The sequence below is a fragment of the Lissotriton helveticus genome, chromosome 1_1, assembly GCF_964261635.1.
Source record: "Lissotriton helveticus chromosome 1_1, aLisHel1.1, whole genome shotgun sequence".
Lineage (NCBI taxonomy): Eukaryota > Metazoa > Chordata > Amphibia > Caudata > Salamandridae > Lissotriton > Lissotriton helveticus.
Window position 1 is genome coordinate 241690113 of NC_136057.1, and position 144179 is coordinate 241834291.

General features: G+C 43.7%; 2 protein-coding genes across 2 annotated transcripts; both read right to left on the reverse strand.

Annotated features, from left to right (window-relative positions):
- Window positions 1-45929: 45929 nt before the first annotated feature.
- Window positions 45930-46884, reverse strand: LOC144761412 (olfactory receptor 5G9-like). Its single transcript, XM_078646797.1, has one exon. The coding sequence runs from the start codon at window positions 46866-46868 to the stop codon at window positions 45930-45932; it is 939 nt and encodes a 312-aa protein (XP_078502923.1). The 5' UTR covers window positions 46869-46884.
- A 17047-nt stretch (window positions 46885-63931) lies between these two features.
- LOC144761423 (olfactory receptor OR9H1-like) lies at window positions 63932-115009 on the reverse strand. Its single transcript, XM_078646804.1, has 5 exons — window positions 114113-115009; window positions 112351-112402; window positions 107884-107942; window positions 92014-92033; window positions 63932-64070 (listed from the first exon to the last, which is right to left on the reverse strand). The coding sequence occupies exons 1-5, from the start codon at window positions 115007-115009 to the stop codon at window positions 63932-63934; spliced, it is 1167 nt and encodes a 388-aa protein (XP_078502930.1).
- Window positions 115010-144179: the final 29170 nt, after the last annotated feature.

Here is a 144179-nt window from a genome sequence, read left to right on the forward strand (position 1 = left end):
CGCACAAGAAATCCACCAGCAGGCAGCATAAACCTTGAAAATTATGATTTTTATCAGAATAACTCCTCAGGTTGACATTTGCCTGCACTTTTTCTTTGCAAGGAGTCCATTTTGGGGGGTGGGGGTGGGAGGAAGGAAGTGCCCCACAGTCTCCAACTTCCTGTTCCTGTCCACCAGGCTCCTCCCAGTGCTTTCTTCATGTGCTGGTCACTTTGATTTGGATCTTGACCTGGAAGGATTACTTTTGTGGATGCTGCTGGATATTTGGATTTTTGCAATACTGAAAGCACTCAGCAGGTGCAAAAGTTCAATCTTATCATTAGTAACCATTCCCTGTAGTGCTTCCTGAGGGGCCGCTTCAGAGTTAATTTGCCTACTTGCAACAATTCTATGACCCTGCTCTGACCCTCACAGCAGGCTCAGAGAATAGCTACAAGTATACAACAAAGGTCCTGTTAAAAAAATTACACTGCAACAGAAAGCAATTACAGACAATACTGAAAGCACTCAGCAGGTGCAAAAGTTCAATCTCATCATTAGTAACCATTCCCTGTAGTGCTTCCTGAGGGGCCCCTTCAGAGTTCAGCAAATTACAGATAAGGAAGCAGGCGCCAGCCAGACTGGAAGTTTAAATTCAGTGACACATTAATCAACCCCAAATTAATTCATGTCAGTTGAAGCAGGGCAGGTGTGCTTGCTTTTTTTCACCCCCATAATCTACAGTGATAAACCAACCAGAGGGTGGCAGGGATGTACCTGAGGGTGGCATGGGTGTACCAGAGAGTGGCAGTGGTGAAACAGAGGGTGCTGTGAACCTGTGATGATGAACCAGATGTAGAAACAACATAGTCGCGGTCGTTGCGAGCCGACAAGTAAGTTCGCAATTGCGAACTGGTACAGAATCCTCGCGAACTGGCAGAAATCCTTGCGAACACAAAAAAAAAATCCGCAAATTCGCGAGAGTTCGCAGATTTTGCGGATTGCGAATCCGTAAATACGCAAGTTCGCGGATTGCCAATTCGCAAAATCCGCCCATGCTTACCCAAGAGGCACCACCCATGTCCTGGGCTCTTGGTGTGGCTCTCCAGCTCTTAAAGCGTAAGCTCTTGGGTCCTTCATGAACTGTACTCTTGTCAAAAAACTTGAGAAGAGAAACCTTCAGCAAAGCTAATCTGGGACTCTGTCTGACCCAGCCTACATTGCTTTTGGTCTGAACTTTTGAATGTGGCCCAGTCTAGTGCAACCATATAGCTTTCTGATTCTAGGCACTATTTTACAGTTTATTCTTTAAAAATTCATCATTCCATTGACATTCTCAAAAAACCTTTTCGTATTGGAATTATATATAATCATTTGGTGAATCGATATCAGGACGATTTGGGATCGCAGGAAACCAAATGGTGTAATAGAATGGGCATACTGGTCGTACCTTTTCTAGAATCTATTTTTACAGCGGATAAAATTATCCAGTCTGCCAATTTATATTCACAACATTATAAAACTTTATTCAATCTTTATCATATGCCATTCAAAATGATGAAATGGGGTAGCGCTAACGGGAAATGCTATAGATGCCAATCTGATCAAGCAGATATTGTACATATATTTTCAGATTGTTCAGTGTTAAAACCCTTTTTCATATCTATAGAAAACTTTCTAGCTCATATTACTAAATGTGATGTTATAATTTCAAGAGAGATGATAATTTTTGGTTTATCTAATGATAATAATTTATTTTTAGGATATCAAAATAATAGATATGTGATATTTATGGCAATGGCGGTTGCGCGCCTATGTATATCGTCAATGTGGTTGAAGCCAGAAGCTCCTATATATGAAATGTGGCGCGCAAAGTTTTATAATGTCTTTTATTTAGAATACAATCTCTATCGGATTGGATCTGTTAGCAAAATGCAAAAAGGGTATTAAATTTGGCAGGCAATGATTGATCATTTGGACCCATGAAAAAAAAAAAAAATTATTGTCTTTTTTCGATTTTCTTTTTTTTTTAGGTGTAAATATGATAATATTGCTGTGTATATATAATGTCTTGCGGTCTGTGTGCTATATATATTTGATTATGACTGTGTAATCGTCATATAAATCTGTTTGCTTTATGTGGCTTTGAACTGAATCAATAAAAAATAAATAAAAAAAATCATCATTCCGGTTCCTCTGATTATTTTTTTTCATTTTGGTCTCACTTTATTTATTACATGAAGTTCTACTTTTTTTATCCGGGCGTGGGATCTTTTTGTGTTGTGTTTTCACTGTTTTGCTAAAATACTTTACACATTGCCTCCAGGGGGTTGAGCACAGGTCTATATGGGGTTTGCTTGTGCCTTATCCTGACTAGAATTGTCTTTGCTGTTTGACCTGGGCTCACACCCACGCCAACCACCAATCCAATTTCTAACATTTAACTTTTGAGAAAACATGAAGTTGGTGATACAGCTAAAGCAGTCTACTGATCAGACTAAAACACACAGAAATAGATGGAGCACTTGGAGGAGGAGCATAGCAGCTCCTTGGCACATACGCGTAAGTTATACAACGCTGGAACAATCTTCCCTGAAAGACACAGACTGAGCATGGCACTCCAGAATCAGTGCAAGACAGAACAAGTGTGTTACTGCAGTGCCAGTTCGTGCAAGCTTCCTTCAAATACATGGGACAAATGTGGTACTGCAAGGCCAGTGGAATGTTCATATATAGCCCTGAAACAAGTGTGGTACTGCAGGGCCAGTGCAAGCTTGTTTCAAAGAGATAAAGCAAACAGGGTGCAGCAGGGCCAGCCAGTGCATACTTCATTCAAAGACATGGACAAAGTGTGGCACAGGGCAGCACCATTTAAGGCCTCCCAAAGATTCAACGAATAAGCAGCATTTCAGATTTTATACAGGTGTATGAAACAGTACTGGGGTGTATGTGTGCAAGCCTGACTCACGTGCATAGGAAGATTTTCAAACAAAAACACAGGTATAGCATTATGCAGGAGTACATACTTTCTTCCCACCCACAGAACATATAACAATGGGGTCAATGCAAGTTTTCCTCACATGCACAGAAAAAAGATGAGTATCTAGAGCAGCAGTCCAAGTGGATTTGTAAATGCATACACACACAATATGAAACATTTGCCAGCAGTATAAGGTCCCTCAGACACAGCACAGGTGAAAGATGGTCAGCAGCAGTGCATGCTACGATATCCTCATATACAATGCAGGTATCATACTGGCAGCAGCAGCAAAGCATATTCCATGCACAGAAGATCCAGGTGTATAGAGGTGGGTGAGCCACTGACACGTTGATCCAGATGCCAAGCCCTGGTTCAGCTCGAGATCCTCTTGAGCCCTCAAGTCAAAAATTAGCTGATCTTTCATGTGGTGTCTGCCTGCCACTTACTCAATTTAATTTTCACTAATAATAAATGCCTCTCAAATCATTGTGCCAATCTGAGCTTCTAAGATAAAGCACTTGTTAAACAGGTATCCTTTTATGGAATTTTGGAGGAACTCTATCATTATTTACGTCATGTATGTTGCACGGTTTCCATGCCAGGGGTTCGCATGGCTCAATTCCTGAGCTTTCAGAGGGGACACAGACCCATGACTGGGCATTCCCTGTTAACTTTTTGGCTCCCCCACCTCTACTACAGTACTGTGTACAAGTATCCCCTTACTCAGCATAGCAATCAGGCAACAATGGGCCATATTATCAAGGAATGGCGTTATAATTATCACCCCTTTAGCGGCAGAACACTGTCTCTAAAGCGGCGATATTGGGCTTGATAATATGCCCTTGTGAATTCCCAAAGAAGCCCATGTTCTGGTATGAACCTGGGCTTCTATGGGAATTCTCTATGGCATATTATCAATCCCATTATCGCAGCTTTAGCGGCAGTTTTCTGCCGCTAAAGCGGCGATAATTATGTCGCCATGCTTGATAATATGCCCCAGTATCTTCTTTTTCAAGATTCTGGATGGATTCCATAGGTCTCATGAAGATAACTGTTTGTACTTCTGGTTTTAGTGAGAACTTATTGTGCATTCGAGACCCAAGAAATTATTTTAGAGGTACCCTTGCATTTCTTTTCAAACATAAAATTAAACAATGCAAATCAAATAATTAATTTTCCCATTTCCAGCACTCTGCCCTAATTAAGTCTATGTACTTTTACTAACCACTATCATCTGCCCTCAATCTGTCATGCTGAACACAGCGATTATTGTGACTGTCTTGTCTTCTGAAGCCACACAGCAACATGAGCATCATTTCTCTTTGGCCTCTGCTGGCAGTGGGCAGCAGGGACGAATGGCGCACTCTGCATTTCCAAGGGTGAGCATGAGCACTCCTCTGCGATTCATTGTGTTTGCAATAAGGCCCACGCAGCGCCTCTGCAGGCGTTAGTGGATTCTGCTGTTTGGAGTCTGTCTCCTGCACCCGAGTTAATAAGATGGATCCAACAGTAAACCAATGTGTTTTTGAGCTAGCAAACAGCAGAGCGGTACATGTCAGGACCTGCACTTTTTGACATAACCTGTCATAAATTGAGAATAATTTGTGAAGTTGTTGACACTGTTGATACATGCACATGCTGAGTGATGTATGCTCTGTGGACATGGTGATGACATTGGAGCCTCTAGTTGTGGTGGACTGCCATAGAGAATGTTGGACTGAGAATCAGTTCCCCCTATTTTGAAATCTCTCCACATACATCTATTACCAATAATTGATATTCAGTCACATAACTTTTTTCCTGAAGAGACCCTGTAAATCAGTTGGGGTCGAAACGTCGACATCGCTTCACTTGGTTATTGGCCATAACGATTCCACATGTCGCAATGCTATATGCACATATGTTCCTGTTTGTAAATATTTGTAACCCGTGACTTATCATTGTGTGTCCTTTGTATATATGTTCTACATTTATTTACACACTGGAGCACTGCGTCGCCTCAACTGTTATTTAGTGATGTCACAGTATCTGCATATAAATTGAAGAAGAATACTAAAACAAAATCTTAGAAACCATTTTTGTGCAGATTGTGGTCAATAATGCATGAGATATATATTTTTTGTGTAAAAATGTTACCAAAGTAGGTACTTACCTCTTGGTAGTTATAAATATCACATTGAGTGTTGGATCCCTCAGACAGGCGCAGGAGGTTGTCACAGTTTCAGAACAGATGCTCGTGTAACATAAAAGCTCCTGTGGCACTAAAAGGCAGTGGTGCCAGAACAGTTTTGAGACTGGACATGCTGTCATCCATGTTACATCACTGACCCCATAGGTATTCTGAAAATCCAAGCATCACACATTGAGCAAGTGTCGCAAAACGAGTCACGCCGATTCATGCGAGTGGTAATGGTGTAGTGTGCAGCTGGGATTGCATTTAGGAGGACAATGTCACAACTGTGTTACTAATATTTGCAGACAGCATATTTTCCATTGCAATGACCACTAGGTGTGCACAGGCATACGATTTTAATAGTAAAGCTATAACGTGCACACATGGTAATGTTAGAAAATTGTGTTTCAGTAAAGGTTTGTTATTTGACCATCACTAAGTAAAGTGTCTTGATTTATTGTGATGGTATTAAAATCTCACTGATTCCATCACAGTTCAGAACTAGTAAAAACCGATCCATATGTGTTGTCCTGTTTATTTATTGAGAAATAGGTGCATAGTTAATATATAGGTATTTAAATTGTGTTGTGTGTCAGAAGAAAACGGACATCCCACCAGCATTTTTTCTCACACCACCAAAATTGCCACATAGTATAGTTTACAAAATGCTCACACATTGCAGTAAGAGAAAGAAAGAGAAACACCAGTCTGCATGTTAAAAAAAATAGGTGGTAATTCTCAGAGTAGTATATGTGCAAACCCCTATCGCCGCGGGAGAGTCACTTTTTGTGATGTTCCTGTGGCGATAGAGCAGCGTTAATGTTGCTTAACGCTGCCTTGTACATAAGGCGCCCTTTCACGCTATGTTTGGCATGAAAGGGACCTGCAGTGGGTGTTGTGGTAGGCGTTCCACCGCAACACCCATTGTATTTGACGCTGCCCCTTATGTACAAGGGTGGTGGACATAGGGGGCAGAGCCAAAAAAAAGACCAGGAAAATCATAGTCTTATGTTTGGTGAAACAGAGAGAAATGCATTATTTTGCATCGTTTTTGCTTTTTCCATGTGTGCTACCTTGTGCAGCACACATGGAAAAAGCAAAAAGCCATGGTTTGTTTACGTACAGGAAGGTGTCCCCTGTACATAAACAAACCTTTTTTTTTAAAATGCCATGAGGCGCAAAAATGAAAGTTACAAAACAGCATTTTAGGATTGTTTATGTGTAGGAAGAGACACCTTCCTACTGATAACCAATCCTCTCCTGCACACAGAGGGCCCGATTCACAGAATGAACTCAAGACTCAATCCTAAACTTACTACTATTTTGGCATTCACAGAATGAACTTACTACTTTTGGTATTCACAGAAGTTAGGATTTTGTCTTAAGTTTGTCTTAAGACAAACTTAAGACAGACTTAAGACAGACTTAAGACAAAATCCTAACTTCTGTGAATACCAAAAGTAGTAAGATCATTCTGTGAATGCCAAAAGAAGTAAGTGCATTCTGTGAATCCCAAAATAGTAGTAAGTTTAGGATTGAGTCTTAAGTTCATTCTGTGAATCGGGCCCCCACACCCTTGCACTCCAATGCAAGAGTGCCTGTGTTGGCACTAAGGGGCTTATTCACAAGCCTCTTGCACCACGTTTGGGTCATTTTTAACTAGTAAAAGTGACGTATCGGTTGCGCAAGGGGCTTGTAAATAAGTCCCTAAGCTATTGCATGGGGAAACGCAAGGCTGACCCACGTTTTTGTAAATATGGTTCAGCCTTGCATTTCCGAAGATGCTGAGCGTTCCGTTAAGCCCAGGAGGCTAACAACACGCTTCGCCATTTCATTGTACATATCCCCCAAATTGCTTTGTAGCATATTTTCTTTACACACTTTGCAAGATGGAGATGGAGTGGCGCGCAGCCCATGCTTGCCTCTATCAGGTATCCCACAACCATACTCTGTTCATTGTTTTGATTGATCAGGTTCACACAAGGATAAAAGGTGTCAAACATTCATGTATTTCATCATTCATAGATACATAAATAATAGATCTAGGATCTGTAAAGTGCTGTAAATCACCTGTGGGCGACTCAAGGTGCTGAACTGTAGGCGCGGGAAGATTACGTGATTTACCCAGAATCACGGGATGTTGAGCAGACCCCGAGACTGCAGTCTAACGCCACAGCCCCCCTCCATACAGAGTCCCCCCCGGCATACAGCCCTAATAATTGCAGTTCAACATTTTTTGGTAAATTCGATCACCGTTTAAACTAGAGCATACTGTAATTCAAGTACTGACATGTAGGCAACTTAGTATCTTCGTCCATGTTTTATTTACTGCACCGATTCCCTCCAACACCCCTCACTGTGACAATGCCATGCTTACATTCCAGTCACCTCATAACACCTACTTGCTGGAGAACGTCTCATCAAAGACTTAGGGAGTTTGGAGGTATCACTCCAAGCCGAGAGACGCTCCAGGCTCACCGTCCGAGCGAGCATCATCTTCAATAAAGGCCCTAGTACATACAAGCATACCAGAGGTAGTACACCTACACACCCCACTGAGAAACTAACCACCTCAATCAGCACTAGAAGCCACAGCATTGTCGGACCTGTAACAGAAAAACTGCAATATACAGAGAAACATAAGGCAAAGGTCTAGAACTAAGTACCCATCAGCATAACGGCCCCTACCCTCCTGCAGTTTTTTTATTTTTTATTTTATTTAATGCGATTTTATATAGCACGAACATTAGCTGAAGGTGTCAGAGCGCTTTACAGAAGAACCAGTTGCGATACATAAGGACTTAGGATTACATGCGTTACATAAAAGATACAAACAGAAAAAAAATGCAAATGTACAAGTGGAACGAAAGGAGTAAAAAATTGCAAAAGCACAAGTTGTAGAGTCACTCAAGGAAGAGATACAAACAGATAAACTCTAAAAACACATAGGAATGGTAGTAAGTACAAAAGTCTACTACATATACTAGTGGTTGGAGTTATATATACAAGAGGAGTGAAAGGAGGGAAATATTGCAAATGTACAAGCTGTAAAGTCACTCAAGGAAGAGATATAAACAGATAAACTCTAAAATCACATAGAAATAGTAGTAAGTTCAAAGGTCTACTACATATACTAGTGGTTAAAGATGAATATATATATATGAATTGCAAATTCACCACCTCTTGAGAGAGCACTATACCTTACAACTGATAGGAATCCCTACTCAGGAATACTCTGCATTTGTTTAAATGGTTCTGAACCATATCTCAAGGCACCTGACACCACAAAAATTAGAAGCATGTTTTTTCATGAGAAACATCTTGTTATTGAATTTGGAAGTCACACGCATACTAGACCCAAACTATGGGGATTATTTATGAGAGATTTGGCCACTGGAGCGTCACCTCTCAATCATATCTATGAGGCCACACAAAGCCATTTTGTGTGGCTTTGAATGGCCACATGGATATGGAGTAAGACAAAGCAGCGCAAGTTGCTGCGTTGCTTTACACTACACCAGGAAGGCGTTCAATGGGCGTTGCAGTGGGTTTTTCCATGCAACACCCATGGGTTTTGTTGCTGTCCCAGATTTACTTAATTACGTAAACCTGGGAAAGTGCCCAAACCTTACACCTCTCCAGAACATGCATAACAAGGAGAAGTATGTTAGTTTCTCCTCGTTTTTTCCTCATTCCATGGGTGCTGTATTCTGCAGCACACGTAGAACGAGGAAAAAGGCTCCACAGATTGTTTTGGTGCAGGACGGTGTCCCTTCCTGCACAGAAACAATCCTGCCAACAATCCGAACACCCTTCTACCATGGTGCAAGGTTGCCTACATTGGCGAAGGCAGCAAGTTGGACGCCAGCACTGGCTGAAAGGACAGGAATGCACTGTGTCTTGTAAATACGGTGAATTTCTGCTCGTTCACATTGGCGTAGGGAAGCGCAGCAAAAAGACATGCAGTGCTGCCCTACGACAATTCATTATAAATATGCCCAAAAGTTTTCCTTCATCTTCAAGAAATATTTTATCTCACCCAATGGGGTCCTATGCTTGGTTCCTTGCACAGTAGGTAGTCAGCACCTTAGGACGTATCAGCCTGCAGCGTCCATATAAATACAAATCCACTGGTGCGTCATCACGCTCGCCTGGATCGGTCTGTGTGCGCTGCCACAGATATAAGGACGGAAGAATCCCTGAGATACAGCCCCTGAGGCATTGCAGGTCTGTTGGTTAAAAATAAAAGCAACTGGGTGAGGCTGCAATTCCGATGGGGGCTGCACCGTAAACCCTTTTTTTTCTGAAAACTGTTGCATTTTAATTAGTTATCACTTAGGAAGAAACGTGGTTGATGTTAATTAATGTAACAAAAAATGTGGACTAGGCCCACGGAGCTGAATCTATTTTCTCAGGTTCACTATGTGATTCACTCAGACGCTTCCCAACACCTTCTTTTTAAATTATGTTATTGGATTTGTTAATCAGAACGGACAGTTCATTCCCCCCTGGCCAATGATCTTTATTATGTTATATATTTTACAAATACATGCCATGTCTTCATTTTTAAAGTGCTGTTGATCTTAATTTTACAGGGCACATCTGAGCTCAGACTTATGAGCAAAGGGTCTGTTGCAAACAACAGTGCATAGTTATCTCATTTCAGGGGTTTGTCAAACAGTTCCATCATGAACATTTACAGATTATACTCCGCCCATCCGTACTTGGTCGACCTCTTGTGTCACTGAGGGCATCTTCCGCCCGTAGGGCCAGCTATGCTCAGGAGAGACCACTGCCTTCTTTTGGTCGCCATCTTTGCGGCATCAGGGACCAATGCTCCCCCATTTGTTCCTGACATTACATCATGGGGAATATTTACAAGCCCCTTATTTCCACCAAAATGTCACTTCCAGTGATGTTACAATGGCGATAGGGGCTTTGCCTTATTTGCAAGGCAGTGTTAAGCCACTTAACATGGCTTAACACTGCCTTGTAAATAGGACCCAGTTTCACGCTGTACATAGCATGAAAGGGGAAGGCAGTGGGTATTGCGGTGTGCGTTTCACCGCAACACCCATTGATTTTGATGCCGCTCCCTATTTGCAAGAGTGGCGTGAATAGGAGGCAGCACCAAAATTAAGACCAGGGAAAACCTGGTCTTAAACTGGAGAAATGCTTTATTTTTCCTCGTTTTTACTGTTTCTATGTATGCTGCATGTGCAGGGCACATAGAAACAGCAAAAGGCCATTGATTGTTTATTAACAGGAAGTTGTCCACTCCCGCACATAAACTATCCTGAAAAAAAATTTGCACCTTCTGTGTGTGCTGCATTAAGCAGTACACATAAAAGTAACAAAACGCCATTTAAAGATTGTTTATATAAACAATCTTGCCCTCGATGCAGACACTTGTTTACTATAATGCAAGGGAGCCTGTGTTGGCGCTAGGCTGTAAAATGTATCCCTATCGCAGGGGGAAACGCAGGGCAGCACCATACTGTTGTACATACGGTGCAGCCCTGCGTTTCTGAAGTGGCGGAGCATGGCGTTAAGCCAAGGAGGCTAACGCCATACTCTGCCATTTCATTGTAAATATGCCCACATGTCTGTTAGTCAGCATTTCACCCATTGATAGTCCATCAGTCTCAAGAGCATTGTCACCCATCTATTTACCAAAGGTAGCATCATCGCAGTACGTAACAGGTTCGCCTTAATGTATCCCAGGAGAGCAACTAGAAGCTCTCTAGGCACTTTGCCGCCCATCACCTCTTCAATGCACTCAAATACTGTAACTTAGAACCTGGCCACAGCAGAGTATCACTAGGAAAGGTGAAGAAAATCTCTTTCTGCATACCACAACCCTATTTTAAACAGTTGAATAGAAGTGAAATATCTCTGACCTCCTGGTCAGGGAACTCTGCTCTCCCCTCACACAGCTTTGTTGTTGCACCGCTGCCCCCTGTACCTCCCTGGTGCCAGGTAGGTGTTTGAGGTCCTCCTCCACCCGCAGGGTCCTCCCTGTGCCTCATCCCTGATGGTCCAGTGCGAAAGCATTGCTCTTTTGCTGGCCCGCTCGGCCAGCCAACTCTGTCATCTGTTTCTCCCTCTCTTTTCTGTCTGTCTCTGTATTGTGCCTAGTTGTGTCTTTATTGTGCCTTGTTGTGTCTTCATTGTGCCTGTTTGTATCTTTATTGTACCTTGTCTTGTCTTTATTTTGCCTTGTTGTGTCTTTTGTTTTGTGCCTTGTTGCATTTTTCCTTTTTTCCATTTTGTGCCGTTTTTTCCCGCCGCTGCTGTCCCGCAGCCCCTCCCCCTGCTGATTCACACTTCCGCCCCACAGTGCTCTCTCTCCTGTCCCCTACTGAATGGCCTCTGCTGCACGAGCAGATGAGCAAGACCTCTGACCTCTTGGTCAGGGAACTCTGCTCTCCCCTCGTGCAGCTCCATCATTGCACCGCTGCCCCCTGCTCCTCCCTGTTCTCAGGAAGGTGTTTGAGGCCCAGCTTCACCCACGTCCCCTCCCCCCTGCCCGTTCCCACCACCCACTGTTCTCCTGCCCCAGTCCCCTACTTTTTGTTGGCCTCTGCGTAGCCGCATGCAGCGAGGATGTTAAATGCCACGCCAAAGTGCTCCGAAGGCAAGCCCGTCTGCACTCATCCGTGACCCGACCATGACTACCACCAGGGACCCTGCTTCTCCAACCACCCACTGCTACGATTCAGCTGACCTCCACGCACTCACCCCCGGAAGGAACAACAACTACAAGCTGTCTACTCTGAACACCACCCACAGCCAGTTCTCCTGCCGACACTGCAGACAAACTATCACTATCCCCAGCACAGCATGGCCACGGCACTCCCACAGGATGCCAGTACACCCGAATGCCTGAGGTGCATCCTCCTCAATGTGTGCTCCCTGCACAGACATGCAGTATAAATCTGGGTCTCCTTGACACCCTTTCACCAAACGTTGCATTCTTCACAGAAACTCAGACACACCCCACCTCCTCCCCCTACATCGCCACTGCCATCTGCAATGGATACAAGATCCAGAGAAAGGACTGCCCCAACCAGCCAGGAGGAGGAGTCGCCATCCCACACAAGAACTCCATCCAACTCACCACCTCCAGCACAAACAACTCCTAAACCCCCATGGAACAACTCCACTTCCAGATACAGACCAGCCCTAGAACTACCCTATGTGGCACCCTCAACTATAGACCTCTGTACCGTGACCCACATTCACCACCACATCACTGACCTCATTGCACCCCACTCCATTGCACTTTAATGCACTACATACTACTCAAAGACCTAAACGTTTACCTCAACAACCTCAAGGACTCTGCCCTTCTGGACTAACTCGCCAACATCTGAAGGAAACAGCTCATCACCACCTCCAGCCACAAGGCAGGACACACCCTCAATCCCATCTTCGCAGGAAGTAGCCACATTCCCTTCAGCAACACCTTGCAACCCCCTGGATGTGCCACCACTACATACACTTCTCTTTAAACAAATCCACCATTCACAAACCTACACCACGGCCTACGCAAAGGAACTGGAGCAGGGTCAGCGAGGATCACCACAACTCCACCTCAACCACGATTCCCCTCGACTGATGCCAACTCAGCAGCCAAAGAGCAATACAGATGGATCACCAACTGCACAGACAAGCTCACCCCCATCCGCAACCCCAACAGACAGCTCCCCATGAAGGCCACCTGGTTCACGACCGACCTCCAAGAACACAGACACACCTGGAGGTGCCTCAAAAAGCTTTGGAGAAACAGCAAAACCGCAGAAAATTGGACCACCTACAAGAAAGCCACGACTGAATACCACCAACTCATCAGATCCACCTAAAGGATATCCATCCAGTGTAAAATCCACGCTAACTGCAGCAACTCTAAGGAACTCTTCAGCATCATTCAGGAATTCACCAAACTCCCCAGCAAAGCCACGGACATCACACCCTCCCAGGACCTTTGCGAAAAACTCGGCTCATACTTCCATCTGAAAATCAAGTCCCTCTACGAAAACTTCAGCGATCAGACACCAGACACCAGACACCAGAACCACTCCTTTATCCGGCAATGATCGCCAGCCCACCATCTCTGCCTGGACCCGGGTTACCACCGAAGACAACACCACAACCATAAAAAGCATTCACTCAGGAGCCCCTGCGGACCCCTGCCCACCACACATCTTCCACAGAGCAACCACACCACCCAAGCTCTGATGCACCATTAATGTCACCCTTGAAGCTGGCACATTCCCCGACGATGAGAAATGCGCAGAAGGCAAGCCCCTCCTCAAGAAGCCCTCCGCAGACCCGATGGACCTCAAAAACTACCAACCCATCTCTTTCCTCCCCTTTGCAGCCAAAGTCACTGAGAAGATCATCAATGTACAGCTAAAGGACTTCATCGAAGAGAACTCCTTACTCGACCCACCCCAATTAAGATTCCACAGCAAGTACAGCACCAAGACTGCCCCTCTTGCCTCCACAGACAACATCCACACTCTCCTCAACCAAGTCCACACGGTGGTCCTCATCCTACTAGATCTCCCTGCTGCCTTTGACAAATCCACAGAGATCAACTGTGGCGTACCTGAAGGATCATCGCTCAGCCCCATGCTCTTCAACATCTACATGGCCCCCCTCACTGCCATCATCAGACTGCATGGACTCAGCATAATATCCTATGCTGACGCCACCCAGCTCTTCCTCACACAGGACCCCCACATCAACAGACTCAGCTTCCAGGAAGGAATGAAAGACGTCACATCCTGGATGAGCAGCAGCTGCCTGAAGCTCAACTCGGAGAAGATAGAGGTTCTCGAGCCCACCCCCTGAGCATGGGAAAACACCCGGTGGCCCATGCCCTCAGCAACCCCACCACTCCCACAGACCATGCCTGAAACCTCAGCATCATACTCAACTCTGTCCTCACCATGACCCGATAGATCAACACTGTCACCTCCATCTGCTTCAACACCCTCTGCATCCTTTGCAAGACCTTCAAGTGGATCCCCCTAGATCTAGAAAGATCTAGAAAGACCATCACCCACACACTCATAACGCCCTCTATGCTGCAATCAACAAGTACCTGCTCCCGAAACTCCAGGCCATCCAGAGCACCACAGCCAGACTCGTACTTGGCATCCGATGACAGGAACACATCACCCAATACCTGCAAGACCTCCACTGGCTCCCCGTCAAGAAGAGAGTAACCTCAAGCTACTGATCCACACCTACAAATCCCTCTCTCCTTCTACATACCCAAGAGAAATCTCTGTTTCGCTGACCTCGCCCTCCCCGAACGCCCGTGCATCTACAGAGCCAGAGTGGGTGGAAGAGCCTTCTCTTACATCGCAGCAAAGACCTGGAATGACTGTCGGATCAACATCAGATGCTCTCCCACACTGCACACCTTCAGGAAGAGCCTGAAGACCAGGCTCGTTGTCTGACTCGGAGCTGAACCCCCAGTGCCTTGAGACCCTCATGGGTGAGTAGCGTGCTTCACAAGTCCCTGATTGAAGTGCGGTACAGCTTCTGTACAAATTTTGCAAAACATTTATCAAAATATCATGCAGTGGAGCAAGCCACCTGCTTGATAGGGAGAGGGTAGTAATGTGCTGCCTATCATTGCAGGAAACCTTGCCCCGGGGAAGGGTACCTGTGTTGTAAACAGGATTCTTTTTGAGCAGGAAGGTTAGGTGATAAGGTGCCTGTCCTCATGGGAATAGCACAGCTGCTCATCTGTTATTTTCACACCCAATGTATTTTTACATTCATCCCTAGATCTAGTTTCAATCACTGAGAAGGTATCTTGTATTGTTTACTACATTTCTTTGATCGGCCATTTGGGGCAACCTGATTCAATGATACAGTCCGGTGCCTGTAAGCTCATGGGTTCCTGCGGAAAAGTACTGTGTACATTTTTTTAAGTGCTGCACAATCTGTACTAGAAAGGAGCATATCTTGGGGTATACACACTGTGGAAATCTGAATGTCATGCAGAGCAATGAAGCTCACATCAGGTATAGCTCTCTCATGTCTGCCAACTTCATACATTTCAACTGGTGCTGGACATATACATCCATAGTGAGAGGCAGCACTGTGTTTTGTGCAGACATTTACAAGCGCAAGTGCTGAAAATTAAGTGCCAGTGCAGAGCACCGGAAATGACAGTTCAAATTAAGTACTGCCCACACCACACATTCCACAGTGACGGTGGGCCTGATTCACAAAAGTAATCTGAGACAAAATGCGAACTTTATGACTTTCGGTATTCACAAAGGGCATTTAGGAGTAGTAAAGTTAGGATTTTGTCTCAGTTAAACTAACGTTTTGGTCTTAAGTTAAACCTATGACCAAAACTTCAGTTTAACTGAGACAAAATCCTAACTTTACGACTTTCGGTATTCACAAAGGGCATTTAGGAGTAGTAAGGATATGATTGAGTGGCTTGGTAAATTCATTCTAGGTTTCGCATCCCCCTGCATCCCTTTGTGTGGTGCAAGGATAAAACAAAACCTTAATAAATGTGGGTCTGTATATCTGATTATTTGTTAGACTTGGCATCTTTTGGCATGTTTCCCCAGAGATTTTGCTTTATGACCTCCCGATTTTGACTCTGTTTGTGCTGGGTTAGTGTTTCTGCACACTTTTCTCACTGCTGATCAGTGGTAAAGTGCAAGTGCTCCTGTGGTAAAATGTGTTGTGGATAAGTGTTTCCTTGATTGGCCTGTTTGATTTATGTGTCAGTCCCTGGTAAATTGCACTGCCTGTGCTAGGGCCTTTAATTGAAATGCTGTTGGTGGGCTGCAGCACTGGATTGTGCCACCCACCCAAACAGCCTGGAAATGTAACTCCAGCCTGCCATTGCAGAGCCCGTGTGTGGTCTGGTACTGCCATGTCAACTTGGTAAGTGCACCCACTTGGCAGGACCTAACCTTCCCATTTCTTACAATGTAGTCACCCCTCAGGTAGGCCCAAGGTACCCCTGTAGGCAGGGTGCAATATATGTGAAAGGTAGGACATGCCCTGGTGTGTGTGGCGTGTCCTAATAGTGAATTATTGCCAATTTTGTTTTTCACTTTTGCAAGGCTACCTGTTCCCCATAGGACAACATGAAAAGCTTGTTTATAACATCTTATAAACATAACTGGCCCTGGGAACTAAGTAGGAAAATTAAGTTTACTATGCCTGAACTCAGAATCTAAAGATGCATCTTTTAGTGAAAATACCACTTTTAAAAAGTAGGTATATTCTTGCCTAACCATCCAGGTTGCCTCTGCTGGGTTTGTCAAGTGACTGTCTGGGGTTTGGATGACAGGGGTTGGGGAGCAGGATTGGCTCTGGATAGTCTAGGTGGGTCAGGATAGGGATGAATAGACATGGGCTGCATTTACTGTAGGGGGAGGAGATTCCCTTGCAAATGAATGGGCCTGGTCTGCCTCTGACAAATGCCGTCTGCACCTCCTGCCAGGAAGCCACACCAGAGAAGGCAGAAATGGTTCTGGCTGGGCACAGACACTCTCTGCCTAAGAGATCAAATGATTTGGGGATATAAATAGTGGGGCCCAGAACCCTGAACTTTAGAACTCTTTTGGATCAAGAAGACTGCTAAGAAGAAAAGCTGGAGAAGCTGTGAGGAGGAACTACCACTTTGCTGTGTGCTTTGCTGTGTTGGCCTGCAGTGGCTGCTTCTCTCTTGGGCAGTGAAAGGACTAGACTGAACTTTCTGCAATGTACATTTGTGACTTTCTCCAAGGGCTTGAGGTAGAACTTGCCCCCTGTTCAAGAAGTCTCAGGAACAGCAAAGACGTAATCTGCCCTCAGCACTGGGAACTGTGTGTCTTGTGCTGCAACAGAAGAAAAGCAACCTGCTGACGTCTATGCCGCTGCTGTTGACTCCATGTCCTGAAGGCACCACAAAAGGCACAACTGCAATGTGACCCAGGTCTCACCGACAACGGCTGCTGATGCCACCACCGAGCCACTGCTCGCACCGTGACCTGTGTGCACCGCACTATTCTCCGCCTCGCTTCACGACGATGCCATGGTATCCACGACAATTCCACTCCAGGCCGACATCTATGCCGCTGCTTGCACCGTGGTTCGAGGGCACCGCTCATAAAGTTACACGACACACTGCCCTCATCCTGCAGCGCAGCTTTGGCTGACCGACGCTGGCACCATCAACTCCAGTTCCTCCCCTGACGGTAGCGCTTCAGCAACGAGGACGCCACTGCTTGCACCATGACCAGCCAGCACAACAATGAGCACCGTATTCACTTTGCACCTCGACCCTTGTCCCACCGCCGATGCCATCTGATGCCTCCACTGAGCCGTTGCTCGCACCGCGACCTGAGGGCACCACTGCACTTCGCACCGCAGCACTCGATGCCTCCCGATGCCTCCCGACGCCAGTGCTCCTGACTTCAACGGAGAGGAGTTCGATCTGCAATGCCTGTGACTTCGAGGGCCCCGATGACTCCTGCACCGACCTCCGGAAGCGACGCCTGGGGGCGCCGTGCTTTCAAAAGCTCAATGAGAGGTCGCCGACGCCCTGCATTTCTAAAAGGTACTGTTTGCGGGTCTTCCTGACACCTTAGCTGTCCTGCAATGCTGCGGTCAGCCAGAATTGTTTGGATTTGTTTGCTCACGAAGCCGTGATAGCCCCGGATGCAGCTATTGACATCAAGGAGCTATTTGTCAAGCATATTTTGATAACTGAAGATTTTTAAGTACTGTATTGTGGATTTTTATCATTTTTGGTCTTGACTTAAGTATATGAAAATATTGGATATTTTCTAAACTGGTGTGGTGTCCTTTAGTGCTTACACTGTATTACTGTTGGTTATGCGCAAATGCTTTACACACTGCCTCTAAGATAAGCCTGACTGCTCTTGTCAATCTACCAAGGGGGTGTGCAGGGGTTACGTTAGGAGTGTAACTCCCTTATCCTAACTAGGAAGAAGGGTATCTATTTGGACAAAGGTGCAACCCCTTGCCAACTAGAGACCCTCATTTCTAACATTATTCCAATGTAAGAATTTGAAGAACAGTTTCCCCCACCTCACACCTAAGAGTATCAATCACCTTCAGCATGGATACAGTCACAATTTTACATTTTTAGGTAAAAACTGTAAGTCTTATATACGTGGTAGCTAAGTATTGGTGGTGTGTATTTTGACACAACCCAAATTAAACTTGGCCACCCAATCAGACCTCAATAGGACAACAGCTGTATATGGGGATTCCATCTCTGAGCTCTCAATAGCACAGTACTATATAGTAATGAATTTAATGCAATGCTTTTTTCAGGTTGTATCATTATAAACTTTAAGGGACAGTTTCCTACTTTAACAACATTTATGGATAACTTTCTATAGGTTTAGTATTACCACGCACTTAAGACTCGGACCAAGTATGTAAACATAACAGATTATAAAGTTAGATATTGCTTCTTATTATAGTCACTCCTTGAACTGAACAACAGCATTTCCAATTTGAAACATGCAGATAAGATACCCAAAACTACATCTCCTGTAGTATCATCTATCAACGTCATATTATGTGACAGCTTATTTTGACTAACTGTCAAAACAAAGGGAACTTAATTCCTTCTTCCTACTAATAAATTGCGCTGGATCAATACGATGGAGACTTCAACTCTTTGGCTTAGTCGTAGTTAATAAAGTGAATTTATATAACTTTCTTTTTGTCTTTTAAATTCAAACTCACTTTGGCTTTATATAAGTCATAAAGAATGTTGGTCTTTCCATGCAGATGTATATTTCACACTTCCTTCAACTTAATGTGATGTCCAATGCCAATCCAATATGGCGGACCATGTTTATGCAAGATCCCACCACTAGTATGACACTGATACATTTATAAAGCGCAACAAATAACCGAGGTTAGCAGAGAGTTCCACAGTTTGGCTGTTGTTGTAGTGAAACTCCTGCCACCCCACCTGGCCCTACTAACTTAATTAATCCAGTCATGATGAAATTAGTACGGATACCACAGCTTTCCTGAGATCCATGGGGATTGAGGGGAGTACTTTTCTCAAGATTTTAAGGGCTAAAGAAACAGGCTGAAGTGATAAGGTTAGTTTGTGCTTCAAATGATAATTTAGTATCTAAGACGACTCCTAGGTTTTTTGGATTTAGATGCTGGTGTGGGTAAAGGACCAAGTTGGACAGGCCACCAACTATCCAGATAGAGAGGTTGTTTCCAAATAAAAAAAACTCAGACTTGGAAACGTTTTAACTTCAGACAATTGTCTGTCATCCAGTTACCGATACGACTCATACAGTCATGGAATCCTGTGGCTTTGGAGCTGGATGAACTGCTCACCGAGACAATTAACTGAGTGTCATCTGTATATGATATTAGCACAAAGACATAGCTTTTTTTCACTTTTGCGAAGGGGTTGACTTAGAGTTTGGAAAGCGTTGGGCTCAGGGAAGATCCATTTGAGACCACACAGACAGAAAAGAACCCAGCAGGGAGAGCTCATTACCCCTGATCCCAATGGACAATAAACGATCTATCAGCAGCTCATGATGAACTGTATCAAATGCGGCTGATGAGTCCAAAAGGATCAGGGCAGCACTTCCCCCTCCATCCAATGTCTGTCTGAGCTCCTCAGTGGCTGTATGGAGAGCCAGCTCTGTGCTATAATGCATACAAAATCCAAATTGGGAGGAGTACAGAATTGCATTCTCATTACCAAAAGAAGACAGTTCAATGTTAATGGCTTTCTCAATTACCTTTGAGGGAAAGGAAAGTCTTGATATGGGTCTATAATTAGAGGTGTTCTTAGTATCCAGTTTTTTTTTATTAAGGTAGTAAGGAAGCTTTTTTACACTCTGTTCGGGAAACACCCTCATGTGAATAATGAGCAAAAATAGCTGTGAGAGAATAGCTATGGTTTCCGGGGAAAAGTGTAGAATTTCTGGGGGTCAGGGATCCGAGGGTGACCTTTAATTGCACCATTTATCTTAGCTGTCTGTTCGATGGTCAAGGTGGTGAAGGATGAGAGTGTTGGAGATACCGATCCTGCTGTAGATTGTATATTATTCAGTTGAGTGGGGGTCTATCCTGGAGCACAAAGGTTTCAAAGTCAGCATTGACTTTGTGCTGAAATGTCTGGGTTGCTCTCTATTTTTACCAATACCATTTACACTTGCCAAGATGGCGCCCATCAGAACTTTCCTTTTTCCTGTTTTGTTTGAACCCACTTTGGCTTTATGTATCTATGAGCATGTAGGAAGCCGGATTTTTATGTAATGTACAAAAGAGAGGTACACTATCGGCTTTCGGGGCCTGAACTAACCCCCTAGCTGCGGGGTGTTTTCCCCCTGCTGTGCGGGGGGGCCGCGCGTGGCGCCACTGTGTTGGTGACGAGCTCGGCTCGTCGTGAGGCACAGCAGTGCTACCCTCATGACGAGCTCAGCTCGTCTCAGCCACACCCGTTTTGGAACGTTCAGCACAGCAGGGAAATTATCCCCGCGTGCGAACGTTCCAACGGCTGTGACGAGCTAAGCTCGTCATGAGGACAGCACAACCGTCCCTCATGACGAGCTGAGCTCGTCACTAGCACACAAGGGGTTAATAATCCACAATGCTCTATTTAAGGTAGTGTGGGAAAGCAGTTTAGGCTTATCAGAAGATAGCATTAAGCATTTGGTGTAACACACACAGAGAGGAGTTGTGGATGAGGTTTAAAGAAGTGGCACATGCTCTGTGAAAAAATACTGCCCTCACTCACAAAACTGTGACATGCTTCATCATTGGGCTTGCATCAATGCACCCCAGCGCAGACCAATACCTGAGGTGGAGCAAAAGAGAGGGGAAGACAATATAAACATGAACAAATTATATATAGTAATAAATCTGGGATCAGCAAAAGAAGACTTTTCCCCCAGGGTTTGACTACAGGGGGTCTTCCTATTACTTGCCAGTTTAAGCATGATGACACAAACTCGGAGAGTTGAGTCTTTCGCTGCGCTGGATGTGGGAGCATTACGAGAGCGTCAGGGGCAGCTGCCCAATTAAGTACTTTTTTACTAGAAAAAATTGAAAGGGGACGTTCCCCAAGTTTGGATGTTATGTCAACACAGGAAAATTCAGAAAAAATGGCATAATCGCTTGAAACTCTGCCTGGATATAGAGGTGATACTTACGTGCCGCATTTATTTCTGATTACAAATATTTTAAAAGAGTGTTGGATGGTTACTTGGAGTGAGACAGGTTTGTTTTTCATGGCCGGTATCCAACGTAGGAGTAATAGACTTCACTCTTTTTATTACGTTCACCCACAGACTAACGGAAGTGTCTTACTAAGGGTGACCCTCTTTCTGGGAACTACTGGTTCTAGGGCTTCCTTATTCTAGGTACACGGGGATGCAGGTCACTGGAATCAGAAAGGTCCTTAGGAATACTGTTGTGACCTAAAATTGTGGGCACTTGGCACACAGTAGAAACATGTCGACGATTTGGCAGTAAGGAGGGGTGAAGGAACTTCTAATACTTTCCTGTGACCACCATCCTTCACATTTTTAACCCTAGTCAGTGGGTCTAGGAATAACATTTGTGCACAAAGACACCACTGAACTAGTTTTAACCTTCACTGCACTTCTTCGTTCGGTGATCCCAGATTTATTACTATATATAATTTGTTCATGTTTGTATTTTCTTCCCCTGCCTTTCGCTCCACACCAGGCATTGGACTGAGCAGGGGTGTATTGAAGCAAGCTGAATAGTGAAGTATGTCACAATTTTGTGAATGAGGGCAGCATTTTATCACAGAGCACGTGTCATCTCGTTAAATCTCACCCGCTAATCTTCTCTGTGTGATTACAGTTGTGATTGGGGAGGTTAGAGTAGTGTGTATTTGCCTTTCTCCCCTTCCTTGTGTACAACAAAGCATTTGTTGTACACACAGAATCGGTAAATGCGACTCAATTAATTTTAGACACCAGGATTACCAAAATCAGGTAAGTATTTTAGACATTATTGAATTTTACAGTAAAAACTGTAACTGTAAAGCCTCAAACGCTACCACCTAAAGTCAATAGAGAAAATTACCAGTAGGAAAATGCTTCAAGGGGGGACTAGGGTGGCAGTCTGGCAGAACCCAAGAGAGGCGGACTCAGCTCTTGAGGGTCTCAGAACCATAAAGATACCTTGTTTTGCATGAGCCGGGGCTGGGGAGCTTGGTGCATATGTTTTTTTTCCGGAGTGTCGGTGAGTTAGAAGCTCTCATGGTTCTCTGTGTAACTCCAGAAGAGGGAAAAGAAACACAGAGGTTCCACTCTTGGTGTGGAGATGGCCCTCTCGGAGTCCCTCATTATGCAGGTAAGTGGTGGTGGTGATGTTCCGAATGAACAGAAACAAGCCTAGGGCAACTCCGAGGAGTCCTGATGTCTCCAAACTTTGCAAGGACATGGATCCAACCTCCTGGGACATAAACACCTCTTGTTGGAGTGCTGATCCATTGGTGTGTCAAGAGGTCGAAAGAAACATGTACTGTGCAGCTGCAGTCAGTGTCTGCTGGTGCAGGGGCGTGGCTCTTCCACTTCAAGGGAGATGTTGCTGGGTCAAGAACTGGGCAGGCCTCCACGGGTTTGGGGAGGCTGTTATGCTTCTGGATGAGTCAGAGACTGTTGGGAGATAAGCAGTTGGGCAGGGTTTTGCCCCAAAGTTGATGCTGGTCCACAGTTCTCACGTATCCAGCTCTTCCTTGCCCTTCTTCTTTCAGGCAGATGAATCTGAGTTCCTGGTTTCGAGAGGCCATCTAAATTTAGGGGTGTTAAGGGGAGTGAAGGGTAGTAGCCAATTAGCTACTTATCTTTAGGGTCACTACATTCCCTATATGATCACTTATTGTGGGGAGTGGGCATAGCCCTGTCTCAGAGTTCCTAATTCCACCAAAAACAAGATGGTGGGACCCTTCTTTCGTGGAGCAGAATCAGGTAGACCACCATAGGGGTGTGCCTAGACTGGTGATGCAACACCCTTATTGCATACCTAATTTCAACCTGTCCCGTTGCCATGCGAGTCTCAGGGCAGAAAAGTACCAGTAGGAAACTGGCAGAGGGTGGCATCTTTCAGGTCTTGGGGAAGCTGGGGCTGCATATCAAAAGTGACAGGAGATTTGATGCCCCTGGCCTTGATATGCTAATTCACCAGCCATCTTTCTGAAGGTGTAAATACCTTACTCCAGAGCAGGCATTATTTCTGGCCTCAGAGAGTGCGGACGCTCACCCACAGAGGGTCAGAACCTTGGCTGTGGTGACAGGCTTAATTATTCAGTGAGCAGGCACGTTAGATACTGGTAGGTTTTTCAGGGGACACCTCTAAGGTGCCCTATGGGTACATGTCATAATAAATCAGCACTAGGTAAAGGTGTTTAATACCAAACTCCATATGTTTCAGCAAATTCATTGTGTAGCAGGGGAACACGAAATGGCCAGTGCCCAGTACAAATATTTAAGATGGCTTCCTTGCTCACTTGTACCATCTAGTAGTTGAAAGTGATCCTACAGGGGAATAGCTGCTCATTCAAATATGCTCTCAAATGTAATATAATGTATCCTGCCTTAGGGCTACGAAGCCTACTGTATGGGTGACGTACATATATTACATGCAGGGACTTTGGGATGGCAAACAGTGAGTGTGCCAAGTCGTGTTTTCACTTATGGTTTACACCATGACCCACAATCTGCAATGGCTGGCAGCATGCAATTTGCATGGGGGTCCCTTAGGATGACATAATACATGCTGCAGCCCTTAGAGACCCTCTTTAGTACCCATGCCCTAGTTATCAGGGGTACCACTTACCTTACTAGAGACTAACACGTTGCTAAAGTGTTTGCCAATTCTATTACAATTTGACCACCTTGGTTGAATTTTGGGAAGGATCACTGGTACTGAGGCCTTTTAGGCAGGAACCCAGGGCATATCAGCCGAAAAACATAAGAGCCAGTGGCAAAAACTGGGGGTTGCCATGACAAAGAGAGGCTCTTTCCTGCAGTGAACATCAAATATTTCACACATCCTTCAATTTAATATGAGGTAAATTACCTTTTCAATATGGCAGACGATGTTCAAGCAAAAATCCAACACTCGTAAACGCGTAGTCAGCTCTCTGTTTTTAATTATACTATTTGCACTTGCCAAGATTTGGCCCATAGAGCCACACAGCCTTCCTCCACATCTCACTGCGCTGGCTTTTACATTGGCGGTAGGTGATATCCACACAAATGGGTGCAAGTAATCCATTAAAGAATTTTCTGCTTGAACTTGGTTGTCTCTTTCAGTACACCACTATTCTATCGACTCAGTTAACACATAACACACTCTTTTTATCTCTTTGAAAGAATGCAAATGTTGCAATTAATGCTTGCAGTAAGTTGAAACGTTTTGCCTGAGATAGTAAAAGTGAAAGAACAGACGTTTTTCTCTACCTTTTTAAATATATGCCACCATAATAGAATTGTAGGTATGTCATCCGTTTTCCCTAACCGCATCCATTTTATGATTGATGTTGGTGGTTTCTGACACTGAAAGTGCCCTAGGCTCTACTAACCAGCCCCAGGGCCAGTGCTCTGTCCTTAAAAGGTATATGCGAATCGGCCAAGTCAGCCAGCATGAAAATCAGTAGTATATTGTAGGCCAGGGAGGTTTAAAGACTGCAGTGGACTTAATGCACTTAAGTGTGTGTTGCTGCAGTGTCCACTGTCATTTTAAAGCCAGCCCTGCCTTGCAGACTGGTTTTAAAATAAAATTGTGTCCATATTCGACGCTGGAATTTAAAGTACTTCAATGTCTCAAACTACCTCTTTATGACATATACTTAACCCTAAGTAATGCCCTAGGTGCCCCAAGGGCAGGGTGCAATGTTATAAAAAACAGGGACCTTCTAAAATATGTTTTATATGCCTTGATGGGGGAAAAGCAGCCAAAGCAATTGTTACCTTATTATAGTTCTGCTAGGTCCATAGACCAACGTGGGAAAGCTTTAATAAACTAACTTTGATAAAGTCTAACCTTTGATTGAATTTAGCTAGTAACATGAATCAAAGTATCACAATAATAATTACAATACATCCAATAATCTGCCAAAGTCAAATTTATTGAACTATAGCCAGCTGGTCTGGCGGCGACTGCGGCTTGGCTTGCTTGTTCGTGTGTCATTGACCTGGCCTGAGTCTGAGCCTGAAACCCCCCACTGCGGAAGCAGCCCGGTGGTCTTGGGACCGGGACCGGGAGCGGCTTGCGGTGCACGGTGTGTGGCATGTGGCCTGTGGTGAGTCTCCGGGCGAGTTCTCTGAGCTGTGGAGTTCAGTTGCAGTTCGTCGGCGGGGAGCCGTTGGTGGTCTTTCTCCGCAGCAGCTGCTCTCAGCACTTCCAGCACTTCCAAGCGACAGAAGCCGCTACTTACAGTTCCAACGGCCACAAGATGTATTTGTGCAGCAGTCAGCGACAGTCAGCAATATCCCTCCCGGGGACAGAGCTACTGAGTGCCACATAACTTACCTGATACGCCGGAACCTTGCATCACAGTACCTGGGACCACGCCGCCACCGCCCGGAGTCACGGGGGTGTTGAAGCAGCGCCGCCGCCCCGGGACTACGATTCCCAGCAGCCTCAGCGGCAGCGCGCTTGTTTGACGCCGCCACTGCGCCAGGAGGCGCTGAAAAGCACACCAGAGACCGGCGGAGCTGGGGGACAGAGCTACTGAGTGCCACATAACTTACCAGATACGCCGCAACCTTGCCTCACAGCACCTGGGACCACGCCGCCACCGCCAGGAGTCACGGGGGTGTTGAAGCAGCGCCACCGCCCCGGGACTACGATTCCCGGCAGCCTCAGCGGCGGCGCGCTTGTTTGACGCCGCGACTGCGCCAGGAAGCGCTGAAAAGCACACCAGAGACCCGCTTCGCGGGACGAGCCGGGCGAAGCCCGGGCCAAAGGCGGGCACGTTTAAGCCCGTTCAAGAACGGGACGGGCCACCCCACTAACACCTAGAGCTCTAGAACAATAAGGTTAGTGCTCCAATATATATCATTGAGCAGGTATACACGTCTGGTTGTGCAACGACATTGGCCTCCCACCTGTTGTAAGTAAACATGGCTGTCACGCCCGAAGAGGGGACAGTTGGAAGGAAATCCACTGGGGGCACACTAATGTGCACTTTAGATAACTTTTTGATTAGAGTGTCATCAGCCCTGGCAAAGGACATAGACCTCACTGAGAAAAGGCTCTCCCTGGATATTGCCTTTGATAAAAGATCTTCCCTGGGCACCCTGGTGAGGAGCAGATCGCCACGTAGCAGATCGCCACTTTTTGCAGCTAGAAAGCAAAGTGTTTTAATTTAATCTTTAAATAATCATATCTCTGATTCCCTACTTTGGATTTGTGTCCTTTTGATGTCATTTCAAAGGCAAAACTATTCTGTATGTGTCTAAAATTATGTTGGATTGTTGTTGTCTTTTACTTATTTACAATTCTGGTGCTATTAAATGTTTTACATACCTACCTCCGAAATTAAGCCTGACTTCTTATCTGCCCACCTACCAAGAATTGAGCAAAGAATAATTTATTGAAATTTGACCGGAATTTATTATTGATTGTAGTTATTAGTATTAGGAGTGGAGTAGTCGAGTAGTGTGGCTCACTGGTTAGAGGCAGCAGACCCGAGAGCAGAAGTCAGCCCGGGACCAGGGTTCGATTCCCGACGCGGCAGGGTCGTGGACCTTGGTCAGCGGACTCGATAATTCTCAGTTCGGTGCTTACTCTAATCAGCGATCACACTCGGCAACTCTGGGCATTAGCTTGCCTAATCTCCACAACGGCCCCACCAATTCCGGGGATGCCTGGCTCCACCTTGGGGACTCCCAGCAGGGACCATCCCACAGGGAAAGCCAGGACGGGTTCCCTAGAGTTATACAGCGCCGGGACGCCCCGTTGCTGGGGCAGCTGTGCGCTTTACAAGTATACTACATTTACAAGTATACTACACATTACTAGAGTAGGTACATGCCTGCACCTACTAATAACTCACATTCCTACAGGAATATACTATCCTCTCTAACCTCTAACATGATCCTCTAACATGATTTGGGGGGCGGAGCTAGCCAGTAAGGGAGATGGCCGCACTTTGAGCGAGCTCCTCGCCTGAGCCCGTTTAATCCTGCAAACTATCCTGCATCCTCATCCCCACCGACGCTTCTCCCGCTGACTGGTTGCCAGGGACATCTGGGCACTGACCGGCGGAGGTTTTGACATCAGCCATCCGACACACAGCGACATCGGCTTGAACCCGCGGGCCTAGTGCTGCTTCCGTGGGGCGGAGACCCCGAGCTCAAGAACGAGCAAGGCCGAGACGCAAGCTACGCAAGGTGGCCGCACTGCTGTAAGACCCGGTCCCCTATAGACGCAATCGAGAGGGCAGCCCTGTGACGCGGCTGCCCTGGGAGGATCTGAGGGGGCGAGACGGGGCTCCCGCGAGGGAGAAGACAACCGCGGCAGCGACGGAGGATCGGCCTCGATGCCTGTAGACCTGGAGACCTGAATTAACCCCTGCCGGGCCTGAAGCTGAGACCGGAGCGCCGCGGCCTCATCTGGCCTTCCTGGGCCGCTGGAGAGCTGAGGCTGCACAGGGTTGGCGGTGACTTGTGGGGACAGCTAGACCAACACCTGGACCCGGTTGGAGGCGAAGGGCCCTCCATGTGCAGGGAGGGTAGTATGAAAACAGACACCCATCTGCATGGCGGAACAGCATGAGTCTACTAGAGCCCACCTCCCAGCATAACTGAACACCCCCCTTTTTCCTTGCTCCTGACTGTGCGGCGGAGTGCGACTGTGATGCACCAGGTCTCGTGGTCTAGACACAATTAGGAAATAGCCCCATTATATATCCACTAATCCCCGCAACTTTTGCAAAACACTCTTGGGGCCTGCCGCATATCATTTGAGGCCCACCATCACAGCCACCTGTGGGCCAGTGGGGCGGAGGACTGCCCGGACATAATCGAGTGGCGAGAGCGCGACACGACACGCTACCCTGCAGCGGCGTTTTTTTTGCATCCCGGATTGGCAGTACGCACGTGATGTGCTGAAGGTTTGGCCTGGTAAAGACAAGACACTAGTTTGAGGCGACGCGCTGCCCTCCCGGTGCCACCCGAGGGCTGACCACTTTCCCGGATGCCGGACCGCAACCAGTCGAAATTATCCTTTGAGCAGACGAAGAAACAACAAGATAATGCCACGGAGCCACGGGCCTCTTCCCCGCCCACGACGTTGGAGGCCAGTGGGATAGCAGGCGACGCCATACAATCCATGTTTCACACTATACAGACCTCCCTAACGAACATAGATGGTAAAATAGACTCCCTGACCTACAGGGTAGATGGTATGTTGGAACGTCTAGATAGACACACTGAACGTATAGACATGGCGGAGCGAAGGATTTCGGAGGCCGAGGACTCTCAGACACAAATGGATGTGAAACAAACGAGGATGGAGAAGCAGCTGGCGACCATGGTGGCGAAGGCAGAGGACATGGAAGCCAGATCTAGAAGGTGCAATATCCACCTGATGGGTGTTTCAGAAACCACGAACACAGGCCCAATGGAGCAATACGTTGAGAAACTGCTGATTACCTTGTTGGGCCGAGACACCTTCTCTGATGTGTTTATAGTCAAAAGGGCGCACAGGTCACTGGCCCTAAGGCCGCCTACTGGGTCCAGGCCGTGGCCCATTATAGCCAAGATACTCAACTACAGAGACCGCAATGCCGCACTTCGGAAGGCCAGGGAACTTGGTAAGCTCACCCACGGGGGGATGGATCTGTCGCTGTACCCGGACTTCACCTCAACGGTACAAGAAGCAAGAAAAAAATTCATGGCGGTGAAGCAGAAATTGCGTGAACTCAACATCCCCTATGCAATGCTGTATCCGGCGAGGCTCAAAATCATGGTGGAGGGCAAAACTCGGATCTTCAATGATATGGCGGAGGTGCAGAAATTCCTACAACAGAAAGTGAAACTGGGCGTGCGGAGAAGATCGCCACGTAGCGAACAGGGAGAACAGCTGATTCTGTCTGATGTGGAATAGCCCTGTTACGAGTCTGTAGCGAGGCCACTAGAAGGGTGTATTCCTGAGTGATATCTTTAACTTTAAAGACATTGGACATTGGTGATATGAACATACATATGCAGATGATGTCGCATCCAGATAAGTGAACATTAGTTTAATATGTTGGGGGGCCCGTCTATACTTCCTGATGTGCTGGGGCCATTGGCGGCCCAATTCTGTAAGTTAACTACTGTTGCCATGGGGATTCACATAAGTGATACGACATAGATATGTGGGGACTGGATGAGATAACTAACAATGGGCTCAGACTCATGTAACTCTGGTTAGAAGTAACGAGTGGGCAGCTCCGACCCCCATGCGAGCACCGCACAGTTACTAGTATTAGTCTTTTTTCCTTTGTTTTTTTGTTTGATCAAACGGGGAGGTAGGATGGTTGGTGTGGGAGATGTCTCCGCCGAGTTGGGGGTGGTGGAGTGGGAGGGGGTGGTAATGGGGGAACAGAAAAGTCTGACCGGCAGATGGATGATTGTACTACTTGCGACTGACATATTCCAAGGACACGACAGTGGGGTGCTGCGAGGTGCCCCTGGTAGGTTCAGTCCATGCTTTCACTGCATGATAGGGGTGATACATTGAAGGACTGCAGGCCGCTCTCTCTTCTGTCGTGGAATGTGAGGAGCCTGCACAACCCACAAAAAATACGCAAAATACTGACATATTTAGATCGACACAAAATTGACATGACCTGCTTACAGGAAACTCATCTCACTGACAACACATCGGTAATAGGTTGGCCTCATTTCGACTGGCATCCTCCTATTCATCATATGCCAGAGGGGTCCTAATCTGGGTGAAATGGTCCGTACCATTTACACATATTAAATCTATACGGGACGACCACGGACGCTATGTAATACTACAAGGGAACTACGGAGGCACCACATTAACTATAGTGAATGTTTATGGTCTGAATACGGATGACCCCGTATTTTATGCCCAACTTTGGTCGGTGCTGAGGGAAATGCAACCTGACACGGTGATATGGGGAGGAGTCTTCAATACATGCCTAGACCCTGCCATAGACAGATCATCTGGCATAGACCGGTGTGGTAAGCGGTCAGCCAAAGTCCTGCGAGATGGGATGTCCGACTGGAACCTGGTGGACATATGGAGGCAGAGGAACCCTACTAAAAGGGAGGGTACTTGTTTTTCTGCGATGCACCTTACATGGTCCAGACTGGACTACTGGTTGGTCACACAAGACATTTGCACATGGGCTGTCGAGGTATCACACATGCCTAAAACCCTATCAGACCACGCACCGGTCTTACTTAAATTAAATATCCCGACACATTAACCCGAGACAATTCACGTGGCGATTGAGACCCTCGGAGCTACAAGATCAGGTGTTCCGGGAGGACCTGCGGCAGGCAATCATGAGTTTCTTTGAGACTAATACAGGCTCAGTTCAAAGTGCACGAACCCTATGGGAAGCCTTTAAGGTCACGGTTCGTGGCCACTGTATAGGAGCCCATGCGGGTATACTGTTTGATATACACCGCCAAATGGAGAATACTGAGAGGGCTATCCGGGCTCTTGAACGCAGTTATGAGCTACAGCCTTCTGACAAACTATTGGCAGACATACGGAAGCAGATTGATACATATAATGATTTTGCTGCGGACGAAGTCAAATATCTTTCGCGCAAATATGTGGCACGTAGCTATGGTGAAGGTGGCAGACCTGGCAGGGCTTTGGCATACAAAATTAGACCCTCACACAATACGGCACACATTACCAAAATTTGTGATGTTAGCAATACCCGAGTATATGACACACCAGCCATACTTAATTGCTTCAAAGACTACTACACACAGCTATACACGGCTAGAGTTACCCCCCACACTTCCGATATTAGAGAATATTTAAATGATATAGGCCTCGCTTGGCTATCTGACACTCACAGAAGATATTTTTGCCTGCCAATATCTAAGGAGGAAATCATTGACGCTTTTAACTCTCGCCCTAATAATAAGGACCCGGGCCTAGATGGGCTCCCGGGAGAATTTTATAAAGAATATCGCGACTTACTAGTACCGCACTTTGCAGAAATGCTAGGGGAAGCGTACGAGGAAGGCACACTTCCGACCACTCTTTCGGAAGCATTGCTGATAGCGCTCCCCTAGCCGGGGAAAGATCCGCAGTACTGTGACTCATACCGGCCCTTATCTTTGATTAACATAGATGCCAAAATACTGGCAAAAATATTAGCAAATAGAATACAACCACTCCTTTGCAACTTGGTGCTACCTGATCAAGCAAGCTTTATGCCAACACGATCCACGGTCCAAAACCTGCGCACCATTTTCTCTCTATATGATCACCTAGACCCGGACGTGCCTGCGGCTGTAGCCTTGCTGGACGCCGTTAAGGCATGTGACTCAGTGGAATGCGTAAGATGGGGTTCCCCGAACCTTTCCTGAAGTGGATTTCCCTAATGTACACGGCTCCAAAAGCAAGGATTCGCATCAATGGCCTAATATCTGCCCCCATCCCGATCACAAGAGGGACGAGACAGGGGTGCCCACTGTCACCTATGCTCTTTGCCCTGATCCTTGAGCCACTGGCCTGTAAGATTCGGCAGAAACACTCCGCCAAGGCCCTACAACTCACTCTCCGACCCATTGGAATTTCGCTATATGCGGACAACATGGTCTTCTATACCACACATCCGGATGTGAACCTGAACCCCCTCATCCGAGAATACGTAAAATATGAACAATATGCGGGTCTCTGCATAAACTGGGATATATCAGTAGTGATTCCACTCACTAAAGGTACGGTGGCACCAGAACTAAACTACCCCCTAAAATGGTGTGTTGACCCGGTCAGGTACCTGGGCATATGGATTCACAGAGACCCTGAGGTGGCTCTCCTGGAAAATGACTGCACGGCTATGACAAAACTAGAGGGTCAGGTTGACAGGTGGATCAAACTGCCACTTTCCTTTGCGGATAGGATAGCGCTCCAGAAAATGATTGTTCTACCCAAATTTTTGTATTTATTCTGGAACGTTCCTATCTGGCTAACAAATTCCTTCTTTGACAGACTACGCTCTGTAATCCAGAAATTGACCTGGGCCGGTAAACAGGCTAGAATTAGTTGGAAGGTCCTCGCACAACGATACCACATGGGAGGATTTAAGGCGCCCGACTTCCAACTCTATTACATTTGTGCGCAGGCCCAACATGCACACTATTGGATGAGACCACATGCCTTCATCCCGCACATTGCAGTGGAAAGTGATAGTACTTCCCCCACGCCGCTGATGGCACTACTGGCCAACCCGATACGACATACACCACATGACACGATACACCCGGCTAAGACTACCTCGAGAGCGTGGCACGCATTCGCGCGCTGAGCGAATAAATTGCCAATATACGCATGGGCATTACCGACAGTCAATCACCCCCAGCTTACGGTGACACAAGAACCAAATTTGCAGACACTCCTGGTAGACATGGGGTTCCAAACCCTAGGCCAAGCGTTTCCACATACTACATTTCTTAAATGGTCAGACCCTGCCTTATGTGCCCACCAGACCCCTATGAAAAATTTTGTATATCTACGCTTTCGTGCGGCCCTAAGGGCGTTCTACGCCTCGTTCCCCACTGAGCCCGAACAGCTGTTGTCCCTGCAGATACTCCTGACGTCCCCTACTCGAAAAAACCTAGTGTCTTGACTATACACTGCTGCTCAAAATGAACAGGCTGATGTGCCTACAATGGCGAGGGCTAGATGGGAGCGGTCACTAGGCGAACCTATTGACGAACAAGATTGGCACTATAGCTGTACGCAGCTCACACTTCTCACATCGAACAGTAACCTGCGCATTATACATTTCAAATTCCTTCATCAAATGTATTACACCCCACAAAAGCTACACAGATTGGGACTTAGAGACATTGGTCCCGATTCACAGAATGAACTTAAGACTCAATCCTAAACTTACTACTATTTTGGTATTCACAGAATGCACTTACTACTTTTGGCATTCACAGAATGAACTTACTAATTTTGGTATTCACAGAAGTTAGGATTTTGTCTTAAGTTTGTCTTAAGACAGACTTAAGACAGACTTAAGTCAGACTTAAGACAAAATCCTAACTTCTGTGAATACCAAAAGTAGTAAGTTCATTCTGTGAATGCCAAAAGTAGTAAGTGCATTCTGTGAATACCAAAATAGTAGTAAGTTTAGGATTGAGTCTTAAGTTCATTCTGTGAATCGGGCCCACTGACTCCTGCTGCCGGTGCGGTGCGGCAGATGCAGACTTCATACATGTAGCCTGGTCCTGCCCTATCTTGCAGCCGTATTGGCATGCAGTCACTGCAGCGTTAAGTACCATGCTCACAGAATGCATCCCAAACTCGCACTTGCTTTGCCTGCTGGGTATCAAAAAGCTCAAACACGCTAGGCGTAGGAAGTTCTTGGCAGTGGCATTACTCCTTGCAAAACGGCGCGTGGCAATGAAATGGGGGAGCTAGATGCCACCTAGACTGAAGGACTGGATAATAGATATGACCTATTGTAAGACAACACTAGAGAGTTATGCGGAAGTCCTACCACTAGCGTCCCGACTAAAATACTTTTGGGAACCATTTGCACAATACTTGCAAAACGTCGTAGACTGACTGTACTATCCTCGTGTCGACTGCCCGGCGGGCGCAGGGCCTGGGTTGGGAGACTGATATAAGCATATGATATTGATGGAGATGTGAAACTGCATGTAAATCGAAGAAGTGGAATATATGATGCCCAATGCATGTTGATATCATTGTCATATGTAATATATGCTGTGTGTTTTACCCGATTATTGAACACCTACGTGATGTTTTCATGGATATAGATTATATGATGATAATGCTTACTGAACTATACTGTATGTTGTACAACTCTGCCGGTTGGAAAGAAAAATAAAATGCTAAAAAAAAAACCTCTAACATGATTTACAATACTTGGTCTATGGTCTACCATACTTGTCTTTCCTGCTCACTGATAATTTCTGAAGCCGGAACAATTTAAAACAAAACCATTGGATTGACCCAGGTACAGACTTGATGTGAAATAGTTCTAATATGGTTCATTATTTACAAAGAACTTTATAAACAGGAATCATATTGATAGCCTAATTAAGTTCCCTGGGACACGGAACACAGAGTAATTAGCACTAAGGTGGCCCCATATGTGTTGTTGGTCATATAATATTGCACACGTGAGCTTTCAATATCAATCTTTAATACAGCACATACACACTTGCAATGTATCATTATTTTTATATGCTAACTTGGGATATTACGCAGTTCTTAGTCACTTGTTTTTATTTATGCACTATGAGTATAGGTTGTTTACTACTGCTGAGCACTGGGAACTTGTTGACCTTGTGCATGATGTATTGTATGTTACGGGCTGAACAATGACAGTAACTTAGCTGTAAATGTCAGATGAGGTGTCAAAGTCTATAACACTAGATTGTGTCTGAAGGTCTTTTCTCTTCTCTAAAATCTTACAATGCTTAAGTAATAGACGTACTTAATACTTACTTAATACTGTTACTTTCCTCTAATCACAACTCCCATTTAATCACAAGGTTGGTATAATATTAGTAAAGAAGAATACATTAATAATCAAATGGTCAGATGAACAATGTATATTATGATTTCTAGCCCCGAAAAAGTCAATTGTGATAACACCAGACGACGAAACATATGTTGGATAGGGGACTGGTGCTCGTGGTGGAAGGAGAATAAAGAAGAGACAAACAGAATAAAGAAGAGACTAATTTGCAACACCTTGATGACTACCAGTGCTATTGGTGTTCAAAGGTGGAATCTCTACTTATGCTTTGAGTTTTGAAGCCTTTTTGGGGAGGGGAAATACTAATTTGACTTATATGCTAATTATTATGGTGATTTCAGGCTCGTTGGCTGATTCGAGTGTTATTAATTGTTGTTTTGTAACAGACTTTAATTGCATTTTACAGTCATGTAGCCTTCACATAATGTCCATTTGATGTGTCTATGCCTAGATATACAAAATATATTTTTCTCACATCCACTGGAGTAATAGCTACCTCTTCTTGAACTTCATTGTTTGCATGCTACACTGCTACTTAATTTAGTGCAGAAGGTATAGGTGAAACGGCTTTTCCAAATGCCACCACTGCACACGTCTCATTGCATTTTCCTCCTTCCATGAAACTTTTGAGAATGGAATCCAGCATGATCTTGCAGTTACGTACAGCTGAGATCGGTCTGGGATCTTCAACATCTAGACTAAGAGTAAACAACCCAGCATGTTCAATTGATATTATTCCTCTTGTAGGAGATAAAACCGCTGGAACGATATATCCCAAATAATCCTGGGAACACTAAAACCACATTTATTTATACACATATGTACATTTGTGAAGATGTTGGGCAGATTTATGAAGGTCTTGCGCCGCCGGTGCGTCGTTTTTAACATGGGAAAAAGTGACGCACCGGCGGCGCAAGGCCTTCATAAATCTGCCCCAACGTTGAATTTAACATTTCTCTGTGTTCAATGTATGCTTGATAAGTAGGCAGGATTATAATACCGATGACAAATGTACTTGATAAGGGCTGGGCATGGTCAAAATTCCTGAAAGAGTTAAGAATATATGCTGTAATTGCACATATTATAATCTTAAAAGATCTCCTGTGCACACAGAATTATGGGCCCGATTCACAGAACTAACTTAAGACAAAATCCTAAACTTACTACCATTTTGGTATTCACAGAAGGCACTTACTCATTTCGGTATTCACAGAAGGCGCTTACTCATTTCGGTATTCACAGAAGTTAGGAGTCCTAACTTTAAGACTCCTAAATGCCTTCTGTGAATACCGAAAGTCTTAAAGTTAGGATTTTTCTCAGTTTAGTAGTAGTAAAGTTAGGATTTTTCTCAACTTTACTACCACCAAACTGAGAAAAATCCTAATTGTAAGACGTTCTGTATTCACAGAAGGCATTTAGGATTCCTAAAGTTAGGAGTCCTAACTTTACTACTACTAAATTGAGAAAAATCCTAATTTTAAGACTTTCGGTATTCACAGAAGGCCTTTAGGAGTCCTAAAGTTAGGACTACTAACTTCTGTGAATACCGAAATGAGTAAGTGCCTTCTGTGAATACGAAAATGAGTAAGTGCCTTCTGTGAATACCAAAATGGTAGTAAGTTTAGGATTTTGTCTTAAGTTAGTTCTGTGAATCGGGCCCATTGAAACTGCATTTCCCATGAGTATCAACATACACTTGATCTGTTTGAATACAGCTACGCTGGATGTCAGGCGGGGAAAGAGATTGTTTACGGCAGAGTTACTAAGTATGTAAAGCACAATAGACATAAGGCAGTTCAGGCGAAAGTGAAGTCACTTGGGACACTCCACGATATACTCATCAAAATCAAGATGCTATGCAAAGAAGGTACGGACATTGGTGAATGCAACAGTAGGCACCATACTGTAATAAAAAGTGGCCAATAAAGTTGCAACTCTAATAAAGCTGTTTGTCATTTTTCTGTATCGTCTTTCCCAGTGACATGTGAGAGTCCCATTAAGTTATCAACACTGGGTGTTTGGTGAAGGGACCAAAATGTTTTTGTTAAGAGAGAGTTTTTCAGGCCTTGTCAGTGGCACACTAAAAAAGGTTACCTCCCCCATATGGGACTTCTTTGCGATTAGCAAGCAGAAGTATAACAACATGCTCCATTTGTCATGCAGGCAATCGTCAAAAAGTGACTCTTCAGAAGCGCAAAACTGACGCTAGGCCTCATAAATGAGGCCCCTATATTCTTAGTGGGGCTTCCTCTAATCAATGGACATTACCAATGTGATATTGCTCAGCTTTGCAATGTTGTGTTGATACTAAGGGCCTCATTTAGATCTCGGCATACAGATTACTCCATCACAACGGTGATGGATATCCTGTTTGCCAAAATATAAATCCCATTATATCCTATGAGATTTATATTTCGGGGATGGGATATCCATCACCGTTGCGACAGAGTAAACTGTACGATGAGATCTAAATTGGCACTAGGTTATTTGTACATGGAAGAGGTGTGGTGCAGCAGCCTGGGCAGCTGACTTCGGATCACAGGGTTCACGGTTGGATCCCTGGCTCTGGCGGCAGCTCAGCTCAGCACCTTGTGACTCTGGGCAATAGCTCACTTAATTTCCACGACGGCCCCCAGTGCTTTGAGACCAGCAAGGGTGAGTAGTTTGCGCTTTACAAATACACATTTACAAACACAAGGTATGAATTACAGTTCTTTTTCAATTGTAACTATAACAATGTGATTTATGTAGTGTTGTGTCCTCGTTCAAATATCTACATTGGCTAAACGACGCAGAAAGTTGAAGCCTAAATCCTCTAACATCACAGCTGATTCAACTGCAAAACACCAGGAGCACCGCTTCTGGAGCATTTCAAATAACGTGGCCCGACAATGGCGGACATCACTTAGCAGGTGGTTGAGTTGCTGAGAGCTGACCCTGTGGGCAATTCCATCAGACTATTGGAACTGGAATGCACATGGAGCGAGCATGTGCAATTCATACGTCATCACACATACCATGTGGTGAGGGTCCTGGCTCATGACATGGCTTATTGTGAGATTTGCAAGACTAATGTGTTTCCAGGCATTAGGTTGTGTCCATCCCATACGTCTGTTCTTTGTACATTTCAGTTATGTGTGAAGTTGACACGTATCCCAACACACACGCCACATCTATGCTTTTGTTATTTGTTCTATTGTTCTAGTAGTTTGCCTCATTTGATTACTTGACAACTTTGTGGAGATGGGCTTTAATGGGGACATACATGCACTATATTTAGCTTTTGGATCTTTTCATACATTTATTACATACGCCATACTTAGTGTGTATGTTGTGTCCTTCTTATACACACTCATCTTTAGTTGTGTGCTGCTCCAACGTTCTGGCTGCATGATGTATGGTCCTTCAGGAGTGCTTTGGGCAGAGGTTTTCAAACGTGTCCCCCTGGGGGTCCGTGGAGGGATTAACAGAGGGGCGCTCAGCTTCACTAAGTACTTGTAAATAATGATGGCGGCTGTCTTTGTTTTTCCTGTTTCCAGGCAGTCTTCATTTACAAGAAACAGTTGAGGCTAGAAGTGCCACCATTCACAGTGAAAAATACAGCCAACTGTTCACTTCTTATTCATTCTTAACATGACGTTCCTGTCTTTGTGTACTGCAGTTGTCATTCAGAGGTCATTAGGGAAGCAGTGGAACACATTTTTCTCTGGACACTTTGCAAAACTCAGCATCCTTACATTATCTTTCAAACAAAAGTTATACACGTTTGTCATCAACAAGCTTCAAGTGACTCCTTAAAATAAAGCACTTTATAGCCCTCTCCCCGGACCTCCGACCTTCAGCACCCTCCAAGTATTCCAGGTCGCCATTAACAGTTCAGGGATTGCTGTTTTTAACACAATGTATGGCAATTGTTTTGTAAAATTAAGAACATCGTGGCCCTGATACACCTAGCCAGTTCCAACCTCTATTTTCATGCAGATGTCCTCTCAGTAGAGGGGTTGGGATGAAGGAGGCCTACAGGATCATGTTCGAACAGAGCAAAATCCATGGATACCATCAAAGAGAGGATCCTCAAAGAAGGACGCTATGTGGGCTCTAATTTTTTCATTCACAAATGGACAGAGACAGCTGCTCCCCTTCCTGAATGAGATGCTTTGAAGGTTTCGAGAAATGTGGATTCATTTATTTTTGTTTCTTATGCCATCACTACCATTAATGCAGCAGGTGCATTGGAACTGGGGCAATGGTGTGAGGAATCACCACACACCCATTACGGATATGCCACTAGCAAAAAAGGGGGAAGAGGGGAGCGATTTTCCTGGTTAGTATTGGGACCCAAGTCTCTCTTTCTTTTTCTTTTTCCTATTACAGAAAGGAGCAGACATCCTGCTTTTTGTCTCAGGTCCCAAGAGTGTGAGGTACCAAGTAAACCCCTATTATGGATGTTTTGCCATCATTTCTTTCGTATATTAGGGCTCAATACTCCCTTCTTGAGACAGTGTTGCTTTGAGCATTGAACCAATGTCACCAGAGAGGAGAACACTGAAGCAGGGTAGACACCTTATCTAAGGCCTGAGAGAGATAGCAGAAAGGATAAAGGGAGATTAACAAGGGGTAGAGAAAATGCCCTACATCACAATACATCAGCTCTTATTAGTGAGGCAGGTGCAGTGGTGCCCTGCACAGGAATATGACAGTCTTACTTTAGAATAGAGGCATGCTGAATAGCATTAGGGATAAAGGCACCCTTGCTGCAAACAGGCAGGAAAACACATGGGAGCTCATTTTCTCTGAGAGGACAGAGGGGCATATCAACAAGGCGGCGCTATAAAATTATTGCCGCTTTTGCGTAGTTTTCGGATGAGAAGTAGCGATAATTGTATTGCCTTTTCAGCAAAGTCACGCTATCGCGTAAATCCTTGCCTTGGCACCCTTTCCCAAAACGCCAACTTTGCATCTCTAATGAGATGCAAAGTGGGCGTTCCGTCCCAAAATAACTTGAGAAATGTCGCTAACCAACATTTCTCCAATTATCAAGGGAATCGCTAAACTGCTTAGCGATTGGAAAAGAAGCGCTAACCGCGCTCAACGCAGGTTTCTTCACGGCTGCTGGTGATCTTACTTAGCCATGTAATCCAATGCGAGGTGGATTACATGGCTAAATTCACCCTGCCCTATCATCAAGGTATCGCCTGTCACAGTGCGATTATCGCTGGATTTCCAGTGATAATCGCACTGTTTTGTGGCTAACACATGGATTTCTATCGCTTGGGAGAAAAGCGTTGCTGATAGCATGCAATAGGTAGGTCTGCTAGAGAAAGTGTGCCAGGGTTGTGGAGGAGGGGTCATGGCAGCAGGTGAAGCGTACAAAGTCTCAGTGTCCCCTGAAACCTCCTACAGCTGCAGGTGAAGATCTAGGTAGCAGGTGGTCTTCGCAGTAGTGGACAGGCCACAGACCCCTCGCAGCATTTGGTAGCCCTGGAGTGTGATGCCCTCTATGTCAAAGGATTTTGTTCCAAGAGCGATCCCCATTGCAACTGGTAGGAGCTCACCTCCGCTCTTTATTGTTCATGATCACAGTTCCACCATGCATATTCTGCCCCACACGGCCACATCAGGCATCGGAGGTGGGCCACAGAAGTGGCGGCCCTAACAGATAAGAGCCAAGCAGGAGTAGCAGTAAATGGTTAAGGGCCCCCATCGAGCAGCCCCTCCCAGCCTGTCTCTGTGACACTGGGCTGCAATGCACTTTAATGCCTCAATGCCTCATTAGAGAGCTCTGGCTGGAGGGGACATGGGAGCCCCAAAAATCTGCTTAGTGTGTTCTCTAATGGCCAAAGAACAGGACCTCACCATTGGTTTCTAGCAGGGATGGTGAAGTGAGCAATAAAGGGTCATTATTTTCCTCAGGATGTCTAGAGCCTCTGTGGGTAATAACCATCTTGGTCTGTGGCACGACTCTGCCTCCCAATTCTCTTGTCATCCACCCACACTGGCAAACAAATCAATCCAGTTTCTGCAATATGCAGATGACATTGTCATTTTAAGCCATACACCGATAGGCCTGCAAAGGGTCATAAATAAATTAACAGAGTACTTTGACCTAGCAGGTTTGGAACTTAACAATAAAAAAACAAAGGTCGTGAGATTGGCAGGCCCAAGCAGAGGAACATTTAAATGGTATTCAAAGAATACTCAAATAGAGGAGACAACAACGTATAAATATTTGGGTATCAAATTGTGCAGAAACATGTCCATGGTGGACCAAAAACAGGACATCATAGCCAAAGCACAATCACTCACGTTTGCTTATAAACTGCTCCAAAAGAAATTACAATGCCCCTCATACGGTTGTCTTTTAAAAGTAATGGCAGCTCAACTGTTACCTACCTTGTCCTACGGGTTGGAAATCTGGCACGGGAAAGAAAGTGACATCCTAAACAAATTACAGACAAAAGTATACAAATCTGTTTTTAATCTTTTTATAGGATCATCCCCAGTGCAAATACGCCTAGAATTTGGCCTACAAAACCAAGTCTACCAGAGGAAAGCTATCTTTGCAAAATGGTGCTGGAAACTCAGAGCATCAGAAATAGGATCACTGAATAACCTATGCTGGCTGGAAATCAAGAAACAATATGATGAAAAAGAACCAAACACTTTGGGCATCTATTTGCGAACTGCCCTGGAGGCGCTAAACATCGAGGAAGTTTGGAACAGCCACTTGGAACGAACATCTTTCTATAAAATTTGTAAATGAAATGCAAAGTCACTATCGTTGGTAGAAGACAAAAGGACTTTGGCCAAACGCCGACACGCCTGGTCAGTAATCAATTCATATAAAAGACTAAAACCTCAACTGTATCTTGAAGCTCACTTCCGGCTATCGCTAAAGACGAAATTCATGGCATACAGACTAGGCGACCATTGCTCAAAAGACCTAATTCCATCTTGGAAAAATAAACTGCAGGAAATGACATGCCGCCTTTGTGGGTACCACACAGAAAGTTTGTACCATCTAATGTGCACGTGCGAGACAGTAAAAGACGAAAGAAGAACTTTGTTGAAATCAGTTTTAAACACTTTAAGAATTCGCACCTGCAGGCAGGCGGTCACTAGTTGGATGGGTGCATCATCGAACCTCTTAATATGCCGTGGAGTAAAATTCATGACTCTTGTAGAGACCTTACTTTTGAAAATCGAAACAGATTAAACTTCGGGTGATCTTCTTTTACTTTTATGTAAATTTTTAAAGAACATGAAATGTATCTTGTTTTTATGTTGATTGCTATATTTTTTATATATGTATACTTTAAGGTTGTGATAAACCAAATAAAGTTACATTTTGACTTGACTTGACTTGACATTCCCTTGTCAGAGCTTAGATTACTTTTTCTCTCAACATCAACATGCAAACCTCATTTTGAGACCTATATGATCATTCCTGCATATATGTCCTATGTTTCTAAACACTTGCTGTTGGAAATGACCATCTTTTGGGCGGTCATTCCCCACATGTTTGCCTTCACTCATCTATCTTTTTCTCAACCAATTTTTTTGTGGCTTGAGGACTGTGTAACCTCACTCCTTCTAACCAGTGGTAAAGTCATTTTGCTCTCTATTCCAAACATGACAAAGTTGGTTTGCATCAGACTGAAGCATTATATTTACTTATAAGTTCCTAGTATGTGGTACTGCATGTGCCCAGCACATGTATATGAAATGCTAATAGTAGGCTTAGCACTCATTGAGCCACCTACTAGTGTAGCTCTGTAAAACATCATACAGGTCTGTTATGGAAACCTGTGTCTGCATCTTTAAAAAAAACTGCCATTTAAACTTGCCAAAATAACCCTTTGTCATTCCTGAAGCATTTTTTCTAATACGTATAATCACTCACCACTAAGGTAGACCCTAAAAACTCATAAGGCAGAAACTGCAGCAAAGCTGACTCTCCCAGGGTTACATTAGGTTACATTGCAATTCCTTAAATTGCATAATTACATTTTGTGACTAGCTAGAACAATGATTTGAAGAGCAATTGTAAACAGAATTTAAAATCCATTGTATAAAGTTGGATTTTAAATTACTATTTTGAAAATATCAATTTTAGAAAGTTGGCCTTTTCTTGACTTAACCAAATGTGCCTTTCTGGCAGTGCCTAGGGTCATCTGACTGTAAATGGCTCTCCTGTGGTGAGATTTGTATTCCCCCCTCGCAGTGAATAAAAGGCCTGGGTGCAGAAGGTAGTCCGTCTGCCTGACAAGAATACTGGGTATGAGCTGTTCCCTGCCCTATTTGTACTTCAAGGGGTAGCCTGGATGCATGGTGCGTGTACACATAACCTTTACCTGACTTAAGAAGAGGCAGACCCAACCATTGGTAGATGAAGGTCATACATGCTTGCCTTTTGTTGCACTAGACAGACTGTAGCCAAACCCAAGGAATGGGAAGAACTGACCAGAACCACTGTTAGTGTTCCCTACCCACATGCTTGCACTGGGTATACAAGTAACATTTCTGCTGTCTGAAGCCTGAAGGAAGACTGGACCTGCTTGTTTTGAACACAGGACCCTAGATTTGACTCCAATGGTCAGATGGCTGACCTCCTGTTTGGTCAATACATACACAACAAACTTCCAGTGGCCATTCTATTTTTCCAGCTGGCCATACCTAACTGGACCAGACCTGATTTCCTCTACTGGCCTCTGTGGATTTGAGTCCTGAACTAGAAGTGCTGTCCTCAAAGTCCTGGACACTTGCCTGTACTTTTCTCAGCTTAACTGAAGGTTTCATTAATCCAGCACAGCTGCAATGCAGGGCCCCACAGAGATGTGCCATGCAGCCCTTCACTGAAGACTTCACTGGCACCCAACACCAAGCAACTGAAAGACTCACCAGAGTCAATGAAGAGCTATCAGAGCCCCAAAGCTGCACCACGCAGCTCCTCACATTAGGTTTTCCAAGAGCTGGGCAATGCAGAGCCAGTCAGTTGTTCGCAGCTCCCAACTATAAAAACGTACTGTATGTAACGTGTCAAAAAGCAGAGTGATGCAAATCCTGCAGAGCCTCACAGTCCTCGCATATATGTCACCAAAGGCTTCACAAGAGCTAAGCGATTCAAATCTCATCAGAGGTGTGCAGCTCATAGCTAAAAGCCTCCCTGAATGCAATGTGGCACAATGAAAAGTGAAACCAAGCCTTGTAGAGTCACACAGTCTTCAAATCTAAGTCAGAAAGTTAAACTTCCAGGGGGATGATCCTGGTCCTGTACCTGGTCTGTGCTCCATTGCAATCAGATTTATCTTGTGACTTTATCCATGTCAAGCACAACCAGATACACAATGTAGCAGCATCACACATCTTGCACTACTTTCACCTAAAACTTTAAAAACTCAGAGATCTGTCCTACCGATTGGCTTTTTATCATTTTAATGTCATTTTACTTATTAAAATCTTCTCTATTATTTTAGGATTCTTACTGTGTTGTGTTTTTACTTTTTTTGCTGTTTGTGTACTGCATAAATACTTTACACATTGGGCCTGAATCACAGAAATCAAACTTTACTACTTTCGCGTATTCCCCTAAGTAAATGCCTCTAAATTAAGCCTGGCTGATGTTGTGCCAGGCTACAAGAGAGTTAAAAACTGTTTTATTTAGTGACTTTTGTAGTTCACATCAAACACACAAGAAGAGCAAAGGTCCAGTTCTCCATGATATAACTTATAACCCCCAAGTGGAAACCTCACAATAATTGACAGTTACTCGTCTACAGTTTTGAGTTATGCATGTCTCCAACCAGCTTCTCCTCTGGAGTTGGTACTATGGATCCACTGCACAAACGATGAGCATAGACGGATAAGCCATGCACAACATTGCCCCCCCCCCTCCTTAAGCCCCTTCTCCTATTTTTTTTTTAATTCATGAACTTGATTTGCTGCTTATCCTCCTCCAGCACCCTTGTTAATCCCTTCAGTGTCCCAATTACTCAATATAAACTGTATGTCACCCTACCCCAGTCCATCTAAAGAATGTAATAAACTCAAATACAGCTCAACCGGTCATTCCAATCTTGCATCTTCTGTAGGTTGCCTTCCATCACTGTTTATCATTGTAATAAAATTAACCTATGGCCTCCTGAAACCCTAGCCCACCAGCATCACTTCATCTTCTCTCTCCGGCCTTCCTCACCACACATCCTTAAGAGAGTTGCTTGACTGCAGCTTTGAATTCTCATTCACTGTGGCTTTGCAGATGCCCATGACTGACATGAGAGAAAGTGGATAGTAATGTCAGATGACCTACTCCATTTTTCCTGCCAGTGTCCTGTCTTTGGAGACCCAGGAGAAGCAGGTGACACAGAAAACCTTCTTCCACTAATGCCCCACTCTGCTTACTTCTCTGTGAGTTGGAGGACATACAAGGAAAGCAAAGGGTCCCTTAATGACATCAAAGAAATAGAAAACAATTTGTATTTCTCTCTACTGTGACCTCGAGCCAGTGAATAACTAGAGTTTAACTCTGGTTATTCATATTAATGTCTTCCAATAATAAGCTATGAACAAGAAATCAATATATTTTAGTAGCTTTCACTATTTATTCTAAATTCTTTCATGTGACAAAACATAATGGGCCTGATTCACAGAATGAACTTAAGACTCAATCCTAAACTTACTACTATTTTGGTATTCACAGAATACACTTACTACTTTTGGCATTCACAGAATGAACTTACTACTTTTGGTATTCACAGAAGTTAGGATTTTGTCTTAAGTCTGTCTTAAGTCTGTCTTAAGTTTGTCTTAAGACAACATCCTAACTTCTGTGAATACCAAAAGTAGTAAGTTCATTCTGTGAATGCCAAAAGTAGTAAGTGCATTCTGTGAATACCAAAATAGTAGTAAGTTTAGGATTGAGTCTTAAGTTAATTCTGTGAATCAAGCCCAATGTAAGTGGAAACCCCTGGTATTATGTACAGACAGGGAATGAGCAGTTCTTCAAAGAAAGATATGTATGCAGTGCCAATTTAACTTGAGATACAGGCTTTTCTTATACCTGTTATGAGGGCTCCCTTTATCTCATGGTTGCGTAGACTATAAATAAGCGGGTTCAACATCGGAATGATCACCATGTAGAATAGTGAGACCACTCTGTCCTTGGCCATCGAGTGCTTCGTGTTGGGCATCCCGTACATGAAGACAAGTGTACCGAAGAATACTATGACACAGACAAAGTGAGAGGAACAAGTGCTAAAGGCCCTCCATCTCCCTGCTGATGAAGTTATCTTTAAAATTGCTGAAATAATGCAAGCATACGAGATAAGGATGAAAATGACAGAGACCAATATGAGGCCACCCGCAACCAAAAATAACAGAACCTCATTCAAGGTGGTATCAGCACATGCAAGCTTCAAGATTGGAAGGATATCACAGCAGAAATGAGCAATCATATTGGAATTGCAAAAGGGCAGAGTAAATGTACATATTGTTTGTGTTACTGCATTGAGGATGGCAATTACAAATATCCTAACAAGAAGATAAATGCAGGTTTGGTTGCTCATGATGGCAGGATATAGTAATGGATTACAAATGGCTGTATAGCGATCATATGCCATGACTGCCAGGAGGAAGACCTCTGTACTTCCGATGACAAATAACAAAAACATCTGAGCTACACATCCAGGAAATGAAATTATCTTCCTTGTGGATAAGAAATTGGTGAGCATAATTGGAACAGTGATTGATGATAAACATATGTCTACAAAGGACAAACTACAGAGTAAGAAGTACATAGGGGTGTGAAGGTAATGGTTTAGCAAGACCAGTATTACGATCCCTGTATTGCAAAGAAGGGTTAAAATATAGACCAGGAGGAAGAATAGGAAGAGTGGAAGCTGCAATTGTGGGTCCTCTGTAATTCCCAAGATAACAAACTCTGTCACATGGGTCCAGTTGCTTGCTTTCATTTTCAAGATTACGCCATCTTCCTGGAAACAGAAAACATAAATGAGAGGTGAGTTGCAGGGAATATTAACCAAAGTAATATTTGTCAGTTTAGAGAGATATCTCAATATGGCTGAATAAAATAAAAGTCACAATATTGAGACATTGGAGTTTTAGGACTGGTTTACAGTGCAGCCAATGACAGACCTTCTATTATCTACACTAAAAAGGCTTTAGGAAGAACTATTAAGAGCATTTATATCTGCCCCAAATGTTGATTCTGTTGACTGCAAATGTTGGTTGGAAAGAAGCTGTGTGTCTTAACTGAAAAAAGAGTAATTGTATTACAAGTTTCTTTCTAAGAAAGCATATATTCTACACTGGCAGACTGAGGCCTGATATAGATCCAAGGTTACTCCATCACAAAGGTGACATATATCCCGTGTCCTGAAATATAAATCTCATAGGTTATAATGAGACTTATAATACGGCGGATGGTATATCCGTAAACTCTTTGATCGATTAACCCGACCACCAAGATTTAAATCAGTCCCTGAGTTTGTTATGGGGATAAACGATTGATCAAGACTTATATGTCCGATATGTTTATTATGAAATCTTACAACAAAGGCAATGGGCCTTACTTACAATTTGGCAAAAGTTTACTTTACGACCAGTAGGCATTTATGGATAGATTATGATTACAATTTTTTTAATCTTTTAGTTTGCTACGTTGGTACAGTGATTTCCACAGATTACTGTAATAGGCAAATGCTTTGGATTTGGTTAACCCCTGTGACAAATCCTACATGTAGATTGGTACTTTGAGAACCCTTGTTATGCCCTTGCTATGTCATTATAGGAAGTCTTGTAAGTTGTTTTGCCAACTGTCATTTTGTACATATTTGTACAGATATTTGCCTTCTGGTGAAGAATACATGGAATATAGTAGACCTCTGCTGGTTACGGTGGCAATGCAGTGATTGGTTAGTAGGGGAAAGGTCTGATCTGTTTATTCTGAAAATTTACATAAAACATATTATCCCTGACATTTATTGTCAAAAATCATATGTGAAAGCCAATAGGACTTTAAAAGTGGATTGTTATTACAACTGTGTTAAATCTTCTATTCATGCAAAATACTATAGTAGGAATTGTTTGTGTGTTGGTTTATCCTTTGGAAACCCCTGTGGGTATAAAATGTGCACTTTAACAATCCCTCTTTTTCCTTTAAGGAGGTCATGAATATTTGTCCGCCAATTTAAGTTGTAGGCATTTTTTTTTTAATTTTTGACTGTCTGCTTTGGGTTGCCTTGAGTGAATTCTTATACGGAGTTCAGTAGTCCCGAGTTGGTTTTGGAAACAAATAAATGTTAAAAGATATTAACTTGGTTGGTCATCAGGAAAAACAATATCCCATTACTTAGGTCTGACATGTTTAATATGAAAAGGTATGACAAAAGGTAGTAGGTTTAACAAGTGCAGAGTAAGATGCATTTATTAAAACCAATATGCGTGTAAGGGATACTTATTATTTCACTGTATAGTAGACCATGCACTAATAATTAGTACATTGAAATCTTACAGACTACCATAGTAGGTACTGGTTTTGCTGTTGAAAAACACTTTGATGTGAAGGTTTACAATGTGATAATTCAGTAATTTTTAGAGGAGTTGTATATTCTTTTACTAACTAGATGTTTTTAAACACTTTTTTATTGATGTTTGCCTAATGATAACCAGTTTATTCATAATATAAGAGGCTTTAGGGGTAGATACAAAGCAATGATATTAACTATAGGCATAATCGGTTTATTAAGAAAAGGTACACAAGCTGTCATAGATATGACCTATGGTCTTCGGTTCGCCCTCCTTATGCTTATTTGAATGTCTCTTAAATGTTGCTTCTCCCCATAAAAGCATACATCGCGGGCACACAATGGCACATCCACCTGAAAATTAGTGTGATTCGGTGTCTGGGGTTGCCTTAGTTTCCAATTTTATATTGTATTGGTTCCCTTTCATTGTTTATCTCCTGAACCTTTTTTTCACAGCATTCTGAAGATACTCGGAGATTCCTTACATGTTGCTCACATTCCACTCAGCTTTCCTGCTTGTACAACTACACCATGAGGAACCACTAGGAAACTCTGACGGTTCTCTTTGGAAAACAAACACCAGGTTGTGGTAGGTGGCACCTCAATGGGGGACGGTTTCTGCACAGCACTGAGTACAAATACTTGGGAAAAAGAAAGGCACCAGCCTCATGCTCTCCCTCACAACTCTTGCCCAGTCTCTTAAGGGACCGAGCCTAGTCCCCTTGCTCCAAGTGATCACACCTGTACAGTCTTATGGAAGTGAAATCTCCCTAGGCACATTGCTGGACAAGCTCATTACTCACACATACGAAGCGGCTCTGCATCTGCCAAAGCAAGCATCACCAGCATGAATAAGGTTCAACAAAATAAAGCAATCCTGTCCCAGTGCACTCCAATATTTCTGCAACAGGCACAGACTTGCCATGCTAGCCACCTTGAATGGACTATTTTGGCTGGATTTCGACAGCCCAGGATCCTTGTTGAAGCATCATCTTCAGGACACACTAAATAACCTCTCGCTCACAGAAGCTTGGTGAAAACCTCCCACAATCTTCATTGAAAAAGCTGACAGCAATCACAGCGAAAAGGCTCTAGAAGTAGAAAGATATAGCAGTGCTGAGCAAGCGTTCACACACCTGGGCAGTAATCAACTCCTCTCCCTCATGGAATCACTTGCCATCTCTGGCTCAAAGCAAAATTTGTAGATCTCAGACTGGGGTAATGGAACATGCATGGCCATCATTTGGAAATGGTGGAACACCGTAGGTGTATTGTGTCACCTTTGCATTCTGGGTGCAGAAACTGTCACTTGCATTCTATGCATCTGCCCCTTGCTGCTTCAGTTAAGAGACTTTGTCTGCTTGGGAGATTGAAGCTGCTGTCAGGCTTGAATCAGCTGCCGAAAATCAGAGAATAATACACTAAGAGGCCTATTTCGATGTCAGTTGGACTTACATCAATGGTTTCACTTTCAAATGCCTAATTACAATCTAGGTGGTCAAAAGTGTAAAAGACTGGCCATTTTGGCTGGATTTCAACAGGCTCAAGGAGCTCATCGGCCAGTCGAAATCGGCACATAATCCTAATAGGATGGTGTTTCCGCTGTCTGGATTATGATGTCGGTTTCCAACAGGCTTTCCGTGCGGGCTTTCTGTAATGGAAAGCCTGAAGGAGAGCGATTTTGGGGGCCACTATTTGGGCCCCATTCTCCATATGGCTTCCGGTCGGGGCAGATGGGGGACCTATGGTGTGCTACTGTTTAATCCCTTCAATGAGTGGCAGGACCCGGGACTGGGATGTTGTTGGGCGGGGGCAACTCCGACCAAAATCGTAATGAGGCCTTTAATGTTAAATTAGGGTCTGTTTATACCATAGGCGTTCCAGAGGCAGGCCACTAAAAATGCTCACATCTCTGCACCACTGCCTTCAAACAATGTAAGCACTTCTGGGACACCCTAGTGGTGTCTCTGCACTTTGAATAGGCGATAATTGCCAGCCTGAAACCAAAGAATACCATACTAAATGCTAACATAGGGCCAGATTCACAGAATGAACTTAAGACGCAATCCTAAACTTACTACTATTTTGGTATTCACAGAATGCACTTACTACTTTTGGCATTCACAGAATTAACTTACTACTTTTGGTATTCACAAAAGTTAGGATTTTGTCTTAATACAGACTTAAGACAGACTTAAGACAAAATCCTACCTTAAGTCTGTCTTAAGTCTGTCTTAAGACAAACCTAACTTCTGTGAATACCAAAAGTAGTAAGTGCATTCTGTGAATACCAAAATAGTAGTAAGTTTAGTCTTAAGTTCATTCTGTGAATCGGGCCCATAGTGAGTCCTGTTAAGTGCCATCGTTAGCAGAGCCAGGCTCTTAAAATCGCTTTTGTTTCTGCACGGCTGCCAGCAAACATCCGAAGTAGCACTGGGACACACCTTGTATTTTCTACCTGCCACAGCATAAAAATGAACACTATGTGGAACGTTTGGCCTACTCAACATCTGAAGAGACCTGGGTTTATATTGTTGCTTCTTCTGCATGCTTGCTCTCCTTTATATGCTCCGGTGGCAGAAACACATGCTACCTGGAATGCTATGATTTACTCGCCAACAATCATTGTTGAGGTCTCTAAAAATTGAATTCTATACTAAGACAACCTATAACAACTTTGAACGCGAAGTCTACTAGCATTTCCTCTAATCTGCTGCCTATACTTATCAGGAATAGTCTCGGTTTAGAGGGCTCCTGAGCAGGCTTAGCCTCACTACAAGCTTGCATCTGCTTCTTTTCCTTGCTCTGCTGCTAAGTATCTGACTAACATTGGTCACCTCCGCTGCTTTGATGCAAACATTTATTTTTCTAAAGTATCTGCTAACCTCACACCTTGCTATTAAGCACCTGATTAACAATTTATATTCCTCCTCCTTTGCTGCTAAGTTCTCCACCAATATCGACCACCTGCCTTGCAGTTTAATACCTTAAAGCTTTCAACTAACCCCCATAGGAGTCTAGTTGCTCATTTTAATGTGCCTCTCATGCCAACTTTTAAACTATCCGCCTTGACCTGTACCAACGAGATGCTCTTTATTTCTTGTAGGCCCTAATTAACTCGTTCGGTGGCTCTGCAGCACATTTTAACATCCCTAAAATGTATTCTTAAACCCTCTATTAAACTGTTTGTTTTATAATTTGTACTAATAAGAAACATCTTTGTAAATTATTTAACTAGCTGCACAATAACATACTACTACTGTATTGTGCAGCATTCTGTTTTCCCATTATATCCACTCTGTGTGGCCATCTGTGAATGGTATTGGCCCATACCGTTGTTTATCATACTGAAAATCATTATGTTAGCCACCTTGAAACAAAACAAGAGAGATACAATTTACACATTAGCTTTCAAAGATGGCCACCCAGTGTGTTTTTTTAAATTATCTTTGAGGTGCATGTTGTATGTTTTGTAGATGTAAAGGGGGAAAAGTAAATTAATGGCAATTAATTGATACATTGTTTTTATATAATATTAATCATTTTTTTGACTATTAATTATTTACATTGTGTAATACAGTAGGTTAATTTATACTAGTTAATGAAATAGTAATAGTTATTTAATTGACAAATATTTTTTTTAAATATTATAAATAATATTTTTTTCTTTTATATATTAGGTGTGGGTTGCTTGTTTTGTCTTAATTATTTTAGCAATTGTTAATTATTATTAATTTAATAAATATCCAGTGGTGTAAATAATCCCATTTATAGATTTATTTTAGACATGTGTTGTGTACTTTGTAGAAAAATAACGTACAAAAGTGATTCAGGTAATAATACGTTAAAAAATATGTAATTCATTTTTAATAAATATGCTATTTATTATGGTATGTGTTAATTGTGTTCTGCTTTTTAAATGTAAATATCATTGCATTTATGTGTTAATATTAATTTGAGAATATAGTTTTGTATTTTAATTATATTTCTGGTTATTTATTATATGTATTAAACATTGTAATATATATTTAATTTGTTACACTTTAAAAAAACTATATTTAGATTGTGTTATACTTACGTATTTATATTTTTTTGTTATTTAGTATGTTTTTGAAAATATTTTATTATGTTCAAGTTAGTTAGTCTGTTTCTAATGTTGCACTGACTGGAGTGGGAATAGTACACTTCACCCATCCATTATCCAACACATTTCCTACTGATGCACTGAATGAAGTGGAAATAGTAAACTTTACCCCTCTGAAATCTAAGTCTTTCCCAACTGTTGCACTGACAGGAGTGGGGATACTAACTTTCAACCCCTCCGCAATTCAACACTTTCCCTACTGTGGACCTAACTGGAGTAGGAGTAGTACATTTTAGCCCTGAGGAATCTAACACTTTCCCTACTGTTACACTGACAGGCGTGGAAATAGTAAATTTTACCCAGCTGCTATGCAACACTTTCCCTGCTGTTACACTGACTGGAGTGGTAATAGTACATTTTACCCATTAGCAATCCAACATTTTACCCACTATTACACTGACTGGAGTGGGAATGGTACATTTCACCTCTCTGCTATCCAACACTTTCCCTACTGTTGAATTGACTGGAGTGGGAATAGTAAATTTTACCTCTCTTGAGTATAAGACTTTGCCTACTTTTGTATACATTACAGTAGGAGTAGTATATGTCTTAATTGTAAAATGTTATAGTTGTTTATATTGTTTACATTTATTTTACTATGTTTTATGTTTATTCAAAATTCCAATATTTATAATTATTGTTTTTAATATGTAATATATTTGTGATTCAAGTTCAAGCTAGCTTGGCCAATGATGGGGATACCTAGAATCGATCCCAGGATACTTGTTTTCTGAACCAATGCACCTGGCCTTGCAGTTTGGGCTGGACTGTTCGCACGGGGAACAGGGTCAAGACTGATTTGCATATGGCTGTCCCAAACTAGGTTGGCATGATGAGGAAAAAACAATGGATTTAACCCAGATCTGTGACTGGGGGTTAATGAATGTTTGATTTGTTTTGTATTCCGGCTGTCATTTTTGTGATTTTTTCTTTGTTGCCCTAAGTGGGAAGGGTATGCCTGGACATGGGTCCCCTGCTCACTACACAACTGTATTTAAGCTAACCTGACTGATGAGGGGTGAAATCCCAAAACTGGTCTCAGGATGCTTGTTTTCCAGTCCAGGGAGAACTTGGCATGGCATTTTGGACTGGACTGTTAAAATAGGAAGTAGGGTGAATTCCGTTTTGCATTTGGTTGGGTCCAAACTGAGGTAACGTGGTGAGCAAAAAAGCTTTTTAAAAAAGATCTGTGACCAGGGATGAATGTTTGTTTGTTCTGTGTTCCGTCCATCATTTGCGTGATTTTTAGAAAGTTGACATTTTATTGCCCTCCGTAATTTGGTAACTGTAGCCTCCCCTGGGTTACATGGCTGGATGTAACTGACAGTTAGACAATTTGTGAATTCCACCTAGACAATCACACAATATAGGGATTAGAAGTGCCTGAAGTGGCCATCTGCAGGCATTGTGGTGGGTGGAGCTACTCACAGCACAACTTGCAACTAAATAGGCTGTCCTCTGCTCTCACACAATGGGCTTATCATCGCCACATGTTCACTGCAGCCATCCTGGAGGCAGGGCAGCAGAGACAGCAAACTCTAAGCTCTTCAAAGAGAAACTTCTAGAAATGTCTTCCAGATTCAAAGGAGGCATCAGATATAAAAGCATGGCCCCGTCAGACCCACTCCTCAGTTCACTTTCCAGATCTATGAAAGGACTGTTAGAGGACTGCCTGCTGCTGTGACTTTCTGTGCACTCTTGAGGGCTGCTTTGCAGTGCCTGGTAGGAATGCTTTGGTGCCTGGAGCCTGCCTTGAACCCTCAGAGGCCAGCCCTGCTGTTTGAGCCCTGCTGCTTCACCTGAAACTGGGACAACTGGACTGACTCAAGGGCTTGTTTGCTGGCCTCCTGTTTAGATGTATACTCGTCACAAGAGGGAAGACCGATACAGTCCCGCCACCCTCGTCAGGAATCTTTGACTGTGTCAACAGCAGGACAGCCAGAAGAGGCTGGCAACGGAACTCCAGGCAAGAGTCCCACAAAGTTGATTAGGATGTGCCTTCCCGTCAAGTCAACTGTGGCGGTAAGACCTACAAACTCAAGTTGGCAGAATCAAAGGAAAAGAAGATAAAACAAACCTTTTTTGTCCCGCTTTCATCTTCAGCTTCTGTCTTGTACCCCATCTTCTAGGTCCTTCTTTTGACACACCAAATGATGCCATTGTTGCTGGGATCTCAAGTTAGCTACTAATTATGTCCTATGTCTCGTGTGTGACATGCAACATGTAACACAAAGGGACATAACACATTGCCTAGATATCATTGCATGCAAACATGACACATCTGTATTTACGTGGAAATAAGTTGTACGTACCTGTCTCCATGAATTTCCCTCCATGAAGTCTTCACTGCCAGGACACCACCAGCCCAACTGGAACATCCAAATACTGCAAGCCTGATGACAACTGAGTACTGTGAGCCATCAGAGATAATCGCCACCGTGCTGACCTTCTAACACATGTTGCACCATCAGCTCATTGGAGTACTTGGGACCGCCACCGTGGGGGGCCAGTGGTAAGACCGCCAAGATCTATATCAGGCCTTTAGTCTAACAGTTAGACTAAAGACTGATCATTACAATTCTTTGCTGAGTAATATTTGGTCATGCACTTTGTGTTCATATTTGGTCGTGCACTTTGTGTTCATATTTGGTTGTGCACTTTGTGCCCTTATAACAAGAAGGTATCAAAAATACAACTTTGTAGCAGGAATCAAATGTTTCCTTGACATCAGAACATGTGGTAAATGTGCTAATATGAATCTCTATGATATCTTGATGTTTGTTATGTTGGAGCTGCTAAGACAATGCAATCTTATTATGCTCACATTCATGAAATGGGAGTGTCTGGACCTCCTGATTAACATGAGGTATTGAATAACTCTAATCTGGGCTGTATTGGACGAAATAGAGCTCTCTATCTACGTTATTAGATAATCTCTTTCATGTATTTAACTAACATGATGATTCTTCAGGTTTAGTACACAGCTCAAGGTGAAGCTTTTAATGAGGTATATCTGCGTAGAACTTGCAATGGTTTCACTCTCAGCTGATCCAAAAGTGTTAATTCAATAGAATAATAATGGCGGGAAACCATTATGAGCACAAGGCATTAAATGATGGAGCAGTGCCACGGCAATCTTAATTCAGAAATCTCCTGATAAAGTTTTAAGTGCAGTCTTAAACTAGATCTATGTCGACCTATGGGGAGCCACTGAAGTGTGCAGGATTTGTGCAGTTGACCTGCTTTAACCCTGTTTTTCAATAGTTCCAGTTGTACGAAATGGTGACACACACATGCATAAAGAAACAATTTATACATTTAAATATAAGACAGCTCTATGGATAGGGACAAAATTGAACCCTGTTGGATGTAATTGCGTGCCACATTTTTTAAAATTAATTCTATGGAGCCAGTGTAATAGAATTTGGGGAATCCAAAATCATTTTGGATTCCCCAAATTCTTCTCAGAAACAAGCATTTACTCTGGTACAGGGTGCCTGCTCTTCAATTTCCCCATTTCTAGCTTTGGAAGGCATAGGTAGGTAACATGCCTCAAGCTACTGTACATTTTCCAAGGACGAGCACAGGAAGTGATTAGTTTTTGCTCCTAAGTTCTTTCATACCCAATTCCAGAGCCAGAGCTCAGCTTAGCAGGGGGCTGCCTGTGAAGGAGAAGTTGTGAGCTTCACCTGACTATTAGCGGCAATACCATGTGTCTCTCAGACCTCTTTCAGAACTCTCAGTAAAATGTAAAATGACCTCATTCGGAGTTAGTGAATTCCCCAACAGCCAGATACAGAGGCAGAACATCTCGTCCCGATGGCTTAATATCTGCATACACTTTGCATGGTAGGCCATGTTCTAATTTTGCTTATCGACTGACAAGGCCATTTGTGTCATGTCTGCTGGATAAAGTGGGCTCTGGCCCAGGACCCCGTGCTTTCAGGGGACCCTCTGACAGAGCCAGAACCCTTCTACAGAGTCTTTGCCCTGATGCATTGAATAATTCTTAAACAGATTCTTGAAAATAGCGATTTCCTTCATTTTGCTTTTAATGTGGGTGATGTGTGAAAGTCTATTAGGGACATTTTGCAGACAAATGTTGTGTTTATGTTTCATTCAACATCCATAAAAAAGTTCCTTTTAAATCCAAACGGTAGGTTGTCACACAGTTTATTTGCAGTAATATTACTTAGCTGCTGCTGTATCACAATATTAAAAACAAACATCACTATCCCTGTAAACACATTTAGGAATTTAGGGGCAGATTTATGAGGCACTTGCGCCACGTTTACGCCGCTGTTGCGTCACGCAAGGTGGCGTAAACGTGGCGCATCCCTACGAACGATTTACAACGTGACGCATCTAGGCAGATGCGTCACGTTGTAAAGCCCTGCGCCGCTTGTGGGCGTTCCGGCGCAGGGTGGGCGTTCCGGGGCAGGTGCGCCTCGCAAAAGTGGCTGAGTGAAATCTACAAGATTTCACTCAGTCACTTTCAGGCCAATGCTGCGTCAAAAGCCTGCGCCTGCTTGAAGCAGGCATAGGTCTTGACGCAGCATTGTGGAGATGGGGCACCCCCGAGCCTTGCTGGAGCTGCGTCGCGCTTGCGACGCAACTCCAGCAATGCGTCACCTTTACGGCACAGATGCGTCACGCATCTGTGCCGTTTTTGCCCCATGGTGCGCCGCATCATAAATGCGGCGCACCATGGGTGGCGGAGCTGTGGCGTACTGTGGCGCACTGTGGCGCATGTTAACTGGCGCATCCCTGGGGATGCGCCAGTTAACATAAATCTGCCCCTTAGTGTGCCTTTGCACTGCCAGTGACCTGGCTAAAGAGGCATGAAAGAGCTAAAACTGGATAGTGAATTCAAAGCTGATCAGAACAGGGCCTCTCAAAATACATTTGGCCAAGGACACACAAAATCCTTAAAATGTCCCTGTAGCTGGCATTCCAAAATAAGGGAGAGTACTTACAATGTGAGCAGTGAGAATCGTGTGGAGCGGGAGGAGCGGCTTGACAGCCTGGTGAAGGAAGCGGCCATCGGCAGTGGTTGCGTCAGAGGGCACCAGTGGTGAAGTGAACCTCCCCCACATTGGCTGCATTTAAATCAGTGCACAGGCTTGCACCCGGTGCACTGCTGCTCTTCTGACCGGCTCCTACTGTTGTGCAGTCCTGCAGGTGCGCTATGCTGCCACCACCTTCTTCCTCCTGGTCCATGAGGTGTTTTATTTCCTTTCCGTGTCTGGGGCAGCCTCCACGTCCACCGTGAATATGATGTCTGATAGCTACGGTACTGGTGCAATGAGGGACCCAAGGTTGACCGAGAGGGTAGGAGACCCTGAGACGCCCCGCCTGACTCCAAAAGGGCAGCCGTCCCTCCCATTTTCAGGTTTGGCACGGTGGCACCCCAGAGGCACCCTGAGGGGGGAAAACAGTAATAGCAGGGCCCCAGGAAGGGTCTTAGCAATCCTTGAAAAGGACCCGGATATGGGGACACACGGGGGTTTTCACTCCTTGCCTGACCTTAAGATGGCTGCTAGGGGAGAGTTTTCACCGCGAGGAGCTCTGAACCTGGAGTCTGTCCCTTCCTCACCTCTCTTCTCACCATCTTTGTCCCAGTGGCCAGCTGGAGATCGTTGTGGAAGGCTCTCCCCACTAACATCAGGACCGATGTCTCACCTGACTTTATTTCCCTCCTCTTGCCCCCTCCTCCCTACTCCCTACCCCTCTCGAGTCTTGACATTGGATCACCTCCTGTTCCTCTCTCTATTCTGGTGGAACCCGAAACGCATGCATGGCCGATTCCCGGTGGAGCTGTCACCTACCCAGCCGGACATCTGACATTTGTCTCATTTCTTCCCCACTGCTGCTTTTGCTCTTTTATTGTGTTCCCGTTGAGACCCAGCTGTTTGGCTGATGCCCGGTGGAGCTACGTGATAGCTAAAGAGGAGATGGACTGTGGACTTCCCCCTCGGTCGTCACCTACCCAGCCGGACTTTGGGCAGACCCTCCTTCGTCTCTCCATTCTATCTAACTCCTACCCCTTGACCCCACCCCCTTACCCTTCTAAACTCCATTTATTTCGTCCTCAACACTCTTGAAATGTTTTTCTAGTAACTGATGTAACGTGTAACTGAAGTAGTTTTATAATTTCTGTGGAACCTTATGTAAAGCGCATTGATACCGCCGGGTCTAGCCAGCGCTATATAAAACTTTTTAAATAAAATAAAGAAATACATAAAAAAGCTTGTTACAAAGTGGAATGTTTTAAGATGATGATAATTCTTAAACTTTCTCACATAAATAAACTGTTGTGGCATGATGCTTCCATTGATAACTACCAGGTCGGTGTGAGTGTGTGGTGGGAGCATGAAGTAAACATGTATATGTGTATTGCCTGCCTACTCATGTTGGTTGATATTAGGTGGCAGGTTCTAATATCCTTATTGCCACAAACAGCCAGATATGTGTTTATTAAGCTTCAACATCATCAGCTTGAGACCCTTAATTATGAGCAGCTCACAGCTAATAATGCCACGGGCCAATCAATCCAAATTGTAAAAATACAAATAATGTTCAGCTGTGTAAAATCTAAAAGAGGTTTGAGTCAATATAGAGCCCCTTCCCAGACAAAATGCACCCAGACAACCATACAGCATGTGCTCTAGAAAATAGCGCTATGGAAAATAACAGAGATAGAGATATTGTTTCGGGTTAAATAGCCCCACGGGCACATGATTCCCATTGATTGTTCTGATGCATAAAATGAAACGCCATCTCAACCAGACGGCAGGACATTAGGGTGAATAGTAAAAGTTAGGAAAAAACTTTGGAGGCTCTCACAATGACCTCAATAGTTTTCCAAAGACAACAGGAGGCGTTGGAATTTAAACAGCTGGATCCTGAAGTTGTTTATTAGTTTGATACGTTTTGATAAAGAGATAGAGTCATATTTATCAAAGAGTTGTGTCAACCTTGCACCACACAAGGAGACGCAATGGCGATGCAACTACTAAGGTAGATTTATCATGCAGCGCAAGGCCAAATCGTTGCGTTGCGTTGCGTTGCGTTACTCTGTCCCAGAGAGGCGTTCCCACAAATCCACCCATGTTTAAATTAGTGGCAGACTTGGATATGCATCAAAATGCTACACCCTCCAGGTGAGGCGTAACAAGAAGAAATATCTTTCTTATTCCTAATTTTTTCCTCTTACTATGTGTGCTGCATTCTTCAGGACACGTAGAAAGAGGAAAATGATTTAGAGGACTACTTTTTGAAGGGTGGTGTCCCTTCCTGCATAAAAAAAATCCTGCCTACATCGCAGGGACACTTGAATCCTGACGCCCGGGTGCCTGTGTTTGCACAATACAGCGCATTGTGCACCAATGCAAGGAAAGGACGGAAATGCACTGTAAAATGTTAAAAATGGCACAACTCTGCCCTTTCCCTATCATGCAGCAAAGCAAGGATGCTTGCAGCGCTGCGTGATTTCTTGATAAGTGTGACTCACATTTCTTTAATAAAATTTGCACATATGCAAACTCAAAACAATAGCAGTCGACAGAAACAAAATGGGTTCTAAATTGTGCTGAAACCCTTCAACTCACCTAATGGTTTAGCTGAACGAAACAAATTGAGGAATCCCTGGAATCAATCACATCTGGTCATCAACCTTGATGCTGGTATTCTTATTGTCTTTGTGATGCCCCAGGGTCACGTTCCCTGAAGCACTGGGGTCTGTTTCTGACAATTAGAAAGCACCATAATGTTTGTCTCTCTCTCGAGATAGGATTTCTACTGAGATGTTTCTTCTCTACTGCCCTGTTATTGAAGCAGAGCTCTGATTTTTCTGATCTAGGAAATAGTGGATTTCGCTAAGTGCTGGAGACAAATTCTCCCGCAAATGCTCAAACATCAATAATGGATTTTCCCCAAATAACTGTTCTTCAATAATGTTGCATTTACTTCACAATTACGAGTGATCCTTGATGTTTGGGCTCACTGATGATGAATGCAGAAATTCAAACATTTGCCATCACATATTGGTGTCAGTGCTTAATTTGAACCGGACGTTTCCGTTTCTCGACACTGGCACTTAATTGGCAGCACTGGCACTTAAGAGGGTCTGCCATTTGGTGGGCTGTTTGCCTGATTTATAGAGGGTACAAAAACAATTCAATATATGTTAAAAATGACTAATACCTGTCACCCTTGCTCATCTTATAGCTTTGGGGCCTGGAACAGTATGAACTGTCACAATTGTAGGAGTGGGATGGTTTGAAGCTGGTTTGTTACTGTCATTGGTATGGGCAATGGGTGGTGTAAGCTGCAGTGACCTCCTGATTAGGGCACATCACTTCATTTTTTATAAATTAAGAACACACATCAAAAATGGGTGCCAATCAGCAAATCTGAAGCTTCTGGTTATCATAACAGAGTGTGGCCTGTTATCTGCTTACCCTTACTGCTGCTATACTATGAAATAATTATTGTAGGCCATCTGTCATGGAACAAGCAGACTATGGGTCCATCTGTGAGACCACCTTCAACCAGCTCATCATTAACAGGTTAGGATGAGTAGTCAGGCAAGCCTTCAAGACAAATATGAGTTATTTGCTTGTATGCATTGAGACTAGCTGAAGTTGAATACTGGTAAATCAGAAACTCACAACATGTATGCATTGAGCATGGGATTCAGATTATACTAAACACAAATCTTGAAAAGATGCTGGAGATTTTCCATGCTAGTTTGACTTAGACGGTGTAGCCAGGTGGCAGTTTCAAGTGAGGCTTGTTCAAACTGAGTTCTTGCACTTCAATAGCTCAGTTTGCAGAATGGGGGCAAAGCTGTAATTACATCTGACTAAGCTGCTCCTTTCATTAAAGAACTCAGAGAAGTTCATAGCACAAGCATCAAGGTCATGGAAGAAATTCTTGATTAGTCTCAACCACTAGCAATCGTTGAAGGACACATTCAAATTCAGTTCCATGTTTCATCCCTATGCCACTCTAGACATAGACTTGCCATATGAAAATCAATACATTGAGAATAGTTCAGCCTGAACTGCCACGTTAGGCTGCCAGGCGATGCCAATGTCTTTCTATCATACGCAATATGTGTGAAATATAGGTAGCTGCAGAAAGTGTTCAATTGGAGGAAAAGCCAGAAGCATAAACACCACCAGAAGGTAGATGGCTGAAGCCTGTGCTACTTTAAGTCAGCAAAAAAGATGGCAACATGACAGACCAGACTGAATAGTGTCTGAAATCTCCACAGAAACATCAGGGGCAAAATTGCATAACAGGAGAGTCCACAAAATAATACTGCATCTGTTTTGTGATGTAGTGAAAAGCGAGGAAGGAGGTCCTTAAATTGTGTATAGATGGCAAGCAGAAAACCAGGACTGCACTTCACTTCCTTAAAAGACTCCCACAGGCTTTTAGACAGCCCTTGCCCTCCAAAAAGTGAACGAGGTAGTTGGTAAGTACTCGCCTAACCTCCCTCCTCCTCTTAGAGTGGCTGAGTCGGAAAATGCATCAGGACAGAGGCTGCCAGGACAACAGTAAGACTGACTCCCCGAAAACTGCAGGCAAGTAGAAATACCATAGATTCCTGATGTAATCTGCCTGGCATCTGAAACCCAGTGATTTAACTGTGAATAATATGCCCTGCCATTAGTACCATGTTCCCTATACCACTAAAATAAAGCTCCACTGTTCTGTCCAAGCCTAAATAAGCTAGAATTGATATGAAGTTGGTTGTGTTCAGGTTCAGAAGGGACCTGCCTGGCAGTTCAGTTGTGGACTATTCTATTTGATTAAGGCATATTTGCATATGGCTCATTTTTGTCTGAGACAGTATAGTGAGCAAACATGATGGACCAGAATGTGAACCCAAATATTTTACTGTTAGGTGAGATTAGATTCGTATTCGATACATCGTGTTTGTGTTCTTTAGCACACAGCCCATCAGTCTTCTGAAGCTAACAAAAGTGGTTACTTCTCGAGGAAAATCAGGTTTTACCTCATCACCATCATCAAGTTGGATTTGGAGAGATCTGCTAATCACCTACAAATGCATCCAGGCACTAGGTCTTAAGTTCCTTATTGAATTCCAAGAGCAAGGATGATGCACAGAGGTGCAGGGGGAGGTCATTCCAGTACTTGGCAGTAAGGTAGTAGAAGGATCATCCCACACTCTAGCTTTGCTGGATGTGTGGAGCATTTCCAAGGAAAGCGGAGTGCAAGTATCTGCAGGGTTGGTGAAAATTCAGAGTGGTTGTTGATGTATGCTGCTACTTTATCATGAAGGGCCATGTTGGAGTGTATCAACATCTTGAATTTGCATCTTTTCTTGATGGGGAGCCACTGGACGTTGCTGAGGTGGGTGATCATGTTAGTCAGTTTGGGAAGGTAGAAGATAAATCTGGCAGCTGAGTTCTGCATTACCTGGAGTCTCTTCAGAAGTTGGGTGGTGATTCCTTCTGCGTTGCTGAAGTCCAGCTTACTAGTGATAAGGGCTTAAGTGATGGTGTTCCTGGTGCTAATGGGGAGCCATCTGAAGAGGTGTGGAAGCAGGTGGAGGAGACTGCCTTGATCTGGCATTTCATGATGCGGAGGTTGCGGGCATGATCTGTCAATATGGGTTTAAGGCTGAGTTTGGAGGGCCGGATTTGCTCCAAGGTGCAGTGTTGTACCCAAAATCAGCACTTGTGTCTTGTCTATGTTGAGCTACAAGCAGTTGTTGTTTTATCCAGTCGGCTACACTCATCATGCAGTGGTAGAACTTGGTTTAATGGTGGAGGGATCTGCTTATTGTGAGAGATTGAGCTAGGCGTCCTCTGCCTAGGAAATGATGTTGAGGCCTTGGGTTCTGATGATGCCACGATAGTGTTAAGCAGGGTGGGGCTGAGTTATGAACCTTAAGGACCCTGCAGGTGGTGCTCTTTGGTTTTGAAGTAAGGGTGATATACGGATTCTCTGGCTTCATTCTTTGAGGAAGGTCTCAGAGAATCAGGGCTGTTGTTCCCTCGCCGGTCAAGGAGGGTTCTGGTTTTTTCAATGTCAAGCAGGATGTTTCTTAACAGGTGTTTGATGGCCTTCTCAAGGACTTTGGTGGGGAAGGAGAGTAGAGAGATGTGGCAGTAGTTCATGAGTTTATTGGGGTCGGCAGAGTTTCTTGAGGAGGGGTCTGACATCTGCATATTTACATCCATCGGGAAGATGGCTGTGGTGATGGATGCTTTGAGAACTGAGGTGAGTGCAGAGATGATTTCCTAGCTCCCGAGGTTGAAGAAGTGGTTGTGTCAGGGGTCCATGGGTGCTCCAGAGTAGATGGAGTTCATGATGGGTATGGTGGTCTGCGTGGTAATCTGTTCCTGTGCGGTGAGAAGGTGGTTGTGTCTGGCTTTGACTGGTCGAGGAGGTTGTAGAGCTCAGTTGGCTGGGTTTCAACATTACTGAAGATTGTGGAGATAGTCCTGCAAAAATGATAGGTTTAAAAAAAAAAATGGGTTAAAGAAAGCAATGCTATTTTACAAGGTGGATTTCTTGCCCACACATTTATTCTAGATGCCATTATCAGTGGGTCATCTTGTACTCCTTGAGCTTATAAGTGGCTTACACACTGCATTGGATGGGAAAGGATAGATTATTCTGAACAGAAAATGTAGTGACCAAAGATTGGTTAGCACACTTCAGAAAATGTCATGCATGCAGACATCAAATGTTAATGGGATGTCTTATATTCACACCCTACACCAAAGTGCAATTAGAGGTTGCTGCAGCACATTTCATCTGATTCAAAATAGTGCCTGTCAGTTTGTTTTTTACCTGGAAATCACTTTTCTGAAGGTACTGATTATTCCTCTTTCACCTCAATACCTGACCACCTAAGGTTAAGGTGAATACCTGCTTATTTACAATAGATGAATCCTTTCCATTTATCTTTTTACTCCTCTTTTTTTCTATACTTTCACAGAGTGGAGAATTTACACATCAAATCAGTACAGCAGGTATAACCCAGTTCCATAGCATTCTGTCCTTAATAAATAAATTATATAGGGATACCAACTACTCATTACGTGATGTTCAAGTTCAGTGTATTTGATATGCTCAAACTCCCTTCTCAGAGTTGTGTAATGACCATCTCCTAGTGCCTGTCTGCCAGACATTTGGGTTCATTCATATTTAATGCATATATATATATATATTATGTAAAGGAATATGTACTCTGAACTCTCACTATTCCCTATATCTATTTACTCTATATAATTGGTTAATTGAGAGGAGAGCACCACACTCAAGCACACATGTTGGAAAAGGAATTGTCATATACCCTTGTCTAAACATACTAAAACCAGCTGCATCTCTATGAGGAGGAATATAAAGAGTCCAAATGGTTTGCACTTTTCAGAAGAAGTAATTCCTGGGACACAGTCCTACAACATCCTCTGAAAGGCAATAGTGGGAATGTCCATGCACCATCCATGGTATGTCCTCTTCAGCCAAATTAAAGCAAGGCAGAGTATTGTGCAGCTTTGCATCTTTTGGTTACGTTCTATGTTGGATTGTAAATTCCACCACTATATCCTGCATCAGGTTTGTGTTAAAAATGAGTGCAAACTGTGCTCAAAAGTGAACATTTATCAATCTTTCCTGCACTGCAACACAGCAAGCCACCTTGCTTCACTGCATGAAAGGAAAGGCAGGAATGTGCTGTATTTAACATTTCTGTCCTTTCCTAAGGCTGGTGCACTTCTAGCAGCCTAGCCCTAATGCAGAGACACGCCCATCATGGTGCAAGGGGGCCTGTGGCCTGTGCTGTAGGCAGAAAGTTTTGTGTTGGAAGGTACACAAAAACAATCCTGAGAAGGATTTTCCTCGTTTTATGTGTGCAACACAATACAGCACACACAGAAAGAGAAAAAAATAATAAATAAAGATATTTCTCCTTTTTACACCTCACCTGGGGAGGCAAAGAAATGTGCTTGGTTCACTCCAAGAGACTGTCTTCTGTCAAAAAAAGGTGAAAGAACCTATTTCTCAAATTGTGTGTGTGTGTCGACCTTCGCTGTTGGACCTGGCCCTTTTGGCAGGTTCACCCCTAAACTTTTTGCTTTTTCCTAGCCTGTTTCTGTAACCTGGTGTTGGTGATTTTATGCCTCTGCGCACTTTTTCACGGTGGTACAGTGTAAAGTGCGTGAGCTCTCTGTGTATGTGTGGTGAGTGACCTGCCCTCCCGTAGGAATGAATCGGGAATATGTATGCCCATGGTAGTTCCTGATGTGTGGGGAGTGCAGGGTCGAGTTTGGTATGTGCAAACTCGTGAGATTGAATGCTGCGCAATGGTATACGTGGCATGATTGTGTCTAGTGTAGAAGTGCCACTTTTAGAAGTTGGCATATTTGTGTAATTTGTGCCTGGCGTGTGATTGGCTGGTGAGCCTGGCCCAAGAGTGCCTGGACCTGCTTGTGAATTGACTGTCTGGTTTGAGGGTAACAGGGGCTGGGGAGCCCCAGGAGGTTGTCTGAGTCAGCCCGTGGCTGAAAGGCTGCATCTGCTGCCAGGGAAGTGGGAGGAGATAGCACCTAGGAGTGAATAGGGCTGTGCCTGCTTGACCACAAGGCTGGCTCCACCTCCCGCTGGGCGACTGTCACCTCTGTCCCTGATACTGAAAGGAAGAAGGAAGCCAGGAAAGCCCCAGTGCTCCAGCAACACCCAGAACTGGTTTAACCGGGCTCAGGGCCCACTTACACAAAGACTTCAAAGAACTTCAAAGACTTTTAGGGGTATAGGAGAAGGACCCCTGACAACTGAAGGAGAGATTCTACAATCAAGAGGAACCTCTGCTGGCAGAAGGACTGCTGAAGAACTGAAGGAAGATTGCCTTGCTGTGTGCTCTAAGGGCTGACCTGTTCTGCTGTTCAACTAAAAGCTGAGAAGAAGAAAGGGACTTTGCTGTGTGCTGTGACCCTGCCTGCTTGAACCCAAAAAGACTTTGCTGTGTGCTGTGTCTTCAACTTGAATCTCCAAGGGCCTGAGAAGAGCTGGCCTCCTGCCCCTGGAACCCAGGGTTAAAAGGTTCCTAAAGAAACCCCAAGCCGCTGTGCAGATCGTGCTGTTTTTGCCTGGTGCGTGTTTGGTGACCAACTGCTGAGCGTGAGCAGAGATCGGTGTGCTCATCGGCACATACTCAGCGAGGGTCGGAGGTCCGTGGTGCCTCCCATCATGAGTTCTGCTCCAAAACGATCTTGTGGCCGTGGGGGCGGTCTCGTGGTGACCTGCGCCCTCAAAAATTTCTTGCCGCCAAATCACCGTCGCGGCCCAGGGCCAGAAACCCCCTCCAAAGTTGTTGCCTGTGACCAGGAGCTGCGGCAGCGAGGGTCGAAGCCGCCGCGCTCCCATTGGCCCAGAGGATCGAGCCCCCTCGGTGATCGCCACGCTAGGATTGGCCTAGCGCCGCCTCGTCACCGCTGAGGCTGTGTCCCGATTGGCCGATTGCGTCCACGTCAGGAAGGGCCTGACCCGGGAACCGCACTGCTATTGGCTGACTCCCGGGTGGCTGAGGAGGCGCGTCAACTGAGTCGCGCATCGATTGGCCCGCGTCATCAGGGCCGGTGAGGAAGCCGAGAGAGCTGTGTCTCCCGTGACGAAGTCGGGGAAGATTGACCCGACCTCGCCGAGGGAGCGCCGTGAGTGCCCCCCTGCCCCTGGCCTGCCTGTCCCTGCTCGGAGCACCGAGCTAGCTCCCCTGTCGCTCCTCGAGGATCAGAGAGCGGGCGGAGGGCTGCGGGGACCGGCCGGGGCGGGGAGCGAGTGTGCTCTGTTCGGTGCCGTGCGCCTGAAGCCATCGGGGGTGCGAGGCTGTGCGAATCGGCAGAAAGGAGTCCCAGGCATATTCGGTGAGGCGCACTTGCATCGCTTGGGGGCTCATTGCTTCGAAGGGCTGATGTTTGAGAGCTTAGCACGCTCGCATTAACTTTACCACTCGTTTTTGGGGCAAATGTGAGATAAGGCAGTAGCATTATTTTTGGATACTGATTTTAAGAGACTTGAGACTGATCTTTTTACATAAGAACTTCCTAATGACAACTGCAACCACCAAGATTAAGTGCAACCTTTATTTAAAGAAGCAACCATTGTGTATTGTTGAGTTTTACTTGCTGCAATTAGATAAAGCTATATTTTTATAAATATACCTACCTGTGTGGTCTCAGTTTGTGGTGGATGGGGAATCATTGTCTGTGTTAAGTGCAACTATTATACACCTTGCCTTAGGGATAAGCCTGTCTGCTCGTGCCAAGCTACCTAGAGGGTGAGCAGGGGTTATCTACTGTGTGTAATTTCTTCACCCTGACTAGAAGCATGGGTCCCTACTTGGTCTAATGTACTTACCTCTGCCAATTAGGGACCCCCAGATCTAACATTCGCCAAATGATGTTAAAAAACTGGCATCTACTCCAAGGATTGGAATGCTCATTCGATCAACCTCTGTTTGCTATGAAAAAATAACAAAGTATTGGGCAACAATTGGTGAGAGCTGCTTGTACCCTACCAATCAAAAAACAAGATCTCCGCTCATGGTGGAATCTAAAATCAATAGAAGGACACCACAAATGTGGCAACTGTGTGTCCTGTGAGACAACGAGCGAAGGATCCAATCTGAGCATAATAACAACAAATGGACACACAAGACATTTTCAAATTATTAGACTTAGAATGTGGTTTACAGTATTACTTGCCTCTGTGGCAAATTATACGTGGGCAAAACCAACCAAAGAGATTTGATCACGAATTGTCCAGCACAGGTCTAGAATTTGCACCAAAGTGATGACTGCGCCGTTTGTGAGTCATTTCGTACAAGCTAACCACAGTGACAGAGACATGAAATGGACGGTCCTGTGTGTTATTAAATCTGCTCCAAGTGGCGGAGACCTGCAGGGAACTCTTTTGCAAAAAGAAGCTTACCTCATTCTTAAATTAAACAGTGCCATTTAAAAAAAAACTATTGGAACTTTTTTTTTTCCCCAAGAAAGCGAGATTCTTTTCCCGTTCCCAAAATATTTATTTTTTTGGGCACATGATACTCTGCTTAAAGTAGAACTATTCTTAGAGAACAAGATTTCTATTTTTGAAACTCTAGAGACAATATTTTGCCTTGGCCTCTAGCACATGTACAGTATTGTATAAATATGTGATGAAATGGTCTCGACCTTCTCTTCTGTATTAAGAGCCATTTCATAAATGTAAATTTTCATGATGCATTCAGTCATCATTCCAATGTACAATATATGCATTATCTGAATGCTATCATTGCTTGAAAAACGTACAGTATACTACTCATTTTCGTGTATATACCATTTCGAAGGCATTTATGTATTTTGGGGTGGGATGGAAAACACATGCACAGTTATATGTTTATAATTGCTTAGTATTTAGTAATGATGTACATTATACGTGGAGGGGGTGTTGTAAACGTATCTAGGACCCTATTTAAATATTCCCGATTTATGCCCTCATGTGGTTATATCGAATCATATCCTTAGGAAGGCATAAGAATCATACCCATATTAAGTCATAGCCAATGCAGTCCAAATACGGCAAGGCTACTCCCATAGACTCATAGAAAGCACAATGTATTCGTAAACAAACCAAGCCTCCAGCAGCCCGGGAATTCCCCCTGCTTCTGTATTGATTTGGCCTAGAACTCCTGGAGTCCTGAAAGAACTGCGAGTTCTTAGTGACGTCTTATGTCCAACCTTACGTCAAACTCGGCACCTTCCAGGTATAAATATACAAGCATCTGCCTTAGCAAAACACACGGTGGTTTGGAGCAGATTGGCTATCTACTTGCCCAACGCACTGCTGCCGAAGGAAGCCGACCCTCCCATTGACGCACTGAGAGAGACGCTGTCTTTTCTCCTGACGAGAAATCCAGCTCCAGTTTTTCCCTGTCACCCTCGCGGGTTACTGGGAGATCGAGTCCTGAGAACGAGATACAAGACCTCCTTCATTCTATAAACAAGATATGGAGCTGATTAGACCCGTAGAGAATTCTTCATTCAGATTCTTGGCAAAACTATCTTAACTCAAACTGTAGCTCACTTACTCCTTCCCACGTACTAGGCTTAGGTTAGGTACACCGGGGTAGGCATATCTTAGAAGCACCAGTTGAGTACGTTTAGTTATGATTTTATCATTGTATGTATTTTAACCATTTTAAACACCGTATGGCTCAGAAACCATACCATGCTTTTACAGTATTACTTTGTAATACTCCTTTTACTGTACGCACTTTACTTTATGATAAGTATTGCAATTGTGGCAACTCACTTCTCTTGCATGAAAAAGAAGACTGTTCAATAAATAACCTCTTTTATTGAAAACACCCGTCTCTCTGTTTCTCTGCACTTCTGGTGAAACTAAGCAATGCACGATTGACTGGGGGAAATAGCTATCTATTGTTTCCGCGACTCTGGAGATATACTCCTTATTCTGGAGAAAGCAAAGTTGTCATGTTTCTGCGGTTGTCAGAAACGAATCCCTTCTTGTCTATTCAGGAAAGTTAACACCTTCTTGTTTACTCGAGAATGTTTCTAGTGACCTCTGAGCTAGCTGGCATTCATAATTAAGTCTAACATATTCAATAGAGACCTAGTCCACCTCAGTCCTACGTCTAAACTATCGTTTATGTTAATCCAATGCGCAGAGCCTATTGGGAATATAGGAACTACACTACAGAACCACTGCTGCGTGACACCTCTGATGAAGGACCTTGCAATACAGCCCTCTATGTACCACCCACTTAAGTAGCCATTTTAACAAGTCTCAGGCATACCATTGCAACTTGTGAGTCTGGTTTAAAAATAATCATTTTGCCAGGCCTAAACCTTCTTTTTAATGCCATATGTCACCCCTACAGAAGGCCTTAAACAATCCCAATGGGCAGCGTTCAGTGTATTACAGTATCAGGCTTGTAGTTTTGACTTTTACTCCTGGTAGTGAAAAACTCTTAAATGTAGTTTCCCCTGCTGAAAAGCATGCCTCTTTAATAAGATAACATTGGTTTATCTTACACTATTTAATAAATGATAACTTTCAATTGGCAAAAGTGCATTATTTAAAAGCACAGACTCAACAAGATACTTACGGGCAAAGGTTAGCAAATCTCTGTAACTAGACCCCAGCTACCAACATAGGGCCAACGAACAAAAATGGTAGGGAGCATCAGTCTATTGGAACATATGTATTAGTAATAGAGCATCAACAATGGAGGAACAACAATTGCAAAGTAACACAGGACAGGGAAGGGTGGGGCATGGACAATGCTTGGTATAAATCTTTTTTGCTCATGGAATTATGCACAGTTAATATAGGTTTGTGTTTTTTTTATTGCTTATACAGTCTTTTTTCAATTTCTTACAGTACCCCTGAGGAAGAACTTATAAGAGTTCGAAATGCATTGGGTTATTACTGTGTTGGCTCGAAGGAAAGTTAAAAGCACATATCTATGCTCAAGCTTAAGGCTACATACGATAAATGAAAATGCGTAATAAACATTACTGCATCATCTGGCTGTCTCTGGAGTGTCTTTAAAAAGATTAGGAGTACATTGATCACTGTATGAGATTACCATGGAACACTATGGATTACTTGGATAAATATGAGTCACTTTGGGGGAAGGTTTCCTCATTTCAGCTGTTGTAACTTGTTTAGAGTCTTTGGAAAACAAGGTCCTAACTAGCTGAGAATGTATTTCAGTTGAACAACTCAGGGGCATATTACCAAGCAATAGCGATAATTATCGCTATTGCTTGGTTAGAGACAAAAATTTACCGCAGAGCTGCGGTGATTTCTATCGCAGATAAACCTTGGTATTACCAAGGTTTATCGCAAATGCGATAAAAACGGCCGCAATGCATGAATATCGCTGAAAAGTCAGCGATATTCATGCATTACCGAGCTAATGCTCTTAGCCATGTTATCCACCTCCCATTGGATAACATGGCTAAGAACTGCTCAGGGGCAGGTGTTAGCTTTTGGAGATATTCGCGCTTAGCGCGAATATCTCCAAAAGTTGGTAATAGGAGATAGCAATGTTAGCGACTGTTTCCAGTCGCTAACATCTTGGCACGCCCACTTTGCATGTCATTAGTGATAAATATCACTGACATGCAAAGTGGGGCCCAAGATGGTCGCTACCTCCTACTAGCTGTCGCTAACTGGTGTTAGCGACAGCTAGGTAATAGGGAGATATTTTTATCTCCGCTTTCTTGGCTTTTAAAGCCAAAAAAGCGGAGATAAACCCCCTTGATAATATGCCCCTCAGAGTCTAGAGCTAATTCCTCACACAATCTTGCCCCGCGTCTTTTTACAGCAACGTGCACATGCAGAGTCAATCTTATGGCAATGATGTCTAGGTATACATAAAGTTCCAGAGAGACAGAAAGCCTGTTATTGACTGCCAGTCAGCCATAAAGTGAGGTGAAGCTTGGATGAGTGACAGCTGGTATAAGCATAAGGATAAGACTGAGCATACACTAATTTGGCCGAGGGTATTCTTATCTTCGAATTCCGTGTATTTTTGGGTCAACCTTTGATTCCTGCAGCTACAGTAAAAATTCCATGAGTTGTCTTTTCTGCTGACATGATCCTTTTTGCCCAGATAAGTTTAGTAAAAACAGTTACACCATTTCCTCCCCAGTTTAACTTCTGACCACCATGCATATCACCTTATGGTGGGGGAGGCATTTCATATCAGATTGGACTATTGCAAAGGCCTCTATGTGGACACTGCTGTTGTGTAGATGATATGCCTCCGCAGGGGCAAAATGCCAGCATATGTTTAATAATGGACCCTAGGTTAAGAATCAATGTCCCATCTGCTAGACATGCACTACATTGGCTGCAAATCCATCAATGGGCCTATGCTTAAGGGTTAAGGAACCTGCTCTCTTTTCCCAGAAATCAAAATTTAGTCTAAAGTTAGGCCAAGCTTTTTTGCATTGTGTCCTTTCATTTTGTAACTCCATACCTGCTTACCATGAGCAGATTTCTAATTTTTCCTGTTTTCTGTGTTGCCCAGAAAATAAAATGGATCTATATTACGTTCTGCCAATGACCAGCTCCTAAAGAACCCTCACTGAGACAATGGATGCAATTTCAATGTAGTTATAGATAAATTAAAGAAAATGCATTTCTCCCTTCTTGCTCTGAGAAACGCGTAATCACAGTCTGTTATTGTTATGTGTCCAGTCACAGGAGCATGGGCAGCAGAAGGGCACTGTTACCGGAACATTGATAAGGAGAGTGCGTACCATGCAACATCATTTATTATATGCATCTAGTTTATGAAAAATAGGTGACCCAACACACCAGCTGGATCATTGTACTTCATGGGGAAACAATGTCTGGCTAACATCCATATTAAGACATAAGTGCTGTTAGGTATAATAGTATAAATCATGCATAGTATTATGTTTGATATGTTGTAATGCATGTTTTCTATAGTGGTCTGTTTGACAAATCAAAGCGCGTTGTGGTCCATCTGGTGACTGACTTCATCTTATCAAGTGCATGGATGAGGAAAAGTCTGTTTTATATTAGATGTTTTTTGACCATTGGACATTGCTGTCAGGCTTGAAGCACAGCGACTGTGCTCGATCTTGTGCGGTGGCATTGAAGTGCATTTTATGCAAATGACAGGATGAGAAAGCATTTTAGGGACATGTGTGCAAGCTGCAAACCAAACAAGTAAGTGGGTCACTTTGATCCTATACTAGGCAAGTGCCCGTATCTTATAGCTCATCTGTATTCTTGATCCTTATTGGTGGCCCTCAAAACCTATAAGCGGTTGAACGAGCTGAAATTAATTAACAAGGCATGCATGCAGCGTTCATGCCTTGGCGAACAGTTTTACTTGCCGTTTCTCTCCCAGGCAAAATATCAATGAGCATGCTGAGCCTAGTCTGATAAGGAACCCAATCCACATTCTTAACTTCAGTAGTGCAGGCTCTGCCCACTGACGGGGGGGCAAGGGTTATATGTCCAGGTATGTCTAGAGCATGAGTCCAGTGCTGCAAATGTACAGCATATCCTGTGAGGATTTTTGTGCTTGTCTCTCACCTCAGACATTAGGCAGATTAGCACTTTGAAGTAATCTGAGCAGTGAGGGGCCTATTTACAAGCCCCTTGAGCCGTTCTTATGGCATTTTCCCCATATAATGGTGATGCACTAGTGGTGGGAGTGGCTTGTAAATAAGCCCATTAGGAGGCAAAGAGGTGCAGTTTTTTACTTGGCGCTGCTGACATCTACTGGGAGGAGAGAGTACTGCAAGCAATTCAAGAGGGAGTGTAATATATCTAGACTATGAACCTTCCATAAAACTGTGGTCCTGTTATTCAGGGGGAAATACTGGGAGCATCTGCCAACAAATGAAGCATATCATATCATAAACAGTAAGAGGTGTTGATGTGGTCCGTTATATCAAAACGCATTGCTTGAGAAGTGGTGCTTAGTGCTTCACTGCCTGAGAATTGCTGCTTAGTCCCCTTATTATTTGATAGTTCTTCTGTGGAACATATTATACAAAAAAGGGAAGGTCACCTAAAAGAAAGACTGGAGGTAGGTGGCACACCTGTGGAGGTGACCGGACAGCATGAAGTCGACAATGGGAGCTAAACATTGCTGGTCCATTTACTGAAAGGTCTAACTTTCCAAGATAAACTACAAGAAATAACAACCTCCAGAGACATGCTGGAGACTTAAATACATTTTTTGTTTGCAGATATGGGGATTTTATGAGATGACGACTGCAGCCTGACAGAGAGAAGTCACCATGGTTGAGAGAGATTTAGCGGGGTACCTATAGTGTTGATGTCATTGAATGAGTGTCTCGCCAGCACAACGGCAAAGCGTTGGATACTGGAGATGCTGGCGGAGGACGCAGAAAATAGAATACGCCGATATAATATAAGAGTATTGAAGTTGCTTAAAAAGGTGGAAGGGAATAGTATTCTGGAATACTTGACCTTACTAGACCTTACTGTGGATATTCCCAGACTTCTCAAGGGAAATGCAAAAACAATGCTCTACATTCATAAATGTGAAGTAAATACTTAAACAGCTGGGTAGTCCTTATGCTATGAAGTTCCCTACTAAGCTCATGGTAGGAACACCCCCCAAGAGGTCTGGCTAGACTGACAACAACAGATAGGGCCATGTCAGTAGCCTCAAAACAAGCAATCAAGGGGTGCTGCATCATTGTACAGACCTAGATATCAGAGGAAAAGTGGACGCTCAACAAGAATGTCAGTGCTGATAACAATGGTAGCATCAATAAGTGGTAGAGGAGTGAACCTCAGGTCAGCAGTGGAAGATGAGGCCCTGCGAGACATGGATTCTGATATTAGATTCAGTTAATCTGGAAACGCGAGTACTCAACTACCAGGGATTACACCTTACAGATGTGATGAAATGATATGATGCTAATGCCAGATGGAGTTCCATGATGTGCTGTTTAGGTTGAGGGAAGAGATTTTTTCAATATTGTGTTAGGAAGATGTTTGAGATGCTAGATGGGGGGTGACTGGCATAGCACACAGTGCAGCCTCAACCCCTTAGTTGGAGTTCCACGTGGTTTACCCATTAGAGATTGTGGTTTGATTGTTTTGTGGAAACTGAAATAAGAAGAAACACAAAGGGGCATATTTACAATAAGTGGCGCATCCCTGCATATCAGCAAGGATGCGCCACTTATTGTGCGCCATGCCTACGCCAACATGGTTGCGCTGCATTTACAATGCGGCGCACCATGGGGCAAAAATGGCACAGATGCGTCACGCATCTGTGCCGTATTGTTGGAGTTGCGTTGCAAGCACGACGCAGCTCCAGCAATGCTCGGGGGCCCTATTATTCCAATGCAGCTTCACTCCTTACGCCTGCTTCAAGCAGGCGCAGGGTTTTGACGCAGCATGGGCACCTAAATGACTGAGTGAAATCTTGTAGATTTCACTCAGCCACTTTCAGGAGGCGTTCCTGCGCCGGAACGCCCCCCCCCGCCCCCCCCCCCCCCCTGTGCAGGAACACCTTCTTCTGGGGCAGAGGTTTACAACGTGACGCATCTCCCAGATGTGTCACGTTGTAAATACCCCTCACCTTGGCGCATCTTGTGCGCCGCCGCTGGGTCACAAAAGTGCAAATATGTGCACCACGGAGACAGTCAGCATTGGCGCTGAGTGTCAGAAGAGGTGACATTTCTGACAACTTTTATTGATACAAGCCACAGCGGAAACATCATTGTAATGCACGTAATACAAATTAAGCATTGAATATTTGTCCAATCAAGAAAAGCCTAGGCTGCATTATACCATTTATGGTCCAAAATATAATGTTGCTGACCACATATCCTGAGCATGTGACAGCTTTTGGATTTTCCACTTTAATGCAATTTATTAGCCTTGGTACTTTTCAAAACAAATAATTGCAGTGTCATAGCATGTACCAGTACTATTTGTAAATATGATATGCTGAAATACTTGTGGCTAAGCTAGCATCCTGAACTGTTCTTGTATCTTTTTCTTGGGCAAGCCTTGCGTTACAAAAGCAGCTTTACTTCTGTACCACGGAAAAGTACAAGCATGTCAACTTTGCGAGGGCCTGACACTAAGCCATTTGTTATAAACTAATAAAAGATGGTTTACACAGTTTGTTTGGAGGGGATGTTGTTGCCTATTTGTACTGGGGAGTGGGTGTAAGAATGAACGTGTTTGTTAGTTGGAACACCATGAGCCATGACCCCTTGAGTTTTAAGTCCTGGATCAAAAGTTGGAAGAGCCATGTAAAATTGCATCGTAGGTGAAAGATAGTGCCACAGGATGGGAATATATACTCTGAATGCACATGGGAAGGAATGTTGACCCTTATGACATATAAGCTAATTTCTTGGAACATCAGCGGGATGCACACAATGTCAAAGCGTGACATCGTGTTCTCTTACCTAAACAGGAGGGATATCCATATTGCATTCCTGCAGGAAAGGCACCTGATGTAAAAAGAGAGAGCAATCCTTTACAGAAGGTGTAGAGGTCAGGCATACTGTACTATTTTTTGCAGCTTACGCAAGTGGGACACTGGTGATACCTTTCCAGCAAACAGGACATTGGATCCTTTTTATACAGGTAAAGTGAAGGCCGGCGCAATCAAAATGCAACCTCCAACATTCTGACAATGGATACAGATAAGTACAGGCAAATAGGCTATACATTCAGCACAAAGCATCTTACTGCCTGAGAGTAGGGCGAAGCTTAAAGTATCTTCTCTGTTGTTTTTCTTTTCTGCAGGAATATTAGGGACGAAGAAGGTAAGAGGTCCAAAAGCAGAGAAAAGAGCTGCTGACCGTCCAATGAGGATGGTGGGCACGCTGGCAACATGACTCAGAAGCAAATGTCAGTGGAATACAAGGCAGAAGAGATGCACCCTGCAACTAGAACACACAGTGTCCTTTCGCATTAATCAGCTGGCTTTATTCTGGAACTCCTCTGCCCCTGTCACACACGCCACCAGGCACGGTGCAATCCAACAGATACTAAGTAGAGATTGGCCGCTCAGATTGAGAGACTCATTTGCTTTGATTATAAAAAACACATTGTACAGACACATGCATAGCGTGAATGAATGGGATCCCTTCTACCTTGGCTTTCTAATCCAGCAAAGAGAGGCTAAGTGATAGAAGAACTTAACACTGAAGAAGGGATTAGATTTTACAAACATGTGTAGAAAAATCAGTACTTTAGCCATTATCATATGGGCTTATATACCAGTTTAACATTGTGCACTGTGGAGGCAATACATGCCTTCTTGGAGACTTTACCTACCCCAAATATTACAAATGATGAGATTGTGGTATTGGGTGGGGGAATACCTCTGCAGGAGGTAAATGGGTGGTGATGAAGGGTATTGCCTGTGACCAGATGCCTCGAACAGATTGGCTCCCTGTAAAGTTAAACGCTGCATATGCTGACAAACTGGCCCTCAAACTGGTGGAACTGTACAAGTTGATGAGTGATACGAGTTATCTGCCAAATTCCACTTGTGAGGCCCTGATGATACTGCTGCAGACACCAGAAAGGCCGGCTCATGACTGTGAAGTAAATCACCCATTTTTATTGCTGAATATCAACTATAAAATAATTAGTAGGAGTTTAGCCACTAGACTCCTTCCTCTTATGCCTAGACGGATACAACCTTATCAAGCAAGAATGTTTTGTTATACAGGGTGCTGGAACAGTTGCAGTTGGGTCAAGGTTTTCTCGCTTGGACAAAGCTGCTGTACTAAGACCCCACAGCAAGGTTACGCATCGGGCCAAACTATATCAGAGAATTATAGAGTGGGGCAGGGAAGAGGCAGGGGTGCCCTTTCTCACCTTTGCTTTTCATATTAGCCCTGTAGTCATTGATGGACCCAATAGGTGCTAGAGATCCGCTCGAGGAATTTGGTTCTTTATTGGATCTGAAGTAAACTGGCAAAAATCAAAGCTATTCTTCATAGAAGCAGGGGGGTGACCCTCCACCTCCTGTGGGAACCATGATGCCTGTCGTACTTAGGTTCAAGATATACCATTCTCAGGCTGATCTTCTAGTTGAGAATATAGGACATACAATTTGAGCAGTGAGGTCAAGTATTGACTTTGGGTAAATATTACCTCTAGCAGTAGTAGGGAGATTACCGCGCCTTACAATGGTTACCCTTCTCCATTTGTTACATTATTTCACAGTGCTGCCAATGTGAATGCCTAGAGCAACGTTCTGGCAGTTGCATTCCCTGGTTTTTCAATTTATATAGGGAGCTGGATGCAGGAGGTTAACACTATCCAAATTACAACCTGTGATGAATGGGGGGGGCTAACTGTGCTTGAGTCTGAAACGTATTATTTAGCTGCACAGCTGCAGTGGTTCAACCAGTGGGTGGCGGGCAGACAAACTGCAGAGCAAGGGATGAGTTAATCTGTACCAGGGAGACCTAGACTGTTAGGTCAGCTGCTGTAAACATAATGACATCCATGAATTCCATGTAATGCATAAATGTTGGTAAACGTGTTTACAAAAGACGCGTACAAAGGTTCCATATTCCCCTGACATACCCAAAACCATGCTGAAAACTATACCTCACGGGGGCAACTGGGAAATTCTGAGGGATTGTTCTACAGCTGGGGTGACAAGAATGGGGGATTTATTTTGAGAGGGGGAGCTACTCTCATTCGATGATTTCGGTACAGAATTTGACTTACCACAGAGCCACTCTCTGCTTCTTATGGTGGTAGCAATCAGTGATGCTCAATCATTGGAGATTGTAGTGGTTGGAACCACATTTTCATAAAGCCTGCCAGTATATTTCAGCCTAATTGGGCATTGTTACAGCAGTTGTGTGCCTTTATAGAGCAATACTGGAATATATGCTTCAATCTCTTGAGGCCTTGAGAATACACTGGAGGAGGTTTGGAGATTCCCATACCCCATGAGACTGGGAGAAAAATTTACAGAAAATACCAAAGGCATCAAGTAATGCCAGATTCAAGCTCATCAATTGTTTTTGTCCTACATAGGGCATTTTTTACTCCAGGGCACAATATTACATATTTTAATCTAACTGAGGTTACCTGTCCAATATGGGGGAGGTGGCAGCTGAGCTCATGCACAAGATATGGACCTGCCCTTCCAATACCTACTTATTAGGAGGTGGTAAAACGCGTGGTAGCAGATGTTATAGCAAGAGAGGTTCAATGTTCTTCTGGACATTGTCTCCTGCCCTGGTACCCACTTGTACTTCTAGAACTAAGGTCACTAGTACATTCCAAGACTTGGTGTATATAGTGGCAAATATGGAAATCATTAGACACTGGAAAATCGTTGGGGTCCCGAAAGTATCACTTGGTGCAGGGAGCTGGTAAAATTTGCAGGATATGAGAGGGAGGTATTGCTAGACTCAATGAATAAGGCATAGGCATGGCAAACTCTAGTAGACTGCCTGAGGGATCCAGACTATCAGTCATCATTGATAACACCAGGGGGGCTCACCTAGATCACTAGGCTCCCCCTCAATGCTCCTGTGGTTGTAGCTGCTATTAGGATTTTGTCCTCCTCATATTTTTCCAAAAGTTGTCTGTATCATTATGGGGCACCGCTTATGGAGGGGAGGCCAGGGAGTCTGAGATGCTTGAACACCGAATATCTGAGAACAACGATATATGTATTGCAAGGTATTAATGATGCAGATAATATTGTAGTCTGCTGTTTGTTGATGCAACAAACTCCAATAATTATTATTTTTTTAACCTGGTCTGTGCTCATGATGGCCCGCGGCCGTCATGAGTCATGATGGGCATGCGTGCACGACGACTGGGGGCCCTCCGGGCATGCCCGAGATTGGAATGTCCCAGCACTGCTGTGGACTTTGCGCCGCAGCGAAGAGGTTAAATCTGTGTAGCTGTAACAGGCAATTTGAATGATGTTATAAAGTTAGGATGAGACTATTGGCAAATGTTTATAATATTGCAGTAATTGTTATCCTCCTAGACTCTGCAATTCTTGGCAAATGAAGGAGGCATAACTGAACAGAGCTTGTAAGTCAGTTTGAGATGCATCCTTGAGGACAGATTCTATCCTGTTCAGTGTATTGCCCTGGTTTCCATTGACATATGTCCTATGGACTGGTAATTTAAGAAAGGAATTGAGGCAACACAGCAGTCCTGTTAGTGTCACCTGAGTTTCTGATGTTGTCCCTGACGGACAGCCCTTTCCGTATTTTTCCCAGGTCTCACAGCTCTCTCCTTGTTTGTCTTAATGAAGTTTGAGATCTGGGTGAATGCTGTGTTTTCAGTTCATTTACCTAGGAATGGTAAAATATCTATTTGTCTGTGGCTCTCTCTGCTTGGCCCGCACAAGCCAGCCCCTTTTTAATTCTATGCAACTTTAATGTCTTTTCAGTTAATTTGGGAATATGTATTATTAATAGAGTGTGATGATCTTTCTTTCTAGTGTACCTATAGACGATGCTAGAAGGATTGTTTCAAATATCTTTAGCGAGTGTGGATCGAACAGAAATCCTACACTGTTTATGATGTTGATAAGCTCTTGAATTTATTTCTTTGTTACTAAATTTAACAAGCAATATTTGGAATGTGAATTTAAGGTCACTAAAATTTGAGGGAGACACAGCTGCTATTGTGTTGTTGCATGCCCCTACGCAGTGCTTAATTTGTAAAATATGAAGTCCAGGTGCTCACATTTTTGGCTTGAGGCTGCAACCACTTTCCCCCTGCTCCACCCACTTCCTCCCGTGGATCCCACGATTAATCATACGTATGTAAATCTGCATATAGGAAATGTTACATGAGCCAGGTCCAGAGGACTACAAGGTGTTGGAGTGACATGTCATCCATTTGGGTAAGCAGTATAGTTTAAGAATGCTTGGTTTGGAGAAGCATAACCTCTGAATTGAAAATGGAACACTATAATTAGAGGTTCTCTTTATTAATGAAAATTGATTTCTACCAACATGAACCAATTTTGCAAAATTAACATGTGATCTAACCTATACTTTGCACTGTGCATGCAGTTCTTTGACAACAGTTAATAATTTATTGTTCTAAATTAGGATTTTTAACATATAAGCTGTAACAAAAGGATGTCTCCTAAAAAAGCAGTAACCCTCTGACCTATTTACTTTCTGTGCACTTTTAATCTGCATGGTACACATTCTTTACAGCAGGCATATTAACCCTCTGCGCTACCTACTGATGAGTAAAAACCTCTACTAGACACAAGTCACATTGCTCACCATGAAGAACATTAATCACGGAGTTATCTTGACATCTTTATTGTTGCTTGGAAATTGCCAAGGAACTCAAACTCTGTGTTCCCTGAAGCCAGCACCCAGTTTGGTGGTACCGGTCGTACTACCCTAGAGCCCACCATGAAACCAATTAAATACTGGGGTCACAGTGTTACCTCACCGTGGCACAGAGAGGGTGCAACACTGCTGCCAGTAAACCCAAATTCGCCTCTGCAGCAGGCACTGCGTTTTTAGATAGTGTAGTGTTAGGACTGCCACGAGGACAAGGGCAGAAATAAAATTAAAACATGCCCATGGCAGCGGATGGTGCTTGAGCAGCGTTGTGCTTAAAGCAGTAGCATTCACAGGGACTCGCTCCAGAGACTGGTTTGGCTGCTGGCACAACAGTTGTTTCAACCTGCATCATTCATGAAAAAACAGTAAATAGAGAGTGAATAATGCATGGGGTGTGTGCCAGTGCCAGCAAACCAATACAGCTAAGGGGTTTGTGCGTTGTGTCATGCTCACACTAAGGAGGTGCCATTTGCTCACTAGAATGTAAAGCATCACTCTGCTACCGGCGGGTGAAGGGTGCACACAATACCCCACAACAATAACCACACCCCTGCACAAACAACCCGAGCCAGGAGCACGAGGCTTGATGACGTCAAAAATAAACTTTCAACAGGAGCACTGGGAGAACAGGTATTATGAAAATACTGAAACGAAAGTATATGCGAATGAGTTCAAAACGCACAGAAAAACAGCTTTTCATGCAGGACAACTATGTCAACGATCATGCAGAGAGGGTTTAAGGCCAAGTGACAAGGCCCTGCCCTCCTTCCAGACTCCAGGCCCAGAGCATTGCACTCGGTGCCGGTGGCATAATAGCTCGGACTCTGTTTACCAAACACAGTGACTGTGACACCACGCTCAATAAAAAGCAGCATTGGTGTGGGTACTTACTGACTTACTGGTGGCACTGCCTTCATTAGGCCTGCTGCTGCACACACACTGGGTGCTTCAGAAACTACAATACATTGTACTGAACTGAACTGGCGGTGACTCATGCAGTGCGTGGGTGCAGGCTTTGGAATTTTGATAAAGAGGTGACGCGTGCACTGCTGCCGCCGTCCCTAACCACAGAACCAAATCCTGTCCAATGAGTGGTCCGCCCACCGGCAACACTGAGCTGAATGCAACACAGATATAGATTTTGCATCGGCTCAGCACAGCAGCACTCTTCACCAGGGACTCTGGAGAGTGTGAACTGCACTGAAGTGAGTAGTCTATTATATAATGTGACATATGAGTCCTTCATGTGAGTTGGCAGTGGCCCTCAGGTGTATACCCGGCCGTGAAAAATAAGTGCTGAGAATTAAGCACTGCCCCTGAAACAAAAAGGAAACTCAAGGTTACAAACATTTTCCATGAAGTGACCTGCTTGTGATGTTACAAAATTCATTGGGCCCGATTCAATAAAGTAATCTGACACAAAATCCTAACTTTATGACTTTTAGTATTCACAAATCACACTTAGGAGTGGCAAAGTTAGGATTTTGTCTCACTTAAACCTAAGTTTTGGTCTCTAGTTTAACTTAAGACCAAGACTTAGGTTTAACTGATACAAAGTTTTGGTCTTAGGTTTAAGTTTTGGTCGTAAGATAAACTTAAGACCAAAACTTAAGTTTAACTGAGCCAAAATCCTAACTTTACTACTGCTAATGCCTTTGTGAATACCGAAAGTCGTAAAGTTAGGATTTTGTCTTAGTTAAACTCAAATTTTGGTTTTAAGCTTAACTTAAGACCATAACTTAAGTTTAACTGAGACAAAATCTCAACTTTACTACTCCTAAATGCCCTTTGTAAATACTGAAAGTCGTGCAATTGGGATTTTGTTTCAGATTACTTTTGTGAGTCGGGCCATTGAGAATTTAGAGAGTTCTATGTATTGGCAGGTAGCTTCAGAGATGGAATGGGTAAAGGGGATGTTTTGATCTTTTTGATGGCAGTACTTTAAAGTTTCTCCACCTCTGGATTTTTTCTTCTTTGAAGTTTGAATGTTTTACCCTTAATCTTGCCTAGGATCTGGTTTCAGATTCTCTTTGATCTATGTGTTAGTTCAGCACACCAATTATTTTTCTGGAAGGTTATTGCTGAACTGTTATGAGTAGGACCACCATGTTAAATAAATGCCTGTTATCCATTTTTGGAACTGCTCAATGGGCCACTTTTTTATGAGGAAATTGAGTGCAAATAGTAGAAAAGTGCAATGCTTTGTTAAAACTGTTCTCACCCACAAAAAGTTGTGGCACGCTTCATCATAGGGCTGCTGCGAGGTGGAGCAATAGGGTGGGGAAGATAATACAAACACAAGGAAAAGGAAAGGATCCACTGAAAAATAAGTGCAGATAATATGTTTAAATCAACTTAAGGGATATTCTTACAACTATTTTATTCCGGATCCCTCTGTTAGGGCTAATAGGCATCCAATCACCCCTCCGTTCTGCAAAGAATCGTCATGTTTCTGCTGGATTTTGCGTACTCCCAGCTTTCATCAGGACTGTTAGATCCCTAGTCTTAATCCTTTTTTTATATACTTTAGTTTATATATCTGATTACTGCACCTGTTACTTGTGATTTTAAGTAGGTCCTGTAATCATACTCCAAATTGGATCGAGTTTCACTAAGGATACTGCTAGAATTGGAACGAGGAATGAGGGTGACCCCCTGTAGTCACACATTTGTCAATGGTGGTGTGCTTTTGGAATAATGTCCTCCCCGACACATCACTGTATAGCCTATACTCTACAAAGTGCTCCCACATCTCCGTCGGCCATAGCACGCCCCTCCCACAGTGGGGTGGGAAGAACCCAATGATGAAGCATGCTACCAAGGGACATTTTGGTGTGTGAGGGTTATTTTAAGAAAACTTATAATTTTCCCTAAATAATATTTACTGGAAGGATGGTTACAACAGGAGTACTTACTGTGAGGAAACTCAGCAGGATAGCCACCGAACCCAGGCAGCCATACACAAAGTGCAGGGGACAGCTAGAAAAGTTGCCAAGTCATGCAAAGCCATCAGTGAATGGCTGACGGATCTTGAGACTAGATGGAAGATCATGAATCTCAACTGGTACCTCCGATGCTTGTTGGCCACTTTGACATGTAGTTGGGCAAGGACTCCCCTTTGCGGAATTTGTATACAACAACAGTGTTCATACCGCTCTGGGGATGACCCCTTTCTTTTGTTTGATGGGGTTTCATCCCAAGGCCATTCCGATACAACCTACAGCGTGGTTGCCTGCATTGGACACCTTATGTCTTTCGTTAGTTCAGATATGGGAGAAGGCACAAGAACAGTTAAGGGTTGTAAACTCAGTATGAAAAGACAAGCGGATAGGCATAGAGTAACCGCTCCATCATATGCAGTGGGGGATCAGGTGTGGTTGGCAACTAAGAACTTGCGTTTGGGTGGCTTAAGGAAATTACAGCCACGATTTGGGGTCCTTTTAACATTCTATAAGTGGTGAATCCAGTGGCTATGAAATTGGAGTTACCAAGAGATTATCGTATCCACCCTGTCTTTCAAACTTCCCTTTTGAAGCCTTACACCCAAACTACCCAGGACATGCCCCCTCCTCCCTATTTGTTTGTAGACGGGGTTGAGGAGTTTGAGGTTCGTGCTATTTTGGGTTCTAGGCGTAGGAGAGGGAGATTGTATTATCTGGTAGACTGGAAGGGGTGCACACTCCGGAGGATTGCACTTGGGAACCAGCGGGTGATGTTCATGCTTCCTGTCTGGTGCGACAATTCCATATTCAATATCCTACCAAACCCCATTCTGTAGGGAGGCCTTTGAGGAGGGATACTGTTAGGATTGTAGCATCCTTCTATCTTTTTCTTTTCCCCTAGTAACCTGCATTTGCCAGGAAATTACTTACTAACAATTTATTTATTGAACATATTAAGGGTTTGCTGCTAGGGTATTTTGATATAAATCAATATATTGCTCAACGGAAGTGGTTTGGGAGACTTTTGAAGTTAGCCTGGGGGGGGGGGGTATTGTTAGGAATTGAGGGTCCTTCTATCTTTTTCTTCTCCCCTAGTAACCTGCATAGCAGAGCATCACGGGTGTGCATTATATTTCGCGCATTTTCTAAGTATAAAACCATGCTTTCTACCAGAAGAAGACGCTTGGTTTCACTTCCTGGTCCTTGTCACCCGGAAGCGCTCGGTCTTTGGTTCGGGTTTCCCTATTCCTGCGGAGTAGTCGTTTGCGAGTTCCCGTGTTTGGTGGTCTGCTTCTGCTGGGACTCGTTGTCGTTTCGCCTGCAGGCTTGCGGGCGCTTCGGATTCCACGAGGTGTTCGGCTGTTTCGTTTCTTTACCTTGCTTCCCTCTGGACTTCTTGGGATACCGTGGAGTCGTTGGTGGATTCCCTCACCTTGCACATCAGGTATGCAGCTGCATTCCTGATAGATTCTGGACATTGCTACTGGCTGGAACATTTTTGTTGGCAGACCTCATCGTTATGTGAAGCCTCGTTGGCACTGGGGTGTTTTTAGTTGGGTGTTAGTTAGTTAGGAGAGGGTTTATCGTTTCACTTTAAACCTAACATTCAGAGGGGTTTTTTGTAAGGTTTCTCCATAGTGTTTTTTCCCCTTGCTATTCCATTGATACCAGCTGTCATCTTCAGTTGTTTGGAAGTTATGAAGTACTTACTGTCACAGGAGATTTACAGTCTGCAAGAGTTCCCATGATTGGTAAGAAGACATTGTTTTGCACATTGGTGCTCTGTTTTCTGTTCTTCTTTCTGTTTTCATTAGGAATTACAGCCCTCTGGGTGACAGTAGAAGCCTTTCTGAGAAGTACATATAGAGCTGGACTAAACGTGGAGTTTTCTTCTTCGTTCCCATCCTTTCCCTTTGTTTCTAGTGGTTGTTTACTGTATTACCTATTTTAGGAATTGCTGCCAGGACGAAGGTAGGGGACTGGGATTATCTTCACTCCTTCAGTGTGGGTTATTTCTTGGCGCTATCAGGACAGTTATCAGCTTTATGGGACAGAGGAGCAAACAACAAAGGTTTGAGCTTAATCAGCGGATTGAAAGGCAAGCAACATTGGAAACAAAACACACCGCAGCAATAAGACAGAAGCAGGAAGATATACAAATACAATTACAACTAGAAATTGTGATGATAAAAGAAGATACCAGTAGCTACTATAGTTAGAGGATCGCAGAAGAATTTCAAGCTTATGAAAATGAAAACTATGAATATGGAGAGTCAGTGGGAAGGCTTTTAGCATTACGTACAAGACAGGACATAGCCAGAAATAATATCATTAAAATTACAAGGAAAGTTGGGCTACATGCAATGTGTCCTGAGGACATCCCCTGTATATTAGAAACATGTTACCGAGAACTATATCAAGATGATCGTCTCTGTATTGCTCCTTGGAGGAAGAGGTCAGGACGAGGCGGCAATCGGGAGGAATTTATAGAGCTGCAAGCAAGGGTATTGAGGATGATATTACACTGCAGTAAGCCACAGACGCTCTGCATTTGTTGGTCTCAGGAAAAGTGGCGTGCCCTGATAAAATTCCTTTTATATTATACAAAGTGCTTCAGCCTGAGTTAGCACCCCTTTTCTTGGTTCTGTTTTTAGGTATGTAGTAAAATGGGCACCCTCCTCAATCGTGGCAAGGTACCAACATAGTCGTTCTTCTGAAGAAAGATAAACCTTTGGATATCCCCGCCTCCTATCGACACATTTCCCTCATGAACTTGGGTGCAAAACTCTATTCTAAAACCTTAGCAGTTCGCTTTGGGAGGTATATAGTTCATCTAGTTATGCCATGGCAGGTAACATCAGATGTTATATTACCTTATTTGACAAAGTAGAGACAACAAGGGACAAGATGGCTAGGATCCTCCTTGATGCAGAAAAAGTCTTGATACCTGTGTCATGGCAGTATGTGTGTGGACTTTGTACATAAAATAGGCTTGGCCCATGTTTCGTTACTGTTTTTGGGGCAATTTATTTATTCTATTTATTTATTTTTTGACATTTATAAAGCGCAAACAAATGCCCGTGGGTGTCTCGGCACTGTAGATTCCATGCAAGATTCCGGAAGGAGTTTACTGATTGAACAGCCAAGTTTTTATCAGTTTTCGAAACTGGAACAAGGATTGGCATGATCGAATCTGTAGTGGTAGAGCATTCCAAAGTCTGGCTGCTGTCACCACGAATCGTCTGTCTCCCCAAGAGACAGTCTTGGTGCGTGGCACCACTAGTTGATGAGCTGTCAAGGATCTCAGTTGTCTGGTGGGTCTATAGGCAATAATCTGTTTTATAAGAAATTGAGGGCCTTGTTTGTATACCGCTTTAGAGAAAGGCAGAGAGGTTTGAATTTAATGCGATTCTTGATCGCCAGCCAATGATAGTTTCGAATAACCTGCGAAATCGGTTTAAATTTCCGGGTCCTTGAGAGCATTCTTGCCGTGGCATTTTGGACCATCTGCGTTTTATTGATGACCCTACATTGTGCGTTGGCAAACAGTCCATTACAGTAGTCCAGTGATGACATTACAAGTGTGCTGACCAATGTTTTTCCTGCACTTTCTGGTAAATATGAGATACTTTTTTTAATCAATCTAAGCTCATAAAAGGCTGTTGATACAACTTGATTGGCATGGGAAACGAAATTCAGGTTATCGTCAAAAACGATTCCCAGATTCCTGACCCTCGAAACAGGGATAGGCAATGATCCCAGTGATGGTGGCCACCAGGAACTTGACCAGACCGGAGATAGTTTCCCAAAATAACAACCACCGTCTTCTCGGAGTTAAGTTTAAGGCAGTTACTGGCCATCCAGTCCTTGATGGCCAGCATGCCTTCTTGGAAACGTTCCACCACCTTCTTTCCATCGTGTCGTCAGCATAGGAGGTAAGGCTCATCCCATGAGTTTTTATAACTCTAGCTAAGTCCGACACATAGATGTTAAAGAGTGTCGGACTTAAGGATGAGCCATGGGGGACTCCACATGGAAGGGTTAATTCGGCCGACTGAAAGGGCCCTAAGGTGACTGCCTGTGTTCTTCCGGACAGGAAGGAGGCGAGCAGGTTTTTGGCTCTATGTTGAAGGCCCATATTCGAGACACGGTCGATAAAGATGGAATGATCAACCGTGTCGAAGGCCACTGATAAATCCAGCAGTATAAGCACTGCTGTACCTCCCTGGGGATGTATGACGGTACAAGGCGTGCTTTTATAACGCGTACCGTTACGACGCAGGTTTTACAACGCAAGTCGTTACACCAACTTGCGTCGGGGGGTGCTGGATAGTGAATAGTTTAATTTATTATTCCAACTTCAGTCCCCGTGGATGGTAGGGAAGGAGTTGGATAGTAAATTAAAGTATTCCCTATCCTGGAGCGCCCCCCAGCGCAAGTTGTTGTAACGACTTGCATTGTAAAAGCTGCGTGGTAACGGTACCATGTTGTAAAAGTTTTGTGGTAAAGGATGTTCCCCCTCCCTGGTCTCTGATAAGTCTGATATCTTCAGTGGCTTTAATGAGGGCAGTTTCGGTCCCGTGAAGCCTACGGAACCTGAACTGCGTGTCATCCAACAGGTGATGTTCCTCAATAAATTCGGAGAGCTGAGTGTTCATTGCTCTCTCTGCCACCTTGGCCAGGAAGGGTAGGCTGGCTATGGGTCTGTAATTCTTCAGTTCGTCATTATCCAGGTGTGTTTTTTTTAGAAGCGGTTTTAGAATGCATTTTATTCCATATGCCAGGCTTCAAATGATGGACAGTGAATCTGGAAGAATAGAGGACAAAGCAGGGTTGCCCCCGTTCCCCAATTATCTTTGCCTTATATATTGATCCATTCATTAAACAAACCTTCAAAAGCCAGGCAACAAAGCCAGTCTCTATGAATAGGTATAAAACAAAGGTACTGGCATACACAGGCGATATCTTTATTGTGACCCCGGATCCGAAGAGTGCAACAAGTTGAAATCTTGATGGGAGAGTATGGAAAGAAATGTGGGTATCTCTTGAATAATAAGATAACATAGATTGTCCGTCCCCGTAGGATCAATATCGCTACTTATCTTGAGGTTAGGTTAAATTGCAATGTGGACTCAATATGATCAGCTAAGATGGACCCTCTATTAACCAAGAGCAGTACCGATCTTAGACGTACGGATAGGCTGCATTTGTTGATAATAGGTACATGCAATATCCTCAAAATGGTCATATTCCCCAAAGTACTTTACCTGTTTCGATCTATCCCTCAGGAGTTTGTAGGTTCCATATTTCTAGAAATTTGATTAAATTTTCACTAATTTTGTATGGCAGTATAAGAGGACACAACCCTCTCTTACAGGATCAGGGTGGATGGGCAGTTCCCCATCTGGCAATTTTACTATTGGTCAGCTTTGCTACGACAGATAGGGTTTTTGCTCTGAGTGGGCAATTGGAATACTGAGGATCAGGAATATGGTTCTGCCCCCTCCCCCCCCACAATATATGAGCTTGCTATGGTAAAAGCTGCACAGAGTGTTTTACTTCAACATCTTGAGGCCAGCTATTACTTGTTTTAAAAGTGTAATTGCTACTTGAAAGGTTGGAGCAAGATGGCCAAATTAATGAAGATACAAAGATAAGTACACACCTTTGTGGCGATCCCCCTTTTTTCCAAGTCTTTTTTAAGATTTAATGGGTAGGCAAAGGGAACAAACTACTATTACTAACTTAGGTAATATTTATACGGTAGAACAATTGTGTTCATTTTTAGATCTACTACAGGATTATAGAATACCCTCCAGGTTGTTGTTTTTCAACTTGGGGTCAAATCCCTTTCCCTGGACGAAATCCCCCTCCTAAAAGCTATTACTTACGAAGACTCTAGGATGAGACAAATCTATAAAATCCTGTTGGACTCTACTTTGGATGAACTAGGGAAGGATGATGCCATTGGGCTAGGAAGATAGGGGAAGAGGATATGGATCAATTTATGTATATTGCACTAGGAAGGAAAATCTTTGTCTCGACTAACCCTAAGGTCTAACACTATAAAACTATTTTTAATTTATATTTTATCCTGGAAAAGCTTTTTGCATGGGGAAAAAGGAAAAAAATGATAAGTGCGACAGGTGCGGTCAAGGTCCTGCTGAAGCAATACAGGTGTTCTATGGTTGTCAAAATTGCAGCCTTTAAAGAAATAAATAGAGGATTTTTGTTCCGGAAGTGTTTTGGGAAGGAGATCTCTATCAGCCTACTTATGATGCTTCTGGGATATGACGAAATTATCTTGGGTGCAGTAGCTTGGTTGGAGGGAGCACTAGATAGAAAGATTCAGATCAACCTACATATCAGACTTGGTTCACCCAACTACTGAGTATATACAATTGGAATCATAGACCATCTAAGTAGTGGACAGTAAGATCTGGTCCCCTATGAGCAAGTAGTTAATTGGGGGTTTAGGGAATAGAAATTGGTTCACTTCTGATTTTTAAGGGGGAGTAAGGGCCATACAGGGTTGCACTCTCTTACGTTATCTAATGGTAAAGTCATCCTCAAATCAGTTTCAAAGGTTTCAAGGGTATGTGTATATAATATAATGTAATGAATTGATTCTCTAGTCTGTACTTTCTGGTAATAGTGTGCTATATCCAAATATTTTTATGTTCAGATGAACCCCAAAGCCTGCTGCTGTTTTAATTCTGTTCTAATACTACCTTGCTGCATCATGAAATATGTATAAAGAAGTTTTCTAATGTATCTTAGGATATATATGAAAATTAAGGAATTGACTATCAATTTTCTATTTAATTATTATATATCTGTGATAAATATATATGCTGCATTCTCTGTGTAGTAAAATATATTAAAAAAATTCAAATATATAAACACACTTCTAAAATTGAAATAAATATTTTTTTATAAATTCTCTGAAGTATTGAAACACTATATAACCGTCTGTAAATATATTACGATTTTTTAAAAAAATTAAAAACGTGTAGCATAATGATTATGGATGGACCCGTAGATTTAGACTAGGATTTTCTGACTTAATATAGTGCCTGAGAGCAAAAAAATCCACTGGATTTTTTAGGAGACCCCTCACCAACCAACTTAGTTGATGGCATCCCTCATCATCGGGTTCCCAGCTGGGCTGCCGAGTTCAACCCAGCTGTGCTTCGATGCATGGATTACAGCGGAGAGGGTTTTTTTGGATTGTGAGTGTGAAAAGCTTTTGGGGATTGTGAGTGTGAAAATGTGCTCAAAAAGTGGTGCCATTTAAAAGTATATCTAGAATGCCCAACCTGGTACTGATGTATTTATATGGTCCTAGGACATGGTTAAAAACAAGGTGAGATATTGTGAAGATAAAAATTGCTCCTCTATATCTCCTAAATACTGGTCGACATGTCTCAGCCTAGATTATTTTGGTGAGGCTTTCTTCAGGACCAAAGGTTGGTGATGTGGATCCAAAAATTGGAAGTGGTTACGTGTGTGTGAGTGATATACAGCACACACACTTTGGTGTGCTGTGAATTAAGTGGCTGAACCTTACTTACGGACGCACATTTGGTAAAATCTGCAAGAAAAGAAGAGACATAAAACATAAAGGACATACACAACAAATATTTATACAAAAAGTCATGCTTTTAAGTTTTGTTTCTCAGTCCTTTGGGACGCTTGGTGCTCACAGAAATGCTCTCTTGCACTTGCATGGTCGGAAACATTCAGGTTGGTCCCAAAATAAAGTGTCATTCATACATACAAATATTATAGACACACATAATAGCCCAATGCCATGCATGGTGAACCGTACTTACGCACATGTGGATCCGTAAGTACGGTTCATCCACTAAACGCACAGCACACCTTACCACGTGTGCTGTATATCACTCACACACACTTGGCTACTTCCAATATTTGCAGCCACATGTTATGTTATGGTATGTTAAAAGTCCCTATTAAGCGCACGTCCACCAAACGGTATCATGGCGCTGAGGATATTAGGGAAGGCGGCGTGGACAGGACATTGGCTTACACATAGGCTTGAGAAAACAACATGGTCTTGAGTAGTTTTTTGAACTGAACATAGGAGGGTGTAGACCTCAGTTCCATAGGAAGTGAATTCTAGGAATGTGGGGCCATGACCGCAAATCTGAGACACTGTGTTTTTGCGTTTAAATGCTGGGGTAGTCAGTAAGTTCAGGTAAGAGGAGGGCAGCTCAATTAAAATGTTTGTGTCAAATTGATCGTCGATGTCAGTATTTACTAATTCAACTGCAGACTGCCTTATTTTCGCTGCGCTACAAAACCTAACAGAATAAACTCCATCAGTTGAGAAGTTGCTGTAAACTGAAAGTTTAATTACACTGTCCAAAAAGCACCACAGTTCACTTACCTGTGTCTTTTGATGATTATTCACCTTAAACAAAAGTTACAGAACGATGATCGATTTGACACATAAGTATCAATTGTATTCTAGAATTCTTGAATCTTTGGAAACACAATTTAGGGGTCAACTGTTAAATTTATGATAGTCCTGAAGATGGTCTCATGGACAAATGCATAGACCGAAACATTGACACTCACACTCTCTTCTGGAAAATAATGTACAATGAGAAGAAGTGTTTACAATAGTGACATTGAAGGATTATACAATTGTATTTATTTTCCTCTTGTTTTATTATTTGTATAACTGTGTAGAACCCATGATAAATTTCAAAACATAAAACTTTTTTCTATATATACCTGTGTTTTGAATATTTATTGTTTTGTGATTGGTTCATTGGTTCATATATCCTCACAAGGAACAAAAACATTTCATAGATGAAAGAATATCTCTCTGGCGAGTTTATCAATAATTCTTGCAGTTAAAAATATATATCAAAGTAATAGAACAGACTATATCAAATAAATCCCTTGAAGGTGCTTTTTACCCGTTCATTTGATTTGCCCAAGCCCTCAAGGGTAGATTGGGTTTCCTATTATATTCAATCTTTTACGTGGGTGGCAGCGTTCACATGTTGGGTACAGTTCATCCCCAGGAGGAGGTTCCTTAGTTCTATCGATCTAGCGCTTTCTTGTGGGTCATTTGGCCAATAGTTGAAATCTCCAATTATGAGAATTCTAGCAAGATTGATGACCATTAGGGAGATAATTTCGCCTAGGAGTTGGGGCAAAGAGGGCATGTGGTGTGGGGGTCGATAGAATAAGGTGCAGATAAAAGAGGACTGAGGTGATTCAAATTTCAGTATGAGACTGTCGACTGATGATATGCCTGTTATCCCAAATGATGAAAACTGGAGTCTTTGATGTATGATGGCAGTGGTAACTAGACATAATGTCAAAACAAAAATATCGAATGGCCATAATATCGAAGTCAAAATATAGATTTGACAAAATATCGAATGGACATACTATTGAAGTAAAAAATATCGAAATGCAGGTAAGTAATATCAACTGTCAAAATATCGAAGTACATAATATTGGCATTAAAATATATTGAATTTTTCATAATATCGAAAGTATTTTGAATGTTAATATATGGTTAAAAGTGTATATTATTTTTGTAATGTTCGTTTAATTTTTTTAAGTATTGTATTTTATGTTATTCATTTTTTGCGCAATTTAATTTTGTAGCCAGTTGTGGGTTTATAGGGGAATAGGGTGTAAAGTAATTTAATTATAGTAAATGAAATATAAATTTTTCGGAATTATTAATTATTTTAAATTTAATTTGGTGTTTTAGTTCTGTAGCGGGTTTTGGATTTATAGGGGAATGGGGTGGGAAGTAATTTAAGTAGTTCGTGTTCTTCCGTTGGCGCTGTTGAGCACCGGCGGTGGAGCTATAGGTCCAGCTCGGTTCCATCCTTACACGTAGCAGGGTGCGATCTGTCCTCGGCTGTTAGACCACAGTCCTGTTTCCTAACTAATCTTCTTAAGGGTGCCTCATGCTGGGCACCTGCATTTCTTTCTCCTTCCGTGGCAAACCCTATTCTACCTAAATGCTGTTCTTCTTCCCTGAGTCAAAATCCTTGTGAAAGAAAAAAAAGGGGGGGTGGTCGGATACTCGAGGGAAGAGAGGGCGGAGTGGGATCAGATCTTTGAGACAAACCAAGGGAGCAAAGGATAACAAGCAGGCAGGCCCATCAGTCGGGCTCAAAGGGGCGGGGACTTCTGGCACGCGTGGGTCAGCAAGCAGAGGGCTTCAAGGCAGCCCTCCATCCTTTCGTTTTCCGTGTTTGAGAGTAGTGCCTCGTCCCGCGTCTCGTTGCTCTGCGGCTCCACCTTTGGTCGAGGTTGCATGTGCTTCCTGATCTGCGGCTAGGCTGTGCGTCACGTCCGGCCCCTCTCCTCCGGTGATTGTGTATCTTTGAATGGGTACAAAACAAGCTTTAGAGAACTGGCAGGAGAAGACATTTATACATTTCAATTCCGCCCCCACTCTTAAGTAGTTGGGAATACGCTCATCGGTCACGGTCAGAAGTTATCACTATGGAGTATGTGTGCGGGCATTTCTACTGGGTTTGTACTAAGTCTATTTGGCGTTCGTTCATGACGTATATGGAGAGAAGTCAGACTCCTATCAACTGCGTATTCCATCACACTCGAAATCGGATCCTTCAGTAGAGACTCGTCTTTCTAACCCAAGCCCTGGCAGTCTTCAATCCTCATGAGAGAGGGACAGAGGCTAAACATTCATTTCTCGGGAGCAACAGTTAATCAGGGTCATCAGTTACACTTCGGGATATGGAGCTGGGGTCAATCGGGAGAAACGAGGATGCTTTGGACGTCCGTACTTGGGAGCAGGGAGGTGGGGCAATCTGGGCATTGGGGATCGTGTTTCTAATGAACCGAGAACAGAGGGCCCCTGACATATAGTCCACCTATAAAAAGGCCAGATTAGGGGACATCAGTCGTCTTACCTGTCCTTTCCTTCTTAGCCAATTCAAGTTCCATCATTTTACAGAAAGGAGAGGTAGTAATATGGCAAGTTACAATTGTTTTAGTTTCAGTCAATTTTGCCGAACACCTTTGTGTTCGAAAACCAATTGGGTTTGTGCCGGCGGGGCACAACGTTACCACACAAAGGAGGAGGGAACAGGGGGACCCTCAGAGAGAGAGAGAGAGTCGTCCGCATTTTAAATGAACTATTCGGTACACGTACGACATGGAGAGTGAGAGAGAAAGAGAGAGAGAGACGTGTACAATAACAGGCCATTTAGTGCGCCCACAACACAGAACAGCGGGGGTCAAGTTATACAGAAACACAGGCTGAGGGACTACGTAGATCCATACATTACGTACACATGAATTCAGGGGGGGGGGGAGGGATAGTACAGGTATTATATACAAACATCCAAGACAAAACATAGAATAATATTTGGCCCAAAAAAAAAATTTCTTCCTGCATGCTGCGCATCCTTAGTATCCTACTTGATTCATCTGGCTGCCTTTGCTGGTGGCCTCGGTTGCAAATACTTACACCTTTGTCAATTGTTCGGGAACTAACCTGGTCAGGCTAATACTCACGGTGGGATCTTCGAATCATTTTTAGCGAATGGGTATCCAGGCTGAGGCAACGAAGGGTGTCAGTCGGGAGAACAATGGGGCAGCTTTGAGTTTCATGTCTCTGAGGGTGCAAGAAGGAGGTGGTAAATCTTAAACATTGACAATATTCCTAGTCTTCCAGGAGGTTGGTACTCGGGTAAACCTCACCCCGGAATATTCCTGAACCTTTCCCTATTTAGTTACCGTATGAATTTACTCATGGGTGCACGTCTTTCTTGGTTGCTTATTCGGGGTGCCGGTTGGAGTCATATTTTGTCATACTGCAATAACCCGCCAAGTTTCTGCTTCAGGCCACCCTCCCAGTCGCCGGGTTCAGAGAGAGAGAGAGACGTTTCTAAGTAAGGGAGTGCTATATCTTTGTTTGTTCATCGTGTATAGGTACCATGTTCAGACCTCTCTTCCCCATTCCATCGGCCGTTCGATCATCATTTGAGTCATACAAAAAACATTTCTCTTATAACTCCAAACGTGTGCAACGTGTATTCAGTCGAGCTATACACATCAGGGCATACACGCGTGCATTCATATCACACAAATTCGTCACGTTCTCAGGGCAGTCCCCAATAGACAATATACTATTTTTCCTTGCGGAACCATGGCGTGTTGCGTGGGTCTTCTCCATACTCTAGTCGACGTTCCGATGTGACCTGCAGAAAAGAAGGGGAAAAGAAGGGGTGGGGGCAGCGTTTCATAACACATCAGCGCGTATAAACCCGAAAATGCTTTTACTTACCACATACTCGACCTATCTTCCACGGGATGCAGTCCCTTTCATCTCGGCGTTTAAGCCCAGAGGGACCGGTTGCTTTACGTTGCACAAAAACAAAAATACATATATAAAAATACACACACAACAAAACCTGGATCCTTCACATTTGCAATATTTCTGTGTACTTTGCCTTTTTAACCTTTAAGTAATCGAGTTGCCTCATTCCTTCTGTATTTTACTTATATCGGAAACAGTGGCCATTTATTCGAAACTTACCAATCTAAGCGCTACAACTATGTTTGTTTTTTCAAAAAACCTTTATTCAAAAATGTTGGTGCACAAATACGGGTCTACAACCACGTGGGCCGGCCACGGAGCAGACTGGAACTGTACATGAGGGGATATTTATTTGAACGGAGTCGGTGACCGTTGATTTCATAAAGGTGCGAAAAGTGCGATAAAATCATATCGAAAATTCATTGTGTCGAAAATTCGAACTTTCAATAATACGGTAATCAATGACGCGTCAGAACTTAACATCAATTCATTGTCCAAGTGTTCAATCAGTACCCGTCCCCTCCCGCCATGCGATTAAGGCTGAGCAACCGGAACACAACAGGGAGTTGCGAGTTTCATTTGTACCGGCGCCATTTTGGGTGAGGTCAGGCAGGTCCAAGTATAGTCAAAATGTCTCCACCAGTTCGTGGTTGGACCAGAGCCTCTTTCCGCAGTCCAAAAGCTTCGTTAAAGGGCAACAGAAGGGGCCGTCGACATGAACCATCAGTCAAAGGGGGAGGGAGGCAACAATCTTTCCTACCGGGTCATACTGGTGTTCCACCGGAACTGATCAAATTGGTAGTCTGCATGATTTTGGTCATTCAAACTGAGGCTGGCACCAGCATGAGAGCGCCGACGTCTCGTGGCTACGTCTTGGTCGTTCCGTGGGCAATCATGGCAGTCATTCCCCATCGCGGGGGTCGGGGGCCCCTGCAGCTCTCATAGAATCTTCAAAGCTGAGGAGAACGCTTCTGGACTGGGGATTCATTTTCTAGCTGGCAAGCGACCTGGCCATCCTTGCACGCCAGGCCCAATCTCCCAAGAGTCGACCGTTATTTTATGAGTTCCGCGGCAACCGGCAGTCGCTGGATCGCAAGAGTGGACGAACCCTTGTCGGATGAGTGGAGCGTTGGGGGTGCAGCTGAGGGGCCTCCACCTGAGGAGGTGGGAGAGGCTCGTCCGCGTCGCCTCTCCCTCCCAGTGCACCCCACGCCGTCTTTTGGCGCTGACATTCGTGATGGCCGGACCAGGCGATGAGAGGGGGGGGTCGGAGGCATAAGCAAGACATCCCCCCCCCCCGTGGCCTGCAAGGCGCCAGAAGAAGAGGATGGGAAGACCAGTACATTCCGGGCCATCCACTCCACGACCTCTCCGGCCGATGGCATTCGTGATGGCCGGACCAGGCGATGAGAGAGGGGGGGGGTCAGAGGCATAAGCAAGACATCCCCCCCGTGGCCTGCAAGGCGTCAGAAGAGGAGGATGGGAAGACCAGCACATTCCGGGCCATCCACCCCACGGCCTCTCCGGCCGATGGCGGTCAGCCGGGCCCCGCCCTGCACGTGTCGAGGCCTCGTCTTCCGGACGGGCTTTACCGTGGACCTGTTGCACTTCGGGAGCTTCCGGAATGGGCGTAGGTATCTGCTGACTTGTATCTATCTTGTGTTACCGTTATTGGGCGTGGCGGGCGGTGGGACAGACATGTTTGGAGCAGTGAGGGGCGGCGGAGCCTAGCTACCTCGTGGCTGCCGTGATATCAAGCTTGGCTTCTCTCACCACTTTCATGTTTCTTATTGCGGGCTATTTCTATCGTTTCTTATTTCTAGCGAAGTCAAAAACTCATCAGTGGCCTACTGATTTTGCTCTATTTCTTTTTTCCTTCCTTTTCTAGTGTGTTTTTGCGCTAAAGTTTCTGTTAACAGGATACGGTGGTTACTTTATATTTTACATATGTCCTTTTTATTAGGGGCGCCCTCCGGTTGAGCCAGATGATCTACCTCTAATAAATGGTCCGGGTGGAACTAGTTTACCAATCAGTGGGGAGTAGATAGGCATGACAGATTACAACGGGGGACAAAGGTCCGCATTACCTACCCTTCACTACTTGCAAAGACTAGACAGAATATTTCTATTCCACAATATTTGCAAACTGGGAATACCTCAAAAGAACTATTCCTTGAACAATAAATGTCCAGACAATCAATCAATCAGTGGGGAGAAAAAAACAGGCATGACGGATTACAACGGGGACAAAAGTCTGCATTACCTATCCTTCGCTATCTGCAAAGGGAGACAGAATATTCCTATTCTTCTCTGTTTGCAAACAGAGAATGTCTCAAAGAGAACCAATACTTCAAGTAGCAACCAAGGCTAAATGAACCAATCAATGAACAATACCAGTATTTAAATACCGATTCCAATATAAACAATCAATCAATCAGATGGATAAAGCCATCCTATCAATCAGACGTAAAGACGTCCTACTTAACCTTACCCGGACCGGACCGTGCGGACAGTTCTTCGCCTTCCCTTTCCAGCGCCCGATCGTTCTCTTACTCCATGTTTCTCCCACACCATTCCTGTGGGATCCCAGTCAGGACAGTAGGTCGCTTGAGAGAGGTCCGTTCGGAATCGGTGAAGTTCATTCAATCGGCAGCCGGACGAGGGCCCTCTCAAGGCAGGTATACTCCAATCGTTCAGATGTTCACCCCATCGTCTGGACCTCTCTTACCGGACCTTATGTCGCTGATGGGCCCCGCGTTGGGATGCCAATTGAGGAAAAACAGCCCAAATTACAACCGATGCCCAGGCTGCTGGCACAAGACGCCTCTTAGTTCCCATTACGATCAGTTACCAAATAAAGAGACGGGCGCTGGAAGCGGGAGCACAAGAACAGAGTTTTATTTCTCATGAGGAGAGCCTGTCATTTCGGACACGCGCACAATGTCTTCAAGAGGTGCTCTAACAAGTTTCTCTGAGGTTCCGTCTTTTATACACAGGTTTATGATATACAAACATTCCTTATTGTAATAAAGAAACTTTGAAGTACGAGAAGGCATGTTTGGAATCCCAGCTTCAGGCCTATTCCCACACATGTCGCTCGGGTGTCGTTTCCCCTCCCAAATGTAACATGTGATTGTAATCTTGCAGCCGCACATTCCAACAGGACACAAGGGCAAGGGGGGGTGGTCAGATCTAAGGTTGGACAGGCGATAAGATCGGACACTTCAGTTGGTGTAACACGTTTTGCTATGCGGGCCAGGGGGGGTACATCCATGAGGCTTTGTTTTATGACTTGGGACCGGGTCGAGAGGCCAGATGTAGCCAGGGGGGGGTGGTCATCAGAAGAGGGGAAGGGTGTTCCTGGGAGGAATGCAGGGGGTGTCGGTCAGGCAGGGGTGTCACTTTTAGAGCAGGGTCGCGCAGAGGGTTTATGGCCTATGTATGAGAGAGCGGGGGTGTTCAACGGGGGGGGGTGCTGGGGATTTTAACAAACGGGCAGAGAGGCCTTGGTGCCTAAAATGGCTGTCGTGTACGTGCGTGCATGGGCCTATGCTGGTGGGATGATGCGGTCAATGCTTCGCGGTATTCGTTCTGCTTACAGCGAGGGGTATGGTGAACACAAATGAACGCCGCTTATGTACATATACATTGTCATTTTCCACAGAGTGTCTCCCTTTGCAGATAGCGAAGGATAGGTAATGCAGACTTTTGTCCCCGTTGTAATCCGTCATGCCTATCTACTCCCCACTGATTGGTAAACTAGTTCCACCCGGACCATTTATTAGAGGTAGATCATCTGGCTCAACCGGAGGGCGCCCCTAATAAAAAGGACATATGTAAAATATAAAGTAACCACCGTATCCTGTTAACAGAAACTTTAGCGCAAAAACACACTAGAAAAGGAAGGAAAAAAGAAATAGAGCAAAATCAGTAGGCCACTGATGAGTTTTTGACTTCGCTAGAAATAAGAAACGTTAGAAATAGCCCGCAATAAGAAACATGAAAGTGGTGAGAGAAGCCAAGCTTGATATCACGGCAGCCACGAGGTAGCTAGGCTCCGCCGCCCCTCACTGCTCCAAACATGTCTGTCCCACCGCCCGCCACGCCCAATAACGGTAACACAAGATAGATACAAGTCAGCAGATACCTACGCCCATGCAGGCCACGGGGGGATGTCTTGCTTATGCCTCTGACCCCCCCCTCTCTCATCGCCTGGTCCGGCCATCACGAATGCCATCGGCCGGAGATGTCGTGGAGTGGATGGCCCGGAATGTACTGGTCTTTCCATCCTCTTCTTCTGGCGCCTTGCAGGCCACGGGGGGGGGATGTCTTGCTTATGCCTCCGACCCCCCCCTCTCATCGCCTGGTCCGGCCATCACGAATGTCAGCGCCAAAAGACGGCGTGGGGTGCACTGGGAGGGAGAGGCGACGCGGACGAGCCTCTCCCACCTCCTCAGGTGGAGGCCCCTCAGCTGCACCCCCAACGCTCCACTCATCCAACAAGGGTTCGTCCACTCTTGCGATCCAGCGACTGCCGGTTGCCGCGGAACTCATAAAATAACGGTCGACTCTTGGGAGATTGGGCCTGGCGTGCAAGGATGGCCAGGTCGCTTGCCAGCTAGAAAATGAATCCCCATTCCAGAAGCGTTCTCCTCAGCTTTGAAGATTCTATGAGAGCTGCAGGGGCCCCCGACCCCCGCGATGGGGAATGACTGCCATGATTGCCCACGGAACGACCAAGACGTGGCCACGAGACGTCGGCGCTCTCATGCTGGCGCCAGCCTCAGTTTGAATGACCAAAATCCTGCAGACTACCAATTTGATCAGTTCCGGTGGAACACCAGTATGACCCGGTAGGAAAGATTGTTGCCTCCCTCCCCCCTTTGACTGATGGTTCATGTCGACGGCCCCTTCTGTTGCCCTTTAACGAAGCTTTTGGACTGCGGAAAGAGGCTCTGGTCCAACCACGAACTGGTGGAGACATTTTGACTATACTTGGACCTGCCTGACCTCACCCAAAATGGCGCCGGTACAAATGAAACTCGCAACTCCCTGTTGTGTTCCGGTTGCTCAGCCTTAATCGTATGGCGGGAGGGGACGGGTACTGATTGAACACTTGGACAATGAATTGATGTTAAGTTCTGACGCGTCATTGATTACCGTATTATTGAAAGTTCGAATTTTCGACACTTATGGTACTTGCCCACAATGAATTTTCGATATCATTTTATCGCACTTTTCGCACCTTTATGAAATCAACGGTCACCGACTCCGTTCAAATAAATATCCCCTCATGTACAGTTCCAGTCTGCTCTGTGGCCGGCCCACGTGGTCGTAGACCCGTATTTGTGCACCAACATTTTTGAATAAAGGTTTTTTGAAAAAACAAACATAGTTGTAGCGCTTAGATTGGTAAGTTTCGAATAAATGGCCACGGTTTCCGATATGAGTAAAATACAGGTGGAATGAGCCGATTACTTAAAGGTTAAAAAGGCAAAGTACACAGAAATATTGCAAATGTGAAGGATCCAGGTTTTGTTGTGTGTGTATTTTTTTATATGTATTTTTGTTTTTGTGCAACGTAAAGCAACCGGTCCCTCTGGGCTTAAACGCCGAGATGAAAGGGACTGCATCCCGCGGAAGATAGGTCGAGTATGTGGTAAGTAAAAGCATTTTCGGGTTATACGCGCTGATGTGTTATGAAACGCTCCCCCACCCCTTCTTTTCCCCTTCTTTTCTGCAGGTCACATCGGAACGTTGACTAGAGTATGGAGAAGACCCACGCAACACGCCATGGTTCCGCACGGAAAAATAGTATATTGTCTATTGGGGACTGCCCTGAGAACGTGACGAATTTGTGTGATATGAATGCACGCGTGTATGCCCTGATGTGTATAGCTCGACTGAATACACGTTGCACACGTTTGGAGTGATAAGAGAAAGTTTTTTTGTATGACTCAAATGATGATCGAACGGCCGATGGAATGGGGAAGAGAGGTCTGAACATGGTACCTATACACGACGAACAAACAAAGATATAGCACTCCCTTACTTAGAAACGTCTCTCTCTCTCTGAACCCGGCGACTGGGAGGGTGGCCTGAAGCAGAAACTTGGCGGGTTATTGCAGTATGACAAAATATGACTCCAACCAGCACCCCGAATAAGCAACCAAGAAAGACGTGCACCCATGAGTAAATTCATACGGTAACTAAATAGGGAAAGGTTCAGGAATATTCCGGGGTGAGGTTTACCCGAGTACCCTCCTCCTGGAAGACTAGGAATATTGTCAATGTTTAAGATTTACCACCTCCTTCTTGCACCCTCAGAGACATGAAACTCAAAGCTGCCCCATTGTTCTCCCGACTGACACCCTTCGTTGCCTCTGCCTGGATACCCATTCGCTAAAAATGATTCGAAGATCCCACCGTGAGTATTAGCCTGACCAGGTTAGTTCCCGAACAATTGACAAAGGTGTAAGTATTTGCAACCGAGGCCACCAGCAAAGGCAGCCAGATGAATCAAGTAGGATACTAAGGATGCGCAGCATGCAGGAAGAAATGTTTTTTTTGGGCCAAATATTGTTCTATGTTTTGTCTTGGATGTTTGTATATAATACCTGTACTATCCCTCCTCCCCGCCTGAATTCATGTGTACATAATGTATGGATCTACGTCGTCCCTCAGCCTGTGTTTCTGTATAACTTGACCCCTGCTGTTCTGTGTTGTGGGCGCACTAAATGGCCTATTATTGTACACGTCTCTCTCTCTCTTTCTCTCTCTCTCTCCATGTCATACGTGTACCGAATAGTTCATTTAAAATGCGGACGACTCTCTCTCTCTCTCTGAGGGTCCCCCTGTTCCCTCCTCCTTTGTGTGGTAACGTTGTGCTCGCCGGCACAAACCCAATTGGTTTTCGAACACAAAGGTGTTCGGCAAAATTGACAGAAACTAAAACAATTGTAACTTGCCATATTACTACCTCTCCTTTCTGTAAAATGATGGAACTTGAATTGGCTAAGAAGGAAAGGACAGGTAAGACGACTGATGTCCCCTAATCTGGCCTTTTTATAGGTGGACTATATGTCAGTGGCCCTCTGTTCTCGGTTCACTAGAAACACGATCCCCAATGCCCAGATTGCCCCACCTCTCTGCTCCCAAGTACGGACGTCCAAAGCGTCCTCGTTTCTCCCGATTGACCCCAGCTCCATATCCCGAAGTATAACTGATGACCCTGATTAACTGTTGCTCCCGAGAAATGAATGTTTAGCCTCTGTCCCTCTCTCATGAGGATTGAAGACTGCCAGGGCTTGGGTTAGAAAGACGAGTCTCTACTGAAGGATCCGATTTCGAGTGTGATGGAATACGCAGTTGATAGGAGTCTGACTTCTCTCCATATACGTCATGAACGAACGCCAAATAGACTTAGTACAAACCCAGTAGAAATGCCCGCACACGTACTCCATAGTGATAACTTCTGACCGTGACCGATGAACGTATTCCCAACTACTTAAGAGTGGGGGCGGAATTGAAATGTATAAATGTCTTCTCCTGCCAGTTCTCTAAAGCTTGTTTTGTACCCATTCAAAGATACACAATCACCGGAGGAGAGGGGCCGGACGTGACGCACAGCCTAGCCGCAGATCAGGAAGCACATGCAACCTCGACCAAAGGTGGAGCCGCAGAGCAACGAGACGCGGGACGAGGCACTACTCTCAAACACGGAAAACGAAAGGATGGAGGGCTGCCTTGAAGCCCTCTGCTTGCTGACCCACGCGTGCCAGAAGTCCCCGTCCCTTTGAGCCCGATTGATGGGCCTGCCTGCTTGTTATCCTTTGCTCCCTTGGTTTGTCTCAAAGATCTGATCCCACTCCGCCCTCTCTTCCCTCGAGTAACCGACCACCCCCCCCTTTTTTTCTTTCACATGGATTTTGACTCAGCGAAGAAGAGCAGCATTTAGGTAGAATAGGGTTTGCCACGGAAGGAGAAAGAAATGCAGGTACCCAGCATGAGGCACCCTTAAGAAGATTAGTTAGGAAACAGGACTGTGGTCTAACAGCCGAGGACAGATCGCACCCTGCTACGTGTAAGGATGGAACCGAGCTGGACCTATAGCTCCACCGCCGGTGCTCAACAGCGCCAACGGAAGAACACGAACTACTAGAGCCTACCAGTGATGGCTCGCTGCTAAAGAGACACTGTGGCGAAGACCCCCCCTCCCCTTCCTGAACTTCCTACCCCCCCCCTTTGACCACTTGCTTGTATTGAACTGAATTCCTCCCTCAACCACTTTGTATTGCTTTCAAAATGTTTGATCGGTCACTTCTAACTGTACATTGATACCGCCGGAGAGAGAGTCAGAACATGGTTCCATAATGTGTCGGAACATTTCCTTGATTGACTCCGACTGAGTTGTATACCGATCTCTAGACTCATATATATATCACGACAAATGTAAATTCACATGTATTGCACCTCGTCCATCGCATCGACTGCACATGGTTATATGCAATACGCCAGTATTGACAAACGCTATTTCATTGACCACACATGGCTACATGTACACCCCATCAGTTAGGATAAACACGGAAATGTACTAACTTATGTTAAAAAGCGGCGACTGTGGAAAATGACAATGTATATGTACATAAGCGGCGTTCATTTGTGTTCACCATACCCCTCGCTGTAAGCAGAACGAATACCGCGAAGCATTGACCGCATCATCCCACCAGCATAGGCCCATGCACGCACGTACACGACAGCCATTTTAGGCACCAAGGCCTCTCTGCCTGTTTGTTAAAATCCCTAGCACCCCCCCGTTGAACACCCCCGCTCTCTCATACATAGGCCATAAACCCCTCTCCCTCTGCGCGACCCTGTTCTAAAAGTGACACCCCTGCCTGACCGACACCCCCTGCATTCCTCCCAGGAACACCCTTCCCCTCTTCTGATGACCCCCCCCCCCCCGGCTACACCTGGCCTCTCGACCCGGTCCCAAGTCATAAAACAAAGCCTCATGGATGTACCCCCCCCTGGCCCCGCATAGCAAAACGTGACACACCAACTGAAGTGTCCGATCTTATCGCCTGTCCAACCTTAGATCTGACCACCCCCCCTTGCCCTCGTGTCCTGTTGGAATGTCCGGCTGCAAGATTACAATCACATGTTACATTTGGGAGGGAAACGACATCCGAGCGACATGTGTGGGAATAGGCCTGAAGCTGGGATTCCAAACATGCCTTCTCGTACTTCAAAGTTTCTTTATTACAATAAGGAATGTTTGTACATCATAAACCTGTGTATAAAAGACGGAACCTCAGAGAAACTTGTTAGAGCACCTCTTGAAGACATTGTGCGCGTGTCCGAAATGACAGGCTCTCCTCATGAGAAATAAAACTCTGTTCTTGCGCTCCCGCTTCCAGCGCCCGTCTCTTTATTTGGTAACTGATCGTAATGGGAACTAAGAGGCGTCTCGTGCCAGCAGCCTGGGCATCGTTGTAATTTGGGCTGTTTTTCCTCAGATGCCATTGGGCTAAGAAGATAGGGGAAGAGGATATGGATCAATTTATGTATATTGCACTAGGAAGGAAAATCTTTGTCTCGACTAACCCTAAGGTCTAACACTATAAAACTATTTTTAATTTATATTTTATCCTAGAAAAGCTTTTTGCATGGGGAAAACGGAAAATGATAAGTGCGACAGGTGCGGTCATGGTCCTGCTGAAGCAATACAGGTGTTCTATGGTTGTCAAAATTGCAGCCTTTAAAGAAATAAATAGAGGATTTTTGTTCCGGAAGTGTTTTGGGAAGGAGATCTCTATCAGCCTACTTATGATGCTTCTGGGATATGACGAAATTATCTTGGGTGCAGTAGCTTGGTTGGAGGGAGCACTAGATAGAAAGATTCAGATCAACGTACATATCAGACTTGGTTCACCCAACTACTGAGTATATACAATTGGAATCATAGACCATCTAAGTAGTGGACAGTAAGATCTGGTCCCCTATGAGCAACTAGTTAATTGGGGGTTTAGGGAATAGAAATTGGTTCACTTCTGATTTTTAAGGGGGAGTAAGGGCCATACAGGGTTGCACTCTCTTACGTTATCTAATGGTAAAGTCATCCTCAAATCAGTTTCAAAGGTTTCAAGGGTATGTGTATATAATATAATGTAATGAATTGATTCTCTAGTCTGTACTTTCTGGTAATAGTGTGCTATATCCAAATATTTTTATGTTCAGATGAACCCCAAAGCCTGCTGCTGTTTTAATTCTGTTCTAATACTACCTTGCTGCATCATGAAATATGTATAAAGAAGTTTTCTAATGTATCTTAGGATATATATGAAAATTAAGGAATTGACTATCAATTTTCTATTTAATTATTATATATCTGTGATAAATATATATGCTGCATTCTCTGTGTAGTAAAATATATTAAAAAAATTCAAATATATAAACACACTTCTAAAATTGAAATAAATATTTTTTTATAAATTTTCTGAAGTATTGAAACACAATATAACCGTCTGTAAATATATTACGATTTAAAAAAAAATTAAAAACGTGTAGCATAATGATTATGGATGGACCCGTAGATTTAGACTAGGATTTTCTGACTTAATATAGTGCCTGAGAGCAAAAAAATCCACTGGATTTTTTAGGAGACCCCTCACCAACCAACTTAGTTGAAGGCATGCCTCATCATCGGGTTCCCAGCTGGGCTGCCGAGTTCAACCCAGCTGTGCTTCGATGCCTGGATTACAGCGGAGAGGGTTTTTTTGGATTGTGAGTGTGAAAAGCTTTTGGGGATTGTGAGTGTGAAAATGTGCTCAAAAAGTGGTGCCATTTAAAAGTATATCTAGAATGCCCAACCTGGTACTGATGTATTTATATGGTCCTAGGACATGGTTAAAAACAAGGTGAGATATTGTGAAGATAAAAATTGCTCTTCTATATCTCCTAAATACTGGTCGACATGTCTCAGCCTAGATTATTTTGGTGAGGCTTTCTTCAGGACCAAAGGTTGGTGATGTGGCTCCAAAAATTGGAAGTGGTTACGTGTGTGTGTGTGAGTGATATACAGCACACACACTTTGGTGTGCTGTGAATTAAGTGGCTGAACCTTACTAACGGACGCACATTTGGTAAAATCTGCAAGAAAAGAAGAGACATAAAACATAAAGGACATACACAACAAATATTTATACAAAAAGTCATGCTTTTAAGTTTTGTTTCTCAGTCCTTTGGGACGCTTGTTGCTCACAGAAATGCTCTCTTGCACTTGCATGGTCGGAAACATTCAGGTTGGTCCCAAAATAAAGTGTCATTCATACATACAAATATTATAGACACACATAATAGCCCAATGCCATGCATGGTGAACCGTACTTACGCACATGTGGATCCGTAAGTACGGTTCATCCACTAAACGCACAGCGCACCTTACCACGTGTGCTATATATCACTCACACACACTTGGCTACTTCCAATATTTGCAGCCACATGTTATGTTATGGTATGCTAAAAGTCCCTATTAAGCGCACGTCCACCAAACGGTATCATGGCGCTGAGGATAATAGGGAAGGAGGCGTGGACAGGACATTGGCTTACACATAGGCTTGAGAAAACAACATGGTCTTGAGTAGTTTGTTGAACTGAACATAGGAGGGTGTAGACCTCAGTTCCATAGGAAGTGAATTCTAGGAATGTGGGGCCATGACCGCAAATCTGAGACCCTGTGTTTTTGCGTTTAAATGCTGGGGTAGTCAGTAAGTTCAGGTAAGAGGAGGGCAGCTCAATTGAAATGTTTGTGTCAAATTGATCGTCGATGTCAGTATTTACTAATTCAACTGCAGACTGCCTTATTTTCGCTGCGCTACAAAACCTAACAGAATAAACTCCATCAGTTGAGAAGTTGCTGTGGACTGAAAGTTTAATTACACTGTCCAAAAAGCACCAGAGTTCACTTACCTGTGTCTTTTGATGATTATTCACCTTAAACAAAAGTTACAGAACGATGATCGATTTGACACATAAGTATCAATTGTATTCTAGAATTCTTGAATCTTTGGAAACACAATTTAGGGGTCAACTGTTAAATTTATGATAGTCCTGAAGATGGTCTCATGGACAAATGCATAGACCGAAACATTGACACTCCCACTCTCTTCTGGAAAATAATGTACAATGAGAAGAAGTGTTTACAATAGTGACATTGAAGGATTATACAATTGTATTTATTTTCCTCTTGTTTTATTATTTGTATAACTGTGTAGAACCCATGATAAATTTCAAAACATAAAACTTTTTTCTATATATACCTGTGTTTTGAATATTTATTGTTTTGTGATTGGTTCATTGGTTCATATATCCTCACAAGGAACAAAAACATTTCATAGATGAAAGAATATCTCTCTGGCGAGTTTATCAATAATTCTTGCAGTTAAAAATATATATCAAAGTAATAGAACAGACTATATCAAATAAATCCCTTGAAGGTGCTTTTTACCCGTTCATTTGATTTGCCCAAGCCCTCAAGGGTAGATTGGGTTTCCTATTATATTCAATCTTTTACGTGGGTGGCAGCGTTCACATGTTGGGTACAGTTCATCCCCAGGAGGAGGTTCCTTAGTTCTATCGATCTAGCGCTTTCTTGTGGGTCATTTGGCCAATAGTTGAAATCTCCAATTATGATAATTCTAGCAAGATTGATGACCATTAGGGAGATAATTTCGCCTAGGAGTTGGGGCAAAGAGGGCATGTGGTGTGGGGGTCGATAGAATAAGGTGCAGATAAAAGAGGACTGAGGTGATTCAAATTTCAGTATGAGACTGTCGACTGATGATATGCCTGTTATCCCAAATGATGAAAACTGGAGTCTTTGATGTATGATGGCAGTGGTAACTAGACATAATGTCAAAACAAAAATATCGAATGGCCATAATATCGAAGTCAAAATATAGATTTCACAAAATATCGAATAGACATAATATTGAAGTAAAAAATATCGAAATGCAGGTAAGTAATATCAACTGTCAAAATATCGAAGTACATAATATTGGCATTAAAATATATTGAATTTTTCATAATATCGAAAGTATTTTGAATGTTAATATATGGTTAAAAGTGTATATTATTTTTGTAATGTTTGTTTAATTTTTTTAAGTAATGTATTTTATGTTATTCAGTTTTTGCGCAATTTAATTTTGTAGCCAGTTGTGGGTTTATAGGGGAATAGGGTGAAAAGTAATTTAATTATAGTAAATGAAATATACATTTTTCGGAATTATTAATTATTTTTAATTTAATTTGGTGTTTTAGTTCTGTAGCGGGTTTTGGATTTATAGGGGAATAGGGTGGGAAGTAATTTAATTGTAAGTAAGTAAATATGCATTTTTATTTATCGGTATTGATTATTATTTTAATGCTAATTAATTTTTAATTGGTAATTAATTTGTATTAATAGTCAATTCATTTTTATTAATTGATTAATTGATAATTATGTAAATTGCATTAATTTAATATTCGTAGTGGGTTGTGGTTTTATCGGGGAATAGGGTCGGAAGTAATTTAATTGTAATTAAAAAAAATTGTGTATTGATAATGAATGTATTGTTAATTAATTATTAATGTGTTTATTTTTTTATTATGTATTAACTTTTGGTGTTGAAAATTAATTAGTTGGTAATTAATTATGAATAGGTAATTATTTTTATTAACTAATATGTATTTTTATTTATAATTGAATAATTATTAAATGTTATGTAATTGGTAATTACTTTTAATTATGTTTTATTGGTATTGATATTTCATTTATTTTTATTAAAATTTTAAACCATTACTTTCCCTACTGTTGCACTCACTGGAGTGGGAAAAGTCATTTTTAACCTCCCGCTATCCAAAGTTTCCCATACTGTTGCACTCTCTGGAGTGGGTATAGTAATTTTTACCCCTACACTATCCAACGCTTTCCCTACTGTTGCACTCACTGGAGTGGGAATAGTAATTTTTACCCCTTCTCTATCCAACGCTATCCCTACTGTTGCACTCAATGGAATGGGAATACTAATTTATACCACTACGCTATCCAACGCTTTCCCTACTGTTGCATTCACTGGAGTGGGAATAGTAATTTTTACCCCTATGCTATCCAACGCTTTCCCTACTGTTGCACTCACTGGAGTGGGAATAGTAATTTTTACCCCTATGCTATCCAACACTTTCCCTACTGTTGCACTCACTGGAGTGGGAATATTCATTTTTACCCTCCCACTATCCAATGCTTTCCCTACTGTTGCACTCACTGGAGTGGGAATTGTAATTTTTACCCATACGCTATCCAACGCTGTCCCTACTGTTGCACTCCCTGGAGTGGGAATAGTGATTTTTACCCCTATGCTATCCAACGCTTTTCCTACTGCTGCAATCACTGGAGTGAGAATAGTCATTTTTACCCCTACACTATCCAACGCTTTCCCTACTGTGCAACTCACTGGAGTGGGAATAGTAATTTTTTCCCTCCCGCTATCCAACGCTTTCCCTACTGTTGCATTCACTGGAGTAGGAATAGTAATTTTTACCCCTATGCTATCCAACACTTTCCCTACTGTTGCACTCAGTGGAGTGGGAAAAGTAGTTTTTACCCCTATGCTATCCAACGCTTTCCCTACTGTTGCACTCACTGGAGTAGGAATTGTAATTTGACCCGTACGCTATCCAACGCTTTCCCTACTGTTGCACTCCCTGGAGTGGGAATAGTAATTTTTACCCCTATGCTATCCAACGCTTTTCCTACTGTTGCATTCACTGGAGTGGGAATAGTAATTTTTACCCCTACGCTATCCAACACTTTCCCTACTGTTGCACTCACTTGAGTGAGAATGGTAATTTTTACCCTCCCGCTATCCAACGCTTTCCCTACTGTTGCAAACCTACGCTATCCAACGCTTTACATACTGTTGCACTCTCTGAAGTGGGAATAGTAAATGTTACCCCTCCGCTATCCAACGCTTTCCCTACTGTTGCACTCACAGGAGTGGGAATAGTACTTTTTACCCTCCCACTATCCAACACTTTCCCTACTGTTGTACTCACTGGAGTGGTAATAGTAATGCTCCTGCTATCCTACGCTAAAAATATTGTTTATTTTTTATTAATAATACGTTAATATATATATAAATATATATATTAAAACAAAAATGTATGTTTATTTTTTTAACTTACATTAATCATTTATTATTTTAAGGTTATTGAAGTATTTTTTAATATGTTTTAGTTAATTGTATTTATTATTTGATTCATTTTAAATTACTTTTAAGACATTTTTAAAAATACAACAATATTTTGGATTTTTTTTTTAACTTACCTGTTTGTAGATAGGAATTCGATATTTTGGCATTCGATATTTTGTCCTCAATATTTTTTCAGGTCAATATTTTTCTCCTTGATATTCTGTCAGTGATCCGATGGCAGCAATCCCTTCCCGATCTTGTCATGTGGACGATTGATTTGGAGGATATAGTAGCCGGAGGGTATTGTGGCTAAAATATCAGGAACTGACTCAGCAGTGAGCAATGTTCCAGAAAGTAGAAGGATATCAGGTTTCTCAGAGTCTATGAGCTGGGAGATCTCTAGCTGGTATTTCATCATTGAGCGAGTGTTTAGGTAGCTAATAGCAAGACTCCCTGCGTCATATGTCTGTGAAGCGGGTGAATCCGATGAACTCCTAGCATGGATGGGTGATTCCCTGCGACTAAGTTGGTGAGAGAGCTCTGGATAGGTGTCCCTGTGGGCCAGGATCCCTTCTTTGTTAGCGATAGCCCTGGTCCCAGGTTTGTTAGGCCAATTGACTTGTAGTTGTGTCAATTCAGAGGCCGAGTACATTAAAAAATTGGCAAAATGTATGGCTCATGGCACTGGTTGGCCGTGGAAGGGTGCAGACGGGCTGCGCGGCCACTGGAGAGGTTCATGACAGACAGGAGAGATTGTGAATTGTGATGGCAGATGGCCTACACCATCTTCTTTAGCCTCCATGAGATCTTTAAAGCAATGAAAAAAGGGGATATGATGGAAAACTATCTTTCACCATTCCCCAAATTAGTTCTCACTGGGGCCGATTAACAGAACTAATCTGAGATGAAATGCTAAACTTACTACTTTTGGTATTCAAAGAAGACATTTAGTTGCAGCAAAGTCAGGACTCCTAACTTTACTACTACTAAACTGAGACAAAATCCTAACTTTACGACTTTCAATATTCACAAAAGGCATTTAGTAGTGGTAAAGTTAGGAGTCCCAACTTTACTACTACTAAATACCTTCTGTAAATACCAAAAGTAATACGTTTAGGATTGTATCGCAGATTAGTTCTGTGAATAAGCCCACTGGGTACCTAAGTGTTGGGCAGGATAAAACAGGAGTGCAGATTCTACCCTTGATGACATCAACAAAATGGAATACAACTTCTATTTTTCACCGCAGTTACACAGAAACATTAGAGAACTATGGGGCATATTACCAACGATTAGCGATATTTAACGCTAACGAGGCTTAGCAACGAATTTTTTAACGCTAAGCATCGCCGGAAATTATCGCAGAGATAACTTGCTATTATCAAGGTTTATCTCAGAGGTGATAAAAATCCTCACGCTAACTGCCAAATGAGAGATTATCACTGGATGAAAACCAACAATAATCTCTCGAAGTTTGGAGCTAGCTTGATGATAGGGGCTCACAAACTTAGCCATGATATCCACCTTCCATAGGATATCATGGCTAAGTCAGGAAAATAGCAGGTGTAAAAAAAGCAGTGCTAACCGCGGTTAGCACTGCTTTTTTTATCACTAACCGGGTTAGCGAAATCCTTGACAATAGGAGAAATGTCGCTTAACAACATTTCTCCTATTATTTTCCTCTGGAACGCCCCCTTTGCATCTCATTAGAGATGCAAGGGGAAGCGAAGAGAAAAAGGGTGCTAACATGCAAATTTGCGTGTTAGCACCCTGTTGCTGATAGGGAGATCATTTTATCTCCGCTTTCTTGGCTTTTAAAGCCAAAAAACCTGAGATAAATCCCTTCATAATATGCCCCTATAATTGTACTCTGGTCTCTGGTTCAATAGCTCAAAAAAGCCATGCATATCAAATCAACACATTTTAATTGATGGGTTAAAATTGAAATTCTTTTACTATTTACTTCCAAATTGTTTTATGTAGTAAATTCTGATGCAAGTATATGTCTTGTAATAAGAAGGTCTTGGAATGAATGCATATGGAGACAATTTATCTTCAGAGACAGGCTTTCCTAATGCCTGTTATGAGGGCTTCCTTCATCTCCTGGTTTCGTAGACTATAAATAAGTGGGTTTAACATTGGAATAATCACCATATATAATACTGAGACCACTCTGTCTTTGGCCAGTAAATGGTTTGTGTTGGGCATCCCATACATGAAAACAAGTGTTCCGAAGAATAGGGTGACACAGACAAAGTGGGAGGAACACGTGCTAAATGCCCTCCATCTCCCTGCTGAGGAGGTTATCTTTAAAATTGCTGAAATAATGCAAGCATATGAGACGAGAGTGAAACTGAGGGATGCAACTATAAGGCCACCTGCCACTAAACTGAGCACAACCTCATTCAAGGTGGTATCAGAACATGCAAGCTTCACAACCGGAGGGATATCACAGCAGAAATGAGCAATCTGATTGGATTTGCAGAAGGGCAGAGAGAATGTAAAAACAGCTTGTGTCATTGCATTGAGGACGGCAATTACAAATATCTTAATAAGAAGATAAATACAGGCTTTGTTGCTCATGATGACAGAATATAGCAATGGATTACAAATAGCTGTGTATCGATCATATGCCATGACTGCCAGGAGGAAGACCTCTGTGCTCCCAACGGTAAATAATAAAAACATTTGTGCTACACATCCAGGAAATGAAATGTTCTTCTTTGTTGATAAGAAATTCCGTAGCATAATTGGGACAGTTACTGATGATAAACATATGTCAACAAAGGACAAACAACAGAGTAAGAAGTACATAGGGGTGTGGAGGCAATGTGTTATCCATACCAGCGTTATAATCCCTGTATTGGATACAAGGGTTACAATGTAAACCAAAAGGAAGAATAGAAAGAGTGGAAGCTGCAATGATGGGTCATCAGTAAGTCCCAAAAGAACAAACTCTGTTACCCAGGTCTCGTTGCTTATTTTCATTGCTCCAGATTACAATGTCTACCTGGAAAGAAGGAAACAGGAAGACTATGAAGAGGGGAAGCCTCAATGATCTGTAAATCCCAAAAGCACAAACTCTGTCACCCAGGTCTAGTTGCTTGTTTTCATTGCTCCAGATTACAATGTCTACCTGGAAAGAAGGAAACAGGAAGGAGGAAGACTAGGAAGAGGGGAAGCCTCCATGAACTGTAAATCCCAAAAGCACAAAGCCTGTCATACAGGTCCAAGTGCTTGCTTTTATTTGTTCAGATTACAATATTTACCTGGAAAGAAGGAAACGTGAATGAGTGGTGAGTTACTATGTATAGTGACCAAAGCAATATCTTACAATTAGGAATTTAGAGACACAATTCAATGTGGTTGAATGAAAGCAAATCACAATTTAGAAACATCTAACATTTAGTACTGCTTTATCAGTGAAGCTGTAGCTAGACCCTTTATGATCACCATAAAAATACATTTAAGAAGCACTGCTGAGATAGGGTTTTTGATGCCCTGACCAAATCTTCATTCTATTGAGTACATATTTGGATCATGCAGAAGCTGTGTACTTGTTTTGCCTTCTGGGAAAGCCTATATTCAACACAGCAATGCTGAATTAGTTATGGCGACAAGTCATTCATTAAGGCATTATACCCAATCTGTGTATTAAATTATAGTAAAAAACAGGTAGTAGGTCTGACTTACTTTTTGTCAAAGCTTATGCTAAAGCCAATAGGAATTTATCGATGGGTTGCCAGTACAGTGCTTTAAAGTATTGTGCGATTTCATAGCAGGCAACTAGTTTTGGTATGGTTACCCTCTTGTGAAAAAATCTCTGGTGGATTATTTGCTCTTTGAGAATCCTTATTGTCTGATGTTAAAGCTTATGTGGAATACAGTAGACCTTTGTTGGTTGCGGCGACAAGCCAGTGATTGAAGCTATTACCTGTTTGGTTCATGAGAAAAACTGTGCCAGTGGTCATAGGTCAAATCTATTTATTAGGAATATTTATGGCAAATGCATTTTGCCTGAATTATTTATTGTAAAAATTATATATTGAAGCTTATGAGCCTTTAAGGGTGGATATTTCTTAAACTCTATCAAAACCAGGGATGTGTGGAATCTGCATAATTTGTTTTTGTGTATTTACATGAGAGTATAGGGAAATTGAGCAAAATTACATGAAACGCTAACCCGTCATTTCTCTCTATAATTTGGCGCAACATGCATCCTTGAGTCAATTTTTAGTGCGAGGATGCAGTTAACCAAGAGTCTCGTGAACAACAGCTATTGTTCCTGGTAAATTTGTAATGAAAATTACCATGAATAGCACAGCTTGCAGTAAAGGTTTACCACAAACAGCATATAATTGGCAAAGTGGCATATGTAAAATTCACTAAGGGCCAGATGTAGGTAGGCAAATACCGGTCGGTAACGGCTGAAATTCGGTAATTTCGGACGTTACCGACCGGTATTTGGAAAATGAGATGTAGGTGGGCATTTTACTGATTCAGTAATTTACCGAATCGTTATTTTAAGGAATCGGTAAATTACCGATTCCTTAAAATACCGAATCGGTAAATTACCGATTTTGCTATGTAGGGAGCACTCAAATGAGTGCTTTTCCCCTTTTAGGATTCGTTATTTACCACCAACTACAAGTTGGTGGTAAATAATGAAAACCTTGGAAAAAGCATTTTTTTTGCTTTTCCAACAGTGCCATGTTGCAGACATACATGCCCCTAGGGCATGTATGTCTGCAACATGTGCACCCATACACAATTGAGGGGTGCAACAGGGTGTCCAAGTGACACCCTGCCACCCTTCAATGCTTCCCCCTTTTACCGAATCAGTAAATACCGATTCAGTAATTGGCATTCATTCCTATGGGCCTCCAGGCCCATAGGAATGAATGGCAATTACCGAATCGGTATATACCGATTCGGTAATTACCGAAACTTACCAATTCGGTATTTTTTCGGTAAAATTACTTACATGCCATTTGCCTGTTCTTAAATACCGAATCGGTATGATTCGGTATTTAAGAATTGGTAATCTGGGATTACCTACATCGGGCCCTTAATCACAAAATTATGTATGTGTAATGCAGAATTTGCCTTGGCCGGGTTGTTTAAACCTCTAGACAGGTATTGTGTTAGATGGATTCTCAAAGAGTACTGTAGGAAGAATTGTTTTGTGCTTATCTTCCTCCCCCCCCCTGTTGCCGAACACTGTGGGTACAATATTTGTACTTGATAATCCCTCTTTAGCCTCTTAAAAGGTGTTGCATATTGTTTTGCTAATGTTCATGTATTTAGAATTATATTAAGAATTTTTGACAGTATGCATTAGGTTACCTTGTGAGAGGCTTAAAGGGAATTTAGTAGCACTGAGTTGTTTGCCGTGATAAATCAATGATAAAAACTATTGTTTTAATTGTGTTTTGAGGGTAAACCATGTCTCATGTTACAGATCTGATATGTTTATTATGAAAAGTTACAGCAAAAGTAATGTCTCACCAATTTATTGTGAAATGCATGTATTAGAGCCAACAAGTGCGTAACAGTTGAGTATTATTCTAATGCATTGAAGACTGCAGACTAATATTTTTGTTACATGGAATCTCACAGATTACCATAGTCAGAAAGGGTTTTGGTATTGAAAAACACTTATATTTCAAGATTTGTCACGTGATAATTCTTTAGAGATGTGTTGTTTGTTATTTTACCAGCTGTAAATTTGTATGTGTTTGTCATTTTATGCAAGTGTGCCTGATGTTTGCCAGTTTATCAACTATACCGCAGGGTTTAGTTATGAAGGTAAATTATTTAGGAAATCTCAGATGCCATACGCAGTTGGCCTGAATTAGATATTATAAAAATCATATGTTGCTACAAACAGGACTTTAAGGGTTTGTTGATATCACACTGTGCAAATGCAGGTAAACAGGGCATTTGTTGCATGGAATTACACTAATTACCATAGAAAGTAAGATTTTGGTGTTACTTACTTCAGTTGAGAAGCCTATTAGGTAGAAACCTGGATAGACCTTCTCAAGAGGAGCCAGAGAGTGTAGTTCTTTGTCGGGATCTTGTAATAAAAAACAGATATACATATATAGATGATATTTCGGTCTGCCTCCTTTTGCACGTTCAATTGTCTCGCATGTTTCGTCTGCCCATGACAGCATACAGCATGGTGCAATTAGTTCACCCATTTCTTTTAATTGGCTCTATTGCCCAGTGAGTAAAAGCATTTTGCCTGAACACATGCACACCCATCTGAAAATGAGTGTGATTCAGTGTCTGGGATGGTGGGAAGATCTTTCATTTTCCCCACCTGCTCCTTTTTTTGAGCATCTTAAAGGTCCTTAAATATTCCTACCTCACTACGTGCTTGCCGTTTATTTTTCCTGCAGTGTACCGCATTTTGTCTGCCCACTATTTCTACACTGTGAAGCCATATTTGAATAGCAATGTCCATAGTGTTTCATTGGTTTAGTAATGTTTTTTAGTTCAATACAAGTTTATTAATCATAATATAAGGTAAAAATACATAATACAGTAAAAGAAATATGAGGGAGAACAGGAGGGGGGGAAGGGAGGGAAGGGGTAGCATAGGGAGAATAATCAGAACACAATATAGAAATAAAGGAACGATAATAAACATATCATGAGTAATAGAAAGTAAAAAGAGAGGGTACAATAATTATACAATAAAAATAAATGCAATTGAAGTTATGCAGTTAAATATTATAACAAAGAAAGGGTAATGATAAAGGGCATCAAGGGGGTTTGGAAACCTCCTTATGAGCAGGTCGTGGGCTAAAGGAACGAGTTGTACAATTATCCAAATACATCGTAACAGGAAGCCATAAATCTGCACGTTTGGCCGCCATCTGGGCAGGAAAAACAAAAGCAGTGTCAAGCCTATGATTATGACAAACATTATACCACCATGCTTTGAACGTAATAGTAGAGGAAGATTTCCAATTAATAGTGATTTGTTGAAACGCAACAGCCAATAGTAAATCAACAATACGAACTTAAAGATCAGTCTCATTCCAACAAGGAGAAAGACTTCCCAAAAAGATATGGGGGGGAGAGAAGGGAATACAAGTGCAAAAAATAACATTAAATTGTGCCCAAACTTGTAACCAAAAGGCATGTACATTCTTGCAGAGGAACAACATATGAAATAAAGTGGCATTAGGTAGGGAGCAAGACTGGCAAATATCTGGGGTGGCAGGGAATCGTTTATGAAGGGTAGAAGGAGTCTGAAGTAATCGGTTATATATGAAAAATACAGATTGCGTCAAGGACGCCGCCCTAGAGGTTTTACGGACCTTTGTCCAAATTTTATCCCAAAGAGATATTGGCCATGAAGTGGAGAGATCATTTTCCCAATGCTCCTCCACCTTGGACTTGGGTCTTGGGAGTGTATGTGTATGAAGGTGCCTGTAAATAACAGAAGCTTTAGGAAGGGTCCGTAAGATAGAATAAAGTTGGAGAGTAGAATCAGGTGAAATGGGAGAAGGGGCCGCCTTGGAGAGTCTTGTATAGGTCTCCATGACCATTGCTTTTAGGAGGAGATATTTGGGAGCAAAGGAGAGGGGCAAATCAAAGGTGGAACAAAGGGTATGGAAAGGCAAAAAGATAGATTGTGAGAAAAGCTGCGATATCCAAAGCAAATCCTTGGATCTCCAAGAACTCAAGTAAAAGGGTTTACCTCGGATTAAAAGGTGTTTGTTATGCCAAATAGTGGATGAAAGGAAGTCGGCAATATTCGCAGGGGGGGAGGATTAGAGGATAGGAGGAGTTTGACAGTGAATTTGTGGATAAGAGTAGGAATTGAGGAAGGTTTGCGTGAAAAAGAGAGATATTCAGCAAAGGAGAAATGGGACAGAAAAAGGCATTCAACCTTGATCCACAAAGGGCAAGGGGAATCAGGGTCCTGTAACCAAAAGGAGACTTGACGCAACAAAAAAGCTTTGTGGTAGGCCGGGAAGTCCGGAAAATTGACTCCACCTTCAGAAGCAGGGCGAATGAGTCTAGCAAGGGACATTCTGGGTTTTTTGTTATGCCATAAAAAGGAGGACAAGACTGAGTTGATTTTCTTTAAAAATTTGCCTGGGATAGAGATGAGAATATTTGAGAGGGTATATAGAACAATGGGGGATAACATCATCTTGATGGTATCTAAACGGCCCCACCAGGATAGGTAAAGAGGATGCCATTTGGTTGTGAGATCGGATAATTTCTGAATGCACTTGGTAAGGCAAAGGGAAACAGTATCAGGGATGGAAGGGGTGATGTGTAAACCTAAATACTTAATATGGGAAGAGCTCCATGTAAAATTGGAGGCACTGAAATCAGTTTTAAAGGTGAATTTTGTCAGGGGAAGGATCTCGCATTTATCATTGTTGAGTCTGTAACCAGAAATTGAGGAATAGCTCCGTACTTCCTCCAAGAAAGCAGGAATGGAGACCGTGGGATTAGAGCTGAACAGTAAAATATCATCTGCATAGGCAGCGAGTTTAATAGAGGATTCCGCGGCCTGAAAGCCATGAATATTGGGGTTCTGGCGCAGCCTGGACAAAAAAGGTTCTAAGGCAAGGCTAAAAAGAAAAGATGAGAGGGGGCATCCTTGGCGAACTCCTCTACCGAGGTCAAAGTAAGGGGAAATTTGACCATTAGCATAAACTGCAGCTCGCGGGTGTGAATACAACAATGAGATTAGGGAAATAAATTTAGGGCCAAACCCGAACCATCCAAGAGTATGAAAAAGGTAAGGCCATTCGACTCTGTTGAACGCTTTCTCAGCGTCCAGGGGTGTCGCTGCGAGGGAATGTTGGAGATGGGATGATTTTGATAATATGATAAATAAAAGCCTGGTATTATCAGTAATGTAACGTCCCTTAACAAAGCCGGATTGTTCTTCTCCTAAGAGGTCAGGAAGCAAATGATCCAGCCTAATCGCAAATGATTTGGCAAAGATTTTATAATCAATATTGACAAGGGAGATGGGTCTGTAATTTTTGCAGTATTTCATATCTTTTCCGGGCTTGGCTATTAAGCAAATGTGTGCATCTGAAAAGGTCCTTGAGGAGGCACCTAAGTCAGCAAAAGACTGGAAAAAGGAATGGAGCTTTGGAATCAATAACTTGGAGAAATGAAGGTAGAACTCAATGGTAAAACCGTCTGGGCCAGGGGCTTTATTGAGTTTAAGTTGTTGGAGTGCGGTGAGCAATTCTTTCTGTGAGATGTCAGTCTCCAAAGAGGAAAGATCAAGAGGGAAGGCGTTTGCAGGCGTTTGAATAGTTGAGAAGCAATGTGTAAGAGAATGAGGAGAGGGTTGGGTGTCAGAGGTCTATAAGGTTTCATAGAAGTGGGAGAATGTAGCAAGGATGTATGCATCTCTACATTGCAAGTGTGCATTGGAGTCAAAAACAGAATCAATAGTCATCTTGTTTTGCTTGACCTTCAAGTAATTAGCAAGAATTTTCCCTGCTTTAATCCTACCACCATAGAATTTGGCACTTGACTTAAGCAAAAATAAGGAAGCGTCTTCAGTAGATTTTTCATTAAATTTAATCTTAGCAGCGACCAGAGCTGTCAGACTATCTGTGGAGTGTGAGGTGAAATAGGCGTGTTCCAATCGCTTAATGTCAAGAAGAAGGGTTTTAGTGAATTGACGAGCAGTCTTGCGTTTCTTTGCGACATAATTAATAATGAAATCACGTGCAGCTGTTTGAATGCATCCCAGATAGTATGTTTCGAAGTGGGCGGGATATCATTAAACAGAAAAAATTCATCAAAAATTGCAGTAAAGGAAGTGGAGAACTGAGGATCCAAGAGGAGGGTATTATTAAAATGCCATCTCCTGGGCCCATCAACTTTGGGGAGCACTTCAAGGTTAATTACTACAGGGGCATGATCCGAGAGCAAAATCGGGCCAATTTCCGCTGCAGTAAGCGTTTGAGCAAGATCATGGGAGACAAAAATGTAGTCATGTAGTCAATCCGTGATTGGGAGCGGTGATACGGTGAGTAAAAAGTAAACTGCTGCACGGTTGGATTGCATAAACGCCAGGAGTCAACAAGCTTATGTTGGGATATTGAGTAAAAAGTTTATGAGATTTAGTGGGGACATAAGTGGCGTCAGATTTCATATCCAGAAATGGGTCAAGAGGCTGATTACAGTCCCCTGCAAGGATGAAATTATCATCTATAAATTGAGTGATGCGTGGAGAAAACTCAGCCCAAAAAATGGGTTCACCATTGGTGGGACCATAAACATTAAGAAGAGAGATTGGAACACCTCTAAGTGATAGTCTGACATGTGTCCATCTGCCGTTAGTATCAGATTCCTGGGAAATAACTGTGAAAGGTAGAGACCTGCGACAAAGAATTGCAACACCGTTGCGTTTACCATCACCTTGCGAATTAAAAACTTCTCCCACCCAACCTCTCTTAAGTTTAGCAGATTCTATGTCAGAAAGATGAGTTTCCTGAAGGAACGCAACATCAACATTCAATTTGGCTAGGTGAGACAAAATGTGTTGACGCTTAATTGGGGAATTAATACCCTTAACATTCCAGGAGATAATATTCAGGGACATAGTTTGTACAATAATGCAACAAATTTATTACAAATGAAACCAATCTAGAAAGCCATAAGTACGAGCATATCAAGAGAGAAGAAAGAAATAATGAAAAGTACGAGAAGGAAGAAAAGGATGATATGAACAGGAAGAAAACAGTGTGCATAGAAATCATATGTAGGAACAGGAGAAAGACCCATGAGTAAGAATGAAGAAAGAGGAAATAGAGATGTAATATAGATTGAGAAAGGAAAGAGAAAAAAGGATATTGTGAAAATGAAAGAACGTGCAAGGAGAAAGAGCAGGGGAAGAGTTAGAGAGAAGATCAGGAAAATTGATGAAAGAAAAGAAAGAAGAAGGAGAAAACTATAACCTGAAAAGAAAGAGGTTATAACCGCTGCATTAACATGGAAACTGAAACACAGGGGAAAAGGTAAGGAAAAAAGGGAACAAAAGAACAAAGGGAAATAGAGAAACATACCTACAAAAGGAAAAAAACGAGAAGGAACCGGGGAGGGATAGGACCACACGGATGAGGCAGCACATGCAGGAGCAGCTCAACGAGGTACCAGAGAGACATCTTCAAGCAGGGAAACATCCTGCATGAGCTAGAAAAAAGGACAAGAAGATGAAAACATGAACAACATTCGGGATGGAAGTATAAACAACAAAACAAGTCAACACGAATTTTAGAGAAAGAGCCGTAAAGATAACAAGAGCTCATATAAGTGAAGGATAAACAAAAGACAACAACGATGTGAAGAACAAGCAGAAGAACATCTCAGCCTGGAGCAGAGGAAGAAGGACCAGAAGCATCCATGGCAGAAGTCTTGTGAGCATTAATAAAGCTGTGCAGGCAGACTGGATCTTCGTAGGTGGTAGTTTTGTTATTATAAGTAACTTTAAACAGACATGGATGATAAAGACCATATCTTGCACCCAATCGAACGTAGATCATCTCTCAGGTTTAGGAAGGCCTTACAACGATTAGCAGTGGCTGTCGCATAATCTTGAGCAAAAAATAAGGCGGATCCAGACCACATTAACTTGGGAGCAGATTTGGCAGCCGCCAGAACTTTCAAAGGTCAGTATATTCCAGAAAATAAAGGATAACTCCTCTCGGTCTTTATGAGGAGGAAGCGAGTGAAGGCAAGCGTCCCAGCCGATGAGCACGTTGAATATTGAGATTGGTGCCATCTGGAAGACGGAGCAATTTAGGAAGAAAGGATTTAAAGAAGGCAAGTGGGTCCGAGCCCTCAAGACGTTCCACCAGGCCGTAAATGCGTAGATTGTTCCATCTATTCCTGTTTTCTAACTCCTCCACTTGTCTTTGAAGAGTGGACACCTGGGAGTTCAGATGAGTTACTGTGGAGCAGGTTTCCTGGAGAGAAGCAACAGATTGTTCAACAGTGGAAACTCTTGTGTCTATCTGCGACCAGTTCTCAGTGAGCGTCTGGAGCTTGACGTTGGTTTCCTCCATAAAGGGACGCAAAGTGCTAATCTCCTCCAGAAAGGGACGGAAAGATCTGATCTCTTCCAATAAGAGTTCCATCGAGACAGGTACAGATTGCTTAGATGGTGAAGGAGGATCTTTTTTTAGTCTTTTAATTGTAGATTTCCCTGGAACAGGTTGAGAAAATTCCATTGCTGTATCAGATGAGGCAAGGGAGTCCTCTAGTTTGGAAAAAGCTGAGAAGACTTTGGAATTCTTCATGTAGGCAATCTTAGTAGTGGAGGGTGTACGTAATGTGGGCTTCAGCCTGCCCATAAATAAGATGATAGGGTGCAGCAAGGACTGAAAATATCTCAGGTGCTCAGGAGAGAAGAAAACGAGAAAAGTCACTTAGAGAGCTTCTGCACGTGCATGAGGAGTAATTGAGTGCATGAAAGATAGAGCGCACCTGTCAGTAAATTAGACGCATGAAAAGAGGCTTCAGGTACATATAAACGCTAGATGGCGTAGGAGGTGAGGCTGAGAGGCAAAAAATATAATTAGCGATAAACCTCTTGACCAGGCAGAGATAAATATGGGCGCATACAACAAGGTGCGTAGGTAGAAGCAGGTACAATGACACGAACTCTGCAAACCACTGGTTTAATGCGCCAATAGAGCCCAATATCCTGCGAGGTACAGAAGATTCAAATGACAGCACTGACCAAGTCAAGAGCAGAGGAGATCGTTAAAAGAACTGCAGCAGCAGCCAACCCAATGGAAACCAGCTGAGGGGTGTTGAAAATCGACGAAGAGGTGAAGCTGTACATTATATTAGAAAAACGGGTCGCAAATCACCCTATTTGTAGCAAGGTCAAAAAGCACTACCAGTGTTTCAAAGCAGGGGGTAAACTGCTGCTACGCTCCTCAAAGCCTCACATATCGCAACACAGTGAAAAATTGGGTAATGAGCAGCATCTCAAAATGGCGGCTGAGGGCATCTGTGAGGCAGTAGCAGTTTGGGCATGCAGGAGGCCGAAGTGAAATATAATGTCAAATATTACCATGAGCATAAAGTTATGGTCTCAAGGAAGAGGAGTAGAGGGCTATTACTGTTTTAGATAGAACAGAAGGTCCAGTCACGAAGGGCCCAAAACGGTATGTCTTAACAAAATGTATCGTGATGTTCCTAATGAGAGAGAGGTACAGTCAGTGATGCAAGTGTGTTATGGCAGGGTAGTCAAAAGATCACCCTGGGAATCCATTTTGTTGGATTTTAATGCCCTCACACACCCTTTCAGGTGTCATGCTTCATCATCTGGGCCTGCTCCTCGTTGGGTCGGCGGTGCAATACCCAACGGGCAACACCTCATAGAGGGGCACGACCAAGAAATGAGTCTTGTAGTCAACCTCTCCTCGCACCAACTAACCAATGAACAAGAGAAGGTCCTACAGAGAGGGCTCGGTTTTGTTCCAACTCCCAGAACCGATAACTTTCTTCAAACTGTTGAATTGCAAAAATTCTTCAGGAAAATAAGATTGCATGCTTTCTTTGATGGGAAACCACACGAACCCCAGGACGACTCTGGTTTACACAATGCCTCCACGTTCACCCCTCATAGCGGTATGACACCAAGTGAGGTTCTCACTTTTGAACAAGCTGTTCTAAGAGACATTAAGGCCCTACCCAACCCCTCGACATATAGCAATATGTCCAAGTCAGAAAAAAACATTTTAGACACAGTAGCCAACAACCCATCTTTAACTATCAAACAAACTGACAAAGGTGGAGCCACTGTAATAATGGACACAATGGATTACGAGACAGAGTGTCTAAGACAACTTGACGACACAAGATATTACAAGGCGGTTACACAGAACCCAACAGAACGCCTTACAGGATCCATCCAAAGTATGGTCGAGTCAGCAGAATGTCAAGGTTGGTTAAGTAAAAAAGAGGCAGACTTCCTAGTGAACAAAAACCCTAGGGTTCCGTACTTTTATACGTTGCCTAAAATACACAAAGGGACAACTCCAGTCCCGGGCCGCCCTATTGTCTCCGGTATAGACACTGTGCTAGAACCTTTGTCCAAATTTTGCGATCACTTCCTTAACCTCTAGTGAAGCAAATACCCTCTTATATCCAGGACACTACAGACCTACTGCGCTTGTTGGAAGACTACGATGAGGCACAATCCATAGATTTCCTAATAACCCTAGATGTTGAGGCCCTCTACACTAACATCCCACAGAGGGCCTCCCTAGGTGTTATGGAGGCAGCTCTCGAAAAAACTGAATGGACGTCTGAAACACCCATCTCGTTTATCATGGAGTGTGCCGAAAAAGTCCTCACTGAGAACTTCTTTGAATTTAAAGGTACCTATTACCATCAGATACAGGGGACCTGTATGGGAAGCACGGTAGCCCCTAGTATAGCATGCCTGTACATGGCTAGTTTCGAAGAGACCCACATATCCTCACTGACAAACCCTTTCTATGAGAATATTAAACTATGGAGACGTTACATAGACGATATCCTGATTTTTTGGACAGGAAACAAACACTCATACACAGAGTTCGTTGGGTGGATTAACAACATCAACCCTTACCTATCCTTTACCATCACGGCCTCTAACAGTCAGATAGCATTCCTTGACTTGAACATTAGTATCGAAGGGGGATCCCTTAGTACTACCCTGTACAAAAAAAGCACAGACCGGAATAGCCTGTTACACTTCTCCAGTCATCACCCTAAAGCCCTTCGATCAAATTTACCATTTGGGCAATTCCTTAGAATACGACGCGATTGTAGCACTATGACTAATTACAAAACGGAGTCTGCTATATTGTCTAAGAATATAAGAGAAAGAGGATACCCAACCAGAGACATAAAAAGAAGTATGAAGAGAGCGCAGAACAACAATAGGGAGAGTCTAATAGAACCAAGAGAAAAGAATCCCCTAGCTGCCCAACCAATGACATGTGTGACGACATTTACACCAAAGTCTAACCAGATAAGAAAAATAGTGAAACGCCACTGGTCCATACTAAACACTGGCACGCTGAATATGGATCAACCAAGGTTCGCCTACAAAAGGTCTAAAAATATAAAAGACATCTTGGTCCAAACTAGACCCAAGACCAGACATGAACCTATCCGACAAGTTACTCTTTGGAACTTGCCACCAGTGACTGGGCACTACCCTTGTGGCAACTGTGCGGCATGCCCATTTACCAAGAAATATAAAAGCATCACCCTATCAGAATCATTCAAGTGGGAAATGAGAGGTCATACAAACTGCAACAGCACAAACTGTATCTATCTGATAATATGCCCGTGCAACCTATACTACATAGGCATGACAACACGCAGTATAAAGACCAGAATATCCGAACACCGCAGCAACTTTAGATGCAAGAAAAACAATACTAAGATGTGCAAACACTTCCTGGAGACAAACCATACCCCAGATTCTCTACAATGGCTCATCTTAGAAGCATGTCAACATACATCCAAAGAAGGGCTGTTCTATAAAGAACAGCGCTGGATCCATAGACTTTCTAGTGACAGTAACGGTCTTAATGAAGACATACCTTGGACCAGCCTCTAAACATAACCATTACCCTGTATAGTGTCCACAATCTGAAGAAAAAGCATGTGAATTACCACCACCTCCACGATAGGGCGCTATTATCAGTACATAAATACACCCTTCCAATATGGCCGACACAATACTACAGACTTCTGCCTGATACTCAACGTCCCTTTAGGTGGTAACCTTATTTCATAAAAAGAGCTTGAACATACAACCCTCCCCGCCTGGGAAGATTATTAAGGGATTACTAGATACCCAACATCGATAAACAGACCCCTTCCAAGCCCCCCCACGATTTTAATTATAAAACAATATCACGATTTAGTTATTCGCTAGCGTCGTGATTAAATTGTTCAGGTAATATTGAGGATACTCTTATAAAAATAACTGACTCCAAGCCACCTTTGACTTTAATTTCAATCTACCTAACTATTGTGATTGAAACTGACAAGGTATATGAACCTGTGCATTACACGCCGATCTACACACTACAAGATGGCCCCCACCGAATTAAACCAATCAGAGGAATGTAGATCAATCCATAAAACCGGAACTCGTAGTACCCTTCCTCACACTCGGTTCCAGCGGCGATGGGTAGGTGAAAAAAGCGAAGCTCAGAAATACCAAGTAAGTCACGTCTTGGCCGCCGCCTTTAGTAGGGGCAATCTCCTCGTTAATCTCCATGCTTTTTCTAATACAGATAAACACTGAGGGTTTCCAATATGCAAGTCTCACGCAAATGCTGGCAAAAATGAGGCAGAAAAATTTGCAGAAAACCAACAGGAAGTCCATGAATCAGCATCTGATGGGAAATGCGAGGAAGCTTCACCGAGTATGTAAAATGGCGGCCACCGCTCGGCAGAGCGAAGCAACTTACATCGGTAAAATTCTTTGTCGCGAAGTCAAGGAATGCAAACAGGAACGTCGGGATGATGTCCTGAAATGCTCCGGCAAGTCAGCGTGGCATTCATGCAGGGAGAGGTGGTCTAAGAACAGCATGACCCTTGGAACCACTACGGAGCTTCACCCAAGCGCCGCCATCATCATCAGGCGCTAAGCCACGCACCTGTTTAGTAATATTTTTAAAAGTCTTATGTTGGTCACCATGACACAGCACAAGAATGGTATTGTGTATACTGTATCATTGTTTTTAACTTGCGAAAATGGCCAACATCTTACTTCAAAACATGGCTTCTGTTATGGAAGTTTATAACAATAATACACTATGCCTGTTGCTGTATCTAATATTATTTAGGTGGTGGTGGTGTGTGATAAGTTTCTACATTTGTTCTTTTAATTTATTCAGTTTGTGTGTCTGGTTTAGCTTAGATGGTGGGCAGACGCTAGAATCAAATTAGGAGTGCAATGGAATTAGGAGTGCAGGAACGAGAGACAGACAGCATACATGAAAACCTATTGAGTGCCTAACCCCCCTAAGTGCCTGAAATGGGCATTTAAGGTATAAGCCACTCTTATAGGCATTTCCAGTAGTAGTTGGGTATATTATGCTCTTGGATTATTTTTTTGGTGGAGCCTTGATAATCATGCAACATGTGACATTGTAGTAGATGTTGGATGGCAGCAAGCATTTTCATTACAGATACAGAAACAATTGTCATTATTCTGTTGCTCATGAAAGATGATGATAATTCACCCAACGCTGTAATAATAATTAAATATATTGTTTTTAATATTTTAATTAATCATATTGGAATTTCACATAATAGATATTTGTTCAATCATCACCATCCATTTTCTCATTTAGCAATATTTTGACATTGAAAGTTACTCACGCCTAAGAGTACTCAATCAATAACTCTATACCTTTATCAGTTGGGTATTCAAATTGCAATTATTTCACCAATGTATGATGTCATCTATTGCACTTCCCTTTTGAAATCAATCTATCGGTGAAGTTGGCAGCAATGTTCCATGTACCATCAACGAAAGTATAGAGAGGCTACAAAAGGAGTATTTGCACAGGTATCCAGAACTCTAAAACAAGTGAAAGTCCTACAGTGATATAAAAGAATCACTTTCATTACATCCTCTAGGATATTCTTGATACAAGATGATTGGACAGACAGCCAACGCGTTTCGCCCAGTTTGGGCTTCCTCACGGCAAATGCTCAAGTTCACCGATGTAGCGGTGTTTTTCTATACTTTATCAGCTATGCAGTAGGCTTTCAAATAGATGTATCCAGTACTTCTGAAGGAGGACGTTATTTGTTGTTCGTAAAAGTAACCTACTGTGATCTTGGTGTATAGAGCGGTTGTGCAACTAGTAATTTCTTACTGCCATTTTGCTGTTTTTTTGTTCCATGTACCATACAAAATGGAGTAGATACTCTGTTACCAGAAAAAGAACACAGGGTATGGGGCAATAATCATGGCACCTATTGAAAAACAGGTGTGGGTAATCCTAATCTCAGGGTGCCAAGGACCTGAGGCTCAATACCCCTAACGTCCAAGGGAAAATTCCCACAATTTTAAATACAACACAATGGTCCAGCACTCCACTCAAAGTAAACAATAAGCAAGTTCAACAAGATTGAGATCCATTCAGCAGGTCTTTGTATAAAGGTTCTTTATTCTTAATCTTCTCAGAAAGCACACAACCGTAGCCAACGTGTTTTGTCCCTAAGGACTTCTTCAGGGCGAATATAGTGTTATTCAATTTTTCTAAGGATTCCTCCGGACAGTAGTGGCGATCAATTGCTCTCTCCTCGAGTGGCCACCTAAGGTCTCAATGTTTTCCAATATTGTGCTCCCTACAAGTGGGGGTCCAATTATAGTAAGTGCTCACCACGCATATTAACGGCGTAAGCCAATCACAGTTAGTAGTGCGGAATCAGTCTGCATCTCTCATAGCACATCAGTTTGCACAATGAATATTATGGTATCGGTTAGCACCCGGTCATACACTTCCGAAGAACTGCAGGACGGGTGCTGACTCCGTTAATATGCGTGGTGAGCACTTACTATAATTGGACCCCCACTTGTAGGGAGAACTGTATTGGAAATCATTGAGGCTATACAATAGTCTTAAAGCACTGTTCATCCTGTAAAGGAAGACACAAACTACAAAGCATTTGGATTATCTCATTGTAAAATCAGTTCCATTAAGTCAATATCTCTGTCTGGGAACAAACAAATCCAACAATTTAGTCCGACTGTGGTGTCGCGAGTCAGCTAGGATGTTGGGAAGACCAGCAAACAATACCTTGGAAATTCTGGGGTTGTGGACCCTGCAATGAGCTCTGAAGAGGGGGCCTTGGTCCCGGAGCACGGTGGAGGAGTCGTTCGGCAGTTGAAGTCACATGGGTTGCAGCTCGAACTCTGTGAGGTTGAAGTCAGGAGCGTCGGCAGTCGTTGGGGCTGTGGTGCGTAGTGGAGTGGTGCGGCATGAGGTGTTCTCAGGTCTCAGTGCAGGCAGTGGCTCAGTGATCGTGTTAATGATACAAAGGCTGACATGCAGAGTGGGATGGAACTCGTAGCGGTACCGGCAGGTCATCGTGCAAGCATTGTTATTATCATTGCTGAAGCGATGTTGTCGGTAGATGAGCTAGAGTTTGATGGTTCCAGCATCGATGGGCCAAGGCTGCGGTGTGGAATGTGGCAGTGCTTCAAGTAACTTACAAGTGGTGCCCCAAGGCCAGGGTGCAGACAGCTGCATCGATGTCGGTGTGGAGCTACGATCATGGGGAGGTGATGTGAAGTGTAGTGCCCTCAGGTCACGTTACTAGCAGCAACTTAATAGCGGCATAAGGTGGGGTTGTCATTGAGACCAGGGTTGTGTTGCAAAGTGGTGCTCTCTGTGGTGTCACAAGGTCATGGAGCTGACAGTGGCGCCGTTGACAGAGTCAGGATTCTTTTTCTTCAGCACAAAAAAATTCCTAAAGCTGATAGCAGATAATCTTGAAGTATTTGCTGTTTCTGAGACTTCTTGAACAAGGGGCAAGCTCTACCTCAAGCCCTTGCAGAAACCCAGGAACATAAGTTGCAGAAATTCCAGTCCAGTCCTTTCACTGCCCAAGACAGGAACAGCAGTTGCAGGTCAACCTAATAAAGCAATGGACAGCAAAGGGGCATCACGCCTCGAGGCAGCTCTTTCTGCTCTTTTTCTTGGCAGGTTCCTTAGTCCAAAAGAGTTCTCATGAAGTCTTTGAGGTCCCTCAGACCTCCAACAGGAGGCACGATCTACTTCAAGCCCCTAGAGAGAATTCTAACAGCAGGATGATAAAAGTACAATCCAGTCCTTTTCCTGTCCAAGACAGAAGAAGCAAGCAGCAAGCCAACACAGCAAAGCATGCAGCAAAGTGGCAGTTTCTCCTGGCAGCTATTCCAGCCAGTCTTCCTGGCAGGATCCTTAGTTCTGGTGTTTTAGGTCCAATATTCATATGACTTTTCCCATTCAAGCCCCTCTTGCTCAACGGAAACCGGTTCTGTCCTCCCTAGCACAGCTTTACTACAGGAGATGGAGACAGCATTTTGAAGAGCAGATACCACCTATTCAGGTGCTAGTGAAACCTCCTCCCACCACTCTAAATGCAGATGGGTCTATTCTGCCTGGCTATGAGTCACCACGACAGGCAGGACACACCTTAACCCTCCTTGTGATTGTCTATTTATTTATTTATTTAACATGTTTTATATAGCACTAGATGGACCCGGGGGTATCAGAGCACTTTACATGAGTATTCATTACAATATAGCAACATTTACAATGAGGTAGTATTCCGAAACCAATATGGACGTAAGAAAGCAATTTAAATATTACACAATCTAGTTAAACAAACAAGTTGCAAAGAGTTACAGCAAATCATGAGGGATTAGGCTAGAGAGCGAGAGAAAGGATAAAAAATAGGAAGGTTGGGTAAAGGAAGGTGAGAGGCAAGGGAGGGGGATAGTTAAGGCGATATCAAACAGCTATACATAGATAAAATTAATTGTAATACGTTTACAATGAGGTGGTATTCAATACCCAACAAGAAGGTAAAAACAGCTCTAGTTTTATACTATCACATTATATGTGTTGCAAAGGGTTACAGCAAGTCTTAAGAGATTAACCTAGCGTGAGAGGGAAAGGATGGAAAAGTGGGGGGAAGGGTAAGGGAATGGGGAGGCTGAGGAGGTGGGAGGTATCGGTAATACCAGGTGGGACGAGTCAGGTCATATAGGAAAGACTGGAGGGAGGAGTTAGTGGGCAAAGGAAGATGAGAGAGGCGGAAGGAGAACAATAGAAGGTAGGGAAGGGATCCCATGGGAGGATTTAAGGACCCTTGTATTTGTTAAGCAGGAGATGTTTGAAGTCTTTTTTTGAAGCTGGTGTAAGAGGGGTTGCATCGAAGATCTTTGAAGAGGGAGTTCCAGAAGTAAGGTAGGTTCCCAGAAAAGGATTGAGATTGTGTGGTTTTCTTGCTCAATAGAGGAGGGACAAGAGCGAGGGTGTTGGAGCTTCTCAGTGATCTAGAGCAGCCGGCTATGTGAAGTTTATCTGTCAGGTACTGCGGGGTGCGTTGATGCAGGGCTTTGTGCGTAATGCAAGCTGTCTTGTAGGATACTCGTCCTTCAACGGGCAGCCACTTAAGGGCTTTAAGGGCAAGGGAGATATGATCAAACCGTGTGAGGTCACTAATGAGCCTAGCAGCAAGGTTCAGTACCGATTTGATTGGGGCGAGATGGGCTTTAGGAGTTCCAGCGAGGATGGCGTTACCATAGTCAATTTTTGACAGGACCAGTGATTGGACAACTAATTTGAAGTCGTCTGCTGGAATGAAGGGTTTTATTTTCTTTAAGTGATGGAGTGTGAAGAGAGCACTTTTAGCTGAGTTTTTTTATGTGGGGGATAAGAGTGAGCTTCTGGACAATGTTAAAACCGAAGGAGTTAGATATAGTGAGAGAGCAGTTGAGTGCTGTAAAGTCAGATATCCAGAATAGAATAGGGAGTCAGTTGTTCTTAGGGGGAAAAAATAGTGATTTCGCTCTTTTCTGGGTTGAGTTTGAGGTGGCTGTGGTGAACCATGATTGAATCTTACTCAAGGCATCACTGAGGTGAAGGACATCTGAGCAGAATTGAATCTTATAATAAAGTTGTGTGTCATCTGCGTATAGGTGGTACTTGATTCCCGCTTGTTTAAGGATGAGCGTGTGGGGTTCCATGAAGAAATTAAATAGAGAGGGGGAGACGATAGAGCCCTGTGGGACTCCAAGGGCGACGGGCAGAGGTTTAGAAAGGCAGTCGTGGATTTTAATTTGCTGGGTTCCATGTTGGAAAAAGGAGGTGTACCATTTGAGGACTGAACCGTTGAGGCCAAAATGATCTTTAAGTGTGTTGTTGAGTAGCGTAGTGTGGTTAACAGTGTTGAAAGCAGGGGAGAGATCAAGAAGAATGAGTAGGGAGGATTCGCCTTTGTCGAGGGCATGATGAATGTCATCAATTATGTTTAGCATTGCCGTTTCAGTACCACAGCCCTTTCTGAAGCCTGATTGGAGCGAGTCTAGAAGATTGAATGAATCAATGTGTCCATCTAGTTGGAGCAGGGTGCATTTTTAAAGGGCTTTTGAGGTAAGAGGGAGGCTACAGATAGGACGAAGGTTATATAGGTCATTAGGGTCACCAGCAGGATTTTTGAGGATGGGAGTGATTTGTCCCAGTTGGAGGGACGCAGGGACACAACCAGAAGTAAAGGAGGAGTTGATGATTGAGGTCCTATGGGGGCAATGATATGTTTTAGTTCTTGTACAAGGTTTGAAGGGAGAGGATCTTTAGTGTGAGATAATGGCTTCAGTCTGGAAATGACGTTAAGGACATCAAGTTCAGTGATTGGATGGAAGTCATGCAGAGAAGCATTATTTTTTAGTTCAAGTATAATGGGGCCGGGTTCAAGAATAGGGAAGATGAGAGGGAGTGATAGGGAGTCTTGAGAGAGCGTAGAGAGCAAAGGAGAATTTGAGGAAATGTCCGATGAGGGTAGTGGGTTAAGAAGGAGGGGGGTTAGAGCGAAGGATTGATCAAATTTGGAGATTTTTTTTCTGAGAAGTAGTTGGCAATTTCTTCGCATCTCTCAGTGGTAGCAATCACCTTGAGGGGTGCAGAGGAAGTTAGATTTTTCACAATGCAGAAGAGTTCCCTAGATCTGTTTTTGGCCCGGTTGAGTTAGGAGCGGAAGAATGATGTCTTAGCATTGAGGATGTGTTTTTAGGTCGAGCAGACAGAGTCTGCTTGAGACCTATTGCTGCCCGTATTTGGGAATGTAGGCACAAGAGGGGCATGAGCGCAGATTTTACCTCGTGGGCGCGCACGGCGCAGTGCCCCTTTCGTGCCTCATATTCCCGTGCGCAAACACACACACACAGCCACACTCACGCATGCGCACATACACAGCCACACGCATACACAGGCACACCCACACTGCATACACACACGCACCCCCCCTAAACAGACTTACGCGCACACAGACAGACACACGCACAGACACACTCGAACACACACAGACACATGCGCGTACACACACCCCCTTCCCCCCCACTCACCGGGCTCTTTCCGCGTGTTCCTCGGCAGCCAGCATTCAGCGTGCAGGGTTCCAGGATGTTCTCCCGGCAGTTCCTTCCTGTTGCTTTGCAGGCCCCGCCCACGTCCCAACAAAGGCTGCCAGACTTCCGCTAGTTTCATTTTTGTTGCCGCCTCGTTTCGAAAAGCGTGTTGTGACTGTTAAGTCCTGAGGGGCAGAATCGGGCACCTTTACTTTTCATTGTCGCGAAAACTTCCTGGAAGACGAGGAGTGTAGGAGAGCACGAGCTCTCTGGCTGTGGACTCGGCTGGATGCTGCACCTCGTCGTTTCTTGGCCCCCGAATGAGTGCACTTGTGTAACGGCACTTACCTTCCGTCTGCTCAGTTCGTTCAAAGAACGTGAAGCGCCTGCGACCTCTGCAGCAATCCCAGCATGTTAAATACTGTGTAAAAGTTGTTGCGATCACGGACTACAAATAAAGAACAAGCACCAGTCTCCGTTATTTTGCTTTTATTAGACAGCTTCCTAACATCACTAACTATATTAGCTTGATGAACCAGAAGATCGAGGCTCAAGTAAGAGACTTAACTGATTGTATGAGGTATGATTAATCATGCCCGTTCCAGTGTGACCCCTCCTTGTTGCACACTCACATTCTGCTATGCAGTAGGTAGAGCCAGACAATACAGCACCACATGAAGTCGCAACCACAGCACAAAGTTAAGCAAGTGATTTTTCTGCTTAAATCAGCATTGCCGTGGCTTCGCCCATTTTCACCAACTTTCACTGTAAGCTTGCCTGCCTGAGTAGTTCCCGTATTAATAGCTGTGTTTTTGCGTCACAAGTCAGGAAATTGTCGTGTTAGAGAGACAGGTGAGCTGCAGCTCCGCCTGCGGGCCCTAAGCACCACGCTGGTGCCAAGGTGAGCACAGATGGATGTTAAAGCTCCCTTACCCACGATATGAATTGATGACTTCAGCTCATTTCATTCCAACATAAGCATCACTAAATAGTTTCAGCATGCAATTTAAAGGGGCAGAGCAGTGTAGGAAAAATAAAAACATCTCCTTGCATCTTTAGTTTTTAGATCCTGTACTCGGAGCTCTGTAATAAACACAACGGCATGACCCTGCTGGGAAGTGCACTTCCTGAGAGCACTGAATGTGCGGAGGGAGGATAAACGTTGCAGAGCTTCAGTTCAGACTCAAATAAATCACTTCACCGAAACACAGGAGACGAGGACGCGCTGAGTCACTGGTGTCCTCTCCCGGAGCAGGCGGGAAAGGTACCAGTGCCTTCTACAGAGCAGGCGGATAAACACGGGTGCCAAGTGGCAATTCGTTCAAAAGAGCACTTGGGCAAACGATGCCAAGCGATAATTCTCTGCCCGCTCACACATAGGAGCTAATATTGGCACAAGGTCTTATCCCAAGGAAAACATAGGTTATCATGTCCAACTGGGTCGAAAGGCCTAAAGGAAAAATATCAACGTCAGTTGTGCATCCGTACACGTCATTGCCCACCCTTACAAATAGTTGAATAAATACTATGGGTGTACTTTCTTTCAGTACAGCTAAGGTTTGCGCTTAACATCTCTTCTTAATAAGACCTATAAAGGAACTAGAATTGGCAATGCCAATAGGTCTGGCTTTAAAATGAAAGGGCCTCTTCAGTCATTGATGAGTATAAGAACTCAATACGTCGTCATACATGCAACTTTATCACTATGCACTCAAGCATCCATCCAGTCACCTGCTGACTGAGTTTTTGCATCCATTCACTTACACAATTACAATAACACACACACCCAAAACACCATGTGGAAGATACACTAATGGAATGAAGTAAAAAAGGAATGAAGTAAAAAAAAACATAAAACATACTGCTGTCTAAACAGAACAGGCATACGAATGTAATAAAAATTAATTAAACATAGCAAAGGGTAGATGCCTTGTGGGAAAAATTCCAGCATGGCCACCACATTTAGCATTCAGGTCACCTGAGTTAGAGGCTGTGGCCTTGCAGTATGCAGTGCACTACAGATGAAATTAGTGGTATGATGTGGCCCTCTGCCACCTTGTGTCTTTTTGTTCATTTTTATTTATTCATCGAAGATGGATCGTCAAATTAAAAAAAAATTAAGTAGTGCAAAAGATTGGTTTAAAGTGTAGCATGAACAAGCACCACCGCAACTACACCACCACCACCACCTCAGTGCAGCATCACCCCAGCACAGCACCACCTCAGTATCACTCAGCAGGACAGCACCTCTTTAGCGCCAACTGAGGACCACCCAAGCACCATTACATCAGTGCAGCACTACCTCAGCACCATATCAGCATAAGCGCAGCACCACTTCAGCTGCACTACCGCAACCCCACATGAGCGTCACTCAGCTGCATCTGAGCACTACCACACCATCTCAACATTGTTCAGCCCCAGCACAGCACCACTTCAGCCCCAGCGCAGCACTACCTCAGCACTAGCACAGCACCAGTGCTGCATCAACTGACTACCAACACAGCACCTCATCATCACATGGCACCACTCAACGCTACAGCATCACTCAACGGCACAGCGCCACTCAACGACACAGCGCCACTCAATGCCACAGCGCCCCTCAACGCCCCAGCGCCTCTCAACGCCCCAGCACCCCTCAGCGCCCCAGCGCCCCTCAACGCCCCAGCACCCCTCAACGCCCCAGTGCCCTTCAACGCCCCAGCGCCCCTCAACGCAACAGCACCCCTCAAGGCAACAGCACCCCTCAAGGCAACAGCACCCCTCAAGGCAACAGCACCCCTCAAGGCAACAGCATCCCTCAAGGCAACAGCATCCCTCAAGGCAAGAGCATCTCTCAACGCAAGAGCATCCCTCAACACCACAGCATGCCTCAACGCCACAGCATCCCTCAATGCCACAGCATCCCTCAACGCCACAGCATCCCTCAATGCCACAGCATCCCTCAACGCCACAGCATCCCTCAACGCCACAGCATCACTCAACGCCACAGCATCCCTCAACGCCACAGCATCCCTCAACGCAACAGCATCCCTCAACGCCACAGCATCCCTCAAAGCAATAGCATCCCCCAACGCCACAGCATCCCTCAACGCCACAGCATCCCTCAACGCCACAGCATCCCTCAACGCCACAGCATCCCTCAGCGCCACAGCATCCCTCAGTGCCACAGCATCCCTCAATGCCACAGCATCCCTCAATGCCACAGCATCCCCCAGCACCACTGAAGGCCACAGCATCACTCAGCACCACTGAAGGCCACAGCATCACTCAGCACCACTGAAGGCGACAGCATCACTCAGCACCACTGAAGGCCACAGCGTCACTCAGCACCACTGAAGGCCACAGCATCACTCAGCACCACTGAAGGCCACAGCATCACTCAGCACCACTGAAGGCCACAGCATCACTCAGCACAACGGAAGGCCACAGCATCACTCAGCACCACGGACGGCCACAGCATCACTCAGCACCACTGAAGGCCACAGCATCACTCAGCACCACTGAAGGCCACAGCATCACTCAGCACCACTGAAAGCCACAGCATCACTCAGCACCACTGAAGGCCACAGCATCATTCAGCACAACTGAAGGCCACAGCATCACTCTGTGCAACAATTCAACAACAACTGGTTCTAATATGTTCTCTCAATGTTTCAAGCTATATTACAAATGTCACAAAAATATGTTAATATTTCACTGCTGTTCTTGGATTTGCATCACAATAAAATACAATGAACATAATCTTCCCAAAAGATATTTACAAAAGTTTAAGCTATTGCCATTATAAATTACAATAACTTTTATTTAAGTATTAATTATTAAAAAAAATAAAAGCCATTGTTATTTGTAATATTAATACATCTAAGTCATGTAAATACAACACAGATTGCATTACAAATGCTATAGGTGTCACGTTTGCGAAAGTTAAAACTATTGGCACTGTAAATGACAAAGCTATTATCGCTATTTACAAAACCAACACATAAATAAAATATTTGTCACTTACAATACCAATTGCTCAAACTTTCCTAATGCGAGACCTATTGCATTGCAAATGCTTGTTTATATTTGGATCTAGCGGACCTGATGAGAGAGAGGTTAAAGGGGGAAGGGTTTTTCCTCCATAATCGTTCAGTGGATCTAGGTGAGCGCCGCTCATTGTTGAGATCAGGATTGAACCAGGAATTGTTTCTGTCGTTTTAGTTTAGCTGGGGCAATTTGGTAAGGACCACAATGATGGATTTGTTAAAGTGTTCGGTGAGGTCATTAGCATTTTGGGAGGGAGGAGAGAGTTGAAGTTGAGCTTTGGGGGGATAAGGTGAAGATTCTTGGTCAGTTTCATTTGTTTGAAGGTTTTGGGTGGAAGGGTTGGAACAGTGCTAGTGATCGTGAAAAGGATGAGGTGGACCAGTCAATGGGAACTATGGAGGAAAGGGAGGTCAACTCATTGTTAGTAATGATAGCATCAAGAGTGGCTCCTTTGGAGTGAGTGGGAGAGTGGCAAAGTTGTTTTAGGGCATTAATGTCGAGGAGATCAGTGAGGAGGTTAACCAAAGGATAGTCATTTTTGTTCCAATGGAGGTTAAAATCTCAGATATAGAGGTTTTTAGAGTTGGAAAGTGACGATTGGGTGAGAAGGTCAGACAATTCTATAAAAGGAAGAGGGTCGCTGGGAGGATGATAGATTTTGTGTAATCTAATTGGAGGAGACCCTTGCACTTTAAGTTCCGCTCCGAATTATTCAAAAGTAGAAAGATCGGGGATAGGCACAGGGGAGAGTTGGAGTTCGTTTTTATAGATTATTGCTAGACCGCCTCCAGTTTTGACAGGTCTATCTTTTCTGAGGATGGAGTAGCCAGGGGGGGGAGAGTATATTAAGAAAGGAAGAGGAGTGATCTTTAAGCCAAGTTTCAGTAAGAAAGGCAATGTCAATGGATTCGCTAAGGATGGTTTCTGAAATTTCAATTTCATGTTGGACCGCCGAGCGACAGTTAACCAGCATGTAAGTCAAGGGTATAGGGTTAATGTAGGGTAGGGCAGGTGTGGATTGTGGTCAATTGGGGAGAAGTCTTGATGAAGTTGGGGAAGTTGGAATTCTGTTAGTCCCAAGGATCACGGGGATAAGAACCTGTGGGATCAAAGGGTTGGAAGAAAAAGAGCAGGGGGTAGGGATTACAGGGTTTAGGGAGATCAGAGGCGGGGAGGAGGGACGGGGCGTGGAAGGTTCTAAGTGTATCGTTTCAGAGGGAGGTAGTATCATGTTGCTCTGTGAATGTAGAGTAGTTTTGATAAGTGCACAGGGGACTAGAAGGTTTGGGGAGGTTAAGTGAGGAGAGGGAGTTAACATCTTTTCCGAGAGATGTGAGTTCAAACGATAGGTTAGCGAGATGGAGTTATATGTTAAAAAGCGTCTGGGGAATGAGGGAGAAGGGGATGGAAGATGTGAGTTCAGGGGGACTTGAAGGATGTTCTATGTTAGTCAAGACGAGAGGCCTGGGGAGAGGAAGGGGAGGGAGCCCGGGTGGGGAAGTTCCGATTATGGCTTAAGGGAGGGAGGTGAAGTGGGATAAGGCAGTCAATGAGGACACAGGGGTGTCTGGAGAAGGAAAGGGAGCTTGGTGGGCGTGAGGAGGGCTGACCTCCTGGTTAAGGAGAGTAAGGTCAATTAGGGGGGAAGAAGTTGGAGCAGGTGACTGAGTCGGAGGGAGGTCATATTGAGTGCGCTGGGAGGAAGAAGAAGATGAAGTGGGGAGCTGCTGTGAGATGTTAGAGCCTCACGAGGAGGAGAGAGAGTAAGGGTGGTTGCGTAGCCAGTTGGTGAATCATTAGGTGGGACCATTGTTAAGGCAGGGGAGAGATTCAAAATCTGTGCTTGGTAGACTTCTTTGGTGTTTTCAAAGTCTGTAAGAGGGGGGTTAGACTAGGTGACAGAGGAGGAGTAGGGTCAGATTGCGATTGGGAGGCTGATGGTAGGGGGGAATGCTGTGAGATGTTGGGGCCTCTAGCGGGGGAGAGAGAGTAAGGGTGGTTGTGAAGGCAGTTGGTGAATCATTAGGAGGAACAGTTGTTAAGTTAGGGGAAGATTGAGAGTCTGTGCTTGAGAGACTTCCATGATGTTTACAAAGTCTGTAAGAGGGGGGAAGGAGTAGGTGACAGAGGAGGTGTAGAGTCAGATAGTGAATGGAAGGATGATGGGTCAGAGGATGGTATCAAGAGTAGGAAAGTTAAGGCACTGATTGACGGTACACCCGGTTATGCAACAAAATGCCCACTTTATGAAGGTGTCATTATGAAACACACAATTTAAAAATCACCTTTACTAAAAAGTGTGTCATTTAATTCTGAGTTCAGAAAGCTTAAACTCCAAATCTCGAGCTGTTACCAATTGAAAGTTATACTTGTAAAATAGTTCAAGACAGCTCCAATATTAGTCTATAGGAGACCTAGTCCTTGCAATATTGAAAAAAATATTAGACAGTATTTTACTATTGGGACATGCAAAAAAAAACAGTACATGTACTCCCTTTCACATACACTACACCCTACCCACAGGGGTACCTTAGGCCTATCTTAGGGGTGCCTTACATATTCAAAAAATGAAGGTTAGGGCCTGGCCAGGGGTTGCCTTTGCCAGGACAACATGACATTTACAAACTGAGCATGCAGACACTTCAGTGGCAGGTCGGAGACACATTTGAAAGGCTAATGCCCACATGCATCAAAGGGAATTGCATTCGCAAACGGTGCGAATCTCAAAATTCGGCCGTTTGCGAATGCAATTTCCTTTTTTGGGATGCATCATTTTTATTTTTTTTTCGCAATTTAAGGAATCGCAATTATGTTGCGAATTCTTAAATTGCGATTGCATTTAAGAAATCGCAATTTGTGATTTCTTAAATGCAATGCGTGATCATTTTTTTTTGCGAATTTGCAAATAGGAAGAGGTAAAATACCATGAAGTTGAACTTCATGGTAATTTGCAAAAACTTTCAAAAATGCACAAAAGTGCATTTTTGAAAGTTTCATTTTACACACACACATGCCCTTGCGGCATGTGTGTGTGAAAAATGTTCTTAAAGTTAAATTTCAGGGGTGCAGGGGGGGGGTCCTTTGGACCCCCCCTGCACCCTTGAAATAGCATTCTCATTTTGCGATTCCTTAATTGCAATTCGAAAAATGAAAATGGCTTCCCATTCATTCCTATGGGCCTCTAGGCCCATAGGAATCAATTGGGAAGGGATTCCTTAATTGCGATTCGCAAATTGTGAATCGCAATTAAGGAAAATTAAGAAATCGCAAAAAATAATGCGATTTCTTAATGCATAGCATTTTGCGATTTCTTAATTGCGATTCCTTAATTTTCGCAATTAAGAAATCGCAAAATGTTACAATGATGCATGTGGCTGTAAGTGTGTGGGCTGCACAACCACTTCTACAGGCCCACTAGTAACATTAGATTGATAGGCCCTGGGAACCCTGTGCACAATGACAGTGACTTAGTAGTAAATCAAATATGTAAATCATTGATACACCAAATAACACAATGGTGAGCATATGCAAAATAACACTGAATAACACAACCCCCTCTCAGCCTGAAGCCAGGGTAGACTAATCAATCCCTTGATAGACTTCCCTGCTTGGGACGACAGAATGTAGACCCGGCCAACAACTGCAGGGGCATTTCAGGGCGATCTAACCTCTGTGGTATCTCAGATTGGGCCTAGCACCCTTTTGCCACTCTTCCTACCACCAGTTCAGGAGTGGCCTCCTGATACTTTTCCAATTAGGATGGACAGGAGTCAGGGGCAAGGCCTTCCTCCCCCTGCCCACCTTCTTGGGGTACTGTGCCCTCCATGTGAGAGAGGTACTACAGGAATACAGAATTGTCAGGGAGCCTTTGGTAGCCATCTTGCACACTTCTTCCACCAGTCCAGGAGTGGTATCCTGAGACCGGCCACTCAGGGCATGGTCTGTTCCCTATAGCTAAACAGGAGACTGGAGCTGGTTCTCCCACACCCTGTCCTCCCTCCGGGTGTCCTCTACCCTTCACTTTGGAGTTTTACCCCCAGGCTCAAGAATTGCCGGGTGTAGGGGGCAGTTGTCCTGAACATGTCTTCCACCAGTCAGTGGTGCCATCCTCCAACTGATCTCCCAGCCTAGGTTCTGTACCCTGAGGCTGGACGGAGGTGGAGCTTCCCTTCCCCTAAACCCCCCCCCCGGGCTCTACACCTTCCTGGGCAGAGCAGAGCATTTCCTCCTCAGGTGCTGCATGATAGTTTACCTCGCACAGTTCTTGAGCCTCTTGTCCATCCGACAGTGCATGAACACCCCCCAGGTCAGAAATTGCCTCACCAGGGTCTGTAATGGGGTGCTCTGACCCCAAAGCTGGAAAGCTGCCAACCCCTGACCCACTTGGGACTGTTCCCCTTACCACATTTTCTGGACTTCTGTACCCTCCCATATGGAGTCGTATTGTTAGACACTAGAACTGGTGGAATGCTGGGGACCGCCGCCCACATCAGTTCTCCGGACTCTAGGGAACGCCCACTGTGGATGACCTAACAGTACAGACTAGGCCCTCCTGGTGGTTTGACTCAGAGCCATCCAGGTTCTGGGGCTGGGTATTGGGCAACCTGGGCATGAAACCACCCCTACCTCTCCCCCTCCTCTGAGAAGGAACTTGGGGCCCTATGTCCATTCCCTGAAACCTATCTGGGTTCCTGCAAACCTCCTCCACCTCCCTAGATTAGGGAACATCTGAGCCACTTCCTGCAGTATCACCCCCAGATGCTTCTTCAGACCCTCTGGACTCCACCAAAAGGTATGCTTCCAGGGCATGCTCCATTGGATCAGAGAACTAACTCTCCATTGGGTGTTGCCATAGCTCTTGAAAACAGGAACTGAACATATGCTCTCCAGCACCCACATTTCACAGCCACTCGCATGTATTAACCAAACTACCCTTCACCCAACCATCCAATGCTTTGGAAAGGCAGCCCAAAT

Bases quoted from the DNA above. Each gene is read 5' to 3' on its own strand.
- LOC144761412 (XM_078646797.1), bottom strand. From the start codon at position 46,868: ATGAAAGCAAGCAACTGGACCCATGTGACAGAGTTTGTTATCTTGGGA.
- LOC144761423 (XM_078646804.1), bottom strand. From the start codon at position 115,009: ATGAAAATAAGCAACGAGACCTGGGTAACAGAGTTTGTTCTTTTGGGA. The intron at 92,034-107,883 runs GTGTGTGTGCTG...CTTTTCTTGCAG, and splicing joins TTAATTCACAGCACACCAAA to ATTTTACCAAATGTGCGTCC. The intron at 64,071-92,013 runs GTAAGTAAGGTT...TCATTTTTGCAG, and splicing joins ATTTTACCAAATGTGCGTCC to GACTATCTCCACAATCTTCA.